The 119,201-nt window shown below is 41.6% G+C and overlaps 1 protein-coding gene across 2 annotated transcripts; it reads right to left on the bottom strand.

The window, feature by feature from the left end:
• Window positions 1-3,773: 3,773 nt before the first annotated feature.
• CHN1 (chimerin 1) lies at window positions 3,774-104,372 on the bottom strand. Of its 2 annotated transcripts, XM_065637628.1 has the most exons (13): window positions 104,224-104,372; window positions 84,915-84,953; window positions 80,714-80,769; window positions 72,511-72,542; window positions 71,554-71,667; window positions 55,261-55,549; window positions 34,611-34,688; window positions 21,606-21,690; window positions 9,996-10,169; window positions 9,228-9,305; window positions 7,931-8,068; window positions 6,795-6,900; window positions 3,774-4,658 (listed from the first exon to the last, which is right to left on the bottom strand). In XM_065637628.1, the coding sequence occupies exons 1-13, from the start codon at window positions 104,321-104,323 to the stop codon at window positions 4,487-4,489; spliced, it is 1,461 nt and encodes a 486-aa protein (XP_065493700.1). In that variant the 5' UTR covers window positions 104,324-104,372; the 3' UTR covers window positions 3,774-4,486. The 2 variants fall into 2 exon arrangements, with proteins under 2 accessions (XP_065493700.1, XP_065493701.1); XM_065637629.1 differs by lacking the exons at window positions 72,511-72,542; window positions 80,714-80,769 and having other exon boundaries at window positions 104,224-104,248.
• Window positions 104,373-119,201: the final 14,829 nt, after the last annotated feature.

Genomic DNA, 119,201 nt, shown 5'->3' with positions numbered 1-119,201 from the left:
GGCATACATTTTTAACAGTTATTCACTAACTCCATAATTTTTTATAATTTTGCTTTCCTTTATCCTTGTTGAAGACTTGCTTTCCCTCATACTCCGTGCAAGTTTCTTGACTGCTACCAACTCATATTTCTTGCCAGTGCCCCTTATTTCTTCCTTAGAAGTTTGAAGAAGAAGTTTTTTCAGTTTAATCACTTCTTTCCTGTCTTTTTGACTGTGGCCAATTGCCTTTTAATAGATGTTGCCAGTGAGGTGGCTCCAGTGTCTGCCCAGCCTCACCTTGTACTGTAGACATGTACTCCCGGTCAACTCCTGAACTAGAGATCACAGGCATTCATCATGGAAATCAATTCCGTTGGAGAACGAATCAACTTAGTGATAATCCTTACTTCTCATAGACCTAGGTTACTTATTGTGTTGTCATTTAACTAATACAAATGCAAAAAATACTAAGTTTCTGCATTTAATTAAAAATTTGATTAAATGAAACCTAAATAATGTAATTGCTTATATACCTATGCAAAGTATCTTTCTGGTTAGCAAAAAGAAGTATCAAATTCACTGCAAAGACGACATTTATTTCTGCACTACCTGTTTTAATGGTTACCACTCAGAAAAGACCAGAGTTTCATTAGGGTAGTAACAAAAACAAGATTAAAATGGAGGGTTTGTCTACACACTTGATGAAAAATCACAATTAAAGGAAAAAAAGCAGCAATTGGATACAGATTCCAGTGATTCAAAGTCAAGCAAGTATTTCATGGACCGTTTGGGTCCTCCATCCCACGTTCCTGTCCCTAACACAACGGACTACCTGTGCATTTGGTTCTGAGACATGCACTGCCAGCCTTAATTGTTTGAATATTGAGGTTATTTGGTGATAAACATATTCTGAAGTTTCATCATTGCTAGGCATGCGTTTTCCTTCATATATCATCAGACTTTGAGACTCCGGAAAAATAAAGTGTGCTTATTATGGCAGGGGCTTGCTGCCTGACCTCTAAGGTCCTGTGCCTACTAGCTGTGGTAAACCTCATCAGGGAGCCCTCAGGGAAGGGGTGTCTGGGCATTAAGGAAAAGTTATGTTTCTTGAGCTGGGCTTTTGGGGGCATTGTTTTGGCATGCTTTTGTTTTATTTGCTTCCCCCCCCCCCCTTTCTTTTCTTAGTTGATCAGCAAACTGACTGCTCTTCTCGCAGCAGGGGGTCCCCATTCAGGTTTTCTCCTTTCCTGCAGGACTTCCCGTGATCATAATCACTTGTCAAACTTTGCTGGAAAAACAGCATCTCCAGCAGGAGACCGGTGTTTGGTAGTAGCTCGCAAACCTTATTTGCCCTGGGTGCATTGGAGCGATTGACTATCCCCAGAGTGAATCTAGGCTTGCTATTTTAGGTGTTTTTTTCTCTGACTCTGATCCAGCTTTGCACCTCTCAGCAGCGTTGGTGCTTCTAAAGGCAGCTGAAAGCACCTTGAGAGTGAGGGGAGCGGCCGCTACTGTCAGCAGCGCCCACCTGCTGCTGCACCAAGACAGAGGAGCTGGATGTTCCACACAAGAAGAAAAAGCAATTATCCTAATTACTCCGATTTACTATATTCTTCCTGCCATACGCTCTAGAAGTGGCGCTTCAACTACCTGGTTTGGGTTTGCTTGCACAGCAATGGGGAACAACAGATGCTGTTTGCTCAGGTAAGCCAAGTGTTCCTCTGGCTCACCAGGCTGCCAAAGGACATGGGGTGCCACCATCGCAGCCATTCTCTGGCCATACCCCACATCAGCTGCAAAGTGCTGCTGCCGGCTGCTTTGAGAAAAGGCTGCATTTGCCAAGGACGGCTGCAGCAGCATTAGGTGTCAGGGACAAGCACGTAAACGAGTAATGCAAATGCAGCAGTGCAACAAGTGGGTGAAACATATGCACGCGAAAGCTTGCCAGCACAATTTAATGCAAAAATATCCCACCTCCTCATCACAGACCTGGTGACATTGGAGTACAACCAAGTGAGAGAGCCGTGCAAAGACACTGAGTGCAGAGAGATGGCCAGAGCCACAGAGCCCCTGCATGTTACTCTGTGAGGGAAGGCAGGAGTGATGGACAGTCTGAGGACTGGGATACTCGGGGTCATTAGGCGACACAGGAGTGAGGAAATGCACCAGCCGCTGTCAAGGCAGTGAGGGGAAACACAGAGTGCTTAGGAGTTGGCTCGGAACAAGGCAGCAGTGAACACGTGCGGCTGCTGGAGAGCACAAGGCAGGTGTGACTGGGGAGCACATGGGCTGTTGCTCTTGGGCTGAGGGAGGCTGTGGTCAGAGACATACAGTTTTCCAGCTGTGTCAGTTCATTGGGATAAATAAAGCAATAATGTGCATTAATTAATACAGGAATTATAGCAGCAAGTCACTTTTAGTACTACAGAAGACTTGGAAAAAAAAAAAAAAAGAAGAAAAAAAGATACCTTAGATTCTTTCATAATCTCCCCCCACTCTCCAGCCGCCCGAGCACAGAACAGCACTCCCCACGTGCTTACCAGTATGAACCCCCAGCTTCACTCTTCCCCTCCTGAGATCCTTCATTCCCCACTTGCAGGGGAGCTCCAGGAGAGCTGCCTGCTCCCCACTCCTGCCTGGCTCAGTAAGGAAAGGAACAGGCTACCGGGAGGCACCTTGTTGCTCACAGAAGGGAGCACAGCTGGCAGCAATTGCTGGGGATTTTTCCTCCTCCTCTGGATGGTGTTTGCTGCCTGAGAGGAGGGAAAGGGTGGAACCTCCAAGCTGCCCAAGCAGCTTCACCTGCCTGCTCTCCTTTGGGGCTGGCGTTAGCTCAGGTGCCCAACCAAAGCATCTCGTTATGCCTGTCTTCCTTGCAGGTCTCACACTCACTCACTCTGCTCTCCTTGATAATTAAACATTTGCACTGTTCATCAAAATAATTAGTCTCCAAAGGTTTTAATTGAACCAATGTGCCATTTGCAATTGATCTTCTCCGATGTTGGTATTTTCCTGTGCACAAGGCAATGAAGAAGGAGAGCCAGGTGGGTGACATGGAGACACCGTTTGGTCCCCAGCACTGCTGGTGCCTGGTCTGCCGCTCCCGGCTGCAGCAGTGCCGCCAGGAACCCCAGCGGGAGAGGGAGCATTTAGAGTTAGGATGATTAGAGCACAGAGAACTCCAATAATGCTAAACCATGCCTACTGGGGATACCATTTTTTGGTCAGAAATTGAAACTGAGAAATTGCCATTTGTAAGGACTGCAAACCAGCTCGATGTGAAACTGGCCGTGCGCTTGCACCAGAGCTGAGCACTTCAAGCGCGAAGCAAGTGTTCTGTAATATATTTGCATTTTGAAATTCAGTGGTGTATCCATCTCACCTGGGCAGCTACAACTCTTTAATGGTAAACTGCAATTCCAATCATAACTCTCTCTCTCTCTCTCTATATATATATATAAAACACAAAGTAGTAGATGGCTTGACAATACTTTTTTGCTTTAAGGGTTCTGAAGCATTCTTGAGAGGCATCTTGGACAACAAAGAAAGAAATTTTCAAATTCAAGAGGAATTTGTGGGAACCTTAGCCAAGTGTCAGGCCCCGAAGCATTTAGGCCAGAACAGGCTCGTCAAAAATGGTAAAACCCTGACTGAAGCCAGAGGTTGTTCAGGGTTAAAGTGCAAATAGAGACAATGAAACAAACAGTATTTTTGAAATATGTTTAAGTAAAACTAAATAGCTTAATTTTAGAGTTTTAAAAGCAAAATTTAATAAATTAATATATGCATGCCAGATAAAAATACAAAATTACAATTGAAATAGCAATAATAATAAAGGAACACTGCTCAGCATTGCAGATTTCACTGCAACCACCATAAACATCATGGAGAATTACTTAAAGTAACATTTAAAGTACACATTTTGTTTCTGTTAAAAACAAATTACTATATGATGAAAAAACTGAAAGAAACCCAAGAAGAAGAAATGAGCCCCAAAAGTGGCAGAGAATGATATGAAATGTCAATAAACTGCCAGAGGCTCCATTTCACATAAGTTGTCCTTCTTTTTAGTATCAGAAACCAATTACATAGAACATAAAAGCAAATTCACAACAGGTTTACACAGAGAAACATGCTGAATTACAATCACAAACTATCCAGAACAAAGATGCTGCACCAGTTCAGTTGTTTTCTTCATGGAATGAGTCTCACCAGAACAGGGAGAACAGGGAGCAAATCATGCAATAACTTGAAGCTTTTTGTTTTTTTATTTCCACATGATAAACACCCAGGATTACTAGTACTGGAAAGTATGTGTTAACCTTTTTCAACATCAGCTGAATGGCACTACAGAAACGACAAAGAGTTCCTTCATTTTTATCCTGAATACATCAAAAGCTCTAGCAAATACGGAATTCAGCGACAAGAGCCATTAAATTACTTTAAAATATTCCTTCATCCATAGAACACCATTGCTTCCTTTTTTATTACAAAACCCCCAAAATATTCAAAATAAAATGTCTTCATTTTTTATAAGCATCTCCACCACAAGTCTCTGATAACGGATGTCATTCAATGCAGCCATCGCATCCAGTTCTGGCGCTCTCATTAGAGTTGGTCCAAAAACTATGCCCAGATTCTCTGCACTCATGAGATTTTCCTTTTCATGGAGCGTTACTCTGTAAAAAAAGGACAGTGGTTTTCATGTTCATTCCATGCCAAACTATGCCTGCATATGCTTGGAAACCAAGAAAACTGGACGCAAATGTTTGCCTTTTCCCAAAGCCCAGGAGAGGCTGCTGTTCCCAGCAGGACAGACCTGGAGGTGCACTAAAAAAATCCAGGAACCATGACTTTGGGGCGGCTTTGAAAGCACCAGGGTCTTGCTGTAACGCTGTGTGCATGGCAGGCTGGGCAGGTCATCAAAGCCGTGCTCTGACAGCCCCACTTCCACCCTTCCCTCTCCTGGGGTCGCCAGCAGCTGCCCGGCAGCCGAGCCCCCAGCTCGGGGACGCCTCCCAACGCCTGGTTCCCATCTGCAGGGAGGAGGAGGTGCGGAGGCCACATTTTGCAGCTCCACAGGAATCCAACCTCTTCAAAGCTGTGGGCTGAGGCCCTGCTGCAGGGCAGGTTTGCAGACCTTCTACAGAAAAGTTATTCGCCCAAGAATTATACCTACAGGAGAGCCTGCCCACGGTGTCCTGACACTGCGCTGCTGCCCACTGCGACCGGGGCCACAGACACAAACGTGCCTCAAAGCCTAAGCTTCTGCCTTGATTTATCCTGGTGAATTGCCTCACTCAAGGAAACGAGTTTGTATTATGCAAATGTTTTAGGTTTAAAGAATCCATAAGGATTCTCAGAAACAACTAAGAATCCCGGGATAGCAACTGAAAGAGTGGCTAAATTTTTTTTCACCACTGTGGCATCTCGCATTGCATGAACACATCCTTTGGTACACACACACACAAAAAAAAAATCAAGAATTTTCTTCCTTTTTTTCCCTTCTGCCTTAATTTTTATTTTAAAACAAATCAGATGGATATTTCCAAGCTGCTGTGTCTTCAGTCTGTAATTACTTCACATAAAGGAGCTGTGTCTGATTACCTGAATTCAGCAGCAAGACAACAGCCTGTCGAGCACCACGGCTTTTTTTAGCAAATATATTAAAACGAAGTTTAAAAATGAGTGGATTTTGCCACCCTTCTACCTTATCATTCACCTATACCAGAAATACAATGTGCAAAAGCAACTTGCTAACTAGAGCAGCAACAGCCACTCTTGAACAGGGTAAGGAAAAATGAACTTCACACTTCACAAGCAGTAAGGTGGTTTTTTTTTGTTCCCAAGTCTCTTCATTCCTGTGTCTGTTCTAAAACATCCATTAGAAATGTCACTGAAATAAATGGACGAATCAAGCAGAAACTCTGTAGCTGAATTTTGCCAGAGGCACTCAGCAGACCCAACATATTCCTACTTGTAGAAGAACTATAAAAGGAAAAAAAAGCAGAAGAGAGCTTAAAATAAAGTATTTTTCTAAGGAAAAGGAATGGTTCTTACATATTGACAATAAGTTCATGTTACTTGAGAAACTAAAATGGATACCCTAACACATCACATTGATTTTTTCCGTGCTTTTCTGAAAGAAACAGAATCTGTGCTGTTGTACCAGATATTCATCCGTCAGTCTCTCTTTAGCAATTTTTCAACCTACTGCCCAACTTCAATCATATCCCAGGGAGAAGAAGAAACAGAGTTTATGTTCCTACAGTTTTGAGAAGGCAGCGAGTGGAACAAGGGGCTCCACGCTGATGAGGAATGGCTGGCAGACCTCACTAGACGTGTGGCTGGAGGGCCAGTTAACACTGTGCCTAATTGGTGTCAGCTCAAGACTAGTGTGTGCTGTCTTTTTTAGGGTGTCAGGGACGACCAGCATAGACAAGACTTAGCAGAAAAAGAGACCACTCTGTAGGCATTAAGCTGTATTAGTTCTTTGCCCAAGTAGTGATTTATTACCTCCCAGAGGTACTAAAAGCTTACGATAAATATTCACTGCAACCTTAGATATAATGCAACTTTGTTAGGCAGATGACTTTTGTGCTTCAAAACTGGGGGGTTTTTACTTATTTCCTTTAAGTACTTTGTGAGTGCTTTAAGTGGGATAAACTCCAGTGTTTGGCTATTTGCTGTTGTGCAGACTATAGATATTCCCCGCCACAGTCCGTCTCCAGGATTTGGTGTGCCTTACCCAGACTTTTCTGGAGGTCTCTAGACTGTGCTAAAAATGAGTTTGGCTTAGAGTTCTTTCCACCTACCTCTTCAGATGCGCCATGAGATACCGTAGTGTTTCACAGTGTGCAGGCGGCAGCAGCTTCAGCGCCTCATGGAGAATTTCCAGCTGTTCATCCGGATCGGTGGTTTCTGAAACACAGATGTTCAACTGTCACCACACGTACAGCCAGAATTCACGCACAGAAAGACAGCAGCAATGGCCTACAGAGCACATAGGGACCCACAGTTCTGCTGAGTTACTTATTTCCAGAACGCACCCAAATCTCCTAGCGTATTATTTGCCTGCCCAGAGACGTGCTCAGAGCACAGTCAGGATGTGATTGTTTTGGACAAAGAAAACTCCCCACAGCAAATTGCACTCTGACGGAAGATTCCCTGCAGCCTACTAAAAAAAATTCTCCTAATAATCCTTGCTGACTGGACTAGTTTTGTGCAAATCATCTACAGGTGCAACCCTGGGACAGCAGAAGGTACTGGGAACTTTGCCATCAGTGTCTTTGGCTGTGTCCATGCTACTTGGAAAGAACCTCCTCCAGAGGAGCGGTCAGCCCAGCATCTGACCCTTGTTTTCTACCCATGGCTGCCTCACACGTTTCCAGGTGTGGCTGGTGTGAGTGCCACATTGCAGAGATGCTTCAGGCAGCCAGGGCGCTCGGCAGAGAGAAACGTTCCAGCTGGGTCTGCTGCTGTGCTTGCAGACTCACCGTCTGCAAGGCCAGCCTTGAAGGTAGCCTTAGAACAAGTGCTCATCAGCTTGTAAGAACACTCAAAATGGACAGCTTTAGAAAAAAATGACGTCTTATTTCTAAACGTTTTCATAAACCACCTTCTTTCTGGCAAGACAAAACCAGCAGACTTTAGATGTCAGTGTCAAGCACTAGGGATTCACACAAGGCATACAAACCGATGTAATCCATAATGCCTGACGAAAAGGAAGCATTCCTGGTGACAAAGGCAAGGAAAAATGTAACCACGATCACATAGCACCACGCGGTCATGTCGTAATGTGCAGTGCATATTTACTCCTGCAATCCTTACTAAATAGGGCATGCAGGGTAAGAGCTGATGGGACAGCTATTAAACCAACAGGCAAGTACTGCACAAAAAGGAGAAGAAAAGGCTGAGAATGAAAACCAGGAGGAAGATGCGTTATACTTACTCGCAGACTCTATAAACTTTGGGTAGGCATCATACGTGATTAGTGGAATTGGCAAATCCCTGAAGTACAGTTTAAGTGCACCAGTGATAATATTGATATCTTCATACATATTCACAGAAATATCAGCTTTTTCCCCATCTGTGTGGAGAAGGCACTGACATTAAAGCCTTGGAAATGTAAACAGATGTAAAACAGCAAAAGAAAAATAACTCGCTTAAGCAGACATTATTAAAAGGGACACAACCACAGATTTTGGCTTTCATAACCAAACCAGAAAGTTACTGGGCTGTGAAGTTCACCATTTCAGGGTGAAAACCTCAAGCATTTTATAAAGAAACCTATACTGTCTTCATTTCAAATGATTACAAAAAATGCAGGGTTTTTTGGGGAAGAAACCTGCCTGCCTGACCTAGCAGTATCTATATTGTAGAAATGTGTGGAAGTTCAGCTATTTCTGAAGACTTTGCGTTGCCAAACAACACATTTGTCAGTACTGAATGAGAAATCAGGGGAGTCTGGGAAGAAAAGTAAAAGAAAGAAAACCAACTTAGTCCACAGCCTCCTCGTTTTATAAGAAAAACATGTGTTCACCATTCAGCTACAGCACACTACCTACTCCTGACCGCAGTGGACACAGACCCAGAACTTGGCTCCTCCAGCACATCCCCGCCCTGCTAACGCTGCAGAGGCAGATGGTGTCTGAATAGATCCAGTCCTCCAGAGAAACAGGAGAGAGAGTTTCCAGCATGGATTTTGGCCTTGATTCCTACTGGGATAGGGGGACTGCAGCTGGAAAGCCTTTAATTTTCCCACTGCCTTTTCTCAGAGAGAAGAGTTTGTTTTCACTGACCTCCTTTTAGACTGTAATAATTCAAACTTTGTTTGCACTATTGTATTCATCTTATTATTTCGGAGCTTTCATCCAGAAAGATGGATTTAAGTTGCGCAGCCCTCTTAAGGCATTTTACCACTTGCCCTCTATTCCTCCCCCACCGCCCTGAGCGTAGTTTTACTTGAAAACTAGGGCAGTAGTTCAGAAAGCTTTGTCCTTTCCTATGCACATCATTACTGAAGCACAAATACTGACGGAAGGAGAAAAGTAGATTTTGGTAATAAAGGCCAAAGTGAAGCTGATACACTTTTGCGGGGGGGTGGGGGGACAGGCTCCCCTTCTGCCAGCGCAGCCGCCGGATCCCTTCAGCACACTGAGGCAGAGGAGCGTGGAACAGGCTGTGCAGAAAAATTCTGTGTATTTACTACATCAGCGCAAAGTCCCAGCCTGCAGGAAAGACTGTACCTCTGTCAAACGCCATTTTGACATCTTCGATAAGATCACTAAATCCTGAGACTCTGTATAGTCCTTCGGAATTAAGACCTGCAATGAACATTTTAACAAGATTAAAGTTAGTTTTAATTCTACAGTTTCCTTCCATCCAGTTCTTCCTTTGCCAGTTCTTCATTTAAGGCAGAAAAAGACATGTTTTAAAAGCCTTATCAGGCTTTTCTTTCAGAATGAAACCTTATCCTGGCCTTTCAACCCTGACCCTTGCATTAGCTGCCTTGTTACATGAGCACTAAATTATGTTTACACAAATGACTTCAGAGCTGAAGAAACATATTAAGCCAATTACAACTGATTTTAAAATAACTGAGATTAGCGTACTTGATGTTCAGTCATTATTTCAGAATGAAAACAAACACTAATTCTAGAACAGGATTCTCAGTGTGGGCTAGGGGAACTAGCAAGAGGAAACTCATCAATACTAACTGCCTTTGTTTTAGCACATTCACTTAATTTTACCGGAAAGATAGGTGCCAATACAGAACTATAAAGCAGTAATTATCCATTAAGCAATTTCTAGCAAAATGTATAAAAATTACAAATGGGTATGAACCATTAAATAATGCAAAGTATAATATTAGCTGTGCAGCATAATTGGCAGTCATAAAATGTCCTGTGCAAATCTGTTTTGAGCAATCATACATTCAGCAGAAACCCAGATGACCCAGATCAATCTAAACGGATTATCAGTAAAGCAACACAAGTCCATTAACTATGTCTTACCTCTAGATTCAATTTCCCTAATGCACATGTCTACTACCATTGGTCTCTTAGTGAAGTGTGCTTTTACTAGCGTTGTAAGGTCACAGCTGTACACTTTTTTGACATGCTTCAGGTCTGGCTTGCAGTCATTTGGGACCATCTTGGAACATTGCTTGTGCACATTTAAACCACAATCTGAGAGAAAGATGAAAAGACAATTAGGCTGGTGTTTGGTGACAACGCACCCCGGGGTCAGTACCATGGAGCACGTACGGCTCCTGCAGGGTCTGGCCTGATCTCACAACTACTATAATACTTCTGTTGAGACCTCTTAACCATCAAATGCACGACATAGGGACAGACCTGCTGTAAGACAGATTTTCTGCCCAAGACATTTCTTCTACCCCTAGAAGATCTATCACAAAGTCACAAATTTTCCATATGTTTTTTTTGAATAAGGAATTAGTTCCCCACCACTATTACGTATGTTGCAATCACAACCTAAACTTTCTTCCCAAGTCGCCGTGGATTTCCTAACACCTACTGCTTTAACATAGTGCTGGACTGTGTCACTTGGACACCTCCTGGGGGAGATGAAGGTAGGGATGGGGTCTCAGAAGGCTACAGCCCCTCTGCAGCGCATGTTGGCAAGGCAGCCCTGAGATCTGAACCACTTCAAGGACGCCTACGATCTTGCCAGGTGTGACCGCCCATGCTTAGTGACAGGGACAACCCCCCAGCTTGGTGGGGACTGAAAAGCAGACATAAGGGTCACCAAGCTGGTTGGTGGTTTCTCGCTACTGAGCAGTTTACAAAAGACTTTGCTAAGTCACAGCAGCTGCAATTCTGATGATGTTCACAGGGTGTTTCTGAAACAAAGTGTTGGCATGCACCGAACCAATCCTGTTTACTTTAAAATTACTTAGGGAAGATTCGTTGTGTTGTTGTTTTTAACATAAACAACTCCACAGCTTTATTGTAAACATACTGAGAATGAGATTTAGTTTTAGTTTAAGTGAAACTTAACTAACATCAGGTTACAAAAAAATGTTTGTGTTGCCCAAAGCCATTCAAAAACATAATACCCAGGGTTTAGGAAGAAAAATCTTGGAAAACACCACCAATTATACGGTGATGATGGGAAGAGCAATACAGTCCCCTTTAAGCTAAGCACACTCTGCAGTTAACACCATCAGGCAGCGTCCCACAGTGCCCAGGGCAGCCCCCAGCGACTCCACTTTCACCAACATTGTCAGTGTTTCTCTACATCGCCACGCAGAGCCCCCTGGATTTCTGCAGAATTAAGGGATGTAGGAGCTTGAAGGTTCAATGTCTTGATGAAAAGCTGTACTTTCCCACTGCAGTACTGAGTATCTGTACATATAGATTCCCTTCGTATGTCATTCCTGCTGACATTGCCAATACTTGTATTTTCATTAATGCTCCATAGATTTTGTCCTTTCCAAAACCGTAAACCCCAGAATTCAATGCTAAGTTTAATTTCCACTAAGTCAGCTGCAGCCTGCTGCTAAAAGCGCTTTGTTTACTTAACAAGCCTGTAAATCAACCAGCTTTGTCACTTAGGATCCCCTATAAAACATCCAGTTTCTGGTTGCAATTAAAGTTTGGCATGTCACCTTCAATCAGTCAAAACTCACACAGATCCCGATCCAGATGAAACACCTGATTAAGATTCTCTTCAGCTATTCTGTGCAGAGTGGTTAATGCATCAGACGGGGAACTGCAAATGCTGAATTTCCCACCTGGGTGGGATTTTGTGCTGTGAGCCCACCTTGGGCAAGGCTGTGCAGCACGACACCCAGCCCCCCAAACACGCAGCGCTGCGGGGTACCACCGGGGCCTCCCTGCTCAGCCCCTCACTTGCCTTGCCCCACAGCCCAAGCTCTTGCCTTCCCTTGGGCATTTCCGTAAATCCCACATTTAACCTAGTGCTCCAAGACCTCCAGCTGGAGGTGCATGGCCACACCACCTCCTCATGCCCAGCACCCACCCCACCTGCGGTTCTGGGTCGTGGAATGAGGAACCTCTGAGCACACCAGGCAGCTCCACCCGCACTTTAAATATCTATCAGCAGCACTACATTTTGGCTGAACTTTGAGAAATCAGGTCCCTCTGTGCTTTAAATAGGGAACCCAAATTCATTGGAAATATGTGACCCGGATCCCTTTAGTGTCTCGGTGCTTGAGCTGTGACAGGGGAAGCAGAAGCTGCTCTTGCCTCCTCTGGGTCTTGTAGAAACAAATTCATTAAAAGTCTCTGGAAATACAGAGGAGAAATTACTCATCTTTGGCATAAGGTTTGAATACTGTGCCATTAATAAGACCAATGGCTACACTTCTAACAACAACAAGATGACAGAATGCTGAACAAGTGCTATTAAGCAAGTACCATCCATTCTGCTTTCAGAATAAGGATGAAGTTGTGGAGTAAAAATATTAAGTAGCCAAATAATTAGAGGCAACGTCTTACTGCACACAGAAGGGAAACAAATTAAGACCGCATCGGAAATCTTAATTCTCGATTTCCTTTATTTTGAAACCCTAACTTTGCAATAACAGTATTTAAAAATGCAAATATAATTATTACACGTAGAATTCCCACAATTGCTGCAAGTAGCACCTATTCCAACATGCGTGAAATAGTGTAGTACATCTGTCAAAAATGATGTCTATGAGACTGGAATGGTAGCATCTCACTCATGAGGACTCACTGGTTATTTTAAGAGTGCAAATTAGCTGCTTCAAACAGACAACAATACAGCTCAGAGTTATGTCTCTGGGAAGCCAAGGATGATTAAGACTTGAATATACAAAACCAGGAAAAACATGCTTCCAAGTATCTTATACTTAAAACAATGGCATTCACAGAGATAATCCTAATTATATTTATACACATGAAAGTTTCATTTCATTAAAGTATCTAATCTACAGAGATGTTTTCAATGTGAAAACCCTGCTTCTGAAAAGAACTGTGTTATTTCTAATCCCATAGATTCAAATGGGCTTTGGATCTGACCTCATTATACCAGAATAATAATTACAAATGCAAAAGTCAATCTTCCTCCTCTCATTTGTTCTTCCTTTGCATTTGATTAGACTTTAGGTACCAGCCCACTGCCTAAGGGCTTACAAACACTAATGAGAAACATTTAAAACCTAGAATATTTCAGATACTTAATGCTTAGAAAATGCACAAGCACTAGGTTCAATATTACTGGGCTGTGTAGTATCCTCCTAACAATCAAAGCTCTTTACCTCTTAAGTAAGTGTAGGAGCGCACCTCACTTTAGCAAGTCTGTATCAATAAATACTTCTAGGAGATTTCAGTCAAGTTGCAAGGGAAAAATTATATTTTTTCCAGTCAGGAAGCTGGAACTCACCAGCGCCGTGCCTCCTACCAGGTAGGCCCCTCTCCCCAGCCAACAATACTTCGTGAAAGGCAGAACAGCCACGTCTCAGTCACTAGTCTGTGGTTGATATCTCGGGACGAAGGACGATGTCTTGTTAATGCCAACACGGTAAAAAGCACAATGGCAGGAGGTCAGTCCTCCTCTCCACAGAGCACTGGGATGTGCCAGCCTTGAACCATACTCAGCTTACTTGTTAGCACTGAAGACAGGAATTATGCTGCAAATTGCATATCATTAAATAAAAATGCCCCTCTGTTCTCATTGCAGATGCTTCACGAAACCTTTGAAACCCATTATTTTAGAACCAACTAGGAAGGAACAAGAAAGCCAAGTCCTGAATCCCTCTGCGTGCTGCCACGTGGTGAAGCTTTAGGACTGCGCTTGCCTTGTTCACAGATGAGCATCATGCTCTGGCTAGGTTCGTTAAGACCAAGAGGATTCATGTGATTTCACATTTAGGGTCTATTTACTTTAGGTTATATCGAAATAAATCCAGAATAGCTTTACTCTGGATCTAAACTAACCAGGAGCCTGGTCCATTTCTTACAGAAGTTCATCAGAGCTTATCCACTGGCTGGCTATACAAACTTGTAAGGAGCTAAAGAAAAATCTCCATAAAGCAATTGTATCTGCTGATAAATCCTATAATAATACAGGACAGATTTAAAAGATGCAGTCATGAACCCTTGCAGGTCAATAGGAAAACTTCTGCTGACTTCAGTTAATCAGAATTTCACCTTATATAGAGATGATTTCTCAGGACTAGAATTGTAAGTCATGCGTATTATTCCTTTTTACAGTGCTGTGGCCACCTTACAAATATACCAAATGTGGCAAAAAAAAATGCGGTCATAAATTCAAGAATTTATAGGAAGTTTGGAAATTTAGGAAAAACAAAAAGAGGAGTAATTTTAGATGACAGGTTTAAGTCTCTGATAAGCTGCCCTGACTTTAATAGCATATTGATCAAAGAGTTCAGGTAGGAGGCTGTGACATTACTTCTATGAGAGGTCTTAAATTCAAAACCAGCCTGACAATACTTTCCTATGACGCCTACAAAAAGGTTTGCTAATGTTTTAGAAACAGCTAATACTGATGTTAGTCCACTGGGCTGAAAGAACAAATAACGTGTTCATATTAATGCATAAGCAGAGCCAAAAGATACATGTACATTAATATCACCCCACGAGCACACATTATAAATATTTGCAGAGACTAAAATATACCTAGCTGTCACTTTTTGTTATATTGCTGATTTGATTTTAGTCAGTTTTCGATTTCCTTTGCTTTATTATTTACTGGCTAACATGGCTGCTGATCACACTCCACTGGAATGATACCGTATGCTACATCCATCACTTTAATTATATTTTTGAATTATCCCAAAGAAAATTTATGCATTTTGTCACTTTGAGGAGCACCTTTAGGAGCTAAAAGGTAGATTTGCACTATCTGCAAAAACTTCTGAAGGACTCCTTCCTCAGAAGGGTATGGTGAGCGTGCGAGGGTGGGAAGAACAGTGCTGGGACACTGGCACGGCGCGTTGCCTCAGGTAGCGTCACTGCGGTACCTGCCAGGAAGGACAACACCCTCATCTTTGGCAAGTCAGCACGTGAAGACGACGAGTTCTATGCAAGGACAAAGTATTTGCATCGTTACTTTTGCAAGGGTGAAAAGGTTAGAAAGGAATTTGCTCTCATAAATGAATCATGAGCTAGTAGATTTCCTTTAATAATTCAATGCTCTTTCTGTAGCAGAGGAAGCAACGTTTTCTGCTGCCTTGGATGCGGAGCGTGCCAACAAGCACACGAACGTAGCAACCCCACCGGCCCCACGTGCTGCACTTGGTGCTTCCAAGCGCAATCAGGGGGGTGCCGTGCGGGTCCGTCCTCCTCAGCAGAGCTGTTCCAACCCAGGTGGCAACACTCAAGCTGCCGCACCACCTCACGTATGTGCCATTTGTGCCATGCAGATCTGGAAGCAACCCTGGTCCCACCAGAGTCTTATGCCACTTTATTAAGCAGTGCCATGGCAAAAATTGCTTCCAAATGTATGCGTATGCTCCCCCAAAACTGCTATCATCCATACTACTATCTCATGTGCTATAGGGTACATTATTCTTCAGGACGGAATTTCTAGAGGGCAGTTAGTTACTTGGCAACAAAATTATTGAATACTGCAGAAAAATCAGGGCTTATGAAATAAAGAGAAAAAAAAGCCCATCAAACAAGCCAATCTCCCCTTAACCCAAATCAAAAGAATACATATGTCTGTGCCTCCAAAAGCTGGTTAGAAAACACAAGTGAAATGTTCTGTCACCGAACACGTTTGGTGGTGATGGTTTGATTTTATGCAAGTTTTGAACGATTACAGACAGTTTGCTCAAAAACTTCCCTGGCTTCCTTCCCTGACACCTGCCTACCTCCTCGACAGCTCCTGATGGGCCACTGGCTTGCTCAAGGCTTCCAGGTCTGTGTGGGCTTGGAGATAAAGCTGCTTTTAGGACTTACGGTTTCAAGAACATATAGCTCCAGAATAGCTTCCCCATGGGAACGGCTCTGAAGCAAGGCTCCGCTGGCTGATTAGCATTTCAAAATTTTGGAAAGCGTTCCTTGCAGGAACACCACCAGATCCTGAGCTGGCAGAGCAGCCTGTCAGGCAGCGTGTATCTCCTCCGACAGCATCACCTGCCTGACGTGTGGCTTTGCTTTGCTTCTGTTCCCTTTTCAGGCTGACTGTCTGTGCCCTACACAGCCAGGGAAACCAGCAGAATTCGGGTGCACATCTCAGAAGCTTGGATGTGTTTTTAAGGTACAGGTGTGGCCAGAATGGGACCTTATCGTGAGCGAGGTATGCAAAATACCTCAAGAATGGGCAACACAATGAGCATACCTTGTCTTCCCCTTTGCTGAGTTACTGTCACAAGAGTATTAGCCATTCTTCCAGGCACTAAAAGCATGAGTATTTTGCCTGCGCAACGAATGCCTGAGGATGAGCAGGCTCCTTTGTGGTCTCCTCCATCCTTACACACCAGTGGGGAAACACAGGGCTGTCCAACACAAGGGATTTAATAGCAAGGCAAAACAAAATGGCAAAGGAAATGGGGCAGTTTTAGGTTCTTCAATTGCTGCAGGAGGAAACATGCAACTGGGAAATTAAAGACTCAAGCAGCAATCTACAAAACAATGCTATGTTGAGACTGTACTTCTCTGAAAAGAAACTGCTGGCGCTTACTGCGGTCAGGGCTGGCAACAATCCTGCTCGGGCTCAGCCAGTGGCAGCTGGTTGCCCCCACACTGATAGTTCAGCTGCAAGATCACTTCTATCAGTTCTTCAGAGAGCAGCTACCTGCTCCAAGGAAAGCAAAAGGCAGGCAAGTGCCACATGGGTGGCAGGCTGAGATAGTTCAGAGCAGATCCATCACAGCAGCAGGAACGCTGCTTCACGTACAGCCTCAGAGCGTGGTGCTGCCTCGTGTTAAAGAGGGGCTGCCCAAAACACTATCAAAAGCATCTAATGAAATACAGTTAAAAAAAAAAAAATCTTTCCTTTAAGATAATTAATGCATTTAAACCAGCCCGTTCCAAAAAATCTGATTAAATCACTTATTCATTAAGAACAATGAAAAAAACAGTACAGGGGAAGGAGCAAATTATACAGTAACTTAAACAGTTCTGATGGGCTGGGGTAGGGGACAGGACACAAACAGCAGCTTGACATGTCTACTAGTCTGCTTGGGTAGCGCACCAACAGCATCATTAATGCCATGCTCTCATCTCTGATAACACACACTCTTCTCCACTATTGCTACCAGGTGCTATGTGTTTTTATCACTGATAAACTGAACTCCCTGGTGCTTATCCGCAAATTTTCTTTGGATATTGTTATAGTTTCTCTCCTGAACACTTTCTGGGCAATAGGATTAGCCCTGCGAGCACAGGGGAGCCTTTCATAGGAAGAATGTAATTAAGAATACTTTTTTTAAGTTCATGCATTGGATTTTGAGCTGGGGTAAACTCTTACATCTTTATTAGCTTCTGCTGAGCTTCAATGTTTACACAAGCTGGTGGCATTATAATTTCAAACACTTCTTCAGTCATTTCTACTTATGGCAAAAGCCTGCAGGAAAGCATGCTGGAGATGGAGCATGCCATCAGAAAAGGCAGATTCCTTGCATACAGATGAGTTTTCATTGCACAAAAATTTTAAGGGATGCAAAAATTGGAAGCACAACCCCCCAAGGCAGTAGGGCAGGTGCCTATTGTGAGGTTTTACTCCAAGGAAACAAATCTGACTTGAAAGAAAATGATGAAAAAAAACCCAAATTTGAGAGAATAATATTTAAGGAAAAAGAAAATATTCCTTTTTTCCTGGATATGCCTCCTGCAGAAGTAAGGCTAGGTCCACCAATTCATTTCCTACAGGATCCAAATCCTGGACATCACCCTAAGTCTTAATTTTGGAAGACAAAGTCTTCCCATGTTTGGTGGTTTGCAGTAATTCCGTAACCTTTGTAGTCAAGGTGACAGCCAACATCTGTCCCCAACCAATAACCACATTTCAGGTGCCAAACATGGCGCCTACGTTTACCTCTCACCTTTATGGAGGAAAAAGACGTACTTCTTTGTCTGCCATAAAACCCAAACAAGGAGAAGATAGGGAGAACCGGTCTTCCAGGGTTAATCATCCAGGACTGCACCTGACAAGATCCTGGACACACCCAGGGCTGTATTTTGGCAGAGAAGGACGCGTTCAGTCATGCCGGACTGCAACGAAGCACAAGTCGAGGCAGTTCAAGTTGCTAAGGCATCCTTGCTGGTTGCTATGGCATGTGTACTGTTACGAATGTTTGGTTCTGGTTTATTATTTTTCAAAGGATTGGCTTACTTATGTAACAAAAACAAATCTATCAGCCATTAGAAATAAGCTGCACTTTCTCCTCCAGCTCCTCCTCCTCTTTTCTGAAATGGATGACATTTATCTTTGTTGTCCAGTCTTGGACTGTCCCACACTTCCCTTCTTTCATGTTTTTGTGCTTCTGCAGAGAAGAGGATTTAAAATGGTTGAGAGTTGCCCGTGCAGTAACCCATTTGTATTTGTTAAACTCATCACTTCTGTGCAGCAAATAGAGTCCTCTTGAGATGTGCAACTGTTTCTTATAAAAAGCAAATGCTTTAAAAAGTGTAAAATTACATATGATCAGTGCAGCTTTGCTCATAGGTATTTTCAATAAAATGATCATACAGACCACAAAACAGATTTTGTGGATTTCCCCGGGGTGGCATTGAACCCCATTTGAATGCAAGTGGGCTGCCTCCTGCTAAAAGCTGTAATTTTTCTGAAACACAAACCCACTCTGAAAAGCAATGGCCTCATGCAGCTCCTTGTTTACTGTGTCTCATTATTTCCATATTAAAATGGCTCAATTTGGAAGCAAAATTATTACCTTTTTTTAAAAAAATAAAACCCTAAGACCCATGCAACTCAGCCAAACCCGTGGCACTCAAGCCTGGGCTCTTGCATGCAATTATGTTACACAGGTCCTCAGTGTATCTGTGCCCCCCCAGCCTGCCTCCGATTCACCCAGATCTGTACAGCTTCTCTCTCTGACGGCTGGTACAGCCTCAGCTGACAGCAGCAGGTAGACACTGCTGCAGATAAGGCTCAGAAAGGAACCCAGAAGCTCAGCTGTTCGGATGAAACAAAACAGGACTACAACAAATTAAAAGATCCAGCCAAATGAACCCCCACCAAAACACCATTCCAACCCCACAAAATGGGCCGTGCTGATGCACCAGCCCTCCTCTGCTGATTTGCAAAAAGACAAAACGATCCCAAAGCAAACAATTCTACTGTGAACAGCTGTTTCACACCTAGCTCCCATTTTTATTCTTTCCGATGCCCTACATATCCCTCCACCGCAGCAGCTCCAGCTCCCCGTTGCCCCAGGACATGAAGCCCAAGTTTCCATCAGCACAAGGCAGCGTGGGGAACGCTGAGCCTGTCCTGCCATCGCTGCCTCTGCGGGGCTCTGCCTGGCGTTCCTCTCCTTTGCCCAGCCGCTGATTTCTATGAAGTTTATGAGAATAAAATCCTCTGGGAAGCCCCTACTTCTCCACCAGCCACCACTGAGTTGGCTGGTGGCTACAAGCCAGCCTTGTGGGGAGGGGAGGACAAGTGAGGTGGGTTGGCTACAAGCCATGTCCTTGTGAAAGCCTTCACCCTTCTGCTCCTCAACCAGGCAGGACACAGGCAGTGACCAAAGCTGCCTGGCACCTCCCTGCACCCTGACGGACCACACTGCACATCCCCTGCTCACCTGGTTGTGCCCAAGGACCAAAATCCCACACATTCCGCCTGCCCCAACCCCTCGCAGCTGCTTCAGCGAGCGAGGTTGTACAACATGGGATTTTAAAATACAAACAAGATCATCAAAATTACTGGAAGCTACCAACACCAATATGAAGCTTCACACAAGACAGAAAGCCCTAATTATAGTTTCTGAACCTATGAAGTCATCTAATACACATATGTTCCTTTGCACTGCAAGGAGGAAAAAAGGAGACATGCTGCACTTATTACCATCCTCATAAGGAGGAGAGAAATCCAGTCTTTGGAAGCTTTTAGAACTCATAATTTAGAAAAATCTGCACTAAACCAGAAAATCAGCTCTACTTTAGTTTTAAAAAAAAAAAAAGGGTGGTACAAAATCATAAGCATTTTGGATTTAATTATAAAAGCAATAATATTTGTCCATTCCACAGTGTCATGCAGCATTGTGAGCCTTTGTATTGTTTGTTTTTATTGATTTTCTGGATCAAAGTTACTTAACAGACATCTGAAAAATACTTGATATTTCTCCTAAATGCCAAAACTGAGGAGTCTACTTCAGGCGAGGAAGATGGCACACTTACTGGCTCACGTGTCATCAAAACATAACAATTCAAGAACAAAATCAGGCTTCCTCTTCCTCTTCTAGCACTGCACAGCCTGTGCAAAATCAACAGCAGTAAAAGGGACAAACAATCTAGCGATCTTCATTTATAAGTGACGGACATGGCTGCAACCCTAAATGCTTAGTAGGGGGAAAATACTGAGAAAAGAATCATCGTTTTTACATAAACATTTCTTAAAACAGAGCTGCACTCTAACACATCCTGGATAGTGCAGAGCCTATTGATAACAACAGAATATTGCATTCAAACAACTATGAGGGAAGGATTTTAAAATATTTAAATCCTATTCGGCTACAAATTAAGTTTTACATTATTTTGCAGTTCTGTGATAAAAAGCCCTCTTATTTGCTTGAGACAAGACTTGAGAAAGCTTTAGACAGGGAAGATTTTCTTAAATTAGCTTGAAAATTCAGTTTCCAGGGCAACATACGTGGGTCTTCATACATCAACATTTCTTTGCACCATTTTTAAAAATCTGATTGCTTGCTAGAATGCCATAAAATACTTTTTAAATACAGTAAACTATTTTGATCACTTAGATCCTTTTTTTTTTTTGGCCTTTGAAGAAAGCTCACTGTCCTTTCTTTTCAGAAGAATCATATCAATAAAACTGTCAAGTTGTTTTACTTCAGAGAGGTTTTATCCCAGAAATGCCTGCAGTGACACCCATGCGTGTAATACATTTCTGCCAGCACCCGAATGTTTATGTAACATTTCAGTACGCATCCCTTATTCATCATCCCTTTTCTTAGTTTCTTTTAAGTTTGCGAGTAGGAGACATGACTTGGGGTCTATGGCACACTGGGAGTCTGCTGGCTTATATGTACAATTAACCCGAATGCCTGTTTCACGGCAGCAGTGGGAAATTTGCCGATCGCCCTTGCACATCGAGACCCTCCGTGAGTTTCTCACAGCTACCAATACATACAAGTGCCATAAAAGAAATAAAGCTAACCACGCTATTTTCTCTTCCATTCTGAAAGCAGGGGCGGGGAGGAGGAACCAACAACCCTTAATGATGATCATCTCCCCTCCATGAGCGCTCGAGAGGTGCTCAGCATCCCTGCAGTGACATTACTGGAACAGGTACCCAAAACCAGCAGCAGAGTGGACATGTCTCCTTCTTCCATTTCAAGAGGGCTCAGGTCAGAGCCTTGCCACGCGGCGTTACGGTGGGGCAGGCAGCACGTGAAATAGTTACAACATCAGGAGTGTCTCAGGAAAAGAAGGGGGAATGAGTGTTACCTGCACATTTTACTCCCTGAGCGATGAGGCCCCACATGAAGTTGGCGCAGTATTCACACCAGTGCGGGCCCCTGAACGTGTGCACCTGGAAGACAGCAGCAGAAAGGAAAATTACGGAAAATGACCCAACTATTTCACAGACATCAGTATCAATATGTCTAAACGAGGCAGAACTCTTCTTCGAAGGCGACACATGCAGTCGCTGGAAGCTTCCCTGTATCGCTGCAGGAGAGGAAGAAAGAAAAGTCAGAAAGATTTAGGTGTCAGGACTCTCGCAGCCCTGTGGGGAGGTGAGCTCTCCATCCCCAGCCGTCCGCAGCAGCAGCCCCGGCTCTGCGGGGATCTGCTCCCACCCCACGCGGGGGACGAGTCCCACCTCTCGGCGTCAGAGCGGGATTTTAGCCACAAGGCGAGGCTTTCGCGGCGACGACGGTGCAAGAGTTCACCCCTCAATTCAAAATGTCTTCTGCTTTGTCCTCCTCTCCACAAGGTACTGTGTGAAATGCGTAGGGGGCTGCAAGATTTCGCCTCAGGAGGAGGGAGTCCTGCCAGGCAAAAATACCAGTGCTACACAGAAACACTGCGAATGCACTTAGGGGCTTTCCAGTTCAGAATAACTCCGAAAGGAAATTACTCTCTTCAGACTAATGCTACATATTGAAAATTCAAACGAATCTAGTAAATGGAAACAAGAATCCACTGAACTAGGAAAAAGATTCAAAGCTAAGGAAGGAAAAAAACCAATGCTGCTTTCAATCCCAGCTCACATGCTTATTACAAATCCTGCAGCCACCATTAGTTGCTTCTGATTTTATTCTGATAAAGTTCCCGCTGTAGGAAACCACAGGATTCTTTGCAGAGAAAATCATTACTTCCTTAGCCAGTGTAAAAGGCTTCGAGCCTCTACACAGAATAGACAGGCTGACAAAAAGAATCAGTAACTGGTGATCAGAAAGAAATGAAATTTGCGGTGAAATGTAATAAAAATGCTTTAGGCTTAACTCGCTCGGTTCTCCAGAGTTACTGAGCGGGCACCAGAGCAGGCAGCAGCCTCACGTGTCCGACATCCACCCCGGGCTCTGGTCGTACGTGGCAGAACGTGAGGTGGCCTGACCGAGGCCGTGAGCATCCCCTGCACCGCGGGTTGCACCAGCGGCTGGATCCCAGGTGACACTTACCTCGGACAAGTGACGACCCAGAGCAGCACCCAGCACTTCAGACCACGTTTCAGTTTTGGCTACGGGAGGGTCCGCAGCCTCCCGGGCATTTGCTGCCCACAAAGCAGTAGAGAGGTAAATCGCTGTACTAGTCTGGAAAGTTACTCTTGAATTCACCCAGTAATTTGTGTGCGCATCTGTGCTAAGCTGGGCTTACAATCGCCTCCAGCCCTGCGCTGCTGAGCATCCCAGGAGGAAGGCTAACGGGGAAGCTCGGGTGCCCCCGGCACTGGCACGGGCTGCCTCCCCTGCCCCGACTCCACGCCGCAGACAATGACAGGGCTGTCAGCAGCTGTAATCTCCATTTTATTTTTTGCTTGCACCACAGAGAGATTTTTCACACCTTCTTCTCTATTACCCACCTGCACTACCCACATCCCCTTGGCTTTCTTCCTCAGCTTTGGGTTTTTTTTCCTAGGTCTTTGGCAGCTTTCCCTATCCAGAAAAAGCACATTTTAATATCCTCAAGCAAAATGCTGTGCTTTAATGCCTGCAGGACCAGCAGAACTTTCTTGAGGAAAAAACAAAACCAAAAAACAATAAACTGAGCTTCCTTTCTGTCACCTTTTTTTTTTTTCTGTAAAAGAAATATTCCTCAAAAACCCAGCTATTTAAAATATCTCTGAAAATTCCTGTTGAGAAAAATGGAAACAAAAAAGACAGTTCAAAAGTGTGAGCAAAAACTAATATTTTTCAGAATCCTTTTCAGTTTTCTGAAGTTTTTTTAGTATTTCTTATTGTAAAAGACAGGGAATTTTGTCTCGTTCCCTGAAATGCTGACACTTTAACTTCTTTCTTTAGGCAGAATAAAACCAAATTCTGACACTGTAATATTTCTTGCTAAATAAGAAGAACGATACTATCCTGTGCTTCTCCACTCATTGATTTCAACCCATCAAATTCTCTGAATGTGCCATTTCCTGAAGCATTTCTAATTCTTTTCCTGGGTGCTGGGGTCCTGCCCTGGCCTGCCCAGCACTGTCTCCAGGGCTGATATCAGACCTCAGGTGTCTCATCTCTAACTAGCTGTTGTTTTAGCAGTGAGCATCCCTCCTGCTTGGCATCTTGCCCCCACCACGGTTTCCACCTCCCTAGGAACTCCTCCATGAGGTCCACCACATCCCAAATCTGCCACTCCAACCTTTTGCCTCCCTTCATTTTTATTTTATTATTATGATTTTTTTAATGAGCTCTGTTTCTCTTATGTTTCTAATAACAATTAGATTAGATTTAACCTAGATTTAAAGAAATACCTTTCTACCACAGCCAGTTGCCCTGACATCATCCTGGCTCTCAGCTCACCCCTCAGAGAAGTTTACCTGACTCATCAACTTGAAAATGACCAGGACAAAACAGACTTTTGCTGTTCCCTACCAACACTGCATGTGTCTGTCTCCCTTCACAAGATCAAGATTGACTTTGTCCTTCAGGATCACTGTCTTAGCACCATTAGCACCGCTCTCTTGTCCCGTGCATCCAGGCTTCATCCAAATACTGAAATGCCTTTCCATATCATCAGTTAAGAAATTAACTTCTCTGTTAGAAGATTTATCCAGAGCCTGATCACCTTTACACTGCCTCATCCAAATCAATCTTTCTTATCCGTTATTCTGACGGCAAACTCCAAATATATTAAAAGCTGAGTGTAGGTTTTTCGACATTCCGTAATGCTCTACCTTGCTTCGTCCTTTATCGGACGCGCCTTAGGGAGGTTCTCTGGCTATATTGATTAGGAGGCCCAGAGGCCACCACGTCCTCCCGCCCCCGGTGCACACAACCCCGCAGGAACAGCTTGGAAGCCTCTTTTGGGGTTTCTAAGCGGTGCCGTCCATTCCCAGAGCCCAGCGGTGCCGGAGCATTAATCCTCCTGTAACACGGAGCAGAACTGGACGTCTGACCCCGCGCCGGTCTGAATAGGCACCGCCTCTGGAAATGAAATCAGACACAGTAAGCGATGCCAGAAAATAGCGAAAAATTTGTCTTCTGAGGTCCGAACAGCCTCTAATCCTGTTTCATCCTGCAGAGGGGGACCTGGCAGCATGCTAAAAAGAAACACGTTTGCATCCCTTTGCTAGTTCAAGAGCCAGCACCTGCAAACAATACTGCATTTATTACATGACACTGTTTAATACAACATTTTGATATTTATTTTTAATTCCCCATTCTAAAAACCTGCCAAGCGACTTGCTTGTTTTCAAAACTAAAGCATGCTTTCCAGAAAAATTTCTGAAAACACACCCAGCAGAATCCCAGAGATCCTGACTTAAATTACAAGGGGTTTCTTTCCCCTTATAAAAAGAGCATCTGCCATATGCAGATTTTATTGTCTTATAAAATGTGAGAGAGCGGGATTGCCAACTGTGGCTTTATATCTCCCAACCCTTCCATTCTCACTCCCGCCCCAAAAATCTTTTTTTTTTGTCTCTTTCCATAAGGCTTCGACTGCCAGCGATTTTTTAAGAACGTGGAAAATAGGTGAGCAGGAGAGCAAGATAAACTGGTTTTAATCTTAATTTGTAAAATTCAATATTATAATATGAAATTTAAAAGAAAAATCTAGATAATTGTAAAGAAAAATACTTGCTTTAAAAACTAGATAAAATCCTATCACTAAGCGGTCCTGCAAGTCTGAGGTAAGAGGAAAGCCTCATGTTGGGCTTACACTTAGGCATTTCTATTTTGAACTCTCCCGCAATATCAGCAAGGTATAAACAACATTTAACTACTGTGATCTTACATAAAAGGAGAGTTTTTTTGCTTACGCTTGAAAGCCATTTTCTTTTGCACAGGGAAAAATAGCTTAACTCCTGTGATTAATAACTATAAGTGTCCCAGAATGCAATTTATTTTTGTTTTGCTTTTAATGAAAATATTTATTAGGAAAAGGGACAAAGTTTTAGAAGAATCGAATAAAAAATGATCCAGTGGCTCTGACAACAGATTATACCACCAGCTGTGAACTCCTCAAGCAGATCTCCCACCACTATTTCTCAGGCTCTATAAAGGTCACTGCTCAAGTTAGTTACCCATGTATCTTGTAACTCCACTTATTTTTTATGCTTTTGGTTTTTACAAGGCAGTTGTTTCTCTAGCCTTGATTGCTGTCTAAAAAACAAGAATGAGCCAGCAGATAATTAGTATTCATAACTGGGAGACTCATATTATATCACTTGTCAAGGCAGGGAGGAAGAGGAGGAGGAAATATCAGCAAAGTGCTGTGCAAACATGACGTGAAAGAACATGATGGATCGGCAGAGCTTTAGCAAAGCCACTCCTGGGAAGAAAGCAAGGCTGGATCTGACAAACTATAGAGATGCAAAATCAACACCAAACACTGAAAACAAAAGTCCTTGTGACAGTGTACAAAAAAGCCTTCCCTGAGGAGAAGCTGCTGCCGTGATCTCCCTGAACGCCAGCAGGGCCCCTGCTCCGTACCGAGGAGCACGGCTTCTTCCATGGCCCTCCACGCCAATCTGCTGGTGAGAATAATGGGTTTTGGAAAATCCAGGCACTGCCACCTGTGTTGGGATGAAACACATCAACTTAAAAAAGGATGGAAAAAATAATTGCTGATCTACCCTCTTGAGCTACCAGTCCTACGCTCTGGGCAGATGCCTTGTTGTTACTTGGGGAGGAGACCAGACTGACCACGGACTGAATAAACAGCACACATCCAGCATTTGTACCATGCAGTGCTCCAAAGGTGCAGTTCTGCTGGCCATACTGTCTTTCAACTCCCAAGGATGACAGGACACTGCTGATGAAGGCTGTCAGCTCAGTGGTCCTAGCTGATTTGCAATTCCATCAACTCACTTCTGCCTGTCGGGACTCTACCAAGCTTTTAACTGGGTAAGGGAGACAGCATAAGTCTCAATTAGTACAGTGAACTCGACCTGTATTATTGATGTCTGTCTGCCCTGTCACGGTTGATTTTATCAGGCACTGAGCGTGCCCACGCTGGCACCCAACGGGCATGACCTTCTCATCCATCCCTGGTCCAGGCAGAGGTTGCTGGATGTGAAGGGTGCAGAAGAGATGACAGTGAGAAAGCTAATTGACTTGACTCTGAGTTTGGTCAATGCTTCCAATTAATCCTTGCATACATATTGATGATTAGATGGTGCTTCTAAAACAAGGGTATGATCACTCCCAGTATTCCAGCACGTGACATTCCTCCTGTGAGCCAAATATTGCTGCTGATGAGTAATCTGAGAAGTGAAGACTGCCATGACAACCCACATGGCAGAGCTGTATCTGCAAGATAATCACACTAATGCAAAGGTGCAACAGAAACGACAGTAACTGAGGCCATTGGAACAGAGGTTCTCCAACACGAGAGCTGACTTTGCCCAGACCAGCTGGGGTGTAACATGGGGAGCAGCCTGGGACCACCCCAAGGACTGTCCAGCAGCTCTGGAGAAGAGATGCTGGCGGAATGCTGCGTGGTTCAGAGCAGAGTATAAATAGCATTGCTGTTGCCAGTGGGTGCACCGAGACGAACACTGAGCCGGCAAACCCTCCTCCAGGTCCTCACCCACTTGGAGCCAGAAGCGCTGTCATGTCTTGTTTACTTGCTGGTTTGTGCTGATCATGTCAGCAGAGATGGGAACAACTGGAAATTGTGGTTAGGTCATGTTCTACGAGAGCTAAAGCAAAAAGAAAATGGAGCGTAGCAGGCTTTTTCACTTGTAAATTCAATGAAAATGGCTGTCTTTCTTTCAGGATGGAATAGCAGATTTTCTTTAAATTTGTATCTAGAAACTGGAACATTATCCATTTTATTCTAAACCCAAGTTATTTAATAGCTCTGTCCATACAAAAAAAGTGAAACTAGAAGTGAAAATTTAATAAAAACCTTAGAATTGAAACTGTATATAAATACATACCATATATGCTATATACAATGATGTAAATATAATCTATGCAATTATATAAATAGACTATAAACCCCTAAGAGATTCCTAAATGCTTTTGCAGTGATGCTAAGGCTAATTTGGAGGAAAAGCTGTTGATGATGAGAGAGCACGACACACACTATGTGCTCCTTGAAGCAAACTCCCCGTCTTGCCCAGCAGAGCCACTTCCCAGCTTTACCACTGGCACGAGCTGCTCCGTTCTTGGGGCTGTGCACATGAGAGACTCACAGGATCCACATCTGGGGACTTACAAAAATACTGGTGCAGTAGGAAGGGATTAGAGCTAAAGTAAATTAAAGATTTAGAAAAAAAGGCTTCCCCCCCCCCACCAGAGGCAAAGCTTGAATTGAGGGACTAGCACTATGAAACCAGAAACGGTTAAATAATATCGTGCTCTTTGGAATCTGCTTTGGAAAAGCTCTGGCTTTTCCAAAAATGTAAAAAAGTAGATGTAAATAGCTTAGGAGACTAAAATCCATCAATGCCTGAAAGCTTTTCTGGCTTGAACTATCTTATAATACATTGTGAGTTTCAGAAGCAACAACAGAGAGCTGATTGATGAGATCTCAAAAGTTTTGTGGAAGTTTTTTTCCAGTTTTGTTCTCCAGATATTTTGCCTGCCTTTAAATGCTTTTTTCCCCCCAAGTACTAGGACTCTAAAAGAAACATCAAATTTCCTGAGGTTTTTTCATCTGTGAGAAGGCGCAGAGACTCTCCCTGGGAACTGTGCGGGAGGCACCCAAGCTCTCTTTCTGAATATTCATTTGAGCACAGTGACTCACTTAAAGACGCTTTGAAAATATGTTCAGTGCCAGGTCTGTACCTAATAAAATACCAGCATCTTCTTTTCAGTGGAGCCAGACCAACTTACCCCGAATCAGCATCTGCCCCAGTTTTCAGGAGATCAGAAATAGAAATGAGTTCATGTTAGAAGTCACAGAAAAATGGTTCTGCTTAATCTAGTAAGACTTTGTTACAGTTTCTGGTCTTTTCTCAGCACTTGTTCTGCACTTTCCATCTCCCTGTTCCCAGTGTTTAGGCCCTGCTTAGCTGAGTGGCTCTTGTTAGAATAATAAGATTTGACATAGAACTGCCATGAATTTTTACACTACCAAAACAACTAGCACAGATGAAATTATACCAGTAAAATCTGGGCCAGGTTATCTTATTTGTTTCAAAGCAGCGGAACAAATCTAACCAGCAGAGTAACTCTTGTTAAAATCAACAGCCTCTCCATTAAAGCGATACCTGAGTCTGTCTATACTGGCAAAGCCTTTCCAATAGAGACTGGTCCTCACCTGAGCTTTCAGTGTTTGTGCACGTTTAAGGCTATATTCTACCCACAGTTATTTCTGGAAAAGCACATTTTCTCTGCTCTGGAGCTCCCTGATCGGCCTTTCAAATGGGTCATCCTCAAAGCGAAAGCCAGGATGCTGCTTCAGTCGAGGATGGTGATGAGGAATCTCAACAAACAAGACCCATCAGCATCTCTGGTGACTTGGCTTAAGCAGCTGTGGAAAAACATCACTCCTCTCTGGAAGAAGTGTTCGCTTGAAAGGGAATTAAGTTCTGAATGTTCACTGACCCAACAAGCAGCCTTGCAACTGTTAATTACAATTAATTGACTGTGCCTGTGCATTAGTAAGATAGTGACTAAGAAACAGCATGACAGTACTAAAAAATGCACAGAAAGACAGGAAAAAACGGTATTGGAGACATATCTATTTTGTGAGAAGTAAGAGAGAAATGAGACAATGTCCTAGGGAGAATGATGCATGGAAACACGGATTTCAGTCCAGCTCTGACAGGCACAGACGCCTTCTTGCTTCAGTGAAGCACCGCAGCACTAATCTCGGCAGAAGAGTGGGTTTACGTCTTCGACTGTCGGCAGCTACAGAACACCTGCAGAGTGCTTGGCCAGCTCAAGTCATCGGAAGCCAGAGGGGTCTGGAGGGAGACATGTAACCAGCCAAGGGAGCTAAAAATTCCCCAGGGCCCGTGAGTCACAAAAGCTGGAGGGGAGTGAAGACCTTTAAGGTGTTTTGTCTGGGCTTATTCTAAATTTGCTAAGTGACTGGGGAGTGACTAACAAGTTTCACTACCCAGGAGACTTCTTGCTGTTAATATCAAATTTTCCCTTTCCTCTTCCCTTTAAGCTACCATCCCATAATTCCCAGCTAATGCTCCTCTTCTGGGACTGCCCTCCTTGCCATTACCATGTTTCAAGCATATTTCTACTGTTTTCTCCAACCCCACACAAACAGCAGGCAAAGGAGAGAGGTCAGTGCCCAAGTCCAAAGCATGGCACCAGATGGGGATGAGGTGCAGAAGATGGTCCATGTCAGGTAGGGATGAATTCAAGGCAGAAGGTACCTCATTTTATATATATATATATATCTACACAAATATATACTTTTTTTAAACAGAAAAAAAACTATGGGATGTAGTGGGGAGATGGAGAGATGAGGAGATACAGAGAGGGAAAGTCCAGAGGACTGAGCAAGAGGGATCCTGCCTCACCAGAGAGAGAAGATGAGGTAACCTTAAACCCAGCTCAGATTCCCCTGCTGTGTAAGTCCTTTGGCCCAAAGCCTGTCTCACACATCCCAACTCAGAGCTCCCTTCTGGTCCTCCTCTCAATAACCAACCTGCAATGTTTCAATCCACATGGCACTTTGCCACAGGTACCCTTTCCCTTCAAATTCAAGGTTCCTGCTGTTGCCCAAAGCTCTTCCTTCCCCTGCCTGCCCAGGAGGTGCCCAGGTGCTTCCTCCCCTTAAAATCATTGAGTGGGTCAGGTCTCAGCTAGGCAATAAACTGTATTTTAATTTACAGGCTATCACATTTGCTGCATTTTGGGGACAAGATAAGCAACTATGAGATGTATAAGGGACACAAAAAAGCATTCTTATTGGTAGGGTCCAGTTGTAGAATAAATTTGTGGGAACAATTAGGTATAAATCTACTCTGTCCACTTCCATGAAATGCTACAGAACCTTCCCCTATGATAAAGCTTCTTTTTGTAAGAAAATAACACTACTGGCTTCAGCTGTGCTCCTTGCTAGCACTTCGAAGTGCACCCCAAAGATCTCCCAGAGCTTCCAAATAGAAGATGCTCTTGTTCATCTGCATTGGGTAGAAAACCAAACCTGATGTACATTACACATGTGTCCATATAGATATATGTACCATGGAGTCCAGGGAGATTTCTTCCCCATAATGGGTAGGAAACTGAAAGAGAGGAAAAGCTTTTCTGTGAAAGAAGGTGGGGCTGAGATTTTGAGGATAGTGAAGCGTCTGTCCTGATATTGTCTGATGATTCATTTTACAAGAGATCTCATATATCATGCTGGATTTCAGAAAAGCAGACTATACAGAGGGAAAGCAAAAGAAATCAAATATGCAAATAGACAGACCCAGTCAAGTCACACTCACAGTCCTAGCTCACCTTCAAATCCCATTATTCAATCAGAGCCAAATAAAACGCTGTATCAAGCAATGTAGATCTCTTTTAGCTGACATATTTGAGTTACAAAAAGTGAGTCTTTTATATTAGATTTATAGAGGAGAACACAGAAATATTAATTGAAAACTTTAAAAAAATTAGAAAAAGCCCACATACGCTTAGAAAATTAAAATATTTTCAATACCTAGCTCTCATCCTGAGGAATAAGCATTAAAAACTCAGTCAGATCTGACATTTATAAATCATCATCCTTTTCTTTACTTATGGAGATTAATTTAAGAGAATTCAGCCACTCTATTTGCATTTGAGATGTGCTCCTGAGCGACCAGACCTCCCCAGTCAGGAGAATATTAGGGAGCTGGAGATCATGACCGGCCAGCTCTGCCACAGAGATCCCCACCACCCGGCTGACCAGCCTGCTCACTGCAGCCAGGAGACAACTCACATTCCAGCAGATTTAAACAAGATCAAAAAAAAACCTTTCGAAAACCCAGCCGTGTCAGCACTCCCAGCAGAACTGTCTTTACATTCTCCTTTCAAACAACCCTTGGAGCAAAAGACAGATTAACGGGTTTGTTCGGGAGACCTCTTGGCGACTTAAGAGTGAAAAACAGCTTTCGTGTCCACCCCTTCCCTCAGCATCTGCACTCCTGTAAGGAACATCACCACACTGCTCCTCTGCCACTGTTCCGCTGCTTGAGCTTTGCTGGAGGCAACAGACTCTGAGGGTCCAACCTCCACCTGTGTCCCCACGTCCCCAGCGCACGGGGACAGGAGGTGCAGGGGGGAGGGAGAACTCAGGTCTCCCAACCTGTGGCCAAGTCCAGCCTGCCCCTGGAGCGGCTGCTGCTCCCTTCTTGCCTTCGCTAAGTCGAGGGCAGGAGCTGCTGTGCATTAATGATTCTCCACTTCTCCTCCCTCTGCTGGGATGTTACAGCATTTCCAATATAAAAGGATTTCTGAGACCCTTGCATTTGTGTGACTGGTAATGTGCCTGATCAAAGAAGCAGCTGGGAAAGGGTCAGAGGTCCCTCTCTGTTGCCTCATTCCTGTATAACGAAGAGAAGATTAGCTGCAGAGGTACAAAGCAGCGTGTGCCCTCTTTTTTGCTGGTGGAGCCCCTGGGGACAGCAGTCACTATTGGTTAGCTGAATTATATAAATTTATTTAATTTCTTGGCTGCTTTTTTCTGGTGTTGTTTCAAACATCAACCTCCAAGACTCTGGGACTGACATTTCCTTCCTTCCCACACTGGTGGCACATTTGCTGCTCAGCCGGGAACATGGGAGACTTCTGTAGACATTTTAAATGATGATGTCTATACACGTAAGAAGAAAAATTTGACAGGTGCAAGGGATTATAAAAGAGAGGAGTGCATGAAATAATGATGGCCGTTCATTTCAGATCCACAATGCAATTATTATGAAGGACTTATGGTTACTTTTTAAAAAACAGGGCAGTGGCCACTTTCAGAGCTCGTGAGCGCCAGCAGCATTCCTTCAGTGGGTAGGTTGGTTGCTGCGTACCCTTTAAGGACTAAGGAGTTTGTTGTATTTTTTAATAGCAAAAAATATCTGTGTAAGGTGACTCCATTTCACTGACTTGAGAAAAGAGTTACTCCTCAAGGTATATTTTTCTGGCAACTGTACCTATAAAGGAACTAGAGTAGGACTATTATAAAGAAAACAATCTGTGTGGAAAGTCTGTGCTATAGCTATGACCTTGGATCAGACACAGAGTTTGTTTTTGAAAAAGGACTGGAAAACCCACAGCTTCCAAACTTCTCAGAAACAGTTACTGGAAAACAAACAAACAAAACCCCACACACAACAAAAAACAACCAGCCAAAAAACTCACAACGAATAAATGCAAATGAATGAAAATCGCGTTATTGGATGTGTTTCAGGCTGTTAAAGGAAAGCAACTGATGAATACAGACGTGTGCAAAATTAAATACGTATTGTCCTACATACGGTGTAGTACATGGAAAATCACTATCTTCTGGCATCTGCAAAAATTACATTCAAACTCTAAGGAACAAATGAAAGTTGCAAGACATTTCACATCTCTAGGACACTTCAGGAGCCTGTGAAAAAAGGCTCTGCATTTAACTGACAGCCAGCAGGATTATTTTATACCAAGTGTTCATATTAAACACTTTTTTATACAACACTTCGTACATGGTTTTCAAATTCGTGCTTTATTGAAGAACTCAGGTCAAACAAACATTCTGATCATATAAAGATTCCAATTTCAGTGATTATCTGGACTCAAAAGCCAGAAGGTGGTTTAAATGAAATCAGATGGACGACAGGTAAATATGTATGTGCATGCATGTGTACTTTCATACATGCACATGCACGTGATGGAAATGGAAATCAAAACTGAAAATGAGACAATTAACAGATCATTATATCATCAGATGCCTGTATTATATTTATGATTTCTCCTTCTCCTGAAATAAATAAAAGTGAAAGCTACCTGGGGAAAAAAACTGCACACGTTAAAGATAAAATCTGGGCTTCAGGTACCGTATATGAAGTTTGTACCGTCATCTACAGGAATTCAGTATGACATCAATTCACTTAGTCTCACAAATAAAGACTGCCTATGTTGCAATGCATTTGACCACAAAAAGGTTAAAATTACTAAATCCTTACTGGACACTTACTACAGATCCTGACATAAAACATACATATGTTTTATTGACACGTGTGGCTTTTGCCAAAGAGCATAGTTTATGTAAACTAATTAAAACAATAATCAGAAGCTACATAGAAGACTAAGTACATTTTTTAAAACACAAGGTAGTTGCTAAAGTCAGCAGCTCAGGTAGCCCCACGGTATGTGCCACGCTGCTTTCAGCACACTCAATTCATTAACACAGGAGAAAAGCCAGAAAGTAAGGGAAATGCTGACCATCTGCTCAATCCAGATGCAGTAGAACATGCTTCTTACCTCCAAAGCTATTTACCAGCGACAAACTGAGATAAGACCAGTTTAATCCACTAATCACAGATCTAAAAGTCTTTGTGGCCACATACCATCATAAGTAAAACTGAAGTACATTCATTTGAAATGAAAGAAAACTTTGCCAGTTTTTCTCACCTTTAGCATCTCTGTTGGCATACAAGGATTCTAATTAAAAGCGATAACCTAGATACAGCAAATAATATTGGAACAATACATGCACACGAGCAGTCAACAACAAAATCCTCATTCTACCGCTGATATGTTGTAAAGATGTCTAATGGATTTAAGTGGCAATGAGATTTAATTGACACATTTAAGTGCCCAGAAAGTTGGAGTCTGCATATCTAGTATTTCCTTGCAATACTGGGCCCATTTTAAAACCAGAACTATAGATCCTGTGACTTAAAAAGAAATAAGTAGCAGCATTCCTTACCTTGAAGTTATGAACCTTCTCATATTTCGGAATGTGTTCATTTTCTTTCAGAGTTGCTCTTCGGACAAGCGATGTCAGCTGCGAATAAGCAAAGAGTTTCAGAGGTTGCCAGATTGTCACCGACGACTTCCGAGCGCCCAGTTTCATCCCCAAGGCTGCCAGCAGCAGATCTCGCTGCCGGCTCTCCTGCGGCGAGCTGCGCACCGCAGCCCTGCCGGCCCTGTGCCCGTGCCAGGACTCTCGGGAAGGCATAGCCGGGGCTGGCGGGGAGGGGACACAGCCCCCCGGACCGCTCTGCGCGGATCAGACTCGAGGGAAAAAGCCGAAAAGGACCATTTCGGGGACCTAAACCGCTGGGAGGGGCGGCGCGGCCATGGCCGGGCACCTGCTGGCTAACTCAGCGCGGCGGGCTGGGCTGCGCTCCGGACACGGGTGCGGGGGGGGGGGGGTGTCCCGCAGCCGCTCCCCCCGCCATGCGGGGACACACGCCTCGCGCCCGGCTCGCGGGGCGCCGCTGCAGCGCGCGGGGCGGGGCGGCACCGCCCGCGGGGCGGGGGCCGGGCGGGGGCGGCCCCCGGAGGCCGCGGCCAATGCAGCCCCGGCGGGGCGGGCAGCGCCGCTCCCCGCGCTGGCTGCGGGAGGGCTGCCAGCCAGGGGTGAGGCAGGCGCCCCTACAAAACGGCAGCTCTCGGCCTCCTGGGGGTGCGGGGGGCGTCAGGGCACCCTCAGGTGCGTACAGTGAACGGCAGCTCCAGGGGATGTGACAGCTCCCCCGGCCCCTTGTGACACAGCTGGGCACCGGGAGGCATGGCGGGGAGCAGTGAATGTGACCCTCGATGCTCATCACTCTTTCCCTAAAATGACATTTCTTCAATGCTTTTGATATAAAAAGAGGCTCGTCAGACTCACATCGTAACGGGCTCTGCCAGCAGTGGTGTGAACACAAATGCCACCAGAAGTTCATTGCAACTCCCCTTCTGCCAAGGACCTAAACCCCAAATTGCTGTGGTGCCTCTCATTAGGGATTTGTGAACATTAACAGAAGGTGAGTGACACACAGTCTCGAATCGGACTGAACCCTGCTGTTCAGACAGATGACACTGATGATGAAACGTGCCCAGGACAATCAGGTCCTCGCTACCCCTCACACAACCCCAGGAAACAACGTTTCACACCAGCATCACGAAGACGTTGCCACGGGAGGCAGCGAAGTGTGACAGGCACTCAAAGGACCAGGGCAGCCCATGCGCACACACCCAGAGCTGCTCACCCGGGCAGCCCAGCCGCGGGGGCTCCCATCAGCTGCACGCCGACAGCTGGGAGGGGACACCACCATGGCCACTCAACTCCTGCCCTTTTTCTCCTAGTGCTCTCCAAGCACTTGCGAATAGTCTTTGTCAGAGACTGCAAAAATGGACCTTTGGTCTGACTCACTACAGCGGTGATTCACAGCGCGGGGCTGAGCACCCTCCCGACAGCGAGGGTGCAAGAGCAGCTCCCCCGGCACACAGCCTGGCCCTGCAGGCAGCCCCGGCGCAGCCCGCCCGGCCCTCGCCACCGGCTGCAGCTCCACAGCCACTCTCCCTTCTGCAGCAGAGGTATTTTTATCTCTCATGACTCAGTAACAACCAAAGACGAGCACGGTTTGTCGCAGTCTTCTGGGTGGAATTGGTGTGTGTTTTGCAGCTGGATCACAGCGCTACCATTTAGCTCAATCCTGCCAACACAGATGAGAGTGATGCTCGCCTTGAGCCCTCCTCTGCTCCCTTGCGAGATCACCAGTACCTTCTCTATAGGTTTTTAAAATCTGCTGGGTTTCAGCATAGGATGAGGTTGCAGAGATTAAGGATCAACATATGTGCTTCACCAGCCACTAATCTGCAAGGCAAGTTAATAGCTAATAATCGAAACACTGGCTATAGATTATATGGGATGAAGCTGTCGGGCATTAGCAGCTCATACAGGGGTCTTGGGAGTATCTGGCTGAGTTCCCAGTTTCGATACAAACAGGACGCTGGTTGATCCATCCTATTGAGAAATACTTTTCCAAAAGCTACTTCAACCTGCCTCTCTTGCTTTTAACTGCTCATTTCTGCTGCAGGTGAATAAATGCCCTTCTTACATTTTTCTGCACATCCTTCTAAGTGTAACACTCCACAGCAACAGGAGATCCAAAAAAACCAAGGTGAGGACTAAGAGATGGCAAAACCTGACCACCTCATCTGTGTGAAGTGTGAGAACAGCAGGCACTCAGGGGCAGAGGTAGCAGACAAGCTTTCGAACTCATTCTCTCCTTCCTTTCTAGTAAAGCCACTTCACAGGTTCATTCCCAAGGACTACATAAGGTAAAAGTCCTCATGGAAGAAGGTGCACCTAAACTTGCCACTGAGGAGTCATCTTCTCCAAACAGCTTTGAGTGACAAGCTCAGGAAGCAAATTGTGGAGTTCTGGAAACATATTTTTGTTACATGCTTCCTTGGAAACCAAAATTCCTCTTATTTTTAAAAGGGAAAAATAAATCACAAAAACTTCATATTAGGAAATAAACTCTTTGAAAACTGATTTTGTTGGAAATAAATAACCTGGCATTTACTACCAGAATCAACCCTTACGATGCTGTATAATTCCACTTAAGAAGCAAGGTAAAGCATTGTGATTTTTCCTTTCAGTCATTGGTAGAGTGCATATTTGTCTTTTGACATACTTATTCCTTAATTGTCAGTTTCCTTTTTCCTGATTCTGAAGAACTGATTTATTTTCAATTGCACTTTAGAGTCACATTAGTAGAAACTGATCTCTGGATCCTGGAAAATTAAATCTTAAGAATGCCAATAAAAAGGTAAGCAAAACTACCCAACAGGGAAAGGTCCTACCTCATGGCTGTAATTATGAAAACACATTATAATCTGGAAAACAATTATAAGATTATGAATTTTAATTCTAACATTACTTCGTGTTACAGTAATCTAACTCAGATTGCTTATTGGTTTTACATAAATCAGCTTCCCATTGTTCAGTGCAAAGCACTTTCTGCTGTTTACAAATAGAGGAATACTGGGCTCATCCACACTGGCAGCCCTTCACATGTGCTATATGCACTACAGCTGTGCACACCAGATTGGACGAAAGCTAAAGCCATAGAGCTAGCAACTGAAAAGTTACCAAAAAATGTATGTAAGAAATAGATAACAAATACATTTCCCCAACATAAAGTAGTGTTGTAATTAAAATTCATACAACTGCTATCAGATGACACAATTCTACAATTCTGCCATCGCCTAATTTAGGGAGTTTGGCCTTGCAAGTGCTCTTCTTAGTCCAGCCCACTTCCTTCCTTTTGTAAACCAGAATGAAGAATGAAACTTCTGTTGTACACACCTTCCTGACCACAGTTTGGGTCATCAGGCAGGTCCAGATCTTCAGCTTATCAGTAAGTGAGATAACACAGCAAGAGAGAGGAACCCACTCAAGTAGCCAGAGTCATAGCAGAGGTGAGTCACCACCCCTGCGAGCAAACACATGAAGCCACACACCTGGGGGTTCAAGTCAAACCCTGCAGGCAGCTGTTCTATCCTGACAGGTGCTCTGTGCTGTCTCTATTCCCAACCTGCAAGCCTGCTGGTCCTGCTTTTCTTTGTACACCCTTGTCTGCCCTTGATCCAACACTTGCTCTCCACCAGCGGCTCCTGCGCTCCCACTCGCCAGCAGTCTCCTCTCCACAGCCTCTTCCTTGTCCAACAGCTGTCTTTATAACTTGCTCTGCCTGAAGTCTACCGTAACGGGGACAATTATTAGATACCGTCTGCTACATACTGGATGAAAAAGAGGTAGAAATCTGAGGAGGAAAGTTTTCTCCCTTCCATTTTCTAAGTCTTTATTTTATTTTTTTATTCATTGTTTGTAACAGACATTTGCAATCATTGCATGTGTAGGGAGCCACATGCCATGCAGACTCCAGGAGGAAGAAAACTGCAGGGCTGTCTTTCTAAAATTTTATTTCAGGACTTGATTTCCCAGGATTGAGGTGAACTGAAAATGGAACGTCAGGGAGCAACAGCTGAGCAACCTCTCAGCAGAGCACGCAGCCAGAGCAGCCTCTGGTACAGTACATTTTAGTGACTAAAATGAGCACTAAAATACCAAAACCAGCAACATGACAACCTTTAATCCAAGACATCTGTTTAAAGGTTCTACATTGTACATACGGACTAAAGGAGAAAAACAAACACACAAAACCCAAAAAACCAAACCACAAACAGGAAAAAAAAAACCTCTAACCTGCTATTTCAAATGTTCTCATTTGTTCTAAAACTTCATCCATAAGGGTGGTTCAGCCTAAGTCCTACTGGGACTCTACTTTTCTTACTTGCCCCTGAAGAAGTCCTCCAGGGCACAGGAGAAACAGCTGTTTTCTTGAGCATTATTTGCTCTCGGTGTTAGCTGGATAAGGTATGCATATTTGCTGATACTAATCTCACAACCAGTAAATCTTATTACGGAGACTCTACAGAATTGATTTTTAAAGTCATCCTTGGCTTGCAGTAAATTCCAATTAGTCACCCTCTGAAAGACACATTATTTAAGTTTAATCCAGTCACACAATTCAGAAAGATAATTTGTCCGATGTTGACTAAGAAGGCAAATGGATGCGTTTCCCATTTGTCGAGTAATAAACCAAAATCATTTCAGAAAAAAACCCTATCAAAACAGAAAATTCAAGAGTCACGTTAAGCTCACCAGTCCTAAAATGCCCAGATTAGACTCAATCGGACCTCCTGAAGGCCACGTGCATTTCCAGCACGATGAAGTGTTCAGTTTCATGACCACCTGGCTCCTCTCTCATAGTATCATGTTTTCTTCAGTCTCAGGAATGCACTGCAGGCTTTTCATTCTCATACGGTATTTTCATGTTATTATGACTAAATATGCCTTTATTGTTTCAGACTTCATATATAATATGATCCCTTCTCTCTAAAGAATTTATAATAATAGTAATAACCAGCAGTTATATTGCATGCATTTTTTAAAAAAATCAAAGATGATGCCCTACTGTACATATCTGAAGAAACAAGATATTTGGATTGCTATGTGGTTAGCCACTGTATATTTTGTTTGGTTCTGTTTCACTGTATAGCTAACTTAGCCAAACCTATATGGTCAGAAAATCCTTCCTTGCCTGAACACTTTATGAGCATATCTTATGGGCTCAGTACACGATTTTCAAAAGCTAGTCAGTCAGATTGTGAAACTGAGCCCAATTTCCTTAGTGCAGTTCTCGGTGGAAGATTGTTCCATGCTAAACATAATTTTCCTAGTCATATCTTTCACAGAATTGTTCCCGGGGTGAAGGGGAGACCCAAATTTTACTTTTTATTTAAAATTGGTGATCAGCTGTTTTCATGTCATTTTCCTTCCCTGTGGACATGCTGATGCCAGGCGTAGCCTTTGTCCACAGATCTGCGGTGTGAGCAGAGGGTAGGAACGCTGTTCAAAACGTTCAACCTGAAAGCTGACATTTCAGGAGCTGGATGGGAAGGACCATCACGCAGCCTCAGCCACTGGGGTAAGACTTGTCCTGCTGCCACCCCAACACAGCCACATTTACCTGGCACAGGGACAGCATCAGGCTCGCACAGTCCCCAGTGTGTACTGGGATCCACAGGCAGCACACAACCCCGCTTTGAGTCCGCAGTTGCCCACAGGGGAGTCAGGGTTAAAGACATGGTTGAATGATGAAAACTTTCTGCTGAGAAAAGTTCTATTTTTAACAACAAAATTTTCCAAATGGACTGGCTTCTAACTATATCAGACCTTCCCACCCCACTCCCCCAGTGAAATACTCATTGAAAAAGCTAAATAAATGGCTATTTGTATTTTTGAATTTTTATTTCTGACAAAGGTGTATGTGATTTCCACAGCAGGTAATCACATTCTTATATCTAGAATTTAAAAGGAAGTTTAAAAAAAATGTTTTAATTAAAACCTTAGTTAAACAAATTCAGCCAAAGTGTTGGCTTGCTTTTAAGCACATTTGCTAAATTTAAAAAAATAATCTAGAGCAAAGTTTAAATGATGGAAAAAATGTTGCCCAATATTGCTACTAGAAATTACTACATAAAAAGTGAGTTCGTTTGGTACTGTATTGTGCAATACAGTTAGAGTGTATTATCATCATTTGGGAAGACTTTATGTTTGCGCTGATGTGCTTACCAGAAATACCCTGAAGTATCCCTGTTTTCATAACAAGGGAGCACACCCATAAAAAAGCAGAGAGGTCTTAGGGAAAGCCAACAGAAAAGTTGTTTTTCTGTAGATTTAGTCCTATAAGCTCACGGTCACTGCAGCTGATCTGGATCTAGGTCAGCAGGCTTATGTTGTTCCTAGTGGCATGACGAGTTGTAGATTTGCTCCTGGCCATTACCAATATGAGCCTTTGGAAAGGAGAAGTCAAAACTGTGCATTGGCAAAAAGCATCCACGGTATTTCTCTTTCAACAACCGACAAGACCAGTTAGCATTTGCTGTTCTGGATAGTGGCACAAAAGCACGGCACTTTTCAGAGGCAAACATTTCTTCTCTTAGGGAGGGGGCTGTTTTGGTATATAACCATGGACCTAGCCACAGCAAAAACCAACCAAACAAAAAACCCCAAACAAAACCTCATAGTACCTGCAGTGAAAAGATCTACTTTTATTCTGGTTCTGGAAGACTTTGCTAACACCATGCAACTTTTAGCAAGGTCAGCAACTGGTTCGTTGTGTCTGCTGCAGGAGGGGAGGTAATTCTGGGGATCTCCTTCACATTCCACAGGTACAACCACCACTACAGGGGTGCATGTGAGCACACGGGAATGCACACAGGCAGGGACGTGGACGTTGCAATCAATACTGGTGCTAAGCGGGTTTTACAAGCAATAGCTACAACTTCATGTATGCTGTATAAATAATAATATGCTTCCCCACAGGATCACGTTCTGGGCGAGACGGTGCAGTCCTGCCCTGCTCACAGAGCTCCTGCCTTATCCCGGTTTGGTCTTGAGCCGGCCAAAGCCACAGGGCTCTTCCCTACAGACACCAACGCAGGACATCACCATGGCCCTGGCTGCCTGTTAAAATAACCAACTGCTCCAGCCCTTCCCTTACAGACAGAGGCTGCCAGCAGGCTCGTGAGGGACAAGATGTGACTGCACAATAAATGCAGCGCTGCTACCAAGCTGTGTGACACTAAGGCAGGATATGCCAATCAAAAAAACATGATAAGAGCTAACCAGAAAGCTAAGATATTAGTTCTTTTCACTCCTAACTCTGACTGTGGTGAGGGTAGCAGTCCCCCATGACCATGAGTTCAAGCTGAGTTATCAGCCTCAGCAATTCTCTCTGTGCTTTGCAGCAGCTCATTACCACAACCCCATTCATTCCTTAGGAAAACAAGCTGCATTAAAAAGGGGGCCAAGCCCAGCCAAACTTGGTAAGTACAGAAGGGTATCAAGAGGTGGCAGAGCACGGAGGATACCCCCTCCCTGCCTCAGGGGCTGGCAGCATCACCATTCCCCAGGGAAAGTGTGTAAGACAGTTCATGAGCAAGGACAGAAGCATCACAAACCACCAGAATTTGTCTCCAGTAAATCCTTCAGACAACTCCTGTCTGTTATAGCTTTGCTTTCAGTCCTTTCCACTCACCCTGCCATCCTTCACAGCTTTGGTTTTGACCCATTCTATCTTCTCCTCCTGCCAGGAGCCTGGACCATGGAGGCAGTAAGCTATACAGGGAATAAAGCAGCTACCTGTTCCCGGCAGTCCTCTCCTGGGGAAATGCAGGAGCACAGAGACTGGGAGGACTGCTCACGTAGTTTAAGGTAACCATTACACCACTATGCTTTGCTAAATCAGGGCTAGACAGGTCTGTCTGGCAGTTATGAGACCTACGGGAAGAGGAGTTGATGGAGCAAGGAGGTCTGCCCAAGGGAGCAACCCTCACGCTGGCCATAGCACACAGAGACTGCTCCTCTGCAGCTGCTCCGTCCACTCCCATTCAGTCAGCATTTGCTATTTCAGCTGACAGCATCACCTTTTCTTCACATCCCTGCTCTGCGGTGTCTCCTCGCTGGCCTGCAGGGAGCTGTGCTGGTGTAACCGGGCATCGGTGACGTTCATCACAGCAAGGGGTCACTCCAGCAAAAGCCTCGTGACTTGTGACATGTCAAGGCAGGCTGTATTCCAAAAAGAGACCTTCAAAGTAATTTATAAATGCCACAAGACAATGTATTCTACAGGAGTGCTAACAGTCAAAATGTACTGCAAATTGGCAGCTGCGTGAATGCTACTGTTTTGGCAAATGCTCTTTGTTATTAATATACCACATTTAAGTATCATAAAACAGGCTGTTAGACAGATCTTCCGAAACCACAAGGTAGTGGTCATAGTTTATTTCTCATCTGACCCACACTATTACTACCTCAAATAAAAGGAAAAATAAAAATAAAAGAGAAGGCCTATCAAAAAGCTTAACCATACCCTTTGATAAAGAAACTTACTCATCTCCTGGCAAGGAAATGTTGATAGTGGCCAAACTTTATGAAATAAATAATTTACAACACTTCCTTTATGTTATCTATTTAAGAATCATATTGATAAAAACTGTTTTACAATAAACGTCTATATCTTTCTGTAAGTGAAAATGGGATAACTTAGGGATAAATACAATCATGCAATCCACAAGTGTCTTTCTAGTATTGTATTTATTAGGTTTTTTCATTTAATCCTCATGGAATAGGAGCTTTGGCTACCGGCATAACATGGGCAACTGTCTTTTTATGTCTCATTAATATTTTCTTACCTAATGTATAATATTCATTTCACATTAGTCTTGTCTGGCGATATAATGAATCTAATATTAGCCCTTTTTGTTCTAAGCAGTAATTCAATTTAGAGTAATTCAATATATAATTGAAAACTGCAGCTCATTAACTTCTAAACACTCTTTGTATTTCAGTCTACACCTGCTCCTTTGGCACATGGTCTATTTTGAATCCATCCACTTCTTCCTGAATAAGCCACGTTGCTATGATACATGTGCTGTCACAGTTTCTTTCTTCTACATACTTCCAGTCCATATTCACACTTATTTAGCATAAATAAGACTCAGAGTGCAAAATCTCCTAATCCTTCCTTAATTATCACAAGGTGGAAACAATTTTTAACTTGAAGGAATACTAGAGTTGTGACATGGACACGCAACATTCTTGCAAAACGTGTAATGGTGAAAATCTGCTTATGGACCACCTCACTGCAGAAAAATTACAAAATGGGGGTAACCCCCAGTGTCCATCAGCACTCCTTGCAGATCCTGATTACCAGTTTTCCAGGTGTACATGTGCCCACAGGCATAGATGTACCAGTGCTGTGGGTCGGGCTCTACATTCATTTTACACAATGCAATTAGGCAGACTCAGAAAATGAGGTAGGCTGATCATCCTTCAAATGAGTCTCTCATGTGGGCTCCCACTATCCATGCATAAATCTCTATTTAAATTAGGACTGATCTGAAACCTGCAATGAATGAAACCAGAGTGGATTTGGCAGTGGAATTACACTCTGCTCCCAAAGTCAAACGATCAGTTTATTGCCACCCATAAAATCTTCTAATCCCTGATCACATTCTCAGAAAAGCCTTGTTCTACATTCTGTTGACCAGCGTTCAAATTTTCTCATTTCTCCGTTTCCACATATGGTTCATCTTTCCTATTTATTCCCTCTTAGTTTCCTAATTAACATTTTATAATCTTTGTGTCATGAAAATTTTCCTGTAGGGTCAGGAAGCATCCCTTTTCCCCAGAGGAAGCTGTAACTGTTAACAACTCTTACTTGACACAGGCATGCAAGAGACCATTGTCTCAAATGGCCAAACCCAGCATCTTTGCAACAAATTTAAATAGTGTCTTGATTTGAAAACTGAATCATTTTGAATGAATCAAAATGGGGCTGGCAATGCAACTCCCCATCAGAAATTTGGGCTATGCAGATTATTTACCTTTTGGAGGAGAAGCAGGCATTGGCATGGGGACAGCTTAGACAACTTCTGTTACACAGGAGGGACTTTTTAATTTTTTTTTTCCCCAGCAAGTCTGTTTAGTTGATGCCTGTTTTCAGTTGAAATACACTAGCTTGAGATCCCAATCAGTGACTCAAAGGTCTGACATTTGGGATTTCAGAGGCATACAGTCTTCAGACAGAAGCTCTGATTTTAAGTATAGGGCACATCAAAGTTAAAAGACTAAGTTTGGGCTATAGTTCAATTTCTTAAATTCATTGGCAATGAATGAAATTATCAGCAATGAACAAAATGTTTATCCAGCAGAACTGCTTGCTTAGTCACATTTTTCATCTCATCTTAGAGGGCAATTTTTTATTTTTACTGCCACCATCAACTAGGGCTTTAAGTGACACTGCTCATAAGATTTCTAACACTGAGGTAGTTCGAATTTTGAACAATAAAAATAGCCTGAGAATTAACCCATAAGGCCCATTAAATATTACCCAGTAAGCTCTCAGCATTATCAACTGCCTTACAAACTCCAGTGTGTGACAAAGGCGATTGGCAGCTGCCAGGCACAGGCTGCAGCGCTGCGACAAATGCTCTGCAAGGATTTGGAGGCTGGAGCGGATGAGAAGCTGTGACTTAAGAGACTGAGCACTTCAAATTCTGTGAAAGATAACAACACATGATGCTTTTTGCAATTTTTGTGCATTTGTATTAAACACATCGTTACTTTAATCATCAGCCAATTCACAGAAATGCCTGAATGCGAATGTAATTCACTATCATATTAACTTTGGTAAATGCTTCAAGACTTTTCCAGCAATGTAAAATCACCAGAAATCTTCAACCAATAAAGCATTTGATACATTATATAAAGCACAGAGCTTTTAAAATATTTCACTATCACGAGAAAAATGCAAATTCCTTTCAGATTTTCACAGTATTCCTCCACTCTGCTCTTAGGAAAGGGAAAAGCTGCTAATCTAAAGTGCTAATAATCTAATTTACAAACTGGAAATCATAAACAAAAAATTACTAAATCACATACACATACACTGAAGTTTAACAGAGGACATTATACTTTGTGATACTAGCTCTAATGTTCCTTAGGCAAACTATTTCAAACTGCTTTAGCTCTAACCACTGCAATAATAATCCCCACTAAAGAGCAATACAGTCTAAGTGCGTTATAATATGAACTTCACTATTAGAAACACATCCTCCTGTAGTTATGTTGGAAGTTGTATGGAAGTGAGGAATATCAATACTAAGATGATGAGTGACGATTAGATCAACAACTGTTCATCAGCTGAGAATCAGATTTTTCAGCATGATGATTCTTACCTTGCTTAAACATTAGGGCTGCAGGAACAGCAAATGCCAGAAGCAACACTATTTCTAACTGCTGATGCCATGCAGAAAAAAGGTTAAATATGGAAAAGTTTAATGTTCTAAAAGTTAATGATCAAAGAAAGACTGCAAAACTGTCAAGAGTTGCTGTCTTCACTGCTGACGAGTGTGACAGGTTTGAAGTAATAAGAGCAAGCAATTTATTGAGCTTGGTAACAAAACTGCTCTCCTTACTTTGTTCAAATGCAGAAAACATTCAGCTAGAGACCGCAACTAAGCATGAGAAGTTTTATCTGAAAATACCTTCTTTCTTGTGAAGGACTGAAAGGAAAGAAACAAGGGCTAGAACAGATGAGCTTCTATGGCTTTAACCACAGGATAAACGGTTGTTCTTTTTTTCTTTCACAGTCTAATACTTCAGGTAGGCACCTCTACTTCTCTTTCTGCCACCTCTTCTAAAACAAGCATTTCACTCTTCATGGGTCTTAAGAGTTTGGTAACCATTACGAGCGGGCAATTACTGGAGCAGATGTGCCTGCCTGTCAGAGGATTCTCTGACCGCACTGGGGGCAACACACCAGACTGCCACAGCTCCGCGTCCTTTCCATCTTTGCACAGAAGCCAAATGACATGTATTTGTACTTGCGAACATGTAAACAGTGACATGTAAAATGCTTTCCCGCCTCCCATCTAAATAAAAAACACCCTCCCCCTTGTAAACATTAAGGAGAAAAAGGAGCTTATCTGAATAACGATAGAGGTAAGTTGACAAAATCCTGGTAGTCAGACTCAGCACAGATTTCCACAGGCTACATAGAGTTGCAGAGGGTATAAACCACAAGACACATTTGACATTAGTTCACAGCAAAGGTGCTACCAACTCCACTTCCCGCAGCCCTGGCTTTTCCTTGGGACTTTCCTGTTCAACTGGTGACCAGACCTGACCCTGCCCGGTTTATGAGATTAGACACAATCATAGCCCAAGGTGATTATCACCAGCCATACAGTGTCACGTTATAAAGCCTAAGTGGGGTAAGAAACTTGTAAATAACAAAATTATCCTTTTATAGGGCTCTTAATTCAACACTCCAGTCTGTTTCCTGTAGAAGTGATTAGTAATAGAAAATAATTAGGAGATGCCAGATGGGAGGAGGAGTTAAAAAAAAAAAAAAAAAAAAGAACCAAAACTTACACAGCTAAGGAAGGAGAACAACAAACGAGGGAACTGCCAGCTAGCAACCCACTGCAGTTCCTCACCATCCCAGAGGCTCTTTGCATAAGCAGTAAGTGACAACCACAGCTTGCTTTAGAGACAGCTCTGACAGAGACCCACCTTCTCCTTTCTGTAGCCACTGCGTGGATTATCCAGTTGTGAGAAGGCATAAAAAGTCAAGGTGAAACCACAGGGTTTTTTAGTAAAAAAAAAAAGTCCTTATATATGGCTATGAGGCTTCCCCACTATACATTTAGGCAGCCTTTTTGGAAACCTCAAATATAAGGCCCATATGGAAGGTAAGCAGCAGACTCCTACAGCATGTTAGGACTAAAGCCATGACAGCTCTCCATTGCTCATCAGGAGTTGAGCTGGACCCCTGCATTCCTGTGTCATATTGACTAAGGTCCATCAGGATGGGAAAATCCTCTCTTCCTCTGCAGAGTGCCCAAAGCGAGCTGTCCTCTTTGGCTCTTCAAGAGCTAACAGAGACTCTTTCCTCCCTCCCTGTGATTCTTCTTGTGCTAGCTTATCCCAGTTAAAAAAAGAAGGAAGTTTCTGCCAGTACATGTAAAAGAAGCTGAGGCTATATAGTACTTTTTGAAGGGCATTAAAAATGTAACCAAGCATTAGAAACCCTGGAAAGAACTGCAGGTGAAGACTTCACACTGACTTACCTCACAACACTGAGAAACACAAGAAAATAATAACAGCTTATTCATTGCTACTGATTTCATTTTATCAGTAACAACACAACCAGTATTCTTCAGATTTAATTGCACAGCAACTGTACAGCTTTACAGCCTTTTTAACAGTTATGTACACTATTCATTTTACAAAGCTCAATCAGGCACAGGGCATCCACTGAGGGTAATTACTCCCCACACTTCTTCTGAGGGTCTGGTCTGTGAGTCTGAGAGACCAGACCCCTGACTTCACACAGCAGCTGCTTGTCTCAGTATAATTAGACACTGGACTTCCTGAAGACTATATCCTTGTGTACACATCTCGCACACCAGATCATAAAAGAGCCACATATATGTGAAAAAGCAAAAAGTTTATGTAAAAGGTCACCTCAGGGAGCACTCAAGTGACTTGTATCCATGACAAAACGCTGAAGCATGATGCCAGTTCTCAACTTACCTACAAAACGAAGGAAACCTCTCTACAGGAGAAGCATCATGACGGGAGGCGCGTTGTGCATTTGCAATAGAACCTGACCTAAGCCACTCATCACTGTCTGAAGTTTGTGGCACCTTATTTGTTTTGAACCTTGTAATATCAGACCAGCAATATGCAATCAGGCTGCCAACAAAAGCATGCAACTTTCATTTCACATTAAGCTCACACATTATTGTATGAGCATTAAATTAATGTGCTGCAGAGGCACAGGCACACATGCAGAGGCAGGCAGGTGAGGTCCGGCAAGGCTAACTGGAATCAGCTGGGATGCCATTTGTAACCCACAGGAACTAACAGAGCACAGCTCAGCACTGCCCAGAGCTGGCAGGGAGAGAGGAAGAAAGAATTTGGCCTGAGAAAAACAGGAGAGTTATGGGACCATGTTTAGCACTGGCGCTGAGCTATAGGTCCAATAAGAAATCCTTAAAAACAAATCTGGCTTGCTAATTTATCTTTTATAAGCACAAGATACTGACAAGAAAAGAACTAGATATTCAGTGTCCTGGATATTAAATTAGCAAAGTTTATGCTTCATTTGGAATTTCTGAATCTTAAAACAAGACCAGTTTATATAATCTTTTTATTGTACCAATTTTACTGCCACACTGAACATAAATAAGGGCTTAGGTTACTCTCGGTGATTATGAGTAGAAAAGCATCCTGCAGTCTGAAGAAAATAATTTTCTTTGTGCTGATGTCTGCATACTAGACAACACATGTTGGTAGCTCACCTTTCTCGAGTCTTAGAAAACATACAGTTAAGTCAAAAAACGTAAATGCTTATAAAAAGGTATCATAGCCATGTGCAGTCTTAGTTTGAACTGTATGTGCCATATATAATGACATACATGGCACTAGATCCCTAGCGCCATAAATGCTAATGCACAGAAAGCGGAGATGAAGACAACTGAGGCTGGGGCAACCCCTGCAGAGTGCGACACTACCGATACGCTGGAGCAGCTACCTAAAGAGCAGTCTTGTCTTTCATCCTGCTAGGAACTTGGTATTGACAAAATTGTCTGTGCTTTGAAGTCTCTGCTGAAAGATGGGCTAAACCCAGAAGAAATAAATAGAAGTTTTTGCCTTGCACAGAGTTATGTTTTATTTATAAATTACATTAAACGTACAGAGTGATTGTCATGGACACCCGCGCAGGGAATGGAAAGGAACATTTGTGAGAAAAGAGTTGACAATCTCCTCAAGTTAACTCATGGGATTCTTCAGTGCTCAGTCTCCTGTGTCTTTAAACGTACTTTAAGGTAAACATTTATTAGATGTACTTTAAAAAAAAATGTTATTGCTTTGTTGCTACCCTTGTAACAGCTATGGCTCACCTGGAGTTTTATACATTATACACTCATCTGATACAGCTAAGTTAATTTGAGTAAATGGAAATATACAACTTCCAGCATCAAGATTTCTTCACTCTGGAGGCACACTTTCCTCCCTGGTTATTAAGACCACGTTTTCTTTTTAGTTCCTATCGGTCCCAGCATTGGCATTACTAGGCATTGAACAGTGTTGTTCAGAGCTGTCTCCCTCCATCGCACACATTGCTAAAGGGGCTTGTGCTTCTGCCACAGCCTATTGTAACTTCCTTGGCTACATTTTCCCATGTCCTTACGCTGAAGATAAAATAAGGTTTGTGAAGGAGGATTTAAAGCAGATCTTACTAACAGATTTGTCTGAGAGCAAAAGTAGAAAAGTAGTAGTGTCGTTAATGAAAATATCAGTGTCAGTTCAAGGTTGGAAAGTGAGGCTGGTCCCTCTGCAAACACCCATCCGTATGACCCTTGATTTTGCACATGGAGGCTGTTAGGAATCGGTTAGAAATGTACACAGAGATTGCAATTAACTTTGTGATCTGGATTATCTTTGGAGGCAGGCTTAAAAGCATGTTTCCTACTAAAATGACAGAGATTTACACTTCCAGATCTCCTTGCACAGGGTTGCAGACAATCAGCCTTTATCTCTATGGAGGAGAAATGACATCATCACTAAGGTCATTAAAAATAAAGCAAAAGAGGGATTTTGTTGGGTAGCTGCTCCCGCAAACCTTCTCTCAATTCTTTCCATGTGTAGTAATTGAACTGAACGTAGTACAGTCTAGGAAGGGTCTTTGATTGATTTACAGCCACTGAAGTTTCTTGAAGAAATAGCACTTCTCACCAAAGTGAACATCAATAAATGGGATTCAGTTGCTATCCTAACATTAACCTCAGCATTTTATTCTGAAAGATGGGATAACTCATAACTAAATATTTTATTTTCTCATAACAAATATTAAATCTTGAATAAATCACTCATACAATTTCTTACATTAACATCTCAAAAGCACATCAAAATGAAAACAAAATCATGTTTGTAGGGCTTTCAAGAAGGACTTTGATATATGTATCTAGGTATTTTTTAATTTCTGATAGCTACCATTTCCATAAGGTATTTCACTGAATCAAGCCATCTGCTCCAAGGCCACAACTACCTTTGAGAGCAGAGAACTTTCAGAGATCCATCAGTATTCAAGGCACGGGAGGAACAGTAAATCTTGTGACATTGGGCAGTATTTCCACTTCCACACTAGGCCATACAGACTGAAGCCACATGGGAAGCCCGCTTTCAAACACATCTTAGCCCCCTCTTAACACACAGACCACAATGGCTGCACAATGGAGTTCTGAACAATCTGCAGACTGTTTTGGGAATGACTATTACCTTTTTAGCACAACAGCTAAAATATCTGTTCAGGGCATTCAAGCATGACAAGCACTCTCCTGTTTTGAATCTCCACTCCTCCAGTTATCTCTGACTATTTATTAATTCTTTCATAGGGTATGAAAATCATAAATCATTAACCATGAATTTTAATTTTAATTTTTAATATATGCTTGTATATGGTAAGCAGTCAAATTCCTTCTCATAATCAGCGAAGCACATGCTGTTCAGTGGATTATATTCTCATGCTTTTCCTATTAAAAACTTCATCTTAAATCACACCACAATATAGCCTCTTGCAGGATTCACTACTTGGGAGTATTGTGATTTGTGCCTCACAATTCTCATCTAATGATTGCATAATTTTTGTCTTTTCATCTTTTACGGTCTTTAAATCCTTCCCCTTTACTATGACTCATTTTTAATGTATTGCATCTAACAAGTCATCCAACATACGCCAAATTCTTCTACTATAAATTAATTGCTGAAAGAATGGGGAACAAATAAAGGATTATTAGTGCATGCTGGGAGGCATCCAACAGAAATCTGAGGCGTTCCCTGCTACTGCCCCACACCGAATTCACAGCTCGGTGAAGTGCTCTTTAATATTACACTCTCAAGTTTGGGGTGCGCGCTCTGCCTGCCCAATTTCCTCCACTTGATTTTATGGCAGAAAGCAAAACTCGGTTGCCACCAGCTGTTCCCAGGTCAGAGCCTGTGTATCTGTCCTTTCCTTCTTCTCACGGTTCTATCTTTCATGCACCACCCACACAGGACCGGCCAACAGTTGCAGGTGCAAAGTTTAGATTCGGATCTGAACAGCCTCATAGTACGCAAATCCAGGAATGTATTTTAGCTCAGGGTTCCAGACCCAGACTTCTTCCTGTCTTTACGGAGGAGGAAGAACACAGTGTAGGGGGAAGCTGTGTGGCTACAGTATAAAACTGATAAAGATGCATTAATTGCCAAATATTGTACCCTGCAGAAATTTTCATCCTCACCATGGGGCTAATGGGCTAAGGTTGTAGCACATAGATTTTGCTGTTTGGATCACGGGACAATATTTTTTTTCCCATTGGATTTCGGACAATTTTCTTCGTGTTCTTTGTTAGAATTGTCAATACTAATTCAGTGATATTCTCTTTATATTGGACAACAGGAATCACACTGCCATCCCTCCCACCAAAGAGAAAGAAGAACAACCTATTTATAAATGTCCTATAAGAAAGCTTCCTTATATCATGATTAAATGATTAATAAGGTAAATACTACATTATTATTAATTGAAGTTTTCAAGTAAATTTCAATAAGAAGCAGGAGCCTGCACAAAAAGGGTAAAAAGACCTTCTGAGCAATTTAGTAGAGGATATGTATATTTTTCTTATTGCTTTATTATTATTTTACCAAAGAAAGCCTATGAACTAGCAGAGAGATTGGGTGTTCAGTTTAAATGGAGATGCAATCTCTCCGTTGTGCCTAGTGCTAGCATGTTAACTTTTTGTAGTAGGTAGGCTTTTAAAAAAGCCAGAGAAACATTTCCTGTCATCCAGTACTCATGCTTTAAATGCAAATTATTTGTCGAACAAGTATCTATCTCATGATTTCAATGTTTTTCTTTATAAAATTAACCACCAGATGTGGTTCAGTCACCCATCTGTAGTCCTGCAGCCAGTCAGTTATGTTCACCGCACTGAACCTGCAACAGTTCTCCCAGGCTGCCAAGGTGACAGCTGAGCGGGTCTGCAAGTAGTTGAGTCACCCAGACAGTGACGGAGACACTTGGGAAAGTCCTCTGAGGTGCCCAGTACTCCTACATTGCCGAAGCCACCACTACCCATGAGACATTCTGTGAGGACACAACCATATCTTTACCCCTTCCCATGCTCCCCACACCCTGTGACTTACAGAGGAGGGAGAAAGGATTTGGCAAGCCTTGGCTGGGGCTTGTTCCGAATGCTGACGTTGCTACTGGGATGGGGTGTTGGCCGTGGGGCTGAATGCCTTATTCCCCGCTTGGAGATTTGCTGGGTGAAGCGACACTCAGGACTCTGTGTCATCTTCCAGCAAAGGCCCTGAGAGGTGTAAAAGCAGCAAAGATGTCACCTGTGTGCCACTCCATGGTAAAAAGGATCACACTGTGCCTTCCCTGTACAGCCATGAGTGGTAATCCCAAATGGATAATGACTTGAAAATCAAACTGAAGTCTCCACACCGAACTGTACTGTGATATCTGTGTGCTTGTGTCCACACCAACATGGTTCCAAGACAAACAAAGAGAAAAGGTTCCAAAGTTGGGCTTCAGGGCAGTAAACACCACTGCTGTTGAACCATGGTGCAGATGATGCCCCTTTAGGTGCTTATAACTACCAGACAAATGGGGTGAGATGTTGCAATTACATGACTAACCCCTCTAAAGGATTTTCACCTCAAATTTCAATCTGTGAGAAATATTTAATAGTTCTTGAGCTATTTAATGAAAAATGTTTCGAAACAATAGGCATACCTTACTGATAAATCTGACATGACACCATGTAATCTACGGAAAAACCAGCATTCTTCAATAACAATCATTGAAACCCCTTTACTATGAAAAGTTTTTCATCAGTTCAAAAATATTGTGACAGAACAGAGTTCTGTTGTCATTTGGAAGTTGCTAAATGCAGGAAGAGTTAATTTTACCAAAGAAACCCAAAGCAGTGACTTCCAGAACTCTTACAAAAGATTTTTACCCAGGCTTTGCACCATAATGAACTCTTTATCATAAGATGCAAAAAAAATCCTTTTGAAACAGCACACTGCAAATCAGTGGCTGTCAGGGATTGTAACTTATAACTTACCCCTCTATTACTGCTAGCCAACAGGCAAGAAATTGGATATTTAAAGTGGTCAGCTAGAATCAGTATCTTCACCAGTATTTCTTTTGTCAAAATGATCTGATAACAGTGAAGATTCATAATTTAAGCTAAGTTGGGTGCTTCATCTCTCAGCAAATTCAGTACAGGATGACAGACTGATGGAGAAGGATTTGAAGGACCAAAGCTATGAGCCTCCTCTCTCTGTGGACTCTGTATGGAGCTTAGTTTCACTATAATAGTCATGTATCCTGGAAATTGTCAATGAGACCTTTCCTTCACCTCAAGAAAAACTGAAATAACAGACATATTTCTGATTGGAAAGACAAACGGATGGTCCCAACTAAGGTTAGCATCTCCTCTAAGCAATACGAGCATATTATAACAGATGTTCCTAATGTCATTCTGAAGTCTGTGAAACAGGGGAGCATATCAGACTAATATACATGCATTACACCTACACATACGTAAAAATACACTTGAAAAAGACTTTAGTATGTCAGCTTTTCAATAAACAAAGTATTTAGTTTAACATGATGGAATTTACATTATGTTTTCTTTTTTAGTCTCTGTCATACAAATGAAGTTTCAGGCAGCTGCTTTGTCTGCCTGATACATGCCCAACCTCCTTTAATATTTCTGTTTTCACCAGTTCTAAGATTTCTTTGTTGTTCGTTTTTCTTTTATAATCCAGGACGCAGTTAGTTCTCAGCTGATACTGCAACTCTCTGAAGAGAGCAATCCTTCTTCATAAATCTGGCAGAGGCCAAAAATAGCTCTGTCAGCTTCTGACAGGCTGAACTTAGCCAAGTGAAATGTTTTAACATTTTATCATCTTAATGAACAGGCTTATTTATAATGTGGACAACTTTACTGTCATTGTATGCAGCCTGCTGAATAGATTATGGAGTGTATTTGTTTGGGGAATGCTGAATATATTAAGAATTATACTTTTTGACCAAAGGGTAGTTGTCTTAGATGCTGTAAACTATTTTATGATGAAATACTTTTAGCCCATTTGAAATAAAGGAGTTGCTTAAGGACAACTTCTATAACTGTGAAGAAAGGAATCTTTCAAGGATAAATAACTAACATCCAAATCACAGAAATTTGCAATATGCAAAAATCACCATTAAAAACCTCTTATAACCACTTTAAATGCTACTATTAGTGCAATACTGGAAATAAATACGTAGACTAAATATCTACAGATACCTTTAGCACTTTATAGTAAGGGAGGAGGGTTAAAAGTACAAAATAAAAAGTCTAACAGAAAAAAAGAGTGTGGGTTAACAATTGCTTACCCTCTTTTCTGCTACCTCATCCTCTCCTGTCGACTCTTTGCCATCATGTTCATCTCTCAGGGCTGGCATATGTTTTTTGTGTGCTGGCTCTCTGTTTAAAGTTGTATATCCTATGTGTTCATAAATTGGATTTATTGTCATCTTGGCAATGTATTCGGCTGCTTTCGTTTCAATATAAAGAGTAATCAATCCATCTGTCGCCAGGTCGTGGATGGACTCAAAACGTTTCTCCCCAACAAAGTGCTTTCCATCGTAGTAGAGTCTGAAGTTTCTGGTTTGACTTCCAAATCTGCCTCAATGAAATGGGAAAGTGTGTTTTTTTTTTTTTTTTTTAAGAACAGTAAGCAGAATAAAGAAGAGTAAGCAAGCCTTTGCAAACAATAAAAAACACTTTATCACTTAAAGCTGTGACTATGGTCTGTGTCTGGTCCAGACAAGAATGAAAAACGCAACTACTACCCAGCACAGATAGTAAGGAGAGATCATCAACAACCGCAGATAGACTGCCAAAACAGGGAGTGTCCCAGAAGGAGCTGTTTGTTCTCTTAGGCTTTTAGTCCCTCCATTATCCCCTGGAAAAACTGAAAATTATTTCACACTCTTTATGGCTTTTTTTAGCACTTTACTACTGCATCGCTGCGGTCAGTTTGCTTGGCTCTGGTATGAAGAGCTCTCCTAACAGAGCCCTCTATTAGAGCTGATCAATACGGAGGTTTGATGCCGCCCAGCGCTCCGTGGCCCTGCGTGCCCGCAGGAAGGGGCCATTCCGGCTCCAGCCCAGCTTCGGTGCCAACAGCTACACTGCAGCAGAGCCGCTGCCAGAGCCGGGCGGCACAGGACAAAATGGCACAAGGGCAAGCATTCTTTATTCCTGGCCAGAGGCCAAGGACTAACTCTCCAAGCTTTGTACAAAAGTCCTTCTGTGTTATGCTTGTTAAGCTCTGAGCCTCAAGCAAACCTTTGTAATATACAGGATATATAATGCGCAAGCTATCTAATGTTAGCAATTCTGCAGTTGGGGTGGAATAGGATTTTGATACGGGCTCTTAGCAACCATAAGAATGCCAATTTCACCTGAATATTAGCATATTTGCAAAAATTGTACTTCGAATCTGCAACAATTTTCTGCCTCAAAGCAATCTAAACATGTGAAAACACACCAGTGTTTGCACTTGGCAGCAACCAGCGCATTTCCTGCGGAGAAGATGGGGGCCAGGAGCTGCTTTCACAGCTCACTCCTGTGTTATTCCTTGGTCAGACAGCAGCAAGGGTGGCTGCTCAGGGTATTGGGCCTCCTTGTGAGCTCAGATCTGCCAAATAAATACTAAAAACTAAATCTGAAAGGATGGATTGCTTTCATTTTACAATCAAATGCTTCACAGGAGATGTTAAGGAACAAAGTAAACACTGGTGCTTTGCTGAAGTGGCTCCTTTTCAATGGGTCCTTGCCAAACAGGGGAAAGCATAATTTTAGACCTTGCCTCAGGTGAAATATTGCATTCTTCTTGCAAATATGGGCAAAACCACTTGTTCTGTGATGTCTGTGTTGTTTTTTCTTTTTTTCTCTTTTCTTGTGTTCTGAATAAAAATGCCAAACCTTCCCATCTCCCTATCAATAATCTGACAGTGACTGTAACTTCAGGAGCTGCTATTTTTACACAATGCTCAAACATGAGGGGCCCCTCAGGAATCCACATCCTGCTCAGTAAGAAAAGAGGAGAAAAGAAGAAAAGAGGACACAATGTATTGGAACTACCTGGGCATTTTAGTGGAAATGAATCGCTAAGTCTATGCACATTTTTATGCCACACAAACTAAAAGTTCACAGAATCTAACGGAAAAGCAAGAAATTACAACACGATAGAAAGAAACACATTTTTACCCAATGCTAATTTCATCACAAGATGCAACTCTGAGTGAATACATATCATTCAGAAAACAGAATGATAATGTCCTAAGTTACAGCAGAAGGGGTAGGAACACCTTCAGGCTCTTCTTCAGAGCATCTTCCCACCCAACGTAGTGTTTGGTGAACAAGCTTCTACCACGAGACGTACTCCTCACGTCCCCTCCACTGTCAGAGAAGTCAACACAAGCCAAGAGAGCTCAGCACTTTGCAGTGCCAAAGTGAGGAACCTTCACTGGCATCTGACTAAGTCAGCGGGAATAATGATGCACGTGGAGCACAGACAAGCACTATGATGTTAAAATTTGGCAGGACAACTGAATAAGTTTGAAGGTGAAGAATAATGGGCCTCCAATGACAATATGCAATAGAATTATTTTTACTAAGAGATGTAGCAGGTGAAGTGCTGCTCTAATCAGTAACATATGCTCTGGCAGTACTTAGAGTGGAGTTTTAAACAAGCTGAAGGTCACTTACTGCTCTTAGCTCTCTAGAAGAGAAAGTATTACGCTAATCTTATCGAGAGAAGATAAGGCACAGAAAAGCTTATCATGGCCTATTACTAAGTACACACAGTGTCTGGAGTTTAATAACATCCTTCAGAGTGAAAACAAAGTTCAGAAGAACAAGATGGCCAAATGCAGAGAACGAACAAAAGTTCTAACAGGATTAATCCTCTTCCCATCAGGATCAGCAGGTGCCTGGTTCTACCCCAGCTGCGTTTTACTGAGTAGCCCCTACGCTGTGCTTCTGTTCAGACTGCTGCACATAAAGCCTGTCTTTGAGAGACACAAGGAATAGGATTCCCAAAAGTCCATCATCTTTATCCTACTCCTCCTGACCCACATTTCAGCACAGAAGTATCCCATAGGCAACATTCCAGCGTTTTAATTCTTTAAAAGCACCCGACACTTAAACTCATCTCTCTGATAAACCTCACAAACAGACTGGAGCTTCCTCCTGTACGGATTCAGTGAACTGCACATCAATTTCTTTTGGTATGTGTGGCCTTCCAAACATACACTCAACTTGCTTGGTTTAAAATACGTTAAGATAATTTAACAATTATCACTTAAAGGAAGGCATCTAGACAAACTAATGCAAACTGTACATCAATGTCATAACCACTTGGAAAAGGTGCTTGCATATCCGCTGTAAGAGGTCAACATAGAATGGTTTGCCTTTATTTGATTTCCCATTTGCTCTAAATCAAACTTTTTTCCTATTAATTTCTTATTAGATATGTTGTTAGGAAATGTATTCATTTTCAAACAGAATCCTACTAGCAACAAGGAGGAAAAAAACTCAAGAAATCCCCACAAATCAATGAAATACCAATCTCTTACAAAGACTGTATCATCAATAATGTCTCAGAATCCTGTTTCATTTCCTTCAAACTCAATTAAATTTCTTTCTACCCATACAATGATACTATTTTGATCAAATTACAACATAAATCCAAACATACATGTCCAACTGCAAATGATCAATTAGAACATGATCTTCAGTGCCTTCAGTCTTACTTAAAACTATGGTTTAAATTTTTTCATTAGCAAGAATAGTTCCTTATATTTACTTTCTATAACATTACTGCAGCCTGGTTAATTATACATCACCGTGGCAACACATTAGAGCCAAGATTTGATATTTCAACTTCCTGATGGTCCCTTCCTAGAGGCTAGCACTAGGTACCAGCTGGTTTTTGTTTAAGAAATAGAAAGCAGGACACAGATAATATATGTTCTCTTTCGTTTTAAACAGGGGAACATTAGATATTTTTCCAAGAAAAAGAACTAGACCTCTGACATGTCAAACAGTCTCATTGTGTCCATTGTGCATTTGTTTGCAAGCAGCAGGACTACAGATAAAAGACTTTTTTATTCCAAGTTGTCTGAAAAGCAATCGCTCTGTCTAGCCCCTTTGGTTGCTAGTGGGGCAGAGTGGATAACAACATGGGAAAATGGATTAAATGGCAGAGCAAATGTGGCTGGTAATAAAGGACTGAGGAGCTGAATGAAGTATCATAGCATGAGAGAGACCAGCTTCAGACTCAGCCACCTACTCTGTATGCAGCATTCGCCGATGAAATAAAAGGAAGAAGTGAAGGACCGAGAGCCCATCCACACATTCTTACCATCTAAGATGATGGATTTTACAGTCCACCTACAGAATGATACAGTAGCTATTCACCTCTTTCACAGACTATTTTCTGATGAGAAGAGAATCTAGACAAAAGCATTATTTAAAATGTGTAGCTGCAACCAGACTGCAAAGTCAATGCCCCTTGGGGCTACTCATGTCCTCATTACCTTCAAGCATCTTCATACACTGAGCCTGGAAATCTTCAGTTCTGTACATGTGCCTGAAGGTCACTTGGACTTAATCTTTCCATGGAGAAAAAGTGTCTTAACGTGCTTTGTCGCCAGAAGGTAGACATCTCACTTAAAATTAGGTGCCATAATTTCAGCTCTAACTTTGGAAAACTCTCAACCAACACTTAAGACTAGAGTCTTGACACTCCATAAAAAGCCAAAGAAACATAAGCAATCTTGCAATCAGGAATGTCTCCTAATCATGCTGTGTTCATGTGAAAGAAAACAAATTATTCCACAGATCCTTTTTTGGCCCATTTCCTTGTCAAAGAAATGCAAATCTTGCATGCTGCCAAAACCTCTTCTACACAAGTTTTGTAGAAGGTCTCCAGCTCCCAATGGAAGCTCATTTTTGGAGTTTTGTATTATTTGTTGGCAACAACATTTCTGAGGATGGCCAGGGAATTGTGGAACTTGCCATCTCACCAGAGTACCTGCCTGACAAATAGCATCATCTCCAAAACCTTAGCAGTAGTTTACAAGAACACAATACACGTAAATCAAATGCATTAGGGATTGAAAGTAAAGGCACATTTTCTTCAAGCGAAGACAAAAAATCCTCATTGTCCGATATGGCTGGGAAAAGTGGCAGAGTACAGTCACCACAGAGAGTTTTCCTGTGCCATTTGGAAGGGCAGCTTGGCTGGCTGAGTGTTGTTAATGAACATTAACTAGGTATAAAGTTATCCTTAAAACCTGACCAGACCCATGTGCTGGCTAAATACACGATAGTTTATTATCATAGAAAAAGTGTGGCATCCTTCAGAAAAGAAAACAAATCCCAGAGCTGGAAATGGGACGTGTCTACCCCACGCCAATGCAGACACAACCTTCAACTCACTCTAATTGGGATCACATACCAAAATTCAGAGCTGGTGCTGCATCACTGACCACAGCCTCTCAGCAGCCTTTCTCCACTGAGACTGAAGGCTGTTTCCCTGCATCACAGGCGAGACTTCCTTGTCCAAGAGGGAAGCAATATTGTGCAAACAGTGTCCTGCAAACAGTGGGCAGTGAGGACCAGGGCAATGGCACCTTTCTGTGGATCATGAGCACTGTCAGGGACAACATAAGTGAGAGAGACAACTGCTCTGGGGCATTGGCAGGAGGTATCAGCTGCCGAAAACCATGAAGACTGAAAGTGTTATCAGCCCTTGGTACCTGTACTGGTATGTTTCACAAATAAATCTAACAAAATAAATAAGAAAAGTCCTCTTTTGTCTCAATGTCTTATTTTACGTTTTACAGTTTTTAACAGCTGATTTTCACCATCTCAAGCTCTGAACAAATGTCAGCTGATCAAGGACTATGCACGCTATTAATATATGCACTAAGATCACTGAACACTTAAGATCAGTCTCAGCGTTCTTGATTAGTGAGATCATTCGAAAATAACGTTTGGGAAAAGCAGCTCTTGTACAGATGTATTACCTCTGCTTAGTACTGTGCTTCCATGTCCTATTCCATTTGATATAAGTCCCTGGAACTGACGTGATGGTTGAATCATAATCAATACCAATGTTTTGGGCAATGTTCTACTGCTTTATCTACCTGATAACCCTGAACTTTCTGGGAAAAGATTCACTGTGGTTAGTGACACATTTGAAGTCTACACAGACATGGGAAAGTAGTAAAAGTCTGATATCTTCTCTTTAAATGAAAGCAGTATTTGGAAACCTACATCAGCATGCCTGGAGTAAACACCTTCTGGGAATGTTACTAGCAGGAATGTTAGTATAATAACTTCCACAGTTTCATATTAAGCAAATAGTTATGTTTCTTTACCAAAAATTTCGAAGGAACGTTCTCTAAGAGTTTATTTTACAGTGCGACCTCATGCTACTGACAACTTTCATATTACTTTAAAGTAGAACTGTGTTTTAATTCTCCTAAGCTAAGGTATCAACCCTCACCAGTGTCTGCTCAGCAAACTTCAAAATGTGCTTGCAAATTTCACTCTGCCTGTTTAGAACATTTTCATTTTAGGTCATATATGACATTACTTTTCTGGTAAATTTGGAAGTAGAACAGCATAAGATCTGTAACAGAAATTCCACTGCAATCATGCGTACTATGGAGAGAGAACAGCCACAGCATAATGCTCCAACATGTTCACTTTTGTTTCACTTACAGCAGCTTTTCCCACAGGGTTTCAGTTACTCATGACTATCACATTTCTTTTTTGCTTCTACAGGTTTTCTCACACTAAAAGCAACTTGCTTTTAATGCAGTATATCAAGGAAACCTGAGTGGAAGACATCAAGTGAAAACCTAAAGAAATGTCCTTATCATAAAATAGTTTTGCAAGTGCAAAAAGGGCTTTTGAAGTGCAGAATGGAGAAACATCATGGGGTTTTTTTGTCGTTACTGTTTTGTTTTGTTTGTTTGTTTGTTTTAATGTACATTCTACATGGTTGTTGTTTATATTAAAACAACCAACCAACCTAATAATTTTCCTTACATTAAAAATAGCTACAGTAAGATTTCTGTTCCACAGAGATGTTCTCAAATGTGATTTGCCTTAAGCCACTGTTAATCCCAACCTTACAGTGCAGGTTTACTTACCTTACTTAAAGCAATAGCTTTACACAATTTACTACTTACTTAAGTTGTTTTCTCAATGTATTCTACCTCTGATCTTCTAGTAATCACTCAACACTTTTTTGAGAACAGTGAGATTCACCAATATACTCATCCTGCTCTCTAAAATGTTTTTTTTCTGCAAAGCTGCATTCCTTAACAGTAAACAAGCATGCCAATGCAAAATGAAATGGTTCCTGCAAGTGCAATATGCACTGGTAGAATTTTGGGGGCTAAACAGCTCATCAATGAAGATCACTAGCTTTACTATTATTATATTCTGTTTTTCTAGAACGCAATTTCTTCCTTCATGCAAATGCGACAATAGGTGGATCAGACCTCAGTTTATTACTGAAACTGTTAGAATCCATTTATTCATTTCAAGTTATAAAAGAAAAAAAAAAGCTTAATTCTCTTCCTAGCACTTATCAAATCAGCAGGAACTGTACTTAACTCAGCTGAGCTACACCAAGTATGAAAGAGGGAGAAGGAAAAGGAAAACTGGGCCAGACAACATACATTGCTGTCAGTTGTTTTAGTGTTTGAATAATTCATAAATGTTTTGATGAAAACAATTATGAGATTAAACAACAATATGAGGTTATTGTGTGTTATTTTGAAAACATATTTATAAAGCTTCCATAGTACCTACAGCTGAAGGACAACTTTGCTTATTGATGAAGCACAGAATAAAAGCTGTTTCTCAAAACACAAAAATTTATAAATACATATTTCAAAAGCGTAGAAGAGGCCAACAGAAAAGACTAACTTGAAGATATATTCCTAACTAGCATTTTCTAAAAGCAATGGAGCAAAAAGGAATTCCAGTAGAACCTGCAGAAGACAGAAACGATAGGTATCTTTTTGACAGAGGAGGGAGCGGGGGAGAAAAGCAGAGCACAATGTATGCTGTGTACAGGTAAACACAATTTAATTATCAACTGATTGCCTTGTAGTTTGACTTTTTACTCCTTCAACTCCAACAGTGCCTAGAGGCTTCAAACCAGGCAGACATTACGCACCATGAAAATAGCAGAGTGCCAGCCAGATTCCTGCTCAGGAGCCGTAACAGGGGGTAGTCTGAGAGATGGGGTGCAGCTTCCAGTTTGTCTGGGCCATTTTTAAGAGATCTTTGACTTTTGTACTGAATAGGCACGTGAGACAACATGGGAAAGAAAATGACCTCTCCAATGGAGAAATGAGGCATAGAAAACTTAAAAGCCTTGAGCCAAGTCACATGTGAAGCCAAGAAGTGAGCCCAGGTAATCAAAGATCACAGCAGATATTTGGCACCACAAGAGCTACAGTCAGAGGTGAAGGACATGGCATAAAATGAACATGAGCTACAGGCATTGAGCACAGACAGCTCTTGGACAAGTTACCAAACAGTTCACACCACCACCAAAGCAGAGAATATTCCTCTGAGAAGTGCTGAACTTCCATGAGCAAGACTGCAGCAAATTGAATTGCCAAAGAGAAATGAGACGCTCCAGCCAAAAGAAAACAGAGCTGACAACAACAACAGATGGGAAGAGGAGGGAAGGAGAACAGGAACACAGCAAGATGATGTGAACCATAAGGAAAAAGCATTCTAGTCTGTGGGAGTGCCTAGGTAGCCAGTTAATTACTCATTAAGGTTAGTAGCTATTTATTATTATTATTATTATAAATACTTAAGCCAAGCCACCTCAGTTGTGCCCAGGAGCGCTTACATAAGGCAGACAACATTCAGGACAGCAATGCTGTTGACTGGTAGCTGAACCTTCCACATTATTGATGAAGTAACAGACTATATTATTTAGTATGAAATTTTATACAGGAAAACAAACTTCTTTGACATGGAAGCTCATTTAAATAGAGATCCAATTGTTTTACTTTAGAGCAGAAATACAAACTCCAAAATTTACCAGCACACTCTCCTCTGGGGCTAGCCCTAGCTTGCGTGATGTACCCAGCCAACAGAATAACAGCTTTATTAGAGTTTCAGCAGAATTTAAGCCTTCAAAAAAGAAATACTTGTCTCTTCACAAGAAAAAAAAAAAAGCCCAACATATTAGCTGGCATACCTGTTGTGTTAGCCTATTAAAATAGCCTTAAGCATGAACTATTTCTTTCATCTAAAAGAAGCTGCAGGTATCTAGTGGCCAATTTTTGAAACTCGCCTGAATTCTGCTCCGATGGAAGTGTGACAGGCTAAGCCCGGAGGAGAAGGAAAAGTCCGTCCCCAGGAGCTTCAGCTGGCCACAGAGGAAGGGAATGGCCACTCTTGCCATTTCATACAGAATAAAGAAAACTGATCAAAGTGTGTCAGGCTGAAACATATTTACCCCACAAGTAGGTTTGATCACATTTTGGAGTAATTCTATTTAACCCAGCTAAGCTTTAAAGTTCATGTATGTGCCTGTGTGTGTATAGATATATGCATATATAGCTCCCCAGGTTTTTCAGCTAGTGACCAAGGAATATTGTATAAATATTTTAGAAAGGTTTCTGGAAACTGAATTCAGTCCTTGCTACTGCCAATCACTGCATTTGCAAATCAGACAAAAATCAACCAACCAACCAACCAACAACCCCCCCCAAACAAAACAAAAAACCCCCACAAAACAAACAAACCAACCCCCACAGATAGAAAGATATGCAAAGTTCAGTCTTTAAAACGGTCTTTATCATGTTTCCTCCCAAATGATATGATGTCAGAATATCGTTACCATAGCGAAGTGAAGGGATGCAGTCAACTACTGTTTTGCTGGGCTCCAGCTGCAGATTCAGGATAAACTATGACCAAATTTTGATACATTCATAATTTAAAAATGTAATTCAGCTATTATCACATAAAAAGTGGTTTTAAACAATTCTTTCTCCAATTCCTCTCCCATGTCCCACCCTGTACAATGAGGCTTTCCAGCAGAATGCAGATGTACAGTTTGAATTCAAGAAGCCTTTTGCAGATGTTGAATTTTACATGCATATGTAATCCTATGGTGATCAATGCATGTTCTGGAAGAACGCTACACATGTGTCCCAAAACAGCCCACTGAAAATTAACAGTATTCGGCTACCAAAGCAATTGTCCCCTGAAATTAAAGAGGTTCCTGTGCAGTGTTATGTTCTATTAGGCTACCAATCATGGCTCCTTTTAAAATACTAGTGGATGGTTTCTTAACATAATTTCATAATTTAGGGACAGAGAATATGTGTATCAATTTCTTGCACAATACATGTAGTTGGTTGACTAAACTAAGGATTACTAATTTTTGACATTCATTTCACCTCAAGAGTTCTCTCCTGATGCCACAATCTTGTGTCCTAACCCCCAAACATAAAGAAAACATGACTCATAATCACAGCTAACATTATTACCTTTTTTTTTTAATCATGCTGCAGAACCTTGTTTCAATTCACTCTCAGTATCACAACAATAGAATTTGCAGGAAGGGAAACCATGGTAACCAACTAAACGTGCTACAGCAGATATCTACTCAAAAGAACATGCAGTACCATCACACTTCAACGCCTACCACTGGTACAATCTCTACCCATTTCCTCTTTATCCCCATCCTAATTACTCAACAAGCCCTCAACCACAAAAGGCTATATCGCGAGCCATGTCTTATTGGTCCTGTCATTTGCTATAGGTCCGAGCATTAAGCGCTTTATCACTGTTTTGCCCAATTTAAAAGCAGATCTAATACCTCCAGGAGTTAATTAGGAATTGTCAGTTCTTTTCATCTGTTTGGAACATCTAATTAACATTACAAAGTATTTTATATATTTTTATTGTTCACAGAGACTTGCTGACATGTATGGACACACATGTATACCTACAATAATTTCATCTTGTCAGTAATTTTTTTTTTAACCCTCAGGGTTGCAAAAAAATTTCAGTGGAATTCTCTGATTAATTAATTAGTAAACATCTGTGAATTCTGCTGTGCTCTTTCTTTTTTTTATATTTTTTAATAAGCTATGAGAAACCACATCCATGATTAAGTACAGGCATTAAATATAGTAGGGTGCGATTTACTGCTCTCATTTGTGTTTATGCTTCATTCTCTTTTATCCGGTATCTGAACTGATACAATTTCACAGGCCTTCTTGGGCTCTGAACATCAATTTTATTTGAAGGACAGCTCTGAATATTTAGCCAAACTCATACACTTAAAACAACATTTAAATTATCATTTTCTTTTTCCCTTAGAACATACTTCTACCTCTGTAACAAATTCTGAGAAATTTGTTTTCTGAACACAAAACCTCTTTTGTTTCAAATTTAGATTTAAAAGGTAATATATCTTAAAAAGAGTAATGATGCAAATTAATTGCACAATAACGGATGAAAGTAGACAAAAATAGTTCATCAGATGATGATCAAAATGCAGCTTCTTATATAAGTTGAAAGCAGATTTTAGTGCAAGTCACCGACAACCTTAATAACTGAAAAGTTTTCGTGGGTAAGAATCACTTTTTCTACCTTATTAAAGAAGAGGAAATATTCACAATCTTCTCTTGGAACTCGGTTAACTATTCTATAGCATTGCACTAAGAATATTTAACTGCCTTGGTAAAGCCTGCAAAAGCTATTATTTTTCCTGTCCTATATTGGGTCTTTTAATCGGTGCTAGGCTGTATCTGTAGCTAGCACAGCTCAAGAACAAGACCTTTAGATTTACTAAAGCTAGGTCTATAAAAGCATCAGAGCCTAATGCTCCACAGCGGTCAAAAATAATTTATAAAGGTTTACAGAAGAAAGAAAGAGAACTCCATGGGCCACTTCATCCTGAACAGGATTTGCAGTCCTGGCCCCCTCATCTCCAAAAGATCATCACAGAGTTAGAGAAAGGCAGAGAGAAAGATGACAGAGATGATGAAGAGTATGGAACAGCCTCATTACAAAACCTGAATGTATGGCCTAGGACTCATCGACCTGTAAAGAGAACAATAAGGGGGACGTGAGTGGCATGGAAAAGGTAAATGGAGATCAATTTTTCACTGTTTCTCATAATACAAAAACTAAGAAGCATCAAATAAAATTGTGAGATGGAACCTTCCAAAAAGGGACACTGCTTCCCGTAAAACCTAGTTAAGGCACAGAACTCATGCTACAGTTGCAGACAGCGAAGTCTACAAGGGTTCAAAAATGTGGTCAGACAGTCACTAAAAAAAAAAAAATCAAAAATCTCTCCCGCCAAAGCTTGAAAAAATAGCAAAGGTAACAAATTCTGCTCAGTAGTTCCTGAACTGCAAATTTTCAGAGGCTGAAAGAGCACACCAGAGAACTACTACTACATGTTCATCTTGTTCTTACACTTGTCTTTCAACGTTTGCTATTAATAGCTACCAAAGAGTGGATACCAGACTATGAACCAGTCCTTTGATCTGACCCATTGTGTTCATAGAGAACTTGCTAACACAATAACAGAGATATAAACCTCGGGAGAAACTCTTTGCAAACCATTACCCAGATCTCTTCTCAGATCTGCCCAATTTATTGTAACTTAAGACATCCCTTAGAATAAACTAAAAAGAAGCAAGATGCAGAAGAGCCATGTTAGGAGTAGAACAGTCCATAAAAGAACCTTCATGCACCAACTGCATTTGCATTCTGTGCATTTTGGCTGTAGCTGAAGTCTGTAGCTTAGTGTGATTGTCCAATGTGTTCCAGATTTCACAAAAACATGTTTCTATAACTGTGAATTCTGTCTGCCTACAAAGGAGTTACGATTTGTGGTGTTAACATTTTAATCTGTATCTTCTAGAAAGATAAAGTCATTTAACGAGCAGAAATCTTCAGTGCAGAACAAAGACAATCTGAGTATCTCCAGAAGATGCCCAATGTAAGTACACTCTAGAAGGGAATAAGCAATGAGGATAGAAACAGAATTAGAGAATGTGGTTGTTTGTGGTTGTTTTCCACCTATAATACAACCCTCTGTGAGGTGATCTTTAGTAAATCCAGAAGATGAATACTTTACAAAGTTGAGCTAGGGCTCATTAATCTCTATCAGAATTGCAGCAGAGATGATGATGAATTCATGAATATTATACAACGTTTGGGCAGTCATAATAAATTATCTGAGTTCTACCTTTATCTCTCACTTAGCTTGCTTTGTAGCCAAATTTTTTTATTTTAGCGTTTTTTCTAACTTCCAATTTAACTATGTTAGAAATTTTACCAACACAGCAGATACCTGATGTTGAAGTTGATTAAATAAACTGTAATATAAAATAAATCAATCAAACAACAAAAGCCAGGATATCTTTCTTTTTGAATTCTGAGGACACAGAGGATGCAGGGCCTTATAGAATCATAGAATAGTTTGGGTTGGAAGGGACCTTCCAAGGTCATCTAGTCCAAGCCCTCTGCCACGGGCAGGGACATCTTCAACTAGATCAGGTTGCTCAGAGCCCCATTCAGCCTGATCTGGAGCATTTCCAGGGATGGGGCCTTTATCACTAACACCAAACCAGAATATTAGACAAAATAGAACTACAACTGGAACTAAATTCAAAACGACTTCTCCAATGTCTGGTGTGAATATAACACTGACGTTTTAGACATCAGCTACAATAGCTGGTGCAATCAAATGTAGAATTCAAAGTGTTCCGTGATGATTTGAGGAATTGACTGGTTTGGGTACTCACAACAAAGCACAATAAGCTTGTTTTTTCCATTGCACACTGGAAGTATTTCATTACAGAGACACCATACCTTGCCACAGAAAGGGTTATGATCCTGTTTCACTAAACTGCACTTCACAACTGGATGCACTGGGTTTTCAGGGTTCCCAGGCACACTGGCACAAATGCAGGAAGGTGACATCTGCCAGAGCTGGGGGTGCTGAGCCCTCTGTGCCATCGAATTGCCTGCCCCCAGCAGAAGGACCGGTAACTACAAGACAGGCAACAACCCTGTCTCAATCTCAAGAGCAGCTCATCCTGCCCAGTCTTTCCACAAGGCATTTAGGTCTCGATGGACTGGGATTTTACAATGCAATCACTCTTCACATGTAGTTTCCAATTTGTCCTAATCACAATTGACAAGACTGCCAAAGACAGACAAGTCAGGCAACAAACACATAGAGTGAGACACAGACTGAGGGGATATACAGAAGGAAACAAGTATTTATGTCAACAGTCAATGGGTGCCCTCAAGCATCTAAATTTTACTCAACATTTTCCATTCGTTTTCCAAAGCATGTCTGAGAAACCAACAGAAAATATGGATATTCCATTTTATGTTTGTCATTCTGTTACTCACTGCAGGATCAGAGCACCTCTTCAGCATTGCTGGGTTAACTTTGTAAAATCCTGCGAAACTTGTTTTGTATCTATTTCTTTATAAAATAACTAACAGCTGATCAAATTTCCCTTCCTCCCACACCTTCTAAAGGGTAAAACAAAGGTAAAGAAGGAAATGTGAAAATGATACGGAAGTGATCTTAAACTTAACGACTGCTTGAATCACAGAGCGGCATTTAAACTTAGTGCGGAAAGATCAAATTGATTCACACAGTTAGAAGAGAAGGAGTGAAATCAGAGACCTCGAAGTCAATCAAAGTCTTCCATTGAATTTGGAAAAGTTTTGCCCATACATACCACCCTACTGACAAGCTCCATTTCTGGCCATGGACATGATGTTCTGAATTCCTACTGGGATTACCTAAGCTGCAGACAGAGCTACCTTTGCTGTCTGGCAGCATAATAACACAAATGCAAATGATGGTCTCAAAAAAATTCTATAAATTACAGGTAAAATTACATAAACTCATCATGGCAATCACAGCAAACTTCTCACAGTCAGGATGAACAAACAGACCACAGAAATTACCCAGTCTTTAAGAGATGCTACAATGTCAGCAACACATTCAGTGGGAATATTGGCTAATAGATATATTCTGCATCCATATTCCAGGGATGGTAAAAATGGAAACGGGGTAAAACTCTGGCTCCAGTCAATGGATATTTCTGTTACACTTCCTAGTAGAGAGTAAAAGAAATCCCAGTGGTAAAATTCCCTCGTGTGGAAAACGCAGTGCTGCAGTTCACTGAGAGCTTTCAGCTAAGGTACAACAGCAAAGACCCTCATTCATATACTTGAAAGGCCAACAGCAAGACGACAGAGTGTTACTTGCTGCGGGATGGCGAGCAGCAACCAAGGCCACTGCCCTTAATGAACAAGTCATGCAGCTAGTGGTTAAACAGAATAAAATGGCTGCAACATGCTGCAGTTTTGGATTCTGAGGTGTTTTACCAAATGCTGAATTTCCTCAAAATAAATCAATGATAACAGCTTTGCTATCATTTGAAACTGTTGCCCGAATTGATCATGAGCAGTATCCATTCTCTTTTCTATTGGGTATAAAACTCCATCAGGAGCCGAGGCAGGAGTGCTTTGTCTTCAAGCCAGGTGTTAAGACAACTGTTTTCTTTCTAGCTTTAAATGAATATTGCAAGAACAGAAGTAGATGAAATGGAGTATTAGACCCTAATAAGCAACACCAATTTATGTACACTGTTAATGCAAACCAGTGTAAATGCCAATAATGTTTCTATCTGGAATCTACTACCAAAACAAATATCTCAATAAAACACCTTCCCTTCCACTCCCAAAAGAGAAAACTAATTCATCACAACCTATTATTCCATTATATTCCTATTTTAATTGTAATCTTATTTTACCCATATAAAACTTTCAGTAACTGCATCTTCTCCTTCAATGTTCTTCTGTCCCACTTAGATTTAAAACATTGCTAATAATTACCATCTCCCATCTGAGTACTTAGGTGTACAGCTCAGGCCAACATAACCTCCCTTACCTTAAAAGCAATTAAACTATTTAAAACTTACAACTATTTAAGTTCTTTTTTTATTTTGGTTTTTATTTCATTTTTTAAATTTATAACTGATCCACTTGCAGAATTTTGCAGAGCAAGGAAACAGATCTGCAAACACTGTTAGCTAACAGGTGTGCTGACAAAAAAACCTCCTGATTTCATGACCATCCGACAGAGGGACTGCAGAGAATTAATTGCTCTTCAGCAACAGTTAGCTAGTAAGTAACCCACACAGTAGACTCGTCATGTGAACTCATAAGATGCCTTTTATTTCTTCACTGCCTGCTCTCCCAATGTCTATGTGAGGTCACATCTGTAACAGCAGCAGAAGAGCAAAATGAAGCACCACCAGCTAAAATACAATTGGTATTATCCTGGTGGTGCAAACAATAATGAATGTTAGCACTTCAGAAAGGGTTAGATAAGGTTAAAGATACCAATCTGTAACTAGGGTAAAAAAGTACCAGTTCATTAAATGCTGACCATGATTTTTAATAAAAATTAAGACAATCACAAGGAAGTTTATTACTAAGGTCAACAACACAGTACAATCTTTTAAATACTTTATAAATTTTAAAATGAAATATTAATTACCAACCTTAATGCCAAAGTGTAGGTTCCAGGTTGCCGTTGGCTTTCACGAATGAGGTAACTTCCCTCTGCAACACTTAATAATTGGTCGGCTTCCTCCCTTGAGATCATCCCATGGAATCTAAGGAACAAAGACTTCTTCAAACATGTGCCTTTCCACTTTTAAATTACCTTTTCCTCTTCTTTTAAAAACCACCAACCACAGTAATTAAAAAAGAACAAACATAAAAATGACTGATTTGCAGGAATCTACAGCTTAAATTAATCCCCCTTTCTGCCTACATTTGAAGTCACTTTAAATGGTTTAGAAAAGTTTCTATGAAACAATACCTATGAAAAAAGCATATTGCTTTTAAAATATCCCTCTATCAATTTAGTATGTGGAAATAAACCCATTTTCTCCTACTGGCTTCACATGTTTTGTGCCAGTGGCATGCAATCCAACATTTTGCAGCTTTCAGGAATATGATGGCTATTTGCTAAAACCTTGGGGATTGCACACAATCTCATTAATTAGTGGTGTAATAACCTAGCAATACTACACATCTTTTACCAAAATAAGCACAAATAAGATCTGCTTTGTTTCCCCATGTTAAATCTATCCGTCTTCACCTTAGCAGTCTGAAACAGAAGATTCATATATACACTGTAGACTTACATTGCATTGGCAAAAGCCAACTGGAGGTGGGGGTACAAAAAGACAACCCTTTGAAAGTACAGAAACATGTTTTTCCCACTTAAGGTAGCACTCAATGATATCCCTATCCATCGGAAAAATGTAGCTGTAATTTTAGGCAGACAAAAGTGATAGTATTGCAATAATAATCTGATGGTGAGCAAAACAGATTGCTGTAAAACACACAGAAGGAACAAAGCACCCAGAACAAATGCTCACAACCTTTTCTGTAACTATCATCAACTAACATGTCCAGATAAACCACTTTCAGAGGTGTATGTTACTTACTCTCTTCCATAATATTTGGGTCTGTTCTCTACCTAGAAGAAACAACAGAAACTGTAATGTTTCATAACAAGCGAATCTATACAGTACGCACAGTGTCCATAATATGGTATTAAAAATAGAAAGGGATATAATGTGAAAGTACAGACAAAAATAATTTACCATCTCAGGATTTTCCCTGTGGGTGGAATACAGGGAAACCAAAGGCAGGCCTTTGAGAAACACACTGCACTTCTGAATGGCTTGGAGTGAAAAAGAATGAGCTGTTTGGATCATATCACCCTCGGAGCTCTGCTAATACAAACCGATGGCATTAAGTATTGCTTGTACAAACTGCCAAAAAGGGGAAACGAAAAATTAATTTCATGGGTGTAAGTGTACTATATTGTTAAGTGCGCTAATGCAGTGAAGCATCTCAAACTCATACAACTTATCTTCCATCCCAAAGCTGTCAGTGCCACCGCTGCAAGAAATTAAGCCACTACTATATCCCCTGAGAGGGCGAGCGGTAGATTAAACCATCATCGACAAGTGCCCAAGTCCTGCACTGTTTGACTTCACTGACCTGTGTGACCTGTAGTGTCACCTGAAGGACTCACCAGCAGGTCTGCAGGTGTCGCGCTGAGTAACACAAGCCCATCTGTGCCCCGGAGACCACACAGTGTAAACGCACTCAACATGCAAGGGTGTCAGAACATAACCTGCCTGTCAAGTATTTCAAAGTAAAAAGTAGCTCATCTCCAGTTGTCCAGAAAGTTTATAGACAAGTGAGGAACTGCAGACCAGAAAACAGCTCAATAATCTGTAATAAACCACCAGATTATCCCTCCTTGCTAAATTTAAAGGAGGAAACTCTTTGGGGAGTAAAAATCAACAATTATACAAACCTGAACTACAAGAGTATAAAATGATCCAGTTATAACAAACCACAAAATATTCGCAGTAAGCTGCCACTTCGGTTTCTTTTTTCCATCTTTTCAGGAGAGGAAAAAAAAAAAAAAATCACACTCTCCAGTTAGCTCAGTGGAGTATAAATAAGGATTTCAGATGTCCAAACCAACAAAAATACACCCCAGTGTACAGTCTAATGACAACTCTTTCCCATTCCCAGCAAATAAAAAGCTATTCTGATGGTTCATCACTTCTGAAAAATCATTCAATTGCTGGGAAGATTTATAATGTTCTAAAATATTTCCTTTTCCTACATAAAAGCAAATGAGAGTTGACTGGTGTGATAACTGTTTTCAACGGGCCTGAAGAGGCTGGATCACTTAAAAAAAATTTTTAAAAGTCTTACATATTTTTTTGTTAAATGTAGGGTATTTCTTCAATAGGAAAATAGCAATGTAAATGGAGAAAAAGTGAAAACATTTCACTGTTGTTATTACAGAAACTTGCAACAATTCCTAACTAAAACCCTCAAGACAAGACACCAGTCTCAGGCAGTTGTTAAAAAAAGAATCCTGTCATGAGTAAGATTTTGTTTCCTGTCTACTGAGATTTTATATTTATCTCTGTGAATATAGTGAATTTATATACGACAGAACTGGAAAACTTACATAGGCAAAAGCATTCCATTTCAGAAATCCATTAGTAATGTGATAGCGCATCTTTAGAGTACTTACAAATCCTAAACCAAATTATAATATTATAGTCTGTGTGCAAACATTTGAAAATGTGAACTGGCAGATGACTGAAGCAAAGCATCAAAGAAAAGCTCTGCTGGACTTTCAGGCAACTGTAGCTGGGTTTGCAGCTCATCTCGGTGAATGTGGAGTTAGAGAGGAAAATAACCACTTCTGTTAACATCGAGTCTCTACTGATCACTTTTGCCAACTCACAAAACTTCAGTATTAATGTCAATGTGTAACACTGCTTGTATAAGGCTCAGTGCAAAGGGAAACCCAGTTCAACAAGTTTCTATTGCCTGGTTTTTGGTGCTTTGTTTTTTTTCCCATAACTTTTCGTATTTATGATATTAGGGGTTTTTGACACCTAGATTGAATGCATCCATTTAGACTCCAGTGCAACTCCATCAGAACTCAGGAGGAGCCTTCTAACTCACTCAGAATTAGCTGGGCTACACGCACACTCACCACAGTCCACATCAAATTAGTAAACCACACAGATTTTCTGTAAGCCAAATTTACCATGTACAACAGTAAGCACTGTTCTCCAGCCTTCTATAATGCTTCTCACAAGTATCGTGACACCAACTTCACCAACTTAGGCAGAAAAGGCGGTGTGGCATTTGTTATTACTTTAGGTATCCTCAGCCGCACCACAACTAGAAATGACATACAGCTTTCTTGGTCTTTTGTGCCTGTCTGAACTTCACAAAGTTCCTGTCAGACTGTATTTCTACAAATTACAGTTGCAAGCAACTATGTAGCCTCCAGTTGCATGTGAGCACTGAAAGGCAGAACGGTTCAGTTCAGAAGGTTCACTAGCCTAACTTTCATACTCAGTCAGCCTTATGTTAAGGAGATAAAACCAAAATATCCATCTGGACTGGAACTAAAATCCATCTAAGAGAAGAAATACATTTTTAAAATAAAATCAAAGCAATAGCAAGAAAATGGTCATTTTAACTAAAGCTGTTGGTTTCTTTCTGATTTGGCAGTATTTTTGGACCAAAGTGTCGTTGAGTACAAGTAAAGGCAGCCTTAGCTACTTCATTTTCTCTATATCAAGCAAAGATCAGCTGAATGCTGTCTTTTGACTTCTCAGGACTTTTTATTTAAGGGAAAAATTTCCTGTTGCTGTTTGTTTAGCCTATGTTTGGCACAGTTTTAAAAACTGCTTCTAACTTAGAAAAAGAAAAAAGAAAAAACTATTGTGAGGTATTTGTTTTCAGTGTTCTTATTTGCATAGCACTGATGCAGAGGCCACAGGAAAGATTCAGGTGTCACAAAGGTCATTGATTCATTTCTGATTTTTTTCGAACTAAGGTGTGAAACCAATGAAACCAAATTTACAAAGAGATAAATGGGGCAGACATGGCAAGTGCCTTACAGTAGCTATTCCTTCAGAAAAGAGGTTAGTTACCATGAAAGCTGGGAAATCATTCTGGTTGAATATCATACAGATAAAGCCATCTTTGAGAACAGCTCTAACAAGGACATGCATTCTATGTGCCCAGTCCATGCTCTGTTTCTTGGCCACTCACAGAGGCCATTTTCACAAGACTACATAGAGATGTCGTTAACAGGCTTGTTAACTACTACCACTGAATTAGGATGAAACCTTGTAACAGGACAGAAAAGGCCCACGATTTTAATTATCTCCATCGCTTGTCTGTTTTATATTTTTTCATACATAGTTATTTCAAATTTATCATTGAGTGCCTTCATATACCAGTCAAGGATACCCTAAATATGCCTGCATGTGCACGTGTGTATATAAAAGATTATACGCACAACAAATACAAATTCCAGAAAGGTAATACAATATTAATTGGACAAACAATATTACAATTTTAATGTAAGCCTCACGCAGAAGTCAAACATCCTTAAAATGTTACGGAATCATCAGCTTTACAAATGAACATCATAACAGTGTTAAAAGCCTTGGCTCTGCTGCACCTTCACAATAAAAAATCCTGAATGAATGCCATGCTCTTTTTACATCAGTGTAACTCCACTAATTTGTGTTTTGCTCTGATATGAAACTGGTGTAACAGAGCAGAAATTCTCTGTATTTGAGAAGCATTTCATGTTAAGTAGGTCATTGTGTTGAATACACCTCTCAGTATCAGAACTTGTACAACACGTGCCTTTGCACCTCAAATAAAAGGTTGGTTTTTTTACAGTGTGATTTCCAATTATTCTTTAACAAGTGCTTTTTCCCCTAATCGTCACTCTTGCTTATGTCAACAAGTGGAATACAATAAGGCAAGAGGAGCACATTACGTGCTAATACCTTACTGAATTATATGTTGTTCCCTCCTACTGACCTGATGTTCTGTGGACCAAAATCCTCTTCCTAATATTTATGAATTTGTTTATACAGCTGAATAATTCAACCACTTAGGAAAAGATTTTGCTCCCTGCTGACTCACACATGGCTGCTAATAGAAACCCAGCTGAGAGTGAGCAGATCACAAAGCTCAACACTAGCAGAAGAGGCTGAGACCAGAGAGAAAGGTTAAACGCATTACTGCTTGCTGAATGTATTTTCACTTCAAAACTGGCTCAGCTGCATGAATTGTTCAATACTTAGAATGAAAAACACTTACCTGCATTATAATGAATTAATGCAGAAGTAGGAAAATGCACGCTGATAATGTATTCTTTCAATTCTACCTTTATTAGGTAAAAATAAGCTTCAAAGAGGTTTTCTTGGGCAAATGGATTCTTTAATGAGAAAATGTGTATTTAATATGTTCTGTTCCACAGCTAAATACCTGGAACTGACTGATTCTTTCATAGCTCTATTTTATTTAGTTCAATTCTCACTAGTTTCTAAAACCTGCAGATTTTATTTCTCACTTTCTACAACAATGTTCATGGTGCAGAAACAGGTTTATTCTGCAGTTCAGGGGCTGGGATGAAGCTATTTTAAAACACAGAATTTCTCTCTTCTTTTTTTGTTCACTCTGGCACAGGGAAAGTTTCATACTTAAAGTTTGTCATATGTTATAATCTTGTTTTGGAATAAATTCATAGAAATATGATATTATAGGCACTAATGTGTTGCATTTCTTTCTTCAATGATGACAGAACATAGCAGAGTGTTTTGATGGCTTGTGGTACTTTTGCCAATCCCCCATTGACTTTAACAGACAGAGGAGCACCTCTCTCTGTAGGGATGCAATACGCTCAGGTTCCCTCCCAAAGTTCTTGGATGATAAGTTCATGCAGGACACACCACTCACCCACAGCAAATTTTCTTCCCTAAACCAGTCCAACTTTTCAGCTGCTAATAGCTAATAAAATTCTATAATTATCAGTATTAAAATTCAGTGATAACAAGGATAAGAAAATTATAGTGGCCAGTGTGATTTGTATTTGAAGCAGCTTTACACAAATGCTTTTAAATTTGGCTGGCAAAAGTAGGTGTCTGGTTCTAAAGAGAATGCAATCTGGATCTGATCAATGGCTGAAGGATTACCAGCACTCCGGAGGCAGGAGACATTTTCCATTTTCAGATACTGTATACACCTTTATATCTCTGCTTTATATGACTGGATAGGCTAATGGTATTTCAACAAATACAATGAAGGAGAACTTAGTATAAAATTTGCTTGTGACTTCTTATCACCTAGGGCAAAAAGACCCCAAAGCAATTCTCTGCAGTTAAACTAGCACAATATATAATGCCAACAGATCTTATCGACTATGCTGGACCCCTTTATCAGTTTACAGTTTCTCCTTGGCTACAGGGTACCTATGCACTGTGCAGTCAACAAGTAAACCAGTTACAATCATTATGTTATCTGCTGTAAGATTTCCTTAACTGTGCTGGTACTTTGCCACTCCTTACATTTCTGTTCATTTCTGCTATGTTTTGTTGTGGTTATTGTTGTTGTTTAAAGAAACCAAAAGGTAAATAGAAAAAATGAAGGTTCTAATTCTGTAAGAACTAAAACATTGTCCTGGCTTTGTTAAAAACAAGACCAGTTTCTCTTTTAGTGAATTTTCCTTTCAGCTAAGTTCTTCTTAGTAACTGCCCTTTTCTGAAGTTGGATGCATGTTTTGGTAGACATAGCAATGGAATGCAAGGTCGCTGATAAGAATGCATGTCGTGTATTTGCAAGGAGGAGCGAACTGAACAGGTGACTAAAACCGACCAACTAAGTATTCCATCCCATCCACGTCATACATCACATAAAGGTGGGAGATCACGAGGGTCTCGCTCTCTTCGACTATGGTCGGCATCCGAGGAGGACCCTGCCTGCGGTCCCTGCGATCTGAGGCCTAGTGACAGACCCTGCATCCTTGAATCCAGTTCCGGTTTGCTGGAGAGTCCAACCCAGGACTTCCGGGTGCCTGCCCTGCAGCTGCCAGAGCAGTGTGGACACAGGAAAATTCAAGATTGGTTTTGTATATTTTGTATTATTTTCTCTATTTTATTAGTAGCATTAGTAAAACATTTTTAACTTTTTTCAACTTGCAAGTCCTTTCTCTCTCTTTGCCTCTCTTTGCCCTCCTATTGCCTTTCCTTAGTGGGGCGGGAGGGCTAAGGGCGGAAGGGTAGTGGGTTAACAAGCATCTGCCACAGCTTATTGTTGCCCTGCAATTAAACGGTGACAAACATTCACAACTGAGGTTCTTGAAGTATCTAACTGAAGAAACTGAAGAATTGTCACTTATCACCACAAATGCCAGGCAACTTTATAAGCACACAACATCAGAAAGTCTGTCATTACAAAAGTAAACCATAGCAGGGCTCTGAGATGAGACCCAGCAAATAAAAGACTACAGTGATTGTACAGGCAGCGTGTCAGCACCTCAGTGAACAGTGTCAGAATGCTATCAAAAACCCCACATACATTCTATAATATGCATATATACATATACCCACACACGTACTAGCACTTCTTCCACTAGTGAAATACTTTCAAGGAGAGGAAGGAAAAAACAACTATTCAACAGCACTTAACAACAATAAACACAATCCACTGGAGGCAGGGAATAAAATAATTCATCCCATCCAGGTGAGCAATCTGTACAATCACTGTAAAATCACAAACCTGTACTAGAAGACTAAGCTCCTCCAAGACTTCACATATTTTGTATATTAATGTAATGGAAAACCCTATCATAGAGAACACACAAAATAGCATAGAATCTTCCTAATAATGCTGTAATGGGGATAAAAAATTGGAAAACCTCTCATTTTTTCACAGCTCAGATCTTCTATCGATCTCTTCTGCAAATCTCCATCCCACCTTATTCGATATACACAAGATATCTGCACAACAACCTTAACAAGAATACCCCTGCTTGGACACTCATTAACAGTAGAAACACTGGTTAAAACAAAACCTTTTGCTACTATGCTTCTTGAAAAATTCATGTATTGTTCTTTCCTATAGCTATGTCTTGCTTAAGTGCAACCAGCTATAGTTATACCTTTAATAAAAATACAAATCTATCAGATTAACCAAGGAAAACAAGGGTGCTACCACTAAATGCAATATTTCATTTATGTTAAATCTCTACCTTTTATCTTAAAAATTGACAGACTACTTCACAGAATCACAATTGGGCATTTGAAAAGATGACAGAGAAACATCTGTTTAATTCTGTAAAGTAATCCTCCTTGTGATCTAGACTGTGAGCTATTAATGTTTCTGACAGTGCTACGTCCCTCTGTATTTAATACTATGTCAAAGTGATTAACATATTTCAAAGATTAATTTCCTTTCTCTTGGCACATGATAAAAATGCTTAAGTTTTATTGCAGCAATGTCATAACTTTCAGCGGTTATTCAGCAAGAGCTGTGTTTTGTAATGCTGCTTAACAAGTCAAGCCTAACATTTCAGCATTTTTGAAATTGAAATTAATGTTTCCCAGGTTCCTAACCAAAGCTGCAAGAGAGATGCAGTCATGAGTAAAGTCTTGCTTGCAGGGACGTTTGGTATCCGTGAAACCTGCAGCACAGCAGCTCTGGAGAGGTGCTGCTCGGCTGGACGGCAGCTCAGGGCATGCTGGCAATTCGGGGTCTGCCTCAACAACTGACCCTCTGAGCGGGTGCTTCTGTATCACCGTGTATCAATGAGATCCCATTGTTACTCTTTGGATCCTTAAAAATCTGTGGCTCTGCCTAGCTTAGCTACTAGTATTAATGAGTCTTAAGTACTACAACACAAAAAACAACACCAGGGAAGGTTTCAGCCTTGCCTCTGTGGATTTATTGCACGCATCTAGCAGCAACGTGTACAAACAGGTGCACAGTTCTCCTCTCCAGCTCTGCTCTTGCTTCTGTGAATTTATGACCCAAAAAGGAGGAGAAAAGGCATGTTTCTGTGTATCTAAGAAAATTTAGCCAATAAATGATTCTCAGGTGAAAACATTGTACACAAAACGCTTTTTAATTCAACTTTTAGATCAAAGGGATTTCCAGGTACCAGTGCCCCCAAGGGTACTTACTCCAATCACAGCACCAAGTGTCCCAAGGAACCACAGTTTGGGTTGGACACCATGAAGTATAGACTTGGAATTACTGGACTCTATAAAACTGAACCTTTACAATACCCACCTCACAAGTGCAGGTTATCCTTCTGGGATGGGGAGCTTCCTGTTGCAACTGATACACTGGGAGAAGGCAGAAGTTAAATTCTGATTAATACAGAATCATTGTATAAGTTAGAAGTTAGGCATTTTAACATTATATATTGCCGTTTAAATAAAGACGACTTTCTGCAAGACAGTACAAGGATACATATGTCAATGTCTCAAAAATTACTTACAAGAGATCAGGAAAAAGAATGTTGCTAGCTAAAACAGGATTATTGATTATCTTCACAATTAATTGAGCAAGTACAAGGGAGGAACTAGGTGAGAACAGTCAAGTTTCCATCAGGCAGATCAGAAAAGGATTAATGATAAATGCAAATTAAACTTTATTATATGTCAAATCAGGCTGCTTTCAGACTTTCTTCAGTAAGCAGATGGAGTCCCACCCTACCACGCTGGGCGCACACTCAGTCACCTGAAACATGTCAAGACTTTACGAGAATCATTCAGAACTTTGCAGAATCAAACCCTCTGCTTTTGCTACTGCTCAGTGATGACCTTTCAGAACAAGGAGAAAAATGGCCTTTGCATGTGCAGATCTAAAGACATCAGGAGTTGTGCAGCAGAGCATAACAGTTAAGGTCCAAATTATGACACACACAGACTTACTAGTACCTTCCCTTCTCCTTTTTTTCTTTTTTTAAAATTAGCCTCATCAAGCTGGAATAAATTTTAGGAGTCGGTTGTAAATTTAATGGTACTAATGTGCAGACATTCTAATATAACACCAAAGGAGTGACTCTCAATTTCTATCCCAAAAGGAGCTTGGTTTGGCAAGTCACCTTCAAAATGAGGCTGTCAACACTAAGTGAGTATTTGAAGAGCACTCTAGAACTGAAAAAATGAACATTTAGAATTGTAATATTTTAAAATTAAATTATGTTTCAATCATTAGTACTAAACACCAAGGTCTAATAACATGTGCTGTCACCTTCTTTAGGTTATAAAACCATACATTGATTTAACCTGTAAGATTTGACTTCATTACACTTCTTATCTGATCATGAGCCTGTTCCATTGACAAATGCTGTATTTATGTGCTAAGTTACATGGGAATAGAGAAAATAGCAAGATGCCCAATGATATGGCAATCATAAGATAAAATGGAAAAATTCACTCCCTTTGTTCAAAGAAAAAAACTAATGTTTTTTCCTGACATTACTAAAAATTAATCCTTACCTTTCTGTATTGGTATTACAAAAATGATTTTTGCAAGTGATGAAGAATCACACACTAGTATATAAAACAGTAATTTTCATGTCAGGCATTGCACAACCATTTATTTCGCCAGCATACAGATTCCCTAGCTTCTGTTGTAAAAGTTGCATTTGATGGCACTGGGCCTTGTCCATACCTAAGTCTGAGAACTGTAGAGTCAACTTCAAAAGAAGAAAAAAAAAAAATTACATAGCAAATAAGGATTTCTCTGAATTTCATGGAAGAGCAGCGGTGACTCGCAATCAGCATGCTCTGCAGAAACAGCTAAAAACCGAGAACTGTTTCCCACCTTACTTCAAGCTAGGTTGAAAAGACTTTCTGGAAGGAAGCTCCTCTTCTCCAAAGGCAGCATCTTTCTCCTCTTCCAGTCAAAAAGCACAGCAGGCAGACTAGTTAAGTTACAAACCAGGATGCCTATTCCTCCTCCTCTAATTGATGCATACAATTCAAACTGTTCACATCAGCTTCCTTGCTGTAATTATTACCAAGGAAGTTAAACAAGACATCCCTCTTCATCCGCCATGAGACAGAAATATATAATAATCAAACCCCATGACTCTGTGCTTAATTCTGACCCATGGGAAGGGTTCACCACAGTGACCCGTGATGGTGCAGTGGCCACACGTACATTTGCACGCAGCTGAGCCTTCAGCTCCTGGCAAGCTGCAACGAAGATTTGGTATTGGAGAGGTTGGATCCCCCTGTTAGAGATGATGGCATGGAATAAAGCAAACAAAGCGCCAGTGTTCCCCGAGTTCACAGAAGGTACAGAGCTGTGATTCACTTGCAATGCTGACAACTGAGAGCAAAATGCACAGATCTCAGTAACAAGTATTCCAATAATGACTAACAATGTTTAATACCGAGGACCAAATGGTCTCAGTTTTATCTTTTAGCCCTCTGCTGCAAGAAAAAGGTTTGTTCAAATCATTCGGTGTGAAAATTCTTTAATATTAAGTGTCTGACTTGGCACATGACAAGCTACTGGCAAAATAAGTGATGACTCAAAAGGCACGGACAGGCTTTGCCACCAGATCTACAAGCAGACCAAGGTCCCAGGCATCTCAATTACATGACAGCAATTGCATATGTTGGCACTTATTAAAAACTGTTCAAAATCATCCATTTAAAGGAAACACTGAAGGCAGACAAATTAAAAGTCTTCAGCCTTTTTTTAGACTTGTTGCCTTTCTATTTTCCTCAGCTAACATAACTGTATTTTAAGAAACCCTGACATTCCTAGACTGTTAAGGCGCATATGGTTTTGCCAACTCCTGTAATTTTTCCTACAAATTTTACAATATCTGACTATTCACTTACAGCCTAAGCTTTCTGAAAGTTATTATGAGATGTTCTCATTTACAGAAGTCATCTAACAGTCATATTGCATAGAAGATACTGACTGTGTAACTCATGATCACTTTAACAACTCAAAAATTGGAAACCTAACCTAAACAAGGCTGACTTAGAGTTCTAAGGCCTAACACTGATTTTTGAACGTGTCAGGTTGGCAATGGCAGGGACAGAACAGAAACAACCGACTTCTGTGAGCTGTTAACTGAAAAGCAGCTGATAGAAAAACTGTTTTTCTAGTGCTCATTTAATTCTACTATATATGCTTTAGCTGAAAAAAACAATTTAATTTGCTCTCTTATATGTACTTTCTTTCTAACCCTAGTTTTCACCAAGCCTTTGACACCAACCCAGTGTCTCCAATTGTAAAGAATATCCCACTGCAGGATGGAAAACTTTTTGAAATAATTATATTTTATTCAGCTGCTAATTCTCCCCAAACTTTGTAGAGCCACAGTTTCATCATGTGAAATGCTGCTTGGGCAAATCCCTTTAGCCAGCCTAAAGACACCAAGCCTGGGAATATATACAAAAGAAAATGCAAATGTAAGTTTGACATCCCTAAACTGTTAAGTGTGTTAAACACACAAACATTCTGCTTTGAAAATCTGCTTTTAACAGAAGAGTTGTCTCCTTTCTGTGGCTCCTTAAGTCTCAAAATGTCTCACATCTTAGCTCTTCTCTCCACAACGAACTAGGATTTAGAGGTGAGACACTGTGGGAAGCTACGATGCTCTGCGACGGTGCCATTTGTCCCGTGTTCCCTTCAATATCCCTGAACCTCCATCAACAATTACAAACAACAGGTTATCCCTTTTAATTTTGAAATACAAAAAATGTCCATGTAAGTTTGGTGGTGGTTTTTGTTTCTAGTGGTGTTGTTGGTTTTGTTTTGATTTTGTGTGTTGTGTTTGGGGGGGGTTTTTTGTTGTTCGTTTTATTTGTTTTGGTTTTGTGGGGGTTTTTTGTGTGTTTGTTTTTAATTAGGAATGAAAATCAGCAAGTGATGAAATGCCCAAGGGAGCGGCGCCCCAATCTCAGGGCATGGGGCCGGGACCGCTGCCCTGTGCGGTACTGACATCAAAGAGCTGCAGAGCCTGGGCAGGCTGGTAGGAAACCAGCTCCTTCTAGTTAGGGCTGCAAAAAAACCCTACTTGTGATTTGGCACACCAGGCCAAACCAATGCTCTCATTTTACTACATCAGAAAATTTATTCTGAGTTTTTCTAACCAGCTCAAGTCTTAGCTCCAGCAATGCACAGGAGCCCTAAAATTGTGCAAGTGATACCAGCTTTAAGGCACAAACAGAGTTTATGCAATCCCCAGTCTACGCAGCCAAACCAACATAAGCCAGATCCACACCGGAGTGGGAGCACTTACGTTAGTAAGGTGCAGAGAATCTACTTCTCTAAATAATCTGCATTCAGTTGTCCTTGAGGATAAACAACTGCACCTGTCTCTGAAGAGTAATGGACCCCTTGATGCTTCTTAACTCACATTCTGATGAAAAGAAAAATTAGTCTTTTAAAGCACCCAACTGAAACATTTTCAGCTCTGACTTGGAAAAAAAAAAAAATCCATTGAGATACTTACAGTAAGATTTCCAAACAGGTGGTCTGTATTCATCAGTATCTGAAAGAAAAACAACAAATCTTAATGTTCTGTTTGAAACATTTTGACATAGAAATAACCCTGCAGAAGCACTTGCAGATTAAGAGAAATTTTGCAGCTAGATTCCAAATTATTTTTTCTATCACAGTATAGAATGACCTGTTAAAAGTTCCCCCTTCACTTAAACTGAAAATATGAAAAAGTATTTTCTTTAGCTAGATAGAATAAAAGCTATAGAGATACATTTGCAAAATGGCAAACATGCAAATTAGAAGCCAAATACCTGGGGGGGGCAGGCATATTATTTTACTATGTATGTATCTGTAAGTTCCCTTTTAAATTACACTACAAGGATTTTTTTTTAATGTCAATTTATACACCGATAAATCAGCTTTCGTCCAATTTATTCCTGCCATTAGCTTTCTCCTCTTCTGGATAGCAATTAACAACTCCTGAAATAAAATCAGAGTATGTAAGTACTATGAAATATTTTGTAGGAAAGCAAGGGTTTTTCATACTGAGTACAAGCTTTGCTTGGAAGCAGTCAGTATGTATTAAAAGCAACAGCATATTTCTAATTTCAAATTTTAATTATCAAAGAAAATAAATAGATAAATAATCCCAATGTATTCTAAGTGCTGCCTCCCTTACGACTTGCTGACAACTGATCTGACATTTTGAGCTCAGGGCTCTGTTGCAAACGTCATCCCTGATGCCCGGTTTTTCCACTCTGACCAGCATCAGTTCCGATGCTGCCGGGCACTGCGGTGTTCTGCAAGGTGCTGTGCTGACCTGCCCTGGAGCTGGTGAGGGGCTTGGGACTCCTCACCCTGCAGGGTGACAAGCCGGGACACCTGGGCAGCTGCACAGCCAGCCTCGCTGTTTGAAGCTGCTTCTCAGTGCAGCATCCATTTCTGAGCTCCGTTTGCACTTGTCTGCTCACTGAAACTACATGCTGCATCCAACAAATCCTTCATTTCTAGTTTTTATTATGAGGTTATGTCAAGTTCAAGCAATCTGGGAACCTGTTGCTTGAATTTTGGCCTCTCTGGCATCTCCACTTGAGAGTCCTTAAGGCCTCCAAAACTGAGCCTGAAGCTGAGAAAGGATTATGTTTTGCCTCCCCTTACGATAAGCAGTCTGCCTCCTTCAGATACTTGCTTTAGTCCATCTCTGCCACCTACAGTCATGTCAAAATATCTCTAATTTAGAGCTTAGTGGAATGAGATATTTTCCAGTTTAATTGGCATAGACTGCCCAGACCCACCCAGCAGGCTCCCTGCCCTGCCTGAGCTATCATTTTGCTCGGTTTTTCACCCTGTATTTTAGCGCTACACATGCAGACGGTGAAGTTCTTACGGATCTACCTCAGTGGTAGCAGGTTTTATAAATATGATTCATTATGACTCTATTATTAAGGCAGCACTTATTCAAACTACCATCCCCCAGAATATGATGGGGTTTGATCTTTGAAAGGCTCTGCAGATGCGCTACCATCTCCTGGGGATCGGCCAGAGCCCTTCAATTCTGCACACAGACCTTCAGCAGCCCAGGCTGCACTGCACTATGGCACTGAAAGAAAATCAGCAGCAACAGATGCAGCCATGGTTATTCATTCCTACTTTGATGCCTTTAATTAAGGCAGTGCAAGTCGATTCATTCCAGAAGCATTGTAATGTGATCCTTAGCAATGCAATGTCACTTGGACAAAGGACAAAACTGTAAGTAAAACTAACGAGTTCAATCCCAGAAGACAACTTGTACCCCACTCGCTGAATTTTCTTTTGCTATGGTCTGGTTTTTTGGCAACATATGCACCAGTTGAATTTACAAATAAGTAATTTGTAAATTGACAACACACACTGTATTTGTAAACTATGAGCTGACTGTTATGAAAATACAATATCTTGGCAGTCTAACCTATACTTGCTCACACTCAAGACATATAATTATGTTACAACTAAGGGCAGCATGATTGTAAAAGTGAAAAGCAACAATATTTATGCCAAACAAAAAACCCCAAGCCTTGTTAAAGTCAGGCAAGAACAGCAGTAACTTTCATACAATAAACATTTAACTTTCAGAAATTGGAAGGAAAGATTTATGTTATGCAGCTGTGCACAAGGATTTTGTTAGAAAATCTGTCGGTGAGTTTTACTGCCTTTACAGTGTGAGAATACCCTCTGGCCATCCCACATGAGGTAATGAAAAAACAAAAGGTCATTCCTATTATGATTAAAAAAAAAAAGTTATCTGATACAAAACATTGTAGCAGCAAGTACAGCACAGTAACAACGATGAATCAGAGGGACTGCAGTGCTTTTTTCTGTGGAAGAATGTTTCTGTTTTTAAAACCACTCCACTACACAAAGATAAAATAGAACGAGCTAAATATGAGACCAGTCTGTAAGTTACCCCTTTTTAAAGATTAATCGATGTGGTCCCATTTAACACATCATTAGTATTTTGAGATGCATTATTAGGAAAAGGGCTGGATTTTTGGATAACGTAGGCTTCCACATACAGCATCTCCAATCATGCATCCAAAGCACCCAAAAAGCACTGTAAGGCATGATAAAAAAGCCACAGAAAATGCTGAACCCAAAATACATTTTCTCACTAACACTGTACCACTTTCTAATTAATGCAATAAACTCTATGCTGTCAGTTCTCAGATTTTCTACAGTTCCCATCAGCGCAGTATCCCAGCTCTGCCGTTTCCATGATAAAATCATTTTCTACAATCTGTGCATCATGTTTTATCTTAACTATATTTTCTGCCTAGATGAGATGCAATTCAGCTTAAAGCTGCTCTTCTCCAAAGGTTTGGAGCACTACAGAAAACATAAATGCATAAACTGATCCTATCAGTGTTGGTGAGCCTTTTGCCAGCATGAAGGCACCTCCTCAGTAGGTGCATTTTAGATCAAGCACACTGTCCACGTTCATAAATTGCAATTTCAAACTCAGCCCAGTTTCAAACTGACAGATGCTGGTGCTGAATACTCTTCCTAACCTTTAAAAGTGAAAATGTTTGGTAATGTCCCACTATTCCAGGCAATGACAGTTTTTTCATTCTTCAGAATTTTGCTCTGGTTGGAAGGGTATGTGTTTAAGATTTTATTTTTTTCACAGTATAATGTGACTTATTCAAATTCTCTACCCTGAATCCATACAGATATCTAATAATTTTCCAGCCTGGAATACATTAGAAAAGAAACAGCTGCATGCCCAAAACTGTACTTTTAAGGTCCTAAATAGACCTGTCATAGTATAAATATGTATGTATGTGTAAGGAAAATATGAAGAATATCTTGAACTTATACATCACTTGAGACCCAAAGTTATATGCAAAGTAAAGCGGTGGGAGGAATCAATGTTCCAGGACACATGAAAATACTTTTACAGTCCTTCATCCAGTAGAATCAGTTTTTTGCTCTTGAACCAATAGCAAAAATCAAACTCCTCTTCAAAGCAAGCATCTTACAACAGACCCATAACAGCTGGTGCCTCTAGTCCAGGCACAGACCTACTTGGGCACGAACCATCTGCAATTAAGAAGTGACAAGCACAGAGTGATCATCAGAAATACACGCAGAGAAAAGGGCCCTGCCAACAGAAAATCAAGCAGCCATTTAGGAGAAGCTCATACACAGCCACAAATGCCATGAGAACATCTCAGATTTTTCCACAAACACAAATGTGACTAATTGTGACAGTACAACACAGCATTTCCCTTGATTATTTTCCTTCTTGCTCACTCATTTCCATTTTATCCCTTTGATAAATCTGGACAACTGTCGTACTTTCAGAGTGTACATTTTAACTGCAGCTATGAAAACTGTTACTATTGCCTCAAATTGTTTAGACTGCTTGTCTCTGTGTATTCCTTTTATAGAAAGAATAAAAATGTTTACCTTTGCTTGAAATGGTTCCTTCTCTCTAGCCACTGAAGATAAGCCATGCCTAGCACAGAGCAGCAGCAGCTTAACTACACATGGCAACTCCATAAAGCAATTTAGCACTAACTGAGAATTCAGTTTTGTTTTTCTTTTACTGTATGTCACTCCCTGCAGCACAATGATCTGTAACATCATGCTGGAGATTAGTTTAACACTGCCTGGGAGGAAACAATCAGCTATCTGCTGACATAGCAGCTCTTGCCCCAAACTTTGATTTTATTTGGCAATAGCCCTATTGAACACAGGTGAGGCCTCAGGTGGTGAACCTTGTGGATGAGGTCAGTTTGGCCACGTGGACCAAACATCAACAGCATCAGGAGAAGAAAATCTAATTTTGTGTTTTCTGCATTGATCCAGGACCAAAGAATGGTCTAAACTATAAATATGAAAACATGCAAGAAAATATAAAACATTCTTCTGTAAGCTATGGCCTAGGTACTAACCAGTAAGCATTAGCATGTGTTTTAAGATGCTAACCTTGCTTACTTTGGCAGCGGCATGTATCAAAATTTAACTCCTAGAGAGATGCATGAGTGGATGTGACCATTCACTGACCCATACAACAAACTCCTTTTTGTGCCCAAAAAACAACTTCTAGAAAATTCCTCCTCAGTCTCAAAATCTTCCTTATTAGCATTTTCTCTGTGCCAAAAGGATGCATGTAAAAAAAATCACTTGACTCACAGAAATAAAGCCACAATTTATTTGCTGGTGAGATTCTCAAGCCACAAAAACAGTGCAGTTGAACAGAAAAATGTTATTTCATCTCTGCTTTTCATAGTACAAGTGCCAAGAGCATTTCAGAAACTAAGCTCAAGCCATCACGAAACATTTTAAGCAGCAGCCAAGCAGGGCCTAGCAGTGAGGCCTTTTGTATGCTCCAACCAAAACAAAACTCAAACAGCATTAAGGTAATTAAAGGATGAATCCAGCCACTGCCCTAGGCAGCGGCAGTAAAACAGATGGGCCACAATCCTGTGGTTTCAGGGCACATAGCTGATCCCTGGCAGCGGCAGCACCCAGCAGCGTGGGAAGTCCCTGTGCTCCCAGTGATGGCAGGAGGAGGAGATGGCGATGGCAGGAGGAGGAGATGGCGATGGCAGGAGGAGGAGATGGCGATGGCAGGCGGCTCCCAGAAACAGGGCAGAGAGTGCAGAGAATGGCCAAAATATTCCTGTCTATTGCATGTGCTCTGCAGGAGGAAGGGCACCCCCCTCCCCCAAAGGTTCTTTGTCACTCCTAGATGAGACCTTGGGATTCACATTTTTTCCACAAAGCCTCTCTCCCCTTCTCTGCTACACCTCTGCTATCAGCAGCCAGTAAGTCAAATGGCGACCTGGAATGGGGTCGTGGGCCGAGGCAGAGTCTTGATGTGAAGAGCTAGAAGCGCTGTGCGTGACCACTGCCCCTCACAGCGGGTCCTGCCGAAGCCACCGCAGCCCTGCCCCGGCAGGCCCGGCACCGCGCACGCTGCGGACAGAGCCTGCGGGGAACCTCATTTCAGCCGGCGCGTGGTAAACAAAAGAGAAAGCTGCGGTCAACCTTTCTTGCCTTGCATGAAATGTTTTCTTGGGAACAAACACTTCTTCAGCATTTGGGTCCTCCACCTGAATATAAAAAGGGAAATGATCCTCTGGCTCTGTCTTGTCTTTGCCTTTCAACAGCACAGGGGTAACAAACTATTTCTGAGCAAAATACCTTGCACAGGCTTATATCACATTTTTTAAAGATATCCCTTTTGGGGTATATTCCCTTTCTCTTAAGTAAAAACTATTCTACTGTTACATTACAAAAAACATTAGGGTTTAAAAGTAACTGAATAAATATTAGTCCAAAAATAATATTGCTCTATTAGTCCCTGAAAACAAAGAGATTAATGACAAGGACCTGATGGCACACATGGCCTGGAAAACATGGGGTTTCACGACTAGGGCATCGCAGAATTTCCTTTGTTTATGGGAAGATACCTGCAGGGCTCAGAACACCCCAGGCAGCGAGCGCCGTGTTTTCTCCCAATTCCCAAATATACAATATACTATATGATACTCAGCAATGATGACTGATACTTCTAGACTGTAATCAAGTGTTTAATGCTACTTTAATGTTATCCTTGGCACATGATTTCCTCTGAATTAAGAAAAAAAAAAAAAAAGCTTTGAAAGCTTTTAGACATGTCAAGGCTCTTCCTCAGGCGAGCAGACACCACTACATGCTGCAATGTGCTTCGGTGCAAAAGCCACCAAACAAACCACCACCTTCTCCAAGTAAAGACACCAGACAGGCATCTGCTTCAACATGTGGGCAGCTGTAAGAGCTCAGCACGTGTCCTGGCTGCGTGCGGACAGCAGAGCGTCCCCCGCTCGGAGCCTGCTGTGCTGCCCACACAACCTGCTCAGTGTGAACTAAAACCCTGTCTGATCAAACACGAACCGTTTCTAGGTGGAAAGAGGCGCTGTCACCAGCTTCGGCAGCCACTTCCTGCCCAGGGAGGGCAGCTGACAGGCAGAGGTTGCCAGCCCGACTGCGCCCAGCTGTGGCCAGGCCAGCCCTGGAGAAGCTGGTGCACAAGAAAGTCACTCCACGGCGAAAGCCATCCATCTACAGGGACATGCCCGAGCCTGTGGGCAGAGGGGACAGTCACCAGACACAGCTCTCCTTACACAAAGTTCTATCATGACCTTTGGTGCAGGTAGCCACACTCGCTAATGCCCATAAACCCCATGCACCTAGGCAACCTTAGACTTTTAACATTAAACCATATTTGACTTAAACAGAAAACAAAACCAGCTGAATGTATTTTCTTCACATTTTTCAAAGGCATTGCCACCTGAGAGGAGAACAAGAGTACAAAACAATCTAAGGGAAAGATGCAAACCAGTGAAAACCGGCACTGAAAAGGAAAGCATCCCTTTGGCTGCAGGATGCCACATCACATGCGCTGTGCCTCAGGAATTTTTTAATGGGACAAAGTTTATCTTTGCCTGCTCTTTTGTCCTCACGTAGTTTTGCTTATACCACTCCAAACAAGTACAATTAGGTTTCTAATTATTACTAGAGTAAAAATGACTAAGAGAAAGCTAGCACGCCCCAGAAAGCTGCAAGGGCTACTGCCATTTCTCTGATGTAACCAAGTGGGAGACAAGAAAGTATCCTCAGCAAAAGTGAAGAGGCACGCTCTGAATAACTGCATTGCTCTTGAAGGAGAGAGGCGAAAAAAGATCACACTGCCATCCTGGTTTCTACAAATGTCTGATCTGGCAACAATAAATTCGGGGGGAATGCTTCTAATGGGGTTGAATGAGAGACCCACCAAAACCAGCTAGAGATCAATGCCTTTTATTAGCAGGTCTATTACTGCTTCTTTATGAATGATGGGAAAACTTTAATGAGTAATATTTTGCCTATCACAGGCACTGCTGCTGCTAAATAAAGTCATCCAAGTGATTAGACTAGGTTGCAAATGATCTGTTTCTACATTTTCATTTAACCAAAGCAAGAGAAGCAAGTACTCATTTTTCCTCCTCTTTGCCAGATAAATAGTGGCATCTAGGTGAGAGATGACAAATAAAAATTTTAAAAATCTCTTATAACAACCAAAAAAAAATTAATTTTACACTGGAATTTTCACATGTGCAATGACAACAAGCAAAACACAGCTGTGGTCCTCTTTCTCTTGAGTGTAGTTTAATGGAGGGGTGGGCAATACCCTTCCCATGAAAGCACAGTTAGCTTAATGTTTAAGAAAAGTTTCAAAACCTCTAAAATTATTTTTTAGTGTTGCTGCAAGTATAAAAATTTAGACCTTGGAGAGGTAAAAAGATGACAAGTGCCACCTTGTGGGCATTTAACAAAGAATTTAATGTTTTCTGTTTCCGGCAGGGTATCTCAGCCTCCAGACAACAGCCTGCAGCCAATTTTCAGCATTTCTGGGAATACCATCTTTGCTTCCTGAGAAAAGACAGACATGATGGGAACTGCCACCTGACACGGCTCTGCCGGCTGGCTGTAGGTGCAACACCAGCCAGGCTGTCAGCTGGCTGTAACCCTCTGATTTATCTCACCATAGGAGTTAGGATGGCTCCACAGCTCTACAGGTATCCCAAAATGTCTGGTTTACACAGTAAACAACTTCCAACCCCAAATGCTGTCAAAATCAAATATTCTTCTTTAATTTATCTATTTCAGAGGAAAACAATCTGTCATTTTTTTTAAACTAATTATGGCAAAACTGACCAAGGCTGGCTGCAGCCTTGAAGTGCTGGATCAGTGAGTTGGCAATTTCCCATCCTCCTTAATGGTTATTTGGAACATCTTTCGCAAACTTATTTTGAAAGTTCAAAATTGACAGAAATATACCTTTATTGGATGAATTGCATCTTTTAGATTTGACAGATAATTTGTCCAAGTATCTTCTATATCAGTACAGTAAAGTCTTGCAGCAATTCAGAGTAACATCAGGTAACGTAAGCTTGAACACTGTAATCAAACTGCCCTGGTTTAATTCCAGACTGGTTTTCATTGGAGATACTGTTTTGATCATGGTCAGCAAAGTTTGCTTGGAAGCCAAGAGAAATACCTGTTGAGGCTATTGGTCTCACACTGCTCTCATTCCAAGCATGGCAAAAGATAATATAGGAGAAAATGCCCTTTGACATTTCCTTTCCTATTTTTGTTGCCACAAATCCTTCTTTGTCTCCTATTTTAAAAGCCTACCTGCACAGAGACCGAATTAATTTCCCATCACTTGTTTTATTTCTTCCAAACATAATTAGTACCAACAAGGGCACATCAGTTTTACCATAACTTCCAGCCAGTGACAACTGTTACAGCCACAGCCTCAAGGCATTCACGAAAATACATTTTGCCTGGATTTCTCTAACATATCCAACAGGCAATATTGATTAGAGCTTAATTACACAAATATTCTGAGCAGTCAGCCTAATAATGAAAAAGAACAATATGATATGGCATAAAAGTGTCTTCTAGCTGTAAATTAATCCCCTCCCCTGAGTAAGAAGTCTGTCCAGTCAAGGTTGGACAGAAGAGACTCTAAATAAAGGTCAATCTTTCAGGCACTTTAGAAATACAACTCCTCCATCCACTGCATAATGCCCTAATTTGCTGAATGGGGAGGCATGTTTTATCACAATTCGCTTGGTTGCTTTGAATTTTTTTTTCCACACACAGCACTGAAATAACAAACTTACATTCACCTTCCTGCTCTAAAATCCACTTTTAAATAGACCGTTGTGGTTTTACCAAAAGCTGAACCACAACAAAAGAGCACAACACTGACCCTGTCTCCCTGTTTGTTGGTGAAAACCTGCTGAGTACTTGTCTTCCCTGGCATTTTAGATCGAGGCAGCTGCTGGGCATTCATCAGCCTCCTGTGGAAAAGAGCAAACAAACAAACCAACCCACCCATTAGCAGCCCAGGCAAAAATCATAGTCACCCAGAGAAAATTAAGAGCAGATCTGATTTCTCACTGCTGTTACAACTGGCCTCAAGACAGACTCACATGTCCCAAAGCACAGCTCTCTCTTTAACTATGTCAGGTGGTCCAATAGATGCTGTTGCCTCTCCTTCCCCAAACTTGACCCATTTAAATTCCTAGACCAGAGTTATAACAAACCTATTAAGATTATTACAAACAGATTTTTCATTTTCTAAAGTAGTCGTCAACAACACACGCCATTGCCCATGCAAAAATATGTCTTGTATTTACGCCCATTTCCAGAACAGATGCAACACATCAACACTCGTAGTCAGAAGGAGGAGGACAAACTATCACGTAAAGTACCCTTGCCTGAAACCATGATTGTTTTATATAGTGCAACGAAGGAAACTCCTAAAAAACATTATTGGCAGGGTCAGAGAAAGGGAAATGGACACAATGTGGGAAGATGCCTTTTCTTAAATTGGAATTAGGCTTTTACTCCAGTTGCTGTGAGCTTTTCTCCAATCTGAGAGCTGGAAGTGTCATTCCTTACCTCTTCCTGTTCTCATACATAACCTCCACGTGGCCTCCAAAGGCACAAAGTAGGAGGCTCCAGGTAGAAAAGCTGAAAACTTCACATTCTTTTTAGGCAATTCCATAGCTCACCATTATAACTGTAGTCAAAGAACCATGGCAAAAATATTTACCCACCAGCCTCTCCCTGTTTATAGCATTAAAACCATCTTTTTTCATAACTCTCTTCCTCCTCTGCAGGTTCATCTACTGTGCTAGCAAGAACCAAAGCAAGGAGAGACAGCAGGTGTGAGGCCCAGTTCGTGGAGAAGCTGCGCTCTGGGTCTACTCCTGTGCCACCCAGCATGTTGTTGGGCTGGAGCAACACAAAATGACCATCTCAAAGGCAGTTTAGCAGCTCTGCAGACACTGAGAGGTTTTCTGCAGGGGCCCACCACTTGTTCTCAGTTCCCTCTCTTTGGGAGGATGACAGCAGAGCTCGGCAGGTGGAGGCTGGGAATGGGCTGCTGGAAGGAGAACTGAACACAAGGGTTTGCCACTGCCCAGCAGGAACAGGGGAGTTGGCCAGAAAGCTCGATATCATCAGTGCTCAGAGATAACCTCCAAGTCCGTTTCTGGGTAACTCCATACGTTTTTTTTCCCCATCCAGGAAATCAATTCAGATGGTTTTCTTGTCTCTGTTCTGAAGTTCTTTCTCCTTTTTCCCACTAATTAGAAGACAGACAAATTGGTCTGCAAATAATGGAAACTCGGGTTTATTACCTCTCACTTTATCATGGCACTGTGTTAAACAGGCTTTCAACAATTATTAGCTACATTTCTGGGATACTGATGCATCCTTACTGGAAGTGAGACCCTGCAGGAATGTCCACAAGTGAAAAGCAGACTTTGTCCTACAGAACATGACATCTGAACAGAAAATAGGAACAGTTGTTGGCGAGAGCAGCGGAGACCCATGTAGATGAAGTCATTCTACAGAGGAAAGATCAGTATCTCTATTCCTAAGTCTTGACAACCCAATAATCCCCCAGTCAGCACTGCCTCTCTGGATAACAGCTTTTTTGGTTTCTTTAACTCCACTTTATAAAAAGAACCCTATGATGGCAACTGGCAGCATGGGAAAACACATCCAGACACACGGAGAGCTGTAGGATGTGAGAGATCAAAAATCCAGTTTATAGTTTAAAAACGATCCTGTCCTACCTAGGTGGCTAGATGGGAACTGCCAGGAAGCAGAATGCTGCAAGCAACTGTCAGAGATTGTGATACACAGCATTTCCATACAGAAATGAGGGCAGATGCTAATACAGTTCTGAGACACGGCAAGCCCTGCCAGTGCCTTCCACGGCTGGTCTTGCACCGCAATGGGAGAAGGAAGATGCCTGCCAAAAATGGCAGAGTTTTTATATTTAAGAGTCATGACTAGCAGTGGGGATACCCCATCCTCAAAGCATTTAAGAAGCAGGAAAAAAGCTCTTCCTGCTTCTCATAGACCTTTTTACCAAGTAGAAAAAAATGCCAACAAGCTCAGCGGTGGAGTTAGCCAGTGGGCTGGTAATTTTCCTTTACATACTTGCAAATATTTACCTTGATATACTAGAAATGTTATTTCTCAATAAGGAAGTACCTGACATAATTTCTTTACCACATAAATGTTGGCATTGAGATAATAGGCAACACGAAGTTTCTGAATGCTTTCTCACGCGGAAGAAGAATCACGATTTTATTTTTCAAATGCCTCTCTGCTTCTATAGTGCTGATTTTTTCAGCACTTTCAAGGCCCATTTATAAATATACCCTTTGAAAAACCTGAAAAGGAAATCAGTAAAATTAATTGCTGTGTCAAAACCATGCTTCCTTTATTGGAAGGATACACCCATGTGTGCATGTTCAGCCAGTAAGGCAGAGGTGAGGAAGAGCTACATCCTGCATGGGGGGTTTTTTGCAGGTTGTTTTTATTTATTTTTTTTTAATGAAAAATGATCCAAGATTGCACTGAAGCATTGTGCCCAGATTCATATGGAAACCATAAAGTGCAGATGAAAAAGTATGGAAGACTGGCCCTAACAAATAATTATCAGCAACTTTTATAGGCTGCTCTGGATTGTATACTTATCAGATACTAATTCAGCACTGAGGACACTGACTCGTACCCTGACAATGTGAGAGCAAGGAACGGTTAGTTACTGTACTAAAGCACTGGGTTTGTTTTTCAGAACTGTACTATTACTCCATTTTTCACAGTGCCCCGTTTACTCTGATCAAGGAATAATTCCATGCCTCCTCCTCCACTGCTGCAGCAGTACTCAAAGACTTTGCTACATGATGCTCTATGGTACTTGCACTTACTGTAATTTAAACAGCTGCAGCTCTGCTAGCCACTGTAACACACCACCATGCAGTGGGCAACAAACCAATTCCAACATGTAGGAAACAGTGTTTTACCTTTACTTTTGGAGAAGAAATTTCCCCACAAACAAGCTGCCTCAGGACATTCCATTTCTGATCAAGGTCAGAAGCCATGTTTTTATTTCAGCTTCTTAAAGGGCAAGGCTACCTATAAGCAGCTGCTTGTGCAACCAAGGAATCAGGAAGGCAACAGCAATGGGAGAAGTGCAGGGGAGAGGGAACCACCCCTCCCATGACCACCAGGAACACCCATCCCAATCACACCCTGTATTCAACAGAGCCACATTCTGCCACCTGCACCAAAGACAGATGTGACATGGGCTTCCTTACAGAGACGAGCAAGACCAAAAGCACAGTTACCAACCAGAGGATGCAGTTTTCCTAACGCATTCTCTCAGGGACCAAGATTTGGTCATGTGAAAAAACAGACCACATCATCACATCCTATCAGCACTAAACAAAATTTTAACTAAAAGCTAATCAGCCCTGACGGTCTCTCCACAATGCTTATCACGGAACTGCTAGCAAAGTCATGAAAATACGTTCGGGGATGAATGTATCAAAATATATCATGGAAATCAGACTCCTGCAGGAATAAATAAGATTTTATGAGCACATTTTCCAGTAACTATGGAATCACTTCAGAATGTCACCTTTTTTCATTCTGACAGAGCATAAACAAATACTTTGAGTGCTAGAAATGGCAGATGTCCATCAGCTCTTTTAGATTCATAAAGGCTGTTGCACACACAGTGAATACTCCTGTGATCAACCCTCCTCCCCTGACGAGAACTGGGACATTGACCCACCACTCCACAGTACAGCTAAACCCTCGGGAACAGCGTGGAGAACTGCAGGAACTCCTCTGAGCATCTTCTCAGGTCTGGCCAGCACGGGTGCTCAAGGCCCAGATGCCATACAATTACGAAGTCCTAGCGGTATCGGTAAATGCTTTAGAAGACCAAATCTTTCAGTGACTTTAAATGACACTTTTCCTTGTTTCAAGACAGACTCAAAAAAAGCAAAATCTAGAGGGTTTTTAATCTTCTTCCATCGTTTATGAAGATGTACAAGGCAGATACAATCCACCCCACTGAAATGAACAAGACTAAGACAGATTATAATTTTATGAAGGAGCAAGAAGCATCTCATACTCTGTTAAAAACTACAAAACTGCCCTTGAGCAAGCCTTGGATCTGTTTTGTTTCATCTGAAGACATGTTTCTGCAGAATGGTACGACCTCTATCCACAAGGTGGAGCAGCTAAATAGCCTGAGATGCGGATGCTAAACCCCAGGTTCAGAAAAAGGAAAATTAATTGTCTAGCAGTGCACAGTTGACTGTTAGACCGCACAGAGCAGTCACTTATGCCTGCACCGTTAGGGGATCCTGATTCACGTGCTTTTATTTGGCAAAAATAACATAGTCTTCCAACAGGCTTGCATTAGGTTTATGCCTTGGATTTACTGATTAGAGTAGCATTTAAGTCAAAACTGTGATACTGCGACTCTACGTAAATACATTCTTTTCTTTACACTGAGACATGGTTTTTATCACACGGAAATCTTTTAGTACATCTTAAAAAAACAAGTTAAGAACTCTTGGAGCGAATTACTAAGATAATAAAGTCCCCAAACCCAACCAGGCAGAAAGGATTAGCTGATTCCAAAACAAATAGAAGAACACCTAGATTTACACCAGAAACATCAGTCCTTGGCTGACATGGAGCGTGCACCAGCAAAGCCTGGGAACTCTTCCTGGATCCTCAGATCCAGAGTGCATTTCACTTCAACACCGTCGGAGGAGATTCCGCGCTGAGCAGACTGCCACCACTTCTCAGCGGGTCACTTGGTGCCAAGGAGGAAAGGGATGTCACTGCTCAGCGCTGGGCCTGAGCTCACGGTATCGCAACAGAGTCTCTTCGGAGAAAATTCCAGAATCTCATCTTAATCCATTTACTTGCGCACACAGCTGGACCTGCCCTTTTCAGCTTCAGCAAGAGTCCTCAAACCTCTGATTTCTTAAGATTCTTATACAAATTTACAATTAATAGAAAACACAATTTTATACCAGTCAGTGCATGAAGCACACTTCTGAGCGCTAAGCTGAGGAGCCGTGACTGATTTTTTTTTCATCCTCATTTATAAGTGTTAGTGTCACTTCTCTGATATTCTGATCAATTGATACCAATTTACTAGTTAATAGATCCATCTTCTTTTCCCAGTTCCTACGCAGGTTTCCCTTTCAATTTTTTCTTGAGAATGCATTGCCAGCAAAACCTTTTCAAGGTTGCTCTCCTTATTTGCTTGATTAGGTTCTACAAATTAGACAAGGTTAACACAGCACCAAGGAGGAAATAATCTTATGATTCTCAGCACTTGGACACTTTCCCCCACAAGACACATGAATGGGAGTTGGAAGATTGAGTTTCTCTCTAACATGGTTTCCATTTTTAACAAATCACCTTCATTTTTAAAGCTTGTTAAAAAATACTCCACCAAACATTGTACTAATGTCCCTAAATTGTTTTGTCTAATCAAACTATTTGAAGTTCCTGTTGTGACTAGATGTTGAATTGCTTTAATCTCCTTTAAAATTAGCCTGTGTCAGTCCATATTGAATGAAGCCCAAGTATTTTAAGCAGCGGCCAAACACTTCAAGAGCATCTACTGTAACCAGGTTAAGACGACCAATTTGAATTCACTGCTTTACTGGTGAAAAAGATCCAGTATAGGCAGTGCAATGTGGGGTTTGTGTTCACTTTGAAAACCATTTCAAGAGTGTAAGATGAGCAATGAAATGCTTTATGTTTGGTGGGTTTTTATTTGTTTGGTTGGTTGTTTTGTTTGTTTGTTTGCCTAGAAGCATCAGTGCTGGGTACCATTCCTATAGCACTTCACACATATGCTGCCTGTAGTGACAAAAGCCCTACTACAAATGCCTCAATTCCATGAACAAACTTCCATTACCTAGTTCAATTAAGGAACAGATTCAAAGAGCACTCTTCCAGCACTAAGTGACTCTTCAGTTAAGGGGCTCTGCCTGTAAGCAAAAGTTGACACCATCACAGCTAGCCACAAGTTTTAAGCATAGTTCAGGGCCATGTATAAAAATACAGAGAAGAATAACTTGAATTGTAGGCGATCTCTTTACCTGCTGTTCCTACAAGACTCTGCACATAAAACAAGAAACAAGCAGATTAATTTTTGAGTATTTCCTATCCTGCAGGGAATCCACGGGCGTTACGTGTTGTGAACCATCTTTTAAAGAAACATTCACTTTCTATGTACCTGTGACTAGGCTAACCAAGCACTCTAAAATTTAAAGGCCTTCCCTAAGCAAGCAAAGCATTTTATTTAGAGAACAATTAATTGATTTCATTTCTCTCTTTATGATTGTCACATTAGAAAATATGTGCTTGTACCAACATAAGCACACTCTACCTTTCAAAGCAGCTGCGAGACAGTAAGCACAGTTTGCATGGAAAACAGTAATCACAAGTGCATAGAACTTAAACCAGTCATTTGTTAATTAGCATTTCAAGTAAGGAAGAACTTATTTGAAAAGGTTTACTTCACGCCTGTAGTGGTAAATAGATTCACAGAAAATTCCTCCTGTGCATCACAACACCAGAGCTCACAGCTGTGGAAAGGAATTCTGTTAAGTGGGCAAATTAATATTTACATGCTCTTTCAACAATGTATGGACACCTGAAATGGAGGTATAATTGGTTTGTTTGTCCCTACCCTCCCTGTCTGTAGCAGTGTATTGCTTGTTTCATCTCATATTTTCCCTATAAATTCCTCTAAAAACTGCCCTTGTTCATTATCTCCTTAAATAACCAGATCTGTCATGCTGACTACAGCTCTATTTCTAATCCCATTCAACTGCGGCCCCTCATCAGAGTGCAAGCACTTCAAAGATTAAAAGAAAATTGCTTCACTTCTTATTTCTTAACCACTAATATCCAGGAGGGTGACTTTTCATCCATTGGCAGGCTCTCAGCAAGAAGGCAAGGGCATGAATAACTAATGACAAATATGTCCATGAAGATTCTCCTGTCTGTTTTGAAATGTCTTCCTTTGTTCACACAAGCCAGTTGATGAGCAAACAAATGAACACAAAGGGAATTCATAAAACATACAGACAACTCAATGGCACTAAAACTTAACATAAAAATATTTTTCTTTCAAAGTATAGCGCTGACTTTCCTGAAGCCCTTCTCAGTACATCCAGAGACACAAACAAGCAGCAGTAGCAATGGGATAACTTAACACCTCCCCTCCTTTTTCCTCTACATTGTTTGTTATCTTTCCTACACTTGAGTCATCCAAGTGGAATGACAGCACACACCTCAGCCCTGTCACTGGAGATCTCACAGCTCAGGGCATTAACAGATGGGCTCTAGGAAGCCTACCCACAGAGACAGTGCTGATTGCTCTTCCTGTCCCTGCGAAGCTGCTGCCCCTCACAGGGACACAGAGCAGAACCGGTGGGTATCCTTGAGCTGCTTCCCTGCTAAACCTGGCAAGTCACTTCAGCCCAGCTCAATCAAGGCTGGGCATGAAGCCACTGATTATGTGCTGAAACAGCAGAGAAGGACAACGGCTTATCCACCATTCCAGTTGCTGCAGCAGGCAGGAAGAAATGGTTAGAGATGAGAGAGGCTACACTGTCAATCACCACCACCTTCTGTAAGGGAAAGTGAATCTGCTGTAGGACAAAAACCAGCACTAGAACTGGACATCTGCTCAAGTTCCAGATATTTATACACACTGGCTATGAAAGCCCACACTGTTTTGTAGACAAAGACGTTTTTAAAATCCCAGACAGCTCTTGGTAGGTAATTCATGAATATGGATATCAAATTAATCACACCCATTATTCGCAACAAACAGGCTCAGCCAGCATTTTTTCAGTTCTCAGATATATTGACTGTCTTTCAGTCTTCTACTGATGCGGTCCTAGTACAGGACCTGCTTTCCTGTGCTAAGTCAAACCTGCACTGTAGGTGCTTGGCCGCTAGAACAAATTCAATGGACAGGCAACACCTACTCTCTACTAGCGTCACAAAATACCAAGTCACATATCAATGACTGCCTATGGTCACAACAGGCCATTTCTGCCACCATAATTCTGTGTAACTATGAATCCTTTCGGGATGACAGTCTTGCCCGCGGTAGCCAAAGTGGTTGAAAAGTAACAGAGGTATGTTTTCAGCCAACAACTTCCATGCTCTCCCATCTCTGATTGCTTCCAACAGTGGCTGCTCTTCCTCTCCATCTCTGTGGAGCAGTTGACCACCTCTCCTTCATAACCCACACCACACACTGACTCATCAGCTGTACGACCACGCTGTGGGAACACGGGCAGCTCCCTGCCACCTTCCAAACAGACAAGAGTCAGCACAGGATACCTTGGAAGATCATGACTGGGAGAACATGAAGAAGAGAATATTAAAATAACTAAGACTGAGAAAGTGAAGAGTTTAAAATACAGGTATCTGACTTAGGAATGCCACTTTATTTAAAAGCTGAAGTTAAAATATTCTTAATTTTGCAGCCAAAGATGGTAATGACACAATACATACTCACCATGGAAAAAGTGTGTATTTTCAATAGCCTAATAGTTTGACTTTTGGTCAGCACCTTCAGTGCCTGTGTACCAACCTGCACCATTCTTAATGAGCTGAAGTTACAAGGTTACAACATAATATACACAGTGGGCTATTTTACAAAAGCCAGTCTGCCATTTCAGCACTCTCTATATTCACCTGTGGCTGTAAATTAAAGAGCTTAATGCCCACCCTGCACCAGGCAACGTGCAGGGCCCCCACACCGACTCCTCCAGAAGTCCAAGGGCTCACATAAACTCAGTAACAAGATCAGGCCTATAATGACAGAGACCGTTTGCTCCACTGTGAACTACGAGTTACCACTTTTTGCATTCTGAAAAACTCGGGCAGGAAATATAAATTTAAGTGACAGCACTGCAGCTAAATCCAATACCACGTATATTTTATCTACAGAGAACTATTTCGCAACACATGCGAAATTTGTTTTTAGACAAAGCTTAAAAGCCACAATAATACAACAGGTGTCAAAGTTTATGAAAACCCAGGAAACAGTTTTTATTCCTTTAGGAAATTGTACAAGCCTAAGATCCATGAGATGAATGAAAGCAAATAATTTGTTTACACAGGAAGTAAAATCCACAGTCTAAACACAACAGAGAGTTCATATCATCACTTAAACTTACTCACTAGAAATCACTTCTGGTGTACAAGCTTCTTAAAAGAAAGAGTCTCTCGATTATCCAGTTAACGCTGTACTGATGTTAGTCACATTAATTTCTGCTTCCCTTGGCTTTGTTGCATTTACCTAATGATGCTCAAAGCAGTTTGCAGCTTTATTTTCCCCACTGTAAAATTAAGCATACTAAGCATAAGCAAGCTTAATAACCTTACTTGAGAGAATCCACATGTCCAACAGTTAAAACTACAGTTTTCACATGCTGCTTCCCACTATGCCGTCTCAGGCTGTGAAGCCAACCGAAGCCAACGCTCGCGTTCTCCCAAACCCGTCCTTTCGTTAACCGCTGCTATTAAACACAATTACAGGAACGCATCTGATGGCTACGGGCAGTCCAGCCCCGCACCCCGAGGCTCCCGGGGGTCCCTCGTTCGCCGGCCCACGGCTCCGCCGCGCTGCTCCTCGGGCTCGCGGAGGCACCGTAACTTTCAGGCGCCCATCGCGCCGCACAGCCGCGGCCGGCCCCGGGGGCTCCCCAGGGACGCCGCATCCTCCCGCCGCCCGGGGCGCGCAGCGGCGCGGCGGCCCCGGCCTGCGGCAGCGCTCCGGGCCGGCGCCCACGCCCAGGCGCTGCCGTGCGGCAGACAATGGGGGCCGGCAGCCCCGCGCCCGCCGGGCTGAGGCGGCGGTTACTCACCGAACAAGGTCAGAGCCATCGCGGCGGCGGGGCGGGCCCGGGGGGCGGCGGGGGCTGGCCGGGCGGCGCGGGGCGGGCATTGGCGCGGCAGCTCTCGCATCAGCGGCGGGGCGCGCCTGCAACACAAGTTGGGCGCGGGGCTGTCAGGGCGCCCCGCTGCACCGGCGGCCGCTGCCACTTGCTGCCGCGGGGCGGGGCGGCCGCAGCCCGCGGCGGAGGGGAGGGCAGGGCCCCGGGCGGGGTGGGGGGAGACGCGCGGCGGCGGCGGGGAGCTCCCCGCTCCCGCCCCTCCCGCCCCCCGCCCGCGCTCACGCTGCGGCCCGCCGCCTCGGGGAGCCATCTTGCGCCGCCACACGACCCGCCTTCCTCCCGCCGCAGCCGGCGGGACGGTTCCCATGGCAACGCGGCCGGCCCGCCGGGGCACAAAGGGACGCGCCGGCTCCTCATGTGGGGCGGCCGGCCGCCCTGGCCCCCCTGGCCCCCCATCCCCTCACACGTACGAGGCACCGGCAGCGCCCGTCCCGTCCCTCGGGCACCCGCCGGGGTCGGCCCCTCTCCGCTGAGGAGACTCTCCGCGGAAACCAGCCCCGGGGTACCGGGCGGCCCCGGGCAGCGGCCCAGGAGCGCCGGCCTGCGGCTCTTGAGCCGCGGCGGGGCTGCGCCTGCCTGGTGCGGGAGGAGAGCCACCGGCCCTGTGCGAAACGTGACTTTGTAAAGCGAGGTGAAAATTTCCGCCTGAATGCCAGCAAGCGCAAAGAGCAGAACTGGGGGATTCCCCTCAAGACGTTTCGGTGTGAGAGATTTCAGCCAGCCCAGCTGCTGTTATGTTTTTGCTGGCCAGAACTGCAGATTTCGGAGCTAAAAGCAGTTGATCGAAAAAAAACCCCCAGCATCGTGCCTGCTGTAACGCATTTATACAATTTGCATTGTTAGCCTGAAAACCAGTATTTAAAGCAAAGGTCATTTGCTACTCACCAGATCTTCCTCAGCATACACAGGATAATCAGACCTGCCTTGTTTAGTGATACAGTAGTTTCTTACTTGCAAGTATTGCTTTGCCTCTCAGGTGCAAGCTGTGTGTGCTGAGAATTCAAATCTAGTCTGAGCACCACCGACACAAATTGTTTACTCAGATTTAATCTATTACAGCTGTGCAAATCCACAGCCTTCAGCAGGAGCTTCAGAGGCATGAGCCGGGGCAGGCGGATCGCGCAGGTGTTGTTCTGAGCATCACGCAGCCTGTCCCACCCGCGTCTGGGACACCGCGGTGGCTCCCACAGCAGGTGGCAGCGGGAGGAATGTGTTCAGGACAAGGTTTTTGCTATAGGAGAGTCTGAAGGAGGAAAGTCACGTACACACAATGCGTCCACGGCCACTGCAGTTAATGGTTCCAGCTGTGTGAATACAGGTCAGGGTCAGCAGGAACATAAAATACATTTTCTTTCACTGAGTCAGCTAAAATATAAAGGTCCGTCTGAAAAAATGTGTGGTTTATGTATTTAGTTGCACATGGGTTTTCATACTCTGAATTCTACCTAGTCTTTTTATAGAAAACAAAAGGGAAAGATTGTGTGAGAAAGTTTTCAGTATCTTTAAATCTTGTTTAATGCAACAAGAAAAACGGGGGTTTGTTATGTCTGTCAAATATTTCAAAACATAGGGTTTCATGTTGATGCATTTTGCTCATTGTGCAAAGTTAAAAAAATAAACATTTTATCCCAGAGTGATCATTTCCTTCATTTTATTCCTTCCCAAATGAATTCTAGCATGATGGACCTGATTTCACAAAACATTTTCATTTTGCATGTATAAAGTGCAAAAGTTGACTGAGCAGCTGGACTCCTGAGAAATAATATTTTAATTGCAGGGCTAAAAGGAGGTTGGAAATAGATGAAAAATGGTTTGGAAAAAAAGCAGCAGAAGAAATCCTGCTTACATTGTTTGACCTTTGTGTGCACAGAGGGTTTTGCTTTGCTTTTTGGAAATAATTTGGATCTTCATACAGATTTTTTTTTTTTCCTCTTGCATTTCCTGGAATCAAATCCCAAGCTTTCACTCCAACTTCCTTCAATTAAATACCCAGCTTTTACTTTTCCACTACTTCAAAATCTTTTTTGCTGTCTACTGAACTGCATGCATACATTAGAAATGTTTTCCTGTTTGGATAGAGTAACACTGTTTTTCATGATAGGCGTTATCAATACTGGAGTTGTTAAGATCAGTCTGAATAGTTTGATTAGTCACTTCATTTCTCTCTTAATGCCTTTGTTGTTAATGCTGTTAGGGCTAAAACCTTGGGAAGCGTGTTGGCCATTTCACAGTGAGTTACTAGAGTTGTATTTTACTGTGCCAGGAAGAGTTCTGCAGCTGATCTGAGCTATCAAAACAAATTGAGCACAATCATTGTTTCTGATTAGATTATTTGCTTGGTTTGGGAGAGTGCTTTTGGCCCAAGCTCCAGCAGCCTGCGGAGAGAAGCAGCAGTAGCTTTGGGAAGGACTTCACTGATGGGCTCCTAGCCAGAGCTCCTGATCTGCCCTCGCAGGTGCGGGCACGAGAAGGTGCTGGGGGGGCAAGGAGAGGGACCGCACACGGTATGTACTGCCTTACCCAGCGGCTCCTCTGGCTTTGCAAGGGCTGGGAGCCTTGACACAGCAGGAAGAAATCAAAGCTGCAAATCAGAAAGAAAAAAAAAATAGCCCAAAGTTAAGTTAACTCAGCAAAGATCCCTTCCCCCACACCTGTGTTTTGATAGGACCTGAAATCCTCATGGCACTTTCTGTTTAACAACAGTGTGATCTTAAAATTACATAATGCCTTATCAGGTCAGCACATCTGAATGCTCCAGCAATAACAATGATTTAACCACAATTCTGGGAATTCCATTAGAAGGGAGCTGGAGCCTGTGGAGCACTGACCCTCCGTCACCTTGCACAGGGGCAAGGGGAGGAAAAGAGGGTGTCTTGGAGCAGCTGGCCCAACGCCCCAGCCTGGCCCTGCTCTGCGGAGAGACCCCAGCCTGTACGTTTGCTCTTTTGCAGGGGAGAGCACAAAAGAAGACCCTGTCTGCACAACTGAGGTCATTTGCCATTGATTTAAATGGCATCAAGGACGAGCTTGGTGTGGTGTTCCCCTGGCTCTTTAGCCCTTGAAAGGTCTTCCTTTTCAAAATTGGTTTGTTAGCATCACATTCTGTAGAAAAAGCATTATCATACTTGCCACATGATAGCTGTGCTTTAAGGATGAAGTCTCCAGAAGATAAATACATATGTAAAATGCTATTTTCTGGCCTACTCATTGTCTTTCAGTTAGTTTCTTGCAGACTCTTTAAATACTAAAGCCAGTTATTACTGATTAATTCTTCATGTAAAATTTCATTTTTGAATTTTGGGGCTGGTTTCCTGTGGTTAGGTTGTGGGTTTTTGTTTGTTGTTAGTTTTGTTTGGGTTGTTTGGGGGATTTGTGTGTGTGTGTTTTTGTTTTGGTTTGGGGTTTTGTGTCTGTGCGTATGTTGTTTGTTTGTTTGGTTTGTTTTTTATTTTGGCCCCTCTCCTTTGCCCCCTCACTCTGGGTGCTGAGCACTGTGGGAGCAGTGGCCCATTTTCCACACTGGCCTTTCTTTGATCCATCACCTTGTCTGAGAGTCTCATATAAAATTGCTTCTAATTACCTGACATTTATTCTTCAAATCTTAAATAAATCAGTAGTCATATAGTGATAAATGAGATTTTTAAATTTATCGCTGACATTTTTAAAGATTTATGCACAACTGTAAAGAAAGGTTCCCAGCTAGTAAATATAATGTTGCATGAAGAAAAACAAACAAACAAAACCACCACAAGCAAACAAAAAACCCCACCACAAACATAAATTAAAGCTGTCCTGTATTAATGGGAAGCAGTAAAAGTGAAGACATGGTAAGATGCTACCTGATGAATAGGGGTAGCGTCTTATCATGGTTCGTGTCTTCCTGCAACAGAGCCCTTTGACAGCAGGAAAGCAGTGCTGGCGAAGCGTTGTCATGTGCAGGATTTAATTTCGCTTCTAATGTGTAATTGCTGGGAGTTTGTGGGGCGGGCGGGGGGTGGGCGAGGGCTGCATTACTGAGCAGATTCACACTATTTGCAATGGAACATTTACTCCTTGCAAAATGGCAAGGCAGATTCCTACCACTTGCTCAGTAAGATAAATTCAATTGTTCTATCTAATTTAAGAGTCATCAATAAAAAGTTTGAAGACTTGACTACCAAACTGGCTAGTTAAAATTATTGTTTATATAGATGACAGCTATTTGAACATAACATCAAGCCTATCACCAAACCCAGAATTGTCATTGCACATTACCAGCTTTTGGATAATCTTTCTCCCTTTGATGAGGTAACTGGCATTTGAGCTCATCTTTTGGACACTGTTGTTATTCATTATTAATGGCAAAGTCATTTAACCACAATGTCACCCAACACTGCACGGGCAGAGAGGGAGACAGAATCCCTGCAGCAAGTACAGCAGCTATGAGCAGCCTTTGCAAACCAGACATACCCAGTGCTTTACTGGGATCTATGCTGGTCTGTAGGTTTTGGTGGTAATTAATTTTTTTTTTTCATTTATCTACAGGGTATAGAATAGCAAAGTAACAGTTCCTAGGAGGAACTTACATGTTGAGTTTGATAATCATTGCCAAAGAATGTGAGATATGTGTAACATATCCACCATATCTTCTGTTTTAAATCACAGCTACCCCATTATAAACTCACATTTGGCATCCTATCCTGGTCATAGGAATTGCACTATATCCCAAAACAACTCAGAGCAGTTTAATACACAGTAGGTGACGTATATCAATGGAATGAAATATGGGATTAACGTGACTGCTTTGGGCTCTCCGGGTCATGAAAAAATGTTTTAACAGACAGACGTGACAAGGACAACCTTTAAAGCTCGTTTTTTTTCTGGTTACACTAGGCGTGAATGCCACAAGATCTAAGGGGAAGCAGCACCGGAGTACAATCTTAAACTAAAGCTGTTTGCTTAACATCTAAACAATTTGCTGTTTTTAGACTGATGTTATGAGACATTATGCCGTTTTTGAATGAAACTGAATCAAAGGAAAAAAGCTCCCTCTTGCCTATGTTTCCTGAGTAAAGTCCTTTCTAAAATGATTCCTAAGGACTTTACATTATGGCTCCCACTTAAATAGATTTCCAAGACTTGCGCTTGAGCATGATGAGAATTACATCGTGAACAGGTACTACGGGTAGGACATAGTAGATGCTATCTGTGTATCTTGGCAAAAATCATTTTAACTTAATCTTTGATGTAATTTCCATTAAAAAGAAAACTTGCACCTGAATTACTCTTCATAGCCAGCTTTTCCCATGCCACAAATAAAACTAGCAGCACTTTGCAAGAGCATCCACCTTTGTCCCCCATCAGTAACATCTCTGCTCTCACTCTGCTGATGTACATGGGCTGGAGAACAGAAAATTCTGGACTAGGTACCTGTGAGGCGCACCACCTTTTCTTCTGAATTAGCTGGCTACTTTCAGGTTTTCTGACAGGTATCCTGCCCTATCTTTCATGTCAAGAACTGCCTCATTCCTATTTTCTTCCAAGCTTTCACCTTTACTTTATTATTTGTTTAATAAACCTTGACGAGCTCCTCTAAAACTTTCCAACACAGATTTACAGCTACTTCCAGCGTTACAGTTGTGTGGAGGAAGGGCAGTTCTGTCTAAGGATGTCCTTCTGTCTAAGGATGGAGGCTGGAAAAGGATTAGAAAATGAAGTGTGCTACGTGGAAAGGGGAAATCCAGAGCTACCCAAATTCCTTTTATAATCACAATCACTTAAATTGCTAGATTTGACCACAACTGAGCGAGCCTTACCTTCCCGCAGGGTGTGAGCACACAAACAAGGTGCTGGTCGCCCTCACGCTCACTGTGGCTTGTGGTTGCTCAGCGTGTTGGGGTTTATGCTGACACTTGGAGCTTCCCTCTCACAACAGGTTCCCAGTGATGTTTAGAGCGAGAAATATCAAGATAGGTGAGTGACTAAACTATTTATAACTGTGAAAGGGCATTTTTAATTGCAGCTGATTTGAATAGACTTTAACACTAAAGCTTTTATGAGCTTTCTTATTGCTCGTGTGCACACTTACTAGCATATTCCATCAGCACAGAATTCTAATGCAAGATCAGTTATTAATAAAATTATTAAAATATTAGGAAATTTCAAAATCTCTTGCACTTTTGGTCAAATGTAAGAGCTACCTAGTCTAAGTTATGTTTTTAAGAGTCCTGCGTATGAAACACAATATGTTTTTGATTGCTTGTTTTATTGAGTGAAATGAACAGGCTAATTAAAGAAATTCCAGGAAGTTTCTGCTTTCTGTCTCCTAGGGACAAGCCTCAAGTGTCAAGGGAGATAATACTGATGGCTATAAAACATCCAAGTGTGTTTATACTGGCTGTAAAATGCAGCTTACAGCTTCTTTTTAACTTTCATAATATTTCCTTTTTATACCATGTTTAGAAATACATATTAAGGCATTAGTTGAAGTAGTGCCTGTATATATTTGAAAAAAATTTGGGAATTGCAAGTAAAAAAACAGAAGGCAAGCCATTGGCAAAACAGTCTTAGGAATAAACTGTTATGAGCATAATTTCATCTATAACCACTAAAAACTAAGAACAAGCTATCCAGCAAAAAAGATCTGCAAGATGCTTCTGGTCCCAACTTTCAAAATGTCTTTAACCCTGAGCAGATGATCTCCTACTTGAAGCCATAAGCTGTGCCACAGAATTGGCAGTAGTTCTTCATGCAATCAAGACTTCTAGATCCAGTGGATCCCCCTCAAGATCCACTAGATGGCTTTGAAGACTTGCTAAAGAAATTAAACCTTCTCATGAGCAACCTAAACCTGCAGTTCTGAAGTGCTACATGGAATGTACATGCTCTTAGTGTGATTATTTCATTTTCTAATACTAGAGTCCTTGAAGTGATTTATACATTCTTAGAGAAGCCAATGTATGTGTTACTGAAGCCATTCAAGAGGAATTTTTTTAAACGAGGCCATTAGTTATCCAGTGCAACTTGCTTCTCAGAGTTGCATCTTCTAGGATACATAGGGTTCTTTGAAAGAATGTCCAAATTTTAGGGCACTTGAAACATTTAAGGGTGTTTTAAAGCTCAATAATGTGCTTTATATGAACAAGGGTGTATGAGCCTTGGTAAGGCAAACTGCCTCAAATTTTAAGTTTAGAAAATGGACTATATGAAAAAAAAGTGAACTTTCGAGATGTTTTGAGAATTTCCTGCTGTACAGACACACACAATCTAGCTATCAAGTGCCTCTGTAAAATGAACTTTAATGACCTGAAGATGCTGCTATTAATATGTCCGAGTGTTGAGATAGCAGAAGCACTGGATAACTAATTTGCGGCTCAATGAATCTCTGAGAGCGATGTGTTTTCTTCAACCGGGAATACTTTTGGAAGACAATGTAAAACCTTCCAAACCGAGGAAGGAAGCACATGCACTCGTGGGAGCTCTCCGCTTTACTGTGCTCACTGCAGCTGGCGCTGCAAGCAGGCAGGTCACGGCACAGGGTGCAAAAAGCAGCACGGAATAATGTTGGAAATACCTTTCAAGACCAGCATTAGCTTTTCAGGATCGCAGAGAGATGACATTAACCAAAGCAACTTCAAAGAGCTGAAGGAGATTAAAGTTTTTCTTCTTAATGATTCTGAAGTGTCATTGAAGGGATCAATAGCTTTTCCTGTTAAATGAGCTGTTTAAATCAAGTATTCCTGGAGAGGAGATAAACCAATCCTGGAAGTAGTAGTGGGATTTAATTAGGATTTGAGATTTTCACTATTCATTAATTGATCTGTCAATCTCACAATAGTTTTAGTGAACTGTAAATTTACAACAATAAGATTCCTTGTGAAAGGACAAAATTATCTGATCCCTTCTGAGCCCCTTAATCTGTGCCAAAAAGCATAATCTATTATGTGGTCCGCACAGAGAGATTTCTCATTTCTGTACCTGATCTCACTGTTTTTTCTTGGGAAGGGGGGAAAGGGGAAGGGAGGAAAAAAGTGGTATTTCCCCTTTCTTTAACAATAAAATCATTGCATCCCGTGGTTGTGCACATTTTCCTTATTGTTAACCAAGACATGTGGAAAGCCCTTCAACAAAGCAAAACTAAATTAGCAGATATCCAGGTCCTAAATTGACAATGCCAGAGACAATTACTAAGACTTGGCAACTTTTCAGCTGTGCGTGCAGCAGTTTAATTTTAAACAAAATCAGAGATCACACAACTGATCTCGCAATCTGACTTGCACATCATCACACCAACCTCAGACCTGGAATTCAACTTCGTGCATTCAATTATAAGCTCATGAGATCCCTAATCAAACATATGTGTATAGGAAATTAATTCCCGGGTTAATCTTTCCAAAATTCAGTTCCTTTGAAGGAATAAAAAATGTTGTCTCGGCACTATATATGGAGTCACTTACATTTGTATTTAGCTTGATAGCCTGGTAACTTCAGAAAACATAGATGCAAAGTTCAGATGGATCATTACTAATCTGATTGTTTTCACTATTCTTTCCCCTCTATTTCAAGGTTTGATGGCATGGCCATTTGCTTTTAAGATCTATTTTATTTCCTGTGCATGCAACAAAACACCTTCCTCCTGTCTGTGAAGACTCGTATCCACTTCAAAGCATCCTGCTGCTCTGAAAACTTACAAGTGAAGGGCAGATGCAGCCACACCACCTGTAAGACCACAGTTGTTACTCAGAGGAAGCCGCTATTCTAGCTTTAAGAAATCGTCCCAGATCTAGGGATTTCCTCATGTATTTTTAGGTACAACAAACAAGACAGGTTTCTTGATGCTTTTAAGGCTGCACTTGCTGACACTCCTCAAAGTCTTCCTGCTCTGCCTACCAAAACGTGCTTCCATGACAATTTGCCCCCACCTAATCCAGTGCTGCTCCACTCCTGTTCCTGCTCCCTTCTCTATCTTTGCAGCTGTGTTGACCGTTGCCGATGCCATGGCCCGGGCAGGTGACAGCAGCGTCCCAGAGGGCCAGGTGAGGGCACGAGTGCCGGTGCTGGCGTCACAGCAAGGGCCGTGAGCCCACAGCAGTGCGACCTCTCGGGTGACTCTCAGTGAGCTGTGCTGACAGTGCCCTTGCTCATCAGACTCTTCAGTTGGCTGCAGTTTACTTCAAATATCATACAAAGCAAGAATCAAAATGAAGGATTTCTTTATCCATCCACAAACTCCTTCACAGCCCATCGAACCGATGTCATGCCATCTTCATTGACTTCTGCCATAACAACAGCAGGGCAGACTAGATTTCTGCACCAGCCTGCAGAATGCCTTTGAGACTCTCAGCCTAATTCCAGCCCTGGTGACCACTGCTGTGAGCATCCTGCAGTGGAGCAGGGTAACCCAGACCAGGAGATGGAGAAATTCAAATAGTGCATGGAAAAAGAGACCCTTAAACAACAACACCCCTATCACAACAGAGTGCAAAACCATAGAAAGATTACATTGATGAATGCTTTAAAATATAGTCTCAGTGCGTTTTTAAAAATGGTTTTGTTTTGCTGTACAAGCAAAGCCTGTAGTTTCAATTCTAGAAGCTGGTTTACGGCAGTTACTTGTTCAAGAGTCCATTATAGAGACCAAATTTTAACTTTTATATTTTTTAAAAGCTTACACTCTTCTCTAAGGAGTAGGCACACCGTGCTATGAAGAGGCTTGTTCCATTCCCCGTCAGTTCCCCAGAAGAGCAGAGGGAACGGTTTCCCCTTATCTCCTTGGAGAATGACGAACAAGGAGACAGATGAACAGTCAGTGAAACAGAGGTGCCTTTCAGCTTCTCTTCATACAGCACTGGCCAAATGAGTATTTTTTGTGTTTCATTACCAAATATCAGGAAGGTGGAGCGTGCCAGCTCGGTGTGACGGTTTATCGACCCCTTGGCAGGGTCCTTGGCAGGCGCAGCATCCCAGCCCTGGTGGGCAGCGAGCGGGCAAGCTGGTCCCAGCCTCTGTCCTCCTCTTTCAAGAGCTTGATGTGCTGTAACATGTAGAATATCAAGGGGAAAAAAAAAAAACAAAACTTCATGACAATATCAAGAATGTATCTGGTTCAAAATATGTAGCAGTTACCACTAGATGGCATTTTGTTCCTGAGAAATTAGCAGCTCCCGGGTTTCGAATTACTTGTTACAGACAGCAGGGAACAGTAGGAAATGGAATTACTTACCTCATTCAGTTAATAATTTATTATCCATTGTCTTGTATAAGCACGACATCACTAACATAAGAGCCTTTTTCTTGCAAATTTAAAAATCTCCTTTACTTAACTATAGCTTGTGACTCTGTTCTTCAGCCCTCTGCTCAGAAGGCAGAGCTTTTTGCTGTAGTCAGCGCTTATCAAAAATATTTTCCACATTTTTAAATGAAAGACGAATGTAAGCCAATGCACAGACTTTGAGCGTGCCATGGAAATCTGCCAGAAATGCCTTGCTCCAGTAACTGTACACAGTTTTTCCTGTGTTATTTTTGAGTAAGCCCTTAATACAGATTTCAATTAAAAAAAAATTCCCATTCATTAACAGAGCTGTCACGATTTTATTATTATGAAAAAATAATTTCATAGTATTCACTTATTAATATTAGACTTTGTGCCAGTTTATTTTAATTTCAGCTTGTACAAGCTGTGGTGCACTAGATGACATTTCCATTCATAATATTTTCAGGGTACAATGTATCATACCCAGAAGTGCAACGAAGTTCTGCTGGGAACACCCAGGGGTGACATGTAGGTGACTTGTTTTGTGTCCATAAGCCTCTCAATATCTGATTAAAACCAAACAAGAGGATTTCCCTTACTCTGCAGCAAAACAGAAAATTGAGAAGTGAACTAATAACTTTTTCCTTAAAAGAGACTAGAGTACAGTTAACTCTTACTGAAAGTCGAAACACCCTCAATAAATGTACTTAATTTTGCATGTATGCAAAAATACACAATATTACGAGGATGTTTTTTTGTCAGGTCATGATAAGTACTGCTGCTCTGAGCATATAGAAGCCTGTTTAACAGGTCATCACAGCAAAATTCAGCGATCAGAATATTGATATGCCTTTATTTTCCACACAGATTCTGAAAGAAAAAACAATCAAACCCCCCCAGAACAGAACCCGAAAGGTATTCCAAGTATGCTCTCTGAAAAATAATTTTTTTGGTGTGGTCTGAAACTGCATACCAGCATGTCTCAGAAATACTTCACTTTCACACATTTTTTTGAATGTACAGGGGCTGTACCTGGAGCCCAGATCTCACGCCGAGGTCTCTGGCTATTGACAGGTCTGAGCTCCGCGGGCGGCAGCCGCGGTAACTGCTGCCAGCCGCAGGCCAGGCCTGGAGGGACAAATTATCAAAATCTTTCAGGGTGGAGGCTTATGGCAGCATTCAAATAACCCACAAACACTAATATCATTGATTTCTGAGCACTTGAAGAGTAGAATTGAGAAAACTTCCAGGAAAAAAGCTTCCCTGCTTATACTAAGCTACTGTAAGGCTCTAGGTATGACAGTGACTTCTGAGAAGTAACTTTGGGACTTAGAAAGAAATGCAATATTGAGTTAAAAGGAAAAAAAATATAATTGCTGGCTCACGATGCACAGAATGTCTGTGCATCACTCAGATTTTCTCTATCTAAATTATGTTTAGTGACAGAAACACTGATGGTGACTAGCAGCTTGCTAAATCAGATCTTACTCTCATACTTGCTCAGGAAAGCCTCGTTAGAGAAGGAATCTAACTTCACTAGGGTGAAATTAATCCTCACCTCTTCATAAAACAGGCACAGGTTTATTTGAAATTGTCATTGTAGGAAAACTGCTTTGGTTTAAATCAAATATTTTAAGAACAGGTATACTGTAAAAATTTAAGTGGCTTTGTATTGGTTTAGTAAGTATACATATACCTTTTTTTAAAAAATACGTAGCTTAATGCTGTTCTCCAGCAACATGAGTTGGACTGAAAGAATCAATAGCCATGTCAAAACAAAACTTCAGCATCTCTAAAAGTTTGTGTTTGTAAGAATTTAACTGTGCCAAAGTGGTGACATTTTTTTAAGTAGACAAGACCGATGGGGTTTTATGCACCCCCAGGAACACATCTGGGTGCCCGGCATGTTATAAAGGACAGTTACATTCTGTGGGGGTGTCTGCCCTTATCTGGGAGGTGAAAACAACAAAATCTGAACTAGATGTGAAATTACAAGAGCAGGTAAAGATCACGCATTGCTTTCCTGAAACAGAATGACTTTGTCAGACCTTTGGAACAAAGAAAAGGCCAGAGCTTCTAACAAACCGGTACTTATGATTAAAGAGACCGTAGAAGGGAAGCATCTAAGTCAGTAGAATGCATTCCTATTCCAAGGAAACAAATGCTGTGCCATATGATAGGCAGAAGTGACAAACAGAACTGTGCTGACGACTCAGAACCAATATTCCAGTCGGGCGAGAGCTGGAAGCAGAGCTCTAAGGCCTGTGGCCAGCAGCCACCTTGCACAGCACGGGAGAGTGCTCCGTAATTTATACAGGAAAAAAAAAAGTTGAGTCCTGTTAGAATCAGACCTCTAAAAATTTTGGGCAAACTGGCAGAGACAGCATAAAGAAATCTTTTATATATTCACACATATGCAAAAGTCATAAATAGTGAATTTACTAGCTTGAGATTCATTAACTATTCAACGAAATAATCAAGTGTTCAAAACACTCCTCTCTTCCAGTGGAATATACAGCATCTGTTCAGCATTTACAAGGATTATCTATTTTTTTTCAGCAAAAAACATTAGCCCTTTAAAGCAATTCTGCTGAAAGAGAGGACAGAAAATAAGAAAACGGAAATATTAGCCCTTAACTTGTTTTGAAATCATAACCATGCTGACTATAAAGTTTGTTGGCATTTTATAGAAAACTGGAATGACTGTACTATACGTTATGTGGCCTTTAAGAGTATCTTTCGCAATACGCAGTGATGAATAACAGGATGTTTACACTACTTACCTCAAGTGAGATCAAAACATTTCTAACATCCCTGTAAACATTTTGAAGAAATAGATCATCACAAAACACATCTTCATGTCAGCAAAAAGGGCTGGAATAATTGAGACATGAAACATGGCACCTTCTTGTTCAGAGGAAACAGTGAGCAAATGGTACAGACTATTTTTGTCTCCATTTTGTTTCCTCAGTTTATTTAGAAAGGCAATTTATTTTGTTTGCTGCTGAAGCAGGGTGCTCGTTCTCTCTTTGTCTCCCTTTTCCCCTGATTAGGTTCTTGGATGTAGAATGTGGATGTAATTTCCCATTTTATTTTTAAACAGAAATTAGTAGGCTTTTTGAAATCACTGAGTTTCTAAAATGCATTAGTCTAGTGATTTACCAAGGACAGTATTTTTGCCTTCTGTAACAGCCTGGAACAAGTAATTCAGCTAAAGGGAGAGAAATACTATTTATGTACCATGCCAATACCATCTCGCAGGGAAACACAAGCAGGGACTTTTTAGGCAGTGGGGAAAAAGCAGACCTTAACTTTTGTCTTACAGGTAGCTAAATACACCCTCAAACTTGCATTCATTGCACTCAATCCACCTGAGGACAGACAGTGTTAAATGGAATTGCTATAGCTCGTGTTTGTACTTTGATGTTTTAAGCTGGCCCTAGGCAGGAGCTGGGCGAGGAAAACCGCTACGTGCCCTGCCGTTCTCTGCAGGTCTCTGTGTGACAGCAGCGCGCGTGCTCCTGAAGCTCATCTGCTCAGTCCAGCACTGACACATCTCCCCAGGCTGCGGAGTAATGTCCTTTCAACTCCTAATTGTAAGCTGCAGTATCACCAGGCCCTGCTGTCCAAAGGAATTACAAATACAGCTCACTCCCTAGTCCATTTCTGATACTGGTATTAAAACCAACCAACCAACCAAGCATTCCTAGAAGCATGACTCCTTTTCTGTGCTTCAAGCTGGTTTGTACCTTTTATGCTTGTTATCATTTCCAATCAGTCTACGCAGCTTACGCTCCTGTCTCTTTACGTATGGATTAAAAATAATAAATTTACTTGCATCGTGATTCCACAGCATGTTTCCAGTTAAGTATTCATTCCCAGATTAAATTCTGTTATAGGTAGCTTATTTAAAATTTAAGAACCTTCTATCCCCTCCTCCCTCTTCTTCCCCAAAAATGAATGGGAAAGAAGTGCTTGAAACAACAAACATCATCATTATAAAAATGGTAATGGAAAAGGGACAGAGATTTTGAGCAAGGTTTAAAATAAAATCATTACACAAATTGGATCAAGTTTATGTGTCTTGTTATTCCATTGACAGCCATGCAATTAGATCATAACTAACCCCACATCTAGGAAATTAGAAACAATTTTTGAACATAGTTGCACTTCGCACAATCATGAAGCCACCAGCACAAAACCTGTTTTCACGAGCTGTGCAGAGCATCTGTCGTGACAGTTTTGGAACACTAAGAATCCCATGCTGGGGTTTCAGGACGTCCTTCCAGAACTAACCATGTATTTTACAATATATCTTGTTCTAGGAAGATGTCAAGATTTCACAAGCTTCTGCTATTTTAGTTGAAGACAAGATATACAGCGTGCAGAAGTTCCTTTCCCGGTTACTAACTTCTTGAAATGAAAATTTGAAATAGAGTTAACACAACCAAGGAGGAAGCAACGTGCAAAAAGAAGAAATTCCACACTGACTATATAAGCTCATCTCAAAGAATAAAATAAATATTTTAAAAAGAAAGTGACAAACAAGAAAGGTCATGATCTTAAAATCTGTGAAGAAAAAAAAATATTAAAACCTAAAAGGTCAGGAGACTTACTATTAAAGAATATAAAACTGAAAATCCAAATTATTTTTATG

Source organism: Caloenas nicobarica, chromosome 6 (genome assembly GCF_036013445.1).
Source record: "Caloenas nicobarica isolate bCalNic1 chromosome 6, bCalNic1.hap1, whole genome shotgun sequence".
In the NCBI taxonomy this organism is placed as follows: domain Eukaryota; kingdom Metazoa; phylum Chordata; class Aves; order Columbiformes; family Columbidae; genus Caloenas; species Caloenas nicobarica.
Note: the sequence above shows the minus strand (reverse complement) of the source record. Positions and strands in the feature narration are given on the sequence as shown.

What these genes read in the sequence shown, in the direction of transcription:
- CHN1 (XM_065637628.1), bottom strand. Translation starts at nt 104,323, where the DNA reads ATGCGAGAGCTGCCGCGCCAATGCCCGCCCCGCGCCGCCCGGCCAGCC. An exon ending in GGATAACCTGCACTTGTGAG is followed by an intron (nt 72,543 to 80,713) that starts GTGGGTATTGTA and finishes TGTTTCTTCTAG; the next exon opens with GTAGAGAACAGACCCAAATA. An exon ending in CTCATGGCGCATCTGAAGAG is followed by an intron (nt 4,659 to 6,794) that starts GTAGGTGGAAAG and finishes CTTTTTTTACAG; the next exon opens with AGTAACGCTCCATGAAAAGG.